The sequence below is a fragment of the Lonchura striata genome, chromosome 1 (genome assembly GCF_046129695.1).
Source record: "Lonchura striata isolate bLonStr1 chromosome 1, bLonStr1.mat, whole genome shotgun sequence".
Classification (NCBI taxonomy): Eukaryota; Metazoa; Chordata; class Aves; order Passeriformes; family Estrildidae; genus Lonchura; species Lonchura striata.
The window spans coordinates 58,058,598-58,202,776 of NC_134603.1; the positions used below are offsets into that span (position 1 = coordinate 58,058,598).

General features: G+C 39.0%; 5 protein-coding genes and 1 long non-coding RNA gene across 6 annotated transcripts in view; 2 read left to right on the top strand and 4 right to left on the bottom strand.

Annotated features, from left to right (window-relative positions):
- Positions 1 to 12,026: 12,026 nt before the first annotated feature.
- On the bottom strand, positions 12,027 to 37,114 carry FBXO15 (F-box protein 15). Its single transcript, XM_021530901.2, has 10 exons — positions 37,017 to 37,114; positions 33,520 to 33,633; positions 31,525 to 31,629; positions 27,797 to 28,039; positions 27,329 to 27,538; positions 25,386 to 25,515; positions 23,078 to 23,160; positions 21,778 to 21,923; positions 16,224 to 16,348; positions 12,027 to 13,078 (listed from the first exon to the last, which is right to left on the bottom strand). The coding sequence occupies exons 1-10, from the start codon at positions 37,034 to 37,036 to the stop codon at positions 12,809 to 12,811; spliced, it is 1,446 nt and encodes a 481-aa protein (XP_021386576.1). The 5' UTR covers positions 37,037 to 37,114; the 3' UTR covers positions 12,027 to 12,808.
- Positions 37,115 to 37,960: 846 nt separating this feature from the next.
- On the top strand, positions 37,961 to 43,545 carry TIMM21 (translocase of inner mitochondrial membrane 21). The gene is made up of 6 exons (XM_021530899.2): positions 37,961 to 38,399; positions 39,591 to 39,653; positions 39,753 to 39,850; positions 41,121 to 41,194; positions 42,972 to 43,077; positions 43,170 to 43,545. The coding sequence occupies exons 1-6, from the start codon at positions 38,123 to 38,125 to the stop codon at positions 43,260 to 43,262; spliced, it is 711 nt and encodes a 236-aa protein (XP_021386574.2). The 5' UTR covers positions 37,961 to 38,122; the 3' UTR covers positions 43,263 to 43,545.
- A 13,159-nt stretch (positions 43,546 to 56,704) lies between these two features.
- LOC144247434 (uncharacterized) lies at positions 56,705 to 75,460 on the bottom strand. Its single transcript, XR_013341149.1, has 2 exons — positions 75,249 to 75,460; positions 56,705 to 57,143 (listed from the first exon to the last, which is right to left on the bottom strand). It is a non-coding gene; the product is annotated as an uncharacterized LOC144247434 (long non-coding RNA).
- A 7,145-nt stretch (positions 75,461 to 82,605) lies between these two features.
- CYB5A (cytochrome b5 type A) lies at positions 82,606 to 96,736 on the bottom strand. The gene is made up of 5 exons (XM_021530865.2): positions 96,529 to 96,736; positions 87,267 to 87,395; positions 85,559 to 85,588; positions 84,525 to 84,559; positions 82,606 to 83,679 (listed from the first exon to the last, which is right to left on the bottom strand). The coding sequence occupies exons 1-5, from the start codon at positions 96,670 to 96,672 to the stop codon at positions 83,601 to 83,603; spliced, it is 417 nt and encodes a 138-aa protein (XP_021386540.1). The 5' UTR covers positions 96,673 to 96,736; the 3' UTR covers positions 82,606 to 83,600.
- Positions 96,737 to 100,266: 3,530 nt separating this feature from the next.
- C1H18orf63 (chromosome 1 C18orf63 homolog) lies at positions 100,267 to 114,302 on the top strand. The gene is made up of 13 exons (XM_021530897.3): positions 100,267 to 100,400; positions 101,009 to 101,087; positions 102,533 to 102,589; positions 103,895 to 104,006; positions 104,985 to 105,026; positions 105,977 to 106,053; positions 107,440 to 107,549; positions 108,199 to 108,295; positions 108,395 to 108,480; positions 109,052 to 109,235; positions 110,530 to 111,615; positions 112,609 to 112,725; positions 114,243 to 114,302. The coding sequence occupies exons 1-13, from the start codon at positions 100,267 to 100,269 to the stop codon at positions 114,300 to 114,302; spliced, it is 2,241 nt and encodes a 746-aa protein (XP_021386572.3).
- A 29,021-nt stretch (positions 114,303 to 143,323) lies between these two features.
- The window catches only part of DIPK1C (divergent protein kinase domain 1C), a 12,424-nt gene continuing 11,568 nt past the window's right edge, over positions 143,324 to 144,179 (bottom strand). Inside the window, exon 4 of the mRNA XM_021530896.2 lies at positions 143,324 to 144,179. This exon is cut by the window's right edge and continues 309 nt beyond it. The gene's annotated coding sequence lies outside the window, so the exon portion shown is untranslated.

Here is a 144,179-nt window from a genome sequence, read left to right on the forward strand (position 1 = left end):
AGTGAAGATAATTATGAGTTTGCACGAGTCTGTGTTGCCCATATCTATCCATTTATTCAAACATATACCAAAACCAGTAGGGTGCACTAACAAGATCAAACTGAGTGTGTAAGAATGTTATTATACCTCCCCTAGAATAAACATCTACTGCTGTGAACAATTCAAAGTCTTTAAATGCCATCAGCATGCAAGAAAATAGAAAATTACAAATCAGTGTATACCACAGATTTAAGTGTATTTTCCAGCTGCCAAAATAAATTACTCTCATATACACAACAGAGAACATCTGAAACAAATCAAGCCATGCAAATGCCTGATTGAGTGAAGTATACAATAAGCATTGACTCCCTAACACTAGAACACTGAATGTTCCATTTTTTGGAAGCAATGCAGCCAAACAACTATTATAATTTAATTTTACTACTAATAATAATAATATTTACGATAGTATTTATAATCTATTCTTCGGAGCATCTTCTCTAGCACCGTAATGATTTATCATGTTTTCATCTTATCAGAAATTTTCTGCTGAAGTGTAGATCTTGCTTTTTATTCCAGAAAATAATTTATTTCTTACTACCTGCTAGAATCATCTTTAAGCTATCACTGGCATTGCATACTACTTAAGGTTAATCTACTTACTGCAAGTTACATCCATTATGCCAAATTATTTGGCTTCAACGGAAACTGGACTTTTATTGTCCATCACGTATAAGAAATACTGTGTAATTCTGTCATATTACAGTTGTGCCTCATTTAACCTCATCACATACATAATAGACTGTCCCTTGGCTACCTTCAGATGCAGCACATCAATTTCAGAATCAGTGTAGCCTGTAGATTTAATTCCTTTTTTTTTTTTTTAATTCTGGAGGAGAACTTTCTAATAACTCAATGTTTACTAATTTTTCAGCCTTGGGGCTATTTTTTAATCAAATTATTTAATATTTCATTGTGTGCTGTGCAGAATAGTTAGAAGCATACCCAAGCTAACACTTTGCTTCCAGTTCCCGAATTGTATCAACACAGTCCTATACAAACACAATAGCTCTGTGTTGCCATAGCTATACTTTTCCTTGAGCCTACACACAGTTCTACACATCTACACTAAGGAACCACTTTGCCAAAGGTTGCACTGCCAAAAGCTTAATACAAATTATGAGATATTCTAAACTCTATAATAAAATTGATATTTGGGATTACTCCACCAAAACGTTGCCTTTTTGAGGTTTTTAAGTGAAGCAGAACATTTTCTGAATCTATCTAGCTTCATGTGGTACAGAAAAGGGAGCAGTTCTAAGGGAGAACTAGACAAAAGCATTGTTTTGATATCAAATATCTAAGTCACTTGCAGAGCAGGAACAATGAAGAGTTTTAAAATCTATACAAATTGTTGGTTCACTGATGATGACCTGCTGGCAAAAGAAACACTTCAAAGCAATCTCTTGCTTCAAATTAGCTGAGCAATTGTTCCAGCCATAATAAGGAAACAATAGGAAGTGAAATACAAACAACTTTCTGTGCAATCCTTAGAAGCAAAGTCCAACTCTGACCCCGCTTAAACATTTTGCAGTGGAACCACCGTGACTCTTCCACCCAAAGAAAGTTTCTTTATATAACCTAAAAAAAAATTAATGCCGCAGGATGTAGAAACACTGGGATTGACTCACGTACAAGGAGCCTGGAATAGAATTCACTAAGGAGATAGGAGCTGCTAGAGGGTAGATGGATTGCTGTTGAAAAAGCTGTTTAGAGCATGGTGCTAAATAACACCAAGATCACGGGTTCAACCCCTGTACCGGCTTACAACTTAAAAGTTGGACTTGATGATCCATGTGAGTCCCTTCTAACTCAGAATATTCCATGAAATCTGTGAAAACATTATTCAAGACAAAAAATCAGAATCCCCAGGGTCAACAATGACTGTGAAATAGAACTGCACACTTAGTAACTGGCTCTTCAATGAGTGACTCTAGGGCAGTGATAACCAAGCACATATCGCCAAATAATCCTGACCTACAAACTAAAATCTGTTCATCAGTGCAACCCTGTGAGGAAAGCAGTAATGTAACCACATGGGGAGAGCATATACCCAGAAAGGACATTTTGCCTGACTATCCCTGGCTTTACTGCTGCAGTTTCAGGATACATTGACTGGAAAAGGGAAAATGGAAAAGGACATGAACACTTTGCTTTGCTCAGCTAACCCAGCAAAATTGGAGCAGCAGTTCAGCTACTTTTAGAATTCCTCTCAGCATCCATTTCCAATCATTAAACTTCACTTCTCAAAAAAGTGGTTTTCAGAGAGACCTCACAAAATTACCCTCTCACAAGAATCTGATTGTGAACCATTAGAAGGAGATGCATTTTACCATTCATTATATTACATGACTGCAGTGCTTTCTACATAATGCTACAGAGATAAAGAAATTTTTCAATGAACACAAGGATACACTTTCTCAAAAAGTCAATGAGGGAAATGTGAACACAGAACGCAAATTATGTACTGACTGAACTTCAGACATTTCAAATGTATGCTCACATGTTTAACTATGCTTATCACTTAAGTCCTGCTGGGATCAAACCCTTTTCCACAGATATTCTTCTGTCAATATTCTCACTGAAAAGAACCCTGGGACCTGGAGAAAAGCAGATGGTGAATTTATTCACAAAAATCTAAATGAGGCATATGCATAGGTATTCAAAGATACTTTGTATAAAGCACCTTTCAAGTCGCTGGTTAAAATTCAGTCAAAGAAATTCAACACAGATTTCTTTCATTATCAGATAAGATATGCTACCTTATAAACTTCAAGGCAGCAGAAAAAGACAGGCCACATAACTGAAAAATAGGCATCACAGGCATGAACTGCTTGCATGTCAAAACCTATTTCCCCCCACAGTTACCTGAAGAAATGTGAATGAATTTTCAACTGCAGGTTTCTACTACTGGTGGAATTTGTGGATGATGATGAAGCCAACTTGCTGCATCATCCTTACTATCTCTAGAAGAAGCAAAGCTGAAAGGACATGAATGGGAAGCTATTTGCCTGTGTCTGAAAGTGACATTCCCAGGGTAAAGTTGCTGATGCACCCTGCACCATTCTTGACCCACTTAGTATCTCTGCCTAAAGGGAGTACTTTCCACAGCCTTACATTCTCTTAAAATGCAAACTAGGAAAAGCATCACCTATAACATCAACAGGAGTTTTCTAAATCTAATGCATAAAATTAACCAATTTCAGTGTCAATTACAAAATTCCTTTTAAGCTAAGTCATTAAACTAATTTACGCTCTCATTAAATTCCCCTTCATGCACACGTTCTTTAGTGATAGGAACATACACACACAGATACACTGAGGTTCAGAGAAGTTTCTTGACTGTTACCATGCATGACCACAAGCCCCAGCCTGACCAGGTTATACACACTGTCAGAAATCCTCCTACAGTGGGGTTTTCCTGGGAGTAGCAGACCTGGGAGGGGAAGCCCTTCCCTTGGCACAGGGATTTCAGGCAAGGACACTTCCTGGGACTGAGTGCCTTCAACACTTCTCTTGTAGGAGTGATTTTTCTACTGGATACCCTTTAGTGACACTTTAGGCAAGTCAACCCAGGCACCCCCAAGCGAGAGGGGCTTGGTGAAGGAGGAGAGTGTGGTTGTTTTTTGTACCTCCATGGCAATCAGTGCCACAGAAGTTAAATTTAACTTCTTCACAAAAGCACCCCATCTTTTCTCCGCTCCCTTTTTTATTACCTGTTCTTCTAGATGAGATAAATATCACATGCCTGTGTGACTTCTCTTGCTGCCTTTCAAAGTTAAGGAGTACAATGTGAAAATGAGCATTAGTGAAAGTTTCAGGGTGGAAGTTCTCATTTATGATTTATGTCCTTTAGAGAATAGATGACTAGAAAGTTCACTATGTCCCTGTTGACAGATTGCAGCTACACATTAATGCTTCAGTTCACATATTCTTTACAAATGGCTGAAATCTGTTCTATAACCTGTCCAATTCTGCCAGCAGTAAAAATATGCTACCCAAGTGACATACTCTGTATAAACTTTATTGTTTTATAAGTTTATATTACACTGAAATCTTCTATCTCTCAGTTGCTAAAATCCACTGGGCAGCTACCATTGTTTTCATCAAGGACATCAGGACTGCTTAACATAGTTCCATGCTAGTGGGAAGAGATCAAACAAGATTTATGGTAGTCACTATGTGGCACGACAATTTGCCTGACACTGATGAGGCTAAAAAAGATAAGGCAGCTCCCAGCAACAAACCTGCCAAACAATTCAGCAGATAAATGAATCTCTCTATGATCCCCTCTATGAATACCACTAGGATTATGATATGACCAAGGAAGAAATTGACATGTGGGAAGAAACAGGTAAAGAAGCAAAAGCATCAGAACAAAATAAAAGAGGTAAAGATTGAAGTACAACACTTTTTTCCACTTTCAGCTGCAGCCCTTATGCATGTTGTTACACACAGCGACCCATATCTTGCAGATTCCTGATGTAAAGAGTAACAAATGTTGACTACGTTTGTTGTACCAGTCCTACACCACATTCCCTGAGTCCTTAACAGTGGCCCACAGCAAAGGAGACAGGTTGGTAGTAACACAATTAAATCACAGAAAGGTTTGTCAAAAAACTCCAGCAAAATACTGCTCAGTAAACTGCTCATGGGCAAACTTTGCATTCTGAGAGATATGCTGGAAATAAAGAAATTCACATCTCCATAAGGATTACAACAGACCAATGGGTTCCATGGGCTATCCCAAATGACTTTCTGCTTCCACCGGAACTCCATCACTTTTCTGGGACTTGTCCCATGACAAGCTCTTTACCTTGGTCCAAGAAAGTTCATGTCTAAGACTCAAAGGCCTTAGATTTATCTCACCTTCTTTCATGAACCTTAGTGAATTCTCTGTTACTACAGTTGTTTGCTACCCTCATGGGAAAGAAAGAGGTACCTGAAGGAAGCCAAGAAGAAGGAAGCATTCATTTTTCTCCAAGAAAGCAGAACTTTGGAACCTGAGCTCTTCAGATGAAGTCTTAGCACGCCATATGGAAAACACTGGTAGCAACTATAAAAAGTTATTAGGTTTTGCCTACACTATAACCCCTTAGTAATAACAAAGGTCTTTGCTTTTTCATACCAAAATCTTTACAGGAAATAGCAGGAAATAAAATTAGAAGGCAAGCATCTGCAAGACAAAGTTATTCAATGGAAAGAGATTACAAAGATGGCCAGACCATCTTATCTTAGACCACTTATTTGGGAGTCTTACAAAGCACCCTAACAGTAGAAAAAATGAATGCATAAACTGTAGGTGACCTTGCAGAGGTGCCAGCTGCTGCCTGTGACCGAAACAGAGTGAATGTCATGGGCCATTCTCTATGAGCAAGGCTTAGTGTGCACATTAGTGTATGTTACACATCACATTGAAACAAGAAAAAGGGAAAGAAAGGATTAGACTGGTCTACATGAGACATGCTGGGAATGTCTAATGCTTGGTGCTTCCACAGGACTAGAAGAAAAAATCATTACAGGAACAAAACAATAATTATTTGCTACAATGATGTGACATAGGTCTCTAGAGGTGGAACAAAATAAAACCAAAAATACCCCTAACAAACAAACAAAAACAAAACAACAAAACATTAAAAAAAAAGAGAGAGAGAGAAAAAAAGGGGGGTGGGGAGGTAGTTAGGAGACATAGACATCTTGTAGTTTAAAATCACATTGGGGTCTTGAAAAAAGAACAACTTCCAAAAACTCAGTCATTGGAAAAAGATTTGAGTTGCACATTTAAAGGAGGCAGAAAATTATTTACAGATAGAAAATGTTATCATTACCTGTTCAACCATTTTCACAAACAGATAAACACACATGCTCTACCTAGGTAAGAATGTCTACACTATGAGAATATAAGTTTAACAAGTGCTTGATAAAAAGTATTTTATAATTATTAATTAGGGGTAAATCAACTTCTTTTATTCTTTTCTTTAAAACAGAATAAATTAAGTCTTTTGAAGAGGAAATCTCAGAGAAAGCCATAGTAGCTGCTACAACATTTGGATGGCATGCAATGCTTTCAGTAGACTAAGTCATAAATTTGAGGTAGTCTGGTAAGTTTCTATAGAGATTTTGGCCAAGAAAAGCAAGAATCAAGACTGTTTTTATGTGACTATCCAAGTATTAGTCAGAAACAAGCCATTTGCTTAAATAGAATTTTCAACAGTTAAGACAAAACTATCAACACAAATCAAAAATTTAAAGCTGCTTCTTTTTACTAAATGTAATTCTGTCCAGTTTTACTACAAGACAATTTATTTGAGCTCTCACAGAGATAGGCCATTATAAAGGACATCTACACTGGAAATCCTTACTGCTGGATTAGTAGGAATAAACATAAAGAGATCAGCTAAAGCTCCAACCAAAACTCCAGTTTTAATAAATCCTGGATTAAATGTCCCATGTAACACAAATATGGATATGCAGTCTGATTTGCAGATGGGGCTCTCTTTGGATTTCAAAATTTGCAGACATCTCCTCTTTGCACTGTAATATTACAGAACACAATTTCCACAAAATTACTGCAGGTGCAAAATGAGGGACCAAGGCATAGCAGAAGAAATACAGGAGAGTTCTGTGACAGTAAATTTAAATTCCACATATAAGCACACTGAGTAGATGAAATGGAAGGCCCCATGTACATTAGCAATTATGCTGTACTTGCAAACAGTGATTGTGGGGAGATGCCAAAAAAAGCCTCTGTCTCTCGAAAGTAATAAACTTTGTGGCAGTTTTTTTCCAGTTCTGCGTGCTGGGTAATGAGAATTAGGCAACGTGCATTACAATCAGTAATGGATACATTCGAAATTCCTGGTTTTTAGAATGAATTCACTGAAGGCTGGCTCTTAACAGAATAGAGCTCCATAAAACAATGCAAACTTTTTCATATACTGTTCAACACTCAAGAGTTTAACTACCACTTCAATCCAAAAGAATACTCTAAACCAACCCATATACAGAGGTCTCTAGCTGCATGAAACTGGAGTCCCAATCCTTATGATTGGGACTCCAGTTATGATCCTTCAGAAATACTGAAGAATATGGGCAAGAATACTTGTGCTCCACAAATTCCTACACAGTTACAAAAAACAGTGAAAATTGAAGGCCAAAGTAACAGCCTTCTGCTCATGTTTGAATATATAAGTCATAAACATGAAATGCTGAGTTTCTAAAAAAGAGCATGATATCAATTACTTCTACTACTTCCTAACAACAGTGTTATTTCCAATTCAGTCTTTAAAATGTGTCCTACAATATGTGAAAGCAGGTGCAAAACACAAAAATAAAAAATTGCTAAGTAATTCTATTACACCATTACTTGTTCGTTGCATGCTTTTTCAGGATGGATGAACACAAGTCTTAGAAAGTTCTGTCTTTTCTCACACACAAATATCCATTAATTACTCTACAGTAGAATTAAAACTGAAATTTTAAGATCCTTATATACATGTGCCATTACAACAAAATATGGTGGACATGTGGTGTAGTTATTATGATAAGGTTTTTTTCTCAAAAATATTTTTTTATTTACTATGTCATCCAAGTAGCAAATCTGGAATAAAATTTTGTTATATAGTACTTTACTTCTCTTTCAAGATTTTTGCTAAATGTTTTCACTAGGTAAACAAGAGTACTTGTCTTTGCAGATTTCTATCAGAAAAGACAGAGTTGCAAATCAAGGTGTTAAAAACAAATGAGAAAACAATTAACAAAGAACCACTAATAATCACAAGTAAGAATAACTTTATTCATTATTTCCAGATTTTTCCAAACACAAGAGAGTTTTCAGTATACTTTCTACAGTTCTAGGGTTTTGTTTGGGTTTTTTAATCTATAATCTTTATTTTCCTATTTTTCTAAACAAGGGGGTTTCTGCCCTATTTCTAAGTATATTGTTTGTTTGGTACAGAAGAGATATTGATGATTCTGAGCTCTGATATGCTAAACATTTGCATTAGCTTGAGGGGTTTGGTGGTGGTATTTTTTGTTCAGTGGTTAAATATTTTCTAACCCCTGCAGATTAAACTGCTTTATAGTATTTCAGTGAATAAACAGGGCAAACAGAGCTATTACACATTTTTCTCTACCTTGCATTTTTTGAGTAACATTTCATCAAGACAGCTGAATTTAACTTTATGATTGATTCAGGATGGAAATAATTGTTCAATATTCTAAGTTGCCTATATGCAAAACAGAAGTAATTCTACCTACCAACAGATGATCAGTGTCTGACTCAGAAGTGCATTTCCTTCAAAAGGTTCATCTCTCTTCAAAAGGAGATCAATAACTTAAACCCAGAAAGAATAACTCCCATTTTAGGTGGTTTTTTTTCAATACATTTAAAAGCCTTACAGTTTTCAACTTAATTATAAACCCTTCTACAACTGAAGCGGCATTAACACAAAGTATCATTACTGCATTTCACTAACATTTTTAGAGACACAGCATGAGAAAAAAATTTTAAGCCATTTAAGAGTCTGAGAAAGAATACAATAAGCACTGCTTTAACATTCAGAATAAATCCTCACCACACTCAACTTTCTAGTTATCCTTGTTGCCATCATTTCCCCCTCTGATTTATGATGCTTGCAAGAGACTAACTTTTCACACTGATGTCCTTCCAACTCACTATACACAGATTAAAACCCATCACTTGTTCTCATTTGAACCTCTTGAAACACATTTTTTTCTGTGCCGTTTCTAATGCAATTATGTTTGAGCTCAAGTTCAGTTACCACAACTTAGTTAGACACAGCAGATCAGCTGAGCCGTAGTAACATGCAAAAAAGGCAGAAGAGCAAATACTTTTACCTAAATCTCCTTCTAATTGTTTGAATACATCAAACAGTCTGGTAAATACAATTTAGGCTATTATATAACTGCTGCCAGGCAGTAAATCATTTAGATTTATTTAACATATAAAACTTGACCACTTGCCTAGATTCTTAATCTGAAACAGGATTTATCCATTTCATCTGACAGTATCCTATTCATATACTTCTGCTAAGCACTGAATCCCTAGTATCAGGTAGCCATGTACCTGCGGGAAAAAATAAAAAGGAAGACAGTCTTTGTCTCAAAAAGCAAGCACAAGACAATGAGAACAGTTTCAACAAAATCAAGACCATACCTAAACACCTAGTGGACGAATACAAATTAAAACATACTTGCTAAACAGGGAAAGAGGCCAAACAGAGAAGACCAAAGTCAATGAGTCATTCATATATATATGGAAAGGATACAATTGCTTTCTATATTAAATCAGAGATGCCAAAAAGCACATTGGAACTGAAATGTATTATAAAAGCAATTGCAAAAAAAAAGAGAAGAAAAACCAAAGCAACCGAGAGGCCAGACGAAAGAAAAATACTGCAATTTCTTGCCAATGCTACAAAGACTGCAGAATCTATAGCTGCTATTAGCTTCCCACTATAGTAAGTCAACTGCAGTAAAGAGCAGTGATTCCACAGTGGTACTGTTAAAATTAAAGACAATTGTTCAGACAATATAAACCAACAGTTCCAGCTTGTATCAATAGAAAATCACATTAAATGCCAAAAAATATTAATTGCTCATTGAAGGCATTTTCTCTTTAGAAATACTCCCTAAAATGATTTTTAAAAAATAAAGAACGCAGAATACAGAAACATTTAGGTACACAGCAGACATCTAGCAAAACAAGGATAAATGGCAAGATTAACATTTAGATGTAGTTCTATTAGATGACAACTCCTCTACTGTTACAATAATCTCATGAAAGGCCTTTCACTAAATCACTCTCACACCGATTCCTTTTCAATGCAATTTAAACTCATTATACTAAATGAGCACTATTATATCTGCACTAAAATAAACATAAGTACTGTTTTTATGCTTGCCTACCATGTAAATCACCATCTAAAAACATCACACTTCTGTCTGTTACAGAGTACTTAAACCTACACACTTAGAAGTTGGTAGGGGCTGCTCTATTTTTAATTGGATAAGTTGGTACCTAAAGTGCACAAATACAAGTAAACTCTTTAACTTACAAGTGTTTATACTTCCCCTCACAAAAATTGTCTTAATATTTGTATAAAGCATAAAATTACAACACACATATTGTTCTGTTTTCAGTATGTAACACAAAATTATTAAAAGCAGCTGCATGAAAAATCTTGCAGCATTAAAGGGAAAAATGTGCTGCAAGGCTTATTGTCACAACCAGTTGTGACATGACAACTGGTGCCTCCATCTTTCCTGTTTGTTCTAATAATTGTCTTTTATATAACAAGAGTCTTTTACTGTAGAGTGGTACAGCCCTACAACTCTACCACCTTTTGCACCAGGCATATAAAAGGGTACTTAGAAGACTAGAAGATGATTTTACCAAAGCACCAGTTTTTGGAACAGATGCATTCTTTCATGAAATGGGCCAGTGCAGTTTACCTAATGCAAACACTTTCCTTCTTGGAAATTCGGTCTATGTCCTTACTTATATACAGAAAAGAAGTTGCGAATTGAAGAAATGGAAGCTTGAATTAAGGCATATGTAACTTTACCAGGTTTGATCATATAGGTGGTAGCTACTGAATTTACTTTTGTTGTGCAAGTTAAAAGCACTGTCAGCTGAAATCAAGGGAGTGGCAAAAATACAAAATCAAGTTTAGGTCCATCTGAGGCCTGTCTCAGGACACATCCTTCCCATCTTCAGAAAGAACACAATTACAGCCAGTGAAGGTACAGGAGAAGAGCTCTGCAACAGTTGGGTCCATTTTTTGAGATCTTGGAAGAGTTTGCTTGGGTTTGCTGAATACACATGTTTATGCACAGCAGAAGTAAGCCAGCAATAACCTGACAAAACTGCTCTGCCTTGTGTCACCTTTTAGGTTGACAGTGCTGCTAAAGACTTACTCTCATCCGAATCAATTCAGCTACTAGATCAGCTTGTCAGAGGTAGGGACAGAATACTCTCTTGTTCTACTTCCAACAGTGATGCCAGAATTTTCTATAAAACATTCAATTGTATAAAATAATCAAATTAATCAAATAAATGTATTAAACAATCAAATTAATTAGAAATTGAAACTGCTTATTAAAGGAAGTAATTTACTTTTATTTAAAAACTCTTAACCCAGAAACACTGGAAATACAATAAAACTTCAGCTAGAATGAACAGTGACAGACCTTTTACCATTTGATGGCTGCTAGGTGGCCGTTGTCTCTGGTAGCTTCATAGCAGCAGAGAACATTCTTGCACATTTCAAAGAAATAATGTATCCAGAATAATTCTGCATTTTTGTTTACAAGCTAAGCAGTAAGGCAAATGACTAAGAAAACTTTGGGACTGAGCTATTTCCTTGCTAAAGCTGATATCTCAAAGACTAAATTTGGGCAAAAACAAAGATCTAGACTGGCCATTTGTCTGTGCAGATCACTTTTAGTGTCTGTCCTTCTGGCATTCATCACAACCAGTCCACATGTTAAAACCTTTATATCACTTCAAGGGATCCCTGTCCCTATCAGCAGCCAGCAAAAAAGACAAAATGCAGCTGATCTTGTTAGTCTGGCTAATGACCAAATGCAGACACATTTCTGCTGTGTCTTTAGGTAAGGTTAAACTGTATCAGCTTCAGCTTATGGTCTTTGAAAGTTAAATTAAGAAGCAATTCTCTGGCTCTAATATCCATCTACCTCTGTAGCACAGAAGACAAGTGCTTACTTATGAACATCGTTTGCACAAACCAATTAATGTATGTAAACAAACAAAGAGTATTTCTTTTTAAGGAAATTACTACCATAATAAAATCAGAGCAGTCAATAATACGACTGTCCTTGCTAGGTAATGACATTGAACTCACAATATCATGGAATTTTAAATTTTTCTTTTTTTTTTACAGGAAGTAGAAAATTTCATTCTAAAATTACTCCAAGGAACTGGAAAGATCAGGGCACATATATTCAATTTTTATACAGATTCATTTTATTAGATAAACAGTATCAGATATGCATTGTTTCCAAAACAACTGAATATTACATGCATTCAGTAAGAACAGACATCAGCTCAGGTTGGCTGATAATTTGGACACTTATTCATAGGCCAATATGTAAGGCAAGTATCTAATCTCAATCAGATAATGTTAGAACATGCGAAAACCGAACAAACAGGAATTTAAAGAAATGTCATAAACAGATTTTACACTACTTTCTTAACAAATGCCTTGACTGACACATTTTTCATATCAGACTTCCGAAGTTTTTTTGCAAAAAAGCATTTAACAAAATGTGTTTAACAAAACTTGCCATTTACCAATTACACTCCAACAAACCTGGAGAGAACAGCACACATGCAGTTTTATTACTAAGCATAAAAGTCAATGTTCTCAAAACCAGTGTAGCTTATGTAAGGTCTTCACAGCTTGGCTCTCAAAAGAAGCAATTCCTTAACCATAGTAACAAGCGTCTATAAAGAAAAATCCTAAAAATAATTTCAGTATAGTCAGTGAGAAACAGATTAACCATGTAATGTTCAAAAGAGAAGAAAACCTCTCACTAATATCAATATGTTTTCATTCCTCAATTGCCTATTAAAAAAATTTAGGCAATTTTATTTGTTACTGGAAAGCTCACAGGAACAGTCTTGCTTGTTGGTGTCAATCTTAAGCATCAACAGTTTATCGTGGTTTTTGTTGTAGCAGGATTGTTTGGTTCTTAAAGCAAGGAAATTAGGGACCTAATTAGGTCAGTAGTTTGTTCCATACCAGCTATTTACCTTTTTGGCGCTTACATAAAGCACCAAACTGACTATAATATATTCCTTGGTTTCTTCCAACCATACAAATTGAACATGGACTTTACCCTCTGAATCTGCATAGTCTGCAGTATACATATGACCCATGTAGTCATAAAGGCCGGATGACTTGGTAGACAATTCCATGTGGACTGGAGCACTAAAACACCAGAAGGGCTTTCCAGTTTCATCCAAGAGAGTCAGATCCATCACAAAGCAGTCCTATAAACACAAACAGAAGAGATTTCCTCATAGCACACTAAGTACATCTGTCCCTGATTTTAGAAGACTTATCAAGGGTTCAGAGTTTTGTATGAAGGCTAAAACCTCAAAATAAAATTGATAGTGCTTCCTTGACCTACTGCAACAAATACTTACTTAGAGGTTTCCTAGAGAAATCAAATTGCAACCTACACACATCAAATGCTGTGCTACAAAAGGTACCACTGCCAAACCAAATCACATTACTTCTTGAACATTTTTAACATCTGTTTTTCTCAATTATTAGTTACTTTACCATTCAAATAATTATAGTCCCTTCAATATGAGAACACAACCTAAGTTTAAAGTCGGCTAATAAACTTGTGAGAATGCAGCAATGTTTGCAGAGATACTCAGGGACCACCCAAGGCAGTGCACACACAATTACCCTTCCAAGCCAACTGTATACAGTACTTTTTAGTACTTTTTGAAAGGCTCACAGCTTCAGTTCCCAAAAATGTAATATCAATAATATTGATGTAATTACTCCTCTTACAAATTCTTGAAAATATTTCATTACAAGATTACACAACTAGATAATTTTAAAATGTTAATGCCAATTCCTTGGTCTTTGCAAACTGATGGTTTCACATATCCCTTGGAAGCATAGGAGCCATGTGTCATTGTTAGTATCAGCTGTTCCTTATTCTCATGAGTTCCAAATCACTAAATGAGTCAAATTATCTTAATTATGTTGTATCTGTGCTCCAAAAGCATAAACAAGCCACCACGACATATTCCATGCAAAAAAAATTTGATTTGGAATGCTTTATTTCTCTGTACTACATAGTTGTGCTTCTGTTGCCCTAGCATTATTTTCGCTATTACTTAACTTCAATCAAACAACAAAAGGGCAGATGGCACAAACATGAGGCAGTTTCCCTAAGCTTTTTACTGTAGACTATGCTGAAAATACAAACTCAAACCAAACCAAATGATGGTATAATAAACTTACATGAGCTACAGAATCACTGGAAACACGAAAGAATTACTATTTTCTGGTCTGACAACTTCCATATAGAAGGCCAATTATGAAAAGTAAAGTGGGGTATTGTTGGGTGGTGGGGTCTCCCCATGCATTTCTGTCCTGGTTGTGGTCAGGATCAGGTTAATTTTTACAGTAGCCGGGAGGGAGCATGGCTAAGACAGGGAGGTTGCTCTATACCACCTCATCTCATTTCCAGGGGCAAGGAAAAGGCTTTCTTCTCCTTAGGGGTATTGTGCCATGGTCAGGTTGCACTCCATGGTGAACACTTGCATGTGAATGACCCCACTCTCTTGTACATTCTTGTTATTAATATTGTTGCTACTATTCTCCATTTTCTTATCTCATTGCTGCTTCCAGTAAACTGCTCTTATCTCAACTTTGATCTTTACCTTTTGTGCCTCCAGTTCTCCTTTCCAGCCCAACACAGGGAAGAAGAAAGGGAAAACAAGCCAGTGGAGTGTGATTTGGAGTGGATACAATGAGAATACTAAACTGGAGAATACCATTCCAAAGCCATGATAATTTCCAACTATCTGTACTTCAGCAATTAATTTTATATTTAAAAAAAAACAGAAATGCCAAGAAAGTTTTTGGGTTTTTTTGGTTTTTCTTAAAGTATTAAACAAAATTCAAATAAATTGAAAGTAATGGAATGTCCTACTTCCGTGACTGATGTTATCTGGCCTTCACAAGCTTCAAGAATTTTAGAGACTTATGGTAAAAACCACACTGAATTCAACCCACAGCTATATGTTGACATGTTCCATCTGTCATCACAAAATGAGGAGCTTAAAAAAAATACTGTATTCTTTATTTTGTCCTAGAAACAAATATTCAATGTAATATATGCTGTAATCACATAAGAGAAAGACTAAAACTGAAAAATCTAAAGACTACAACTGAAAAATCTAAAGACTACAGCCATAGCTGTTTCCTCTGACAGGTAACTTCCTAAATTCTTATGTACTACTCAGAATTTTTTTCATGAAAAAAAAAAAAGATTCTGCCAAGCAGCTGTTAATCCTATAGAATCCTAGAATGATTTGGGTTAGAAGGAACTTTTATAAGTCATCTAATTCCAACTCCCCTGCCTCACCATGCTCAGTATGGAGAAAAAAAAAAAGCTAAAAATTCTTTTTTTTTTCCCAATGTCCAGTTTAAATCTACCCTCTTTCAGTTTAAAAACATTGTCCCTTGTTTTCTCACTACATGCCTTGGTAAAAAAAGTCTCATCAAACAGTATTCCATTCCACATTTATACAGAATTGGCAGAAACAACAGTTTTATTAATTTTTTTTTTCAAAAGAAGTAGCAAAATTTAAATCAAATGTTGAACTAGATGATTTTTCAGTAGTGCTTAAATTATAGTCATCAGAATTTTCACAACTTCTGAAACATTCATGCTGATAAAGTGCATTTAAAAATATGTGCCGACACCACTATTGCAAAAGCTACAGAACTACTCTGAAACTTAGTTTGAAATAATTATTTTTGGATTTTTATCCAAGAAAATTCATGAGCATTCCTCTAAAAATAAAGACTTCATATAGCTGACTGATGCACCTGACTACATCTAGGTGCTGACTGTGTGGATGTGGACTGCAGTTTCCTGCGTCCACTGGCATTTTAACATTCCCTAGCACTTCCTAACTTTCACTGCATATTCAGCACAGAATTGCAGAGTATTTCCCCAGAGGTTCAAGGCTTATTGCTCACAAAAAACCCCAACCAACCAAAAAAATCAAACCAAAAGAAACACAAAACAAAAAATAACACTCGCACATCAAAAAAAAAAAAAATCCTCAAAAAATGTACATCTGTAGTACATTTTTTTGTCCAGCATTTCCAAGCTGGCTGGTCAGTCACAGCATCTCTGCTGAGTGGAAAGCACTGGAGTAATTAAACACAGATAATGGGACTATCATGCAATCCAGACTCTATGACAGAAAGGAGAAAACTTTTCCTCAAAATTCACTTTTTTTTTTAATATTGGAATAGAGGTTTTGTCCAGTTACAGCTTCTACAAATAAAAAAACTGTTTAAAAAATAGCATATTTAGGAAGCACAAACAATTCTGTTTTGAGGTAAGCACTTCCAGAAACAAAAAATATTTCTGACCTTTACATTGCCTTTAAACACATCTGTTTCCCAGCATATGCCAAGTGTCCCAATAATAGGCAAGTGCTTCCTATTATCCTTTAAGTTTACAACTCTGAGCCTCAGGTATCCATTTTCAATGTCACCTGAAAATATAAACAATATACAACATTACAGCAGTATAAATCAAATTCAGCCCAAGTACACTGTAAATGTTCTCTTATCTTCTTTCCATGTCTTTTTCTTCCCACACACCAATAAAATACCCTTGCATACACCAACAGCAAAATATCAACCACTTTAGAGAGGAATTAAGTTGCAGTTTGGACCTTTGATTCTGTGATCCACAGTAGAAACTTCAGATAAAAAAATCTTTCAATTTTTTTAGTATAAAAACAGGAATGCCACCTAAAGAACTCACACAAGGATGCAAGGAGTAAATTTCACATTCAACATTTCAATTTTATGCTACCAGTGCCTCCATCACTTCCCATTCCCCAAAAGTCAAGCTCAACACTAATGCACAAAATAAAACTGTGAGATACCTCCCCAACCTTTTTTTTTTAAGTTTTTTAAATTTCTCAGCTCTGACTGGAAACTCAACTAACCCAATACAAAGGGTATACAGATAACTATTCCTCCTTAGAAAGGATAATGCATGATTTAAATTGACATGCAGTATGATTTGATTTAAATCAAGTTGTTAAATGATGGATTATTTTCATTTTTTAAATAGCTTTCTCCAAGGCCCCATTTTTTTTTTGGCAGAATTACTATGATTTGTGATTTTTTTATTACTACATATAACCATATTTCTTTGGAATCTCTTCCTCTCCTCTCAAAAGAGATTGACATTTTTTTTTATTTTTTCCCTTTACTATCAGAAAAGGAGAGTTAGCCAAGGAATCCAACAGTCTAATATAACTTGGGTACATCATAGTGAACATGACACCAAAGAAAAGTGAAAATAAAAAGCATCACATCATGACACAAGCAGATTTCTTGGTAGGACATCCCTTAAACAAGTTTCCTTGAACAAGAGCTACTCTCTCAAAAGAGCAAACCAAAAGCACTAGAGACCTCAGTACAAAAAAAAGAAATTATCTAACACTTGCAGATACAAAAGGAGAGAGGATTCCCAGGAACATAGTGCTTATCAAGATCCAGTAGCAGGTCCTGGATGGTAACAAGTGAAGGGACTTGCAGAGATTTAAGATACAAGGCAGAAGTGTTTTGCCTGTAATTCTCCTTCAATCAAGCCCAAATGGCAGCATGAGGTTACAGACAGAAGCAGCAGCAGAAAGGCTGGCTGTGAGTTAAATGGCTGCATCCAGCATGCAGTGGCAGCAAAACCTTTCTTGGTGGTTACTTGAAGCAGATAGTTGGAGAAAGAAAGTCCACACACAGAGGCCAAAAACTTCTCTGAATTGGTACTACAGAGCCAAGCAACTCTCAAGATACAGCTGGCCACAAATCAATGCTGGAAAGGCAGCACGTACCAGTGGGGAGTCCAAAGAATACTTATTCTGGAAAGGAAGCAGCCCAGCACATGACAGAGAACAACAGCTGCAGGTTTTTCAGTAAAGACACTGGAATAGGAGTGTGAATACAGTGAAAACAACATGAATATGCCCAGGAAATATTTTGTAGGAAATACTTTGTATGGTTGAAGGAAAATGCAATCCTCCAGACCATGATACCCACTCTCCTTGCAGTGAAATGCAAAAGATCAGTGAGGAAAATGTAAGCAGAATTCATTTCCAGGATCCAGCTCCAAGTAGAAAAAGGTCATAAACTGTCACCTGTCCAAATGGTTCAGTACCAAAACTTCAGTAAATCAAATTCAATGACAAAATTTCATTCAAGGTAAAAATATCTTATTTAAATAGTTTACTGACTAACCACTGAAAGTCTACATTTAAGTTGAGCTTTCACACAAAAGGCTTGAAAACATCAGTCAACAAGCATTTTTTCCAAAAGGACTACTTGGTTATCCACAATTCCAATCTGAATGGAAGTGGCTATTTCCCTTACTCATTCAAATCAAATTAAGTTTGAATGGAATAAAAATAGATTTAAAAAAGCATTCTGCTAATAAATTAATAAAGCCCAGGACATCACTACAATTGCATGGCATTAATACACCATTGCTAGATAGATCACCTGGCTATGATGTGTTGCAGTTACTTCTTAACTTTAGCCAGAATGGAAATAGGCAACAGATCAGGACTCTGAAGGTTAATTATTCATGGGTTGGTTAATCCAGACTTTATATATGGTTTTTTTAATATAAAAGCTCCATTGCAGTCCTCACATTCAGGAGCAAGGAAAAGCCTGCCTAGGAACAAGCAAAAAACTGAAGGGTAAGTAGTGAAATCTTCCCTTCCTCACCCCAGTCACAAGAGAAAATGAAATTAAAGGGCAGGACAAGCCATGTTAAACACATGAAGAGAAACATAGAGGAAACAAAGTGGACAGGACTTTCTTCAACCTGAGCCAGACTTTGTTTTGTTGTACCCTTTAATATCTCTAGTACTTGATTTACCCAAGGCACGCACAGCAGCAAAGCAGCAGAATAAGTTATAGTGAACAAGTATTTCCAAATAAAGGTAATACCAACAAAGAGAACATACACCATGTAGACAAACCTCAGGGGAAAGAAACAAACAGACCAATAGTTCCAAAACACTTACTTTAGGTAAAAGCCAAAAAAATAAGGAAGTTTGGAAGTTGTCATTTGATTGGTATTTTCAGAGGAAAAGCTGTGCTTAACACTAATTCTGATGCCAACAACCAGCCTTACCACACTGAAATCGTTATTTAAACTTGCAAATCAATCTTCAAGGTCAAGCAAAACCTTTCAAATGCCTGATATGAAATTTTACAAACAAATCTTGAAAGTTCTCTAAATACACAAAAATTAACCTTTACATTTTGCAAGCACAACACATTAGTTTACATCTACAAGAAATGACACTAAAAAGCTTAAACTACCATGTGGCTACAAAGCTGTGCTTAAAAAGCTGAAAACCTAGGTAAATACATTTCAAAAATATTTATTAAGAAGCTGGATTCATGGCTTCTGGGAGTCATAAGAAAAGCCTGTCATAGCTTCCTGAAAACAAGGAAAGTTTTCAAAACATTTTCAATTCAGTTACAAAATATTTAACATATTCACCCTACAATACCTGTCTATGAGACCATATTATTAATCCTGTTTACATTAAAGGCAGCATAAAATAAAATGCTAAACCCCAACCAAAACAGTGGCAAAACAGCTAGTTACTGCAATGCAAGTATAATAACAGGAAAAAAAAAAAATCTGTAGCCATATACATTTTGTCTGCCGGGTTTAAGTGTGACATGACCTTTTCTAATTTAAGAATTCTGCAAAACTAATTGAAAATGGAGTAGCAAAATGAAGCACAATATTAACAGATACTAACAAAAAGCAGACAAAAATTAATCTTGAACAAATAAACCAGTTATTCTGAAAAACACAAACAGGCATTTCTCTGGTAACCTAGGAATGCCTAAAACTTCCTAGTGAAAACGATAAGTAAAACAGTACTAGCTGACATGTGCCTCATGTATATGCCTCAAGTTGTGGAAACTGCCATGGGAATGTCACATCTATAATTTAAAATAAAACTAGACTGGGTAGAGAATTTTCAGAAATAGCAAGACTTCCCAGTATGTTGCAGGACTTCCATGCTTCAGAGTCCTCACCGAGGATAGGACAAAATGTATTATTAGAATGGACCCTAAAAAAAAAACTCTAACCATCAAACAAAACCAGTTTGGATAAACCTGGCCACATTCAGCAACACCATGCTCACCAGAATGAGAAAAATTAATAGCAAATCACAATGAAAAATGTGACAGCAGACAGTCATATGCTGCCAGTCATATGCTGCCACACTACACCATTTTTGGAGGAAGTCACGCATTTTACAAAAGGAATTATTGTGCAGGCACATGGAAGGGACTAGATGACAAATGAGCTTATTGTCTGCAGAACCACGGCTTCACCTGTCTGATGCCCTTTGAGACCAAAATCTGGTGGCTGTCACACTACTGAAGGTCACAAAACCAAAGCAATTCAAAAAACACTTGTGAACATAAAACAGACTCTGTAACATGCAAAGTGAGATGGCATCACAACTGTAGCTCATGGACATTTGCTTCAATGTGCATAAACATCAGTCTAATCTTTTGTGGAAGTAGCTTCTAAGCAGCAAGAAAGCAATACCAAGAAAGGAAGTATGCCACATAATACTTTTTCTTGTGCAACTGTAATGCTAGGACCATTTTCATTTTAGAAAACAAAACTTGCTATTCAGCTAAACAAGAAAACCCAACACAATTCTAAAAATCCAACCCTCTGGCCAATTTTTGAGAAGATTTATTTTGAGAACATAAAAAGGACTCTTGTACTATGGAACATTTCAGGTAAGATTTCTTGCTATATGCATAGACTTTCACTGAAGATTTATCCTTAGAAGTATTCCTTTAATTCAAGCTTGGTGCTTTTCTAGAATCTGAAAACACGTATATTTCAGGTTCAAGGACTACAACGTTCCACACTGCACAAGGCTGTAGTCTAAATGACAGCTCTCGGAATCACCAAATAAAAATAAGAAAAACCAAACCAAATCACGGGGAAATTCTGCAGCCCTGTAAAAGAACTCACGCCTGACAATAGCACCCTCTACTGACAGAAACACAATTCTGAAAGCCACACTGCTCAGGAACACCGGTATTAAAAAAAATACTGAGGAGCAATAATTAATTTACACTACTCAATTCTAAATTAAATTAATGACAATGTTTAATTTTAATATTTTATTATGTCTCTGCTTACAGAAAGATAGCTGTGTAGCTTAGGAAATTATGCTGAAGTTATGTCAAAAGAGAGATCACCCATGTATTTTTCAAAACTCCAGTACAATTATGAATTTGTGCTGTATGAGAACAGGGATGTTCAACCATGTCTCATGGAAAGAAGTGCTGAGAACAGAATGAAGCAGCAGTTTAAAACAATGACTGAAGTTGTTTTCTACACAATGAAAGATTTCAAAACAGGAAACCTTAAGCTCACCAAAATAAAAATTATAAATCTTAAAGTTCGCAGTAACTTCTACAAATGAATCTATATATTTAATCTGTCTGTACACCCTAAGTATAATAAAGAATTCTACAGAAACAAGATTCCAAAATGTATGAGGACAAACTGTCTCTCCTTTAAAAAATACAAGTGAAAGAAACACCAACCTGCACCAAGAACCGTGCCGGTGCATTATTTTAGTTCATGTAGCACAGAACTAAGAGAAAAGTAGCTGAAAATAACTGCAGAATTTGTGTCCCAGGCCTGACACAGTGTCAATGTGACAGCGGGAAGACTTCTTACAGAGCAGGCTTAGGATGCCACACAAAGCACCATGCAGATATAAAGAAACCGCACCACAAACAGAAAAAGTTTCACCCCTTAAAACAGAGAAAATGGATATAAGAAGGAAAGATGTAAAAGCAGAGATCATTTTTAAAACAGACATTATTGTTCCATCAACATTACGTTTTCTGCAGAAGAGACACTTGAATGATCCACACAGGTACATGCAGTTTCTGCCATGCAGATCAAGATGCAGGCTGTAGTCATGCAGTCCATATTCTGAGTCAATATCATCCAATAAAGGCTTATTAGGTGGAGGAGCATATTGACTTGAAATAAAAAAAGACAGAATTTAGCAAGGGGGGATGACTTAGTAAAGATATAACACATAGGCCTATATTGAGACTGTCATCTTAAGACAGTTTCAAAATCAAACATATCTAGTTCATCATGCTTCTTTTAAGATAATACAGTGTCTATTACTGATGATCAGCTGCTCAGCCTAGCAAAAGGCACAAAATATAGCAGTCAATTTTAAAAGGTACATCTGTTAAACTTCAAAACATGGACTTGTCTATGAAAAAGAAAAAAGCATCAGCCTAACTACAAATCTAAAAGTCTCCTAGCTCTAGAGACTTCTCTGAAATAGCAAATAATTGAAAAAATTTTGTCTGTGCCTAAGTAACTACTGTACACAAGTGACCTAAAGAGACCACACGCCAGAGGCAACTGAGCAACTTCTATATAGAATTCAATTTGGTATTAAGGGAGATGATGTTATATCTTACATTCTGTGTGAGAAGAGCCACACTAAGTTATATTGGGCATTAAAGACTACTGATGGATACAACAATACTTTAAGACTACTGGTAGATATAACAATATCTGACCAGAAAGCTGAGTGGGAAATAAATTCCCCAAATACTATTCTAAAGCTAAAAAATTTCATATTTTTAAACAGTTTACAAGGTATAAACAGGTATTATACTATATACTGCAATATACACATATACAGACACTTCACAGGAACCCAGCTACTTTCTCAATAGGACTAAAAGATTATTGCAGGCACCAGTTTACCAGTTTCCCTCCCTCTTAACACAGCCAAAGATTACTTTCCTACTTCCTGAAATATCTCTCTCTTTTCTTTCTGTTTCAGATAGAAAGAGGAAACAAGACTGCTTGTGGAAAGGGAGAAAGTGTGTGCAATGTATTTCTGATTTTCTCAATACAGCAACTACTAGTACACTTGTATAACTAAATCATCTCCTTAAGAGTATAACAATGGCAATATTTTAGTATGAAAATGCTTCTGCAGTTTTGTATTTAGTTACTGTAACTGTTGACTGTTGCTCATTTTAAACAAGAATTGTTAATTACTGCCTAAATATAAACCTCTTGCCAGCAGCCAATTTTAACTGCAAAACTCAAGGCTTTATTCAAAAGGTTATCTTTATTACCCACAAAGGAAAAACAAACTTACACTGTAGCAGAACCCAAAATGCTTCTCTCAAGAAGTTGATTATAATGAAGATTCGCCATAACAAAAGCAATTTCATTTTTCTCCTGAAAAGTTAATTAAAGTAGATGTATTTTCATCTGGAAATTCTTTTTTGCATAAGGTCTTTCTGAGCATTAAAATTCATAGATAAATGCTGCTGCTTTTTACTCTACCAATTACTGTAATAATGTTAGTAATGACTTGCTTTTAACACTTGGACTCCTAAAACCTTTACTTTCTTTTCACAAGAGTACAGAATATATATAAAAGGTTGCAGCAATTTTGTATTATGGGGAAAGAGAGGGAAGAGAGGGAATTTTTGCCAAGGCAAAAATTATGAGAGCAATCCAAGGATTGTACTTCCCTAGCTTCCACTTACTATTTTAAAAAAGAAACCTAAACAGAATCAAACAGCACTCATTCCCAACTACTGAAGAATCAAGTTGATTTTCACGTGTTGGGAACATTTCCAAAGAGGGCTAGCATCAGTGAGGAATACAGAATTATTCAATAGAAATTGTGAATTTCAAAGTAAAAATTATGTCTTCACCAGATTATTTTCTCCTGGAAAAACATTAAGAACATAACCTTCTATACTCAAAGAAAACATCAATGTGAAAACTAAACAGAGACAGAGGTACATATTTACTTCAAGAACACAGAATGCTAGGATGTCAGGGTTTTCTTCTTTAAGTGCATTTTTTAAATCGTACAAACACCTAACCCAATAGGAAAATTATTCACTGCCATAAGTCTATTACTCTCCTGAAATATGGGCAACTACTGTTTTCATTCTGGGTTACCAGAAAATGGCATTGTCTATTCAACCTTTTGGCTTTTTAACTACTCCTCTATTTTCATAGTGCAAAATTACTGCTATAAAGGATTTAACTAGGGAGATCTATCAATCACATAATTTCTCAGACTTTCTCTATCCAAATACCAGGAGGCCCACCTAACCTGCCCTTGGTTTCTGTTACACAGCTACATGCAAAAACACAAGATGTATGGCATTTACCATTATTACACCCACTAACACTTAACTACCTTGCATTACTCTGCCTACACAGAGAATAAGAATTGCTGTTCAGAAAAGCAAACAGGGAAACTATACTAGAGTGACGTACTCAATTCTTCACAACAATGTGGAACTTGGTTATGACTGAACCATTTCCAGGTGCCAAAGGAGTTGTCTTTCCAAGCATGGATGGGGCCAATATGCAAGACCACAGAGGCAACAATACAGGGACATCAGTCTACAAAACTCCTGAAGATACAAGAGAAATGGTTGTTCATTTAGCAGAGCTTTTCACAGACTGAAACAACCTGTAGCAGGTTTATGCCGGTCAGGCAGTCTTAAGTTTTCTAGGAAACTAACTTTCTTACCTTTAAGTAAGAGTGAAAGAAATAGTCCTGCAGTTTTAAACATTGCCTCTGGTGATTGTGCACATTTGAGGCAGCATGTTTGCAGCTGGAAATTAGACACAACTTCAAGCAACTGCCCACAGCCTCCTTGAGGAAAGTTCCTTGCCAGTGCCAAATAACCTAAGTCAATGTCAATAGCATGGCTGAGGGGAGGAAAAAAGTGCTGACACCTCTGAATTCAGATCAAGAGCAAAACACCTAAGATAGGCTTCCACAGCACCCAGCCCTGCATAGCTGCAGGCAGGCAGAGAGGTCCCAGTGCATTCCATACAAAGATGCAGATTCCTTTTGCGTAGAAGTCTACTTCAGATGTTCTGCACTGCCCTTACAGAGGCTAACTGCTTGACTTAGACTCAGTACCCCCAAAAGGGCATGATTTACAGCATTCCTTCTGCTGGAGTAGGATATGGCTACATGGTGATGTAGATTAAAGCCAAGTTGCTATGGAGGAACACATCACTTTGAGTGATAGGGACAGGTAACAGCATGAATCACAGGAAGAAGCACTTCTCAAACCATTCTATTGAAAATTACTCTAGGATATCAAAATTGAGCATGTGAAGACTGGAAAATAAGTAAAACTGAACACAGTATCTAACACAGAATGATACATAACTGGTCTTTTAATTAAAAGTGGATTTTTTATGTATATATACACCTGTGACTGCTCCTAAGGATACAATAAATCATCCACTTACCGTCCCTACATGTCTTTTGTGCTACTAGTTTAGACAAGATATTTCAAAATTCAAAGGGGAAAAAAAGGGAAGATTAAAAAAAAACCCTCCCCAAACCCAAACTAAAAGTCAAAAAAAATCTTTTCCTACAAATAATAATAAAATACTGAAACAAAATGTTATGTTACCTTCCAAATTCCTACTAACAGTCCTGGACTCAGACTGAACAGCTGGACAAGCTCATCAGCACCAAACACTACACTTTTTTCAGTCAGGTTAGCAAGGTGGTACTCAGCAATCAAGGAAAATCGACGAGGTCTTTGAAAAGAACATACAGAATGTAGCACAAAAGTTATGTCTCCTTATTCATGTAAAAGTTCAGCCTAATTACATTTTTAACTCTGAAGTCTAACAGCACATGATAAAAATGGTTTTGAAAGCATTTGGCATGCAGAGTCATAAACTATACCTTTGAACAACTACAGTGTACTAGCAGGATCTCAACTCCTAACAAAATAAACAAAAAACACTATGTGATCTTCTAAAACACTCTTTAAAAATTAAGAACTTGTGTGCTTGCCCAATTTTTCAAAATACAGAGTTACTTTACAATTTGTTTTTGATACTTTATTGATACTAAATGGAATCACTGAACATTTATCACTATGAAGCAAAATTCAAAGGAAAAGTCCAAATTGTACATATAATGAATTGAAACTTTGTGTTACAGGAAACTTTCCTTTTTTCAAATTTTTTTTCTGTATTTTACCCATCATTAAAGCCATTTAGGTCCAAAACACTCTTAAATATAAGTTCATGGACACTCTTATTAACTAATGACACATTAAAAAAAAGAGCAGACAGAGCTTGCATTACCTATTCAGAATGAAGAAAGAAGTCTTTCTAGAATCCTTTTCAGACTCAGGCTCTTATTATACTCAAAACAGTTCCTAGATTTCCACACGGTATCACTGTAGTATCACCTACAACTACACACTGAACACTGCCTGGGATGGGGCATCCACAACCTCCCTGGACAATCTCTTCCAGTGTCCCACCACCCTCACAATAAAAAATTTCATCCTAATCAACATCAACCCTTTCCATCTTTAAGCCAATCATGCCTGTCCCTGCACTTACAGTCTTAACAATGACATACTGAAACTGGTGAAACCGTTGACTTCATCTATATTCACAATTTGTAAAAACCTCTGTGAAATAAGTACATCAACTGTCTGCAAACTTTCTTTTTTATTTTCTACATATAAATCATCATCTTGGCAAAACAACTACATTTCTTACATAATCTGACTGCAAGACTTGTTCAGCTAACTTTATACAAAAGCTTATCTTGATTTATTTCTTTTTTAAATAAACACTTTTCTTCTGGTTGAGGAACACGGTGTTTTGTATGTGAACAATTCTCTCTTTTCAGAGCTCTATGGCTAGGGGCTTTGTTTAAGAAATGTGTAGCTGACATTGCATCTACTATACACACAGGCCCAGATGTGTGCTAAACTCCTTGACAGCCAACAAATACCTCAAATAGACACTTCTTATTTAAATATATTTTTAGAATATAATGACAAAAACCACTGTACACGTTTAAGTTAAAAAACAAGGGACATGCTATGGACTGTGTGACTCTATATGCATATACTGAAGAGTGCACACATAGTTAAACACCAAGTTCTCTAAATTCACAGACACAGCTACCAGACAGAAAATAAATTTTAACAACACAGATTACCTGATTGTAGCCACATAAATACTGATTAACTTTTCCAAGCTAAATTTCTCACAATAAATTCTCCTAGATTTACATTTTTCTTTCATGCTCATTTGTGTCTATACCTTAGATTCAGCTTTCCAAGTCAGGACCTATCAGTCTGCATATCACACACCAATAGCTACATTAACCTATGAATTAATGTCATAGCTTGCTGGATTATACTATTTCCTGCTAAAAAGCTCTTCCAAAGAAGAGAATAACATAGAAAGAAATACTGCAGGGAGGGTTTCTAATGAAGAGTTAACTTATCAAGTCAAACAAATGTCAGATAGGTTGTACAGACACATTATCAACCAGTTGCACCCAAAAAATCCTCAGAATTCTTATGTTAAAACTCACCCATTCTTGTTGGGACGTATGCTTTGGTCAGGAAGCAATGGTGTAACTCCAAACACTTTCAGGGTTGACAGGATGTCTAAGCAAGGCCAGTCTGTACCATGCCAAAGTACAGTAACAGATGTGTCCTTAAATGATAGGTTTGGCTTCTCTATTACATGTTCTTTTCCATTTTTGTCCTTTAGAACAATTATCCAACTCAACCCAGAAACTCTGTTATTTAGGAATTGAGAGGGGAGAGGGGTGTTTAAAAACAAATTCCCAAAGTGATAAAACTTAAACTATGCTTTCAACAGAATTTTTAAATTTCTACTAGCTGCTATTTATATTCCTTAGTTTCGGTAATTTATAGATTATCATTTTATCTTCCCATTATGATATAGATTTTATAGTACTAATTCTATACCCCCCAAGCCATTAATATTTTGTACATTGTTCTAAAGTAAATCTTTGTGACAAGGTATTGCTTACTTCATAGCTTCTTTGTTTTTACAAGGAAGACCTGTATAAGGATCTAGAAATTTAACAAGCCGCATTACTCTAGTTCTGAAGTCAGATGTTTGTTTGGAGATGTATTCTTTCTTCCAGTACCCAGGCTTTTTATCATTTACAGCAGCACAGCCCAAAGAAAGAGTTTCTGTTTGTTTAGACTTCATTTTCCAAATTGTCCATTTTGGGTGCAAAGAGCTGGAATAGAGTTTCAGCCAAATTCCACTGAAAATAAAAACAGAATACAGAGGAATAAATTTCAAGAATAGTCACTTCATTTTTTATATGCACATCTCAGCTACCAGTGCTAGCACAAAAACAGTCTAGTCTGTCTTCCCAAAGATATGAGAGCCAGGATGAAGCTCTGTGATATCACAGTCACCGTCAGCAAAGTGAAAACTGATAAAGGTTAAGCAGAAAATTTTGAAAATTCCACCCCAAAACAATTATGCATCCTCCTCATAGAAAATCAGCTAGCGGAAAAAGTGGTTTAATACCTCCTATTCAACAAAGATTATCTGTACACTTCAAGTTTCTCAGATCCAGCTGAAAGTGGGGTGGAGGAGGACAATTTAGAATCACCTTTGGTGCTACCAATGTCATGCCAATCCCTTCTGCACTCTCTTTGGAAAAGCCCAGAGAAGATATGACTTTCTGAAGTCAAAGAAGTATGTGACTGTAATGATGAATTCATCTCTTTCATGCCAGGAAAACTGTAAAATCAGATTTCAGCCCCTCATACCCCAGTATCTCTAGGACAGTTCACAGAATACAGAGTACAGGAACCTACAAGAATTCAAACAATAATCTGTGAACACAGGTTGTCATTAAGTTTTCTGATTCTGAAGTGCTAAACATATAGTGCACATAACTGCACTAAGGAAAATTAATAGCAAGGGCAACAATTCTTAAGAGACATTTTCTACCACTTATTAGCAAGATTACCTTTACCAATTCTCACTTATCCTCAGGCAAACTTACACTATTGAGTATTGTATGGCATCTTCCCCTCCCCTCAAAGCATTCAAGGACTAGATCCATCCCACACTGCCTCCTACCCATCCAAACCATTCTCAATTCATCAGCTGCTGAGAATAAGCCCCCACATGCTGAGAGCCAGGCTCTGGTTATTGATGCAAACCTACTCAGGAGTTTTGCAAAAACCTTCCCGCTCACTGCTCTGCAGATAGATACAGAATTCCCCACTGCCATTTTTTTGAAACAAAAGTGTCTAAAACACAGACCAATAAGCTACTGTGATTGGTAATGGTGGGTTCACAGTCAACATGAGTTTTCAACCTTCCTTTCACTAAAAGCCGGGTGTGAAAGGGTAACAGAAAGAACAATCTCATAACTGAAACAAAGATACTTCTATTTTAAGACCATAAAAGGCAGTCAAGTAACCAGATAGTATAAAGCATTTCTGATGGAGAAGGGAAATTCTTTTTTAACTCCAAAGCAGTTTAGAACTGTCCAGTGAGGAAAAAAAGGAAAGATGTCCTTAACATCACCAGGGAATTTGAACTGTGTATCATCCAATTGGTCTTCATCAGCCAAAAAAGTGCGGTAAAATAACTTCCTAAAATCTCTCCTGTTGACTAGAAACCCCTGCCCAAGAGAGACACTCTGCATCTTACTTTATGATGCTGAAAAGACATTAGTAGTAGGCATTTCCTGCATTTTGAAGTCGCAGATTAAAGCAATTTAGTTGGCTGAAGACAGACTAATGACAAATACCTACCATTCTCATCCTCACTGTCAGTAATATATTTCTTCTTCCTTTCCCAGAACAGTGTTGTGAAAGCAAAGAAATTAGTTGAAGAAACTCAAAAATACAGCTAGGGCAGAAAAGATGAAAGAGGACTTGGAATCACAAGTGTTTAGGAAGGTATCACTGCCCCTTCATCCTCAACTTCTGAAGAATTCAGGACAGATAAATCAAAAAGGTATCCAACAGAGAAGCACAAGTTTGCTGCTTTCACAACAGAATATGTGCCCTTTTGTCCTCAAATTGTTAATACTCAAGGCCTCTTACCAGACGTTACTACAACAAGCCAAACAAACCTTTTACTGCTAACTCAAGTGTCAGAATCAGGCACATCATCATCAGCCATCACTTGACCACAATGCCAAAAAGACCATGTGCTCTCAACTTCCTCTCACACAAGCATGTTCTGCTGGTGATCAGAACCCTCAAGTTTTCACAGGCAGACCATATCTGTGAACTTCCCACACTGCATGATAGGAAGGCTGGAAAACCCCATGCTGGGGCACGGAGGGTGCAGGAAGTGGGGGGGGTCATAAACATTTCCTTGTCTTTAACAGTTATATTGGAGACATCAGTGCCAAGAACTGCTCAAGTGCAGGCATTGTATGAACAGCCAGAAGACAAATCACTGCATTAGGCAGCACACACATACCACCACAATGAAAGACTGATAGTCCTGTTGCATCAAGGACAGCACCCTGCACATTATGGACTGCAGAAATACCCTAAAAAAATACTCAGTCTAAAAACCAAGGTCAGATTTGTCATAGAAATATGCAGAGACTTCAATTAAAACTTCTGTTCATATACTGCAAGACTCAGGGTCTTGAGAAGGTCCATTAAAATCCATCAGGAAGAAATTACCTGGTCCCACTGAACCAGTCAGGCTCCTAGATAAGGGAAAGTAACTCTTCCCCAAATCCCATTTGTGCACATACACTAATCTCTGTTGAGATTAGAAAATGGAAACAGATTGTTGAGATGGATACAGATGAATCATCTTCCCCTCGACAGCCACAGTGATTTTATCCTACCTTACCACCTTGAAGTGGAAAACACATGCCAAGATTGGTAATTTGTGCCAACTATGCAATTTTTATCTACCCTTACCTGCTGACAGCCTCAAAACCTAAATCTGGATTACAGATCTTCCCTTTAAATTTGTCAGTTCTAAAGATATCAATGCCAAGGTAAACCAATTAATTCACCATACAAGTTTCAGTAAATAAGGGAGAAATAGATTCATATGAGGTACAGCAACTTCCTATGGAGGAAGAGATTTTCTCATTCAAACAACAATAATGCAGTAGAATCCTAGAAAGAAAAGGATGCCCAGGTTATTGCATACCAACCTGGGTCTCTCCTCTTGGTAGGAGCAATTTATGAACTCCGTATAAGCAATCCTTATAAAAAAAAGTGTCAGTATTTATCTTTGTCCCTTTTGTTCTCATTTAGAAATCACCAAAACTTACCAAACAGAGCAACAGTTAAAAAACACTAGTGGATCATTTGATTGACTCAATCCCTCTGCAAAAATCTGATTAAATAATTAAGTAAGGAGGACTTCAAAATTGTGAAAGTTATGACAATTCCATAAGGCTACTGGAGACACACCATTAAGGATCACGTGAACTGAAAAGTTTGTGCAGGTCCGTGTGAATATAAACAAATGTTTGCAAATTTTAAAACAAAAAAAAAGGTCAAACAGCAACATTTCAAAGCACTGGATTTAGTTTTTGCCTCAGAACTCCCATTAAGCAACGCGCCCTGCACAGCTAGAATTCCATGTAATACATACTGTGGGCTATGCAGGGCAATTTCACAGAGTAACTGCCCATAGGTGCATACATCAGTGCTCTGGCATCAGAGAAACTAAACTAGAAGGACTCATAATTCAGGCAAACACAATTACAGCACAACTGAGACCTTCCCGCTTCCTTACTTGTCATTGGCCAGCTCATAGAAGCGCTTATTCACACAACCTACAGCCAACAGGGACACAGCATCCAAACAGGAAAATATCTTCAGCAGCACTTCTGGTGGCATGCTGGAAAAGAAAAATTAATACTGTTAGACTTGCCTGCAAACTCAGAAATGACAATGGCAGAGAATTTTAATTTCAAAACAAAAAAAAAAACAGAGAGGTGGAAACCAGCAAGTTGTAAACAGATGAATCAAAAATCACCTGAAGAGTTAAACTGTGGAGTTTGGGTTCTAATTTCACTCTCTGGTATGTGGTATTTGCCTAAAATAATTAATCACAACTTATTCACGTGGCACAGCACAATTACATGAAAAGTTACAGGTTTGCATTTTCATTAAACTTTGTTAACTTTAACTATGTTTGACATGAAACTACCTTGTTTTGCTTCAGTTTCTTACTGCTCGTACCATGATTTTAACCATAACCACCAGCATTTGCAAAACTGCAGATATATTCACTCTCCCTTTTGACTGCAGTGTCAGGTCTCAGGATGCACCAGGACAGAAATGTCCTAGTCTAACAGCAAGATCATGCTCTACCTCATCATAATCTTCAAACTGTACATGCTCAGAGGTCTTGTGCAGTTTTCATTTATGTCAACAGAAAGATGTGAACTTCAAAGTAAGAGTAAAGTGATATCTTGAAAATGTCAATGTCTCGTGCATCTGGAAGGCTGCCTGAAATCAGGTGCCAGTCTATGCATGGCAAGCAGAAACTGGAGATGAGCCAATGTGATTTCTGCATTAACAGTCAGGAAGCTTGTACCATTTGAGCAGTACCTCATAACTTCACAGAGTTTAAGATACATGCACTTTATACTCTAATTTTCTTGAGCATTGAGTATGGTCACAACAAAATCAATGCTGCAAATAAAAGGTGCTTTGAAAGTCAACACCCCAGCTGTGCCTCTTGTCCTTTTACTACTGGGTTATTTGTAACACTTGTTGATTTATAACACTATTTCAGAAGCAGAGAGCTTTAAAGAGTAGCATGATAATGCCAATACCTCAATGTTTGTATTAAACTCAGAATCTTAGTTGCATTGACATAGAAGCAACATGCCAAAACTGGCACTGTTACTATGTGAAGTAATTCATACACTGTAAACCCAAAGCAAAGTTAATGCACTCATTCCAGAGAAAATCTAGAAGTGATACATTATAAAGCTGGATATTAACTAAAATAATACGCTTGATCCAGAATTTTCAACTGTATTCTTTTTCCTTTGAAGAAAGCTGAGAGGATATTTTTTTCTTTCTTCTTTCACCATTACATCAGTCTGACAGCACTGAGCTACTAAACTAGTCATCCAATGCAAAACAGAGAAATCACTACACAGGAAGCTATCAAATGTATAAAACAAAGAAAACTAATTACTTCTTGAGGTAACATATTCTTATATTTTTTAATGTGAAAATGTAACTAATTTTCAAAATGAAAACAACTCACCATTATAATGAAAATGCATTTTCACTGTCAAACAGGAAGAGAAACATTTTCTTGTAGCAAATACACAGCAGCCACTTATTCCTCCCCCCCATCCCACCATTCTCAGCCTCTCTATACACTAAGATCCATTTGATGACAACCAATAACCAAGAGAAACAGAAGTTTAATTCCAAACTGGCTTTCATTGCAGGAATAAAATAACATTTTTTATTCTCAAGGAACAACATTGCCCATGACTTGCACAGGAGCTGCTGAAAGGCTTCACATGGCTCACAAAATGCACATATTCCTTGTGAACTTAGGAAAGAACACAAAGGAGAACCATGCCAAAAAACATTAGAAAGTGAACACAGGATCCTAAAGTAGGCCAGGAAAGCAAATTTTTTCAACTCAGAGTATCTGACATAGAAATTTCCCAAGATATGAATATAATTACTGCAAGCAGCCAAAATACAGCTTACAGGGGGAATTCCACTCTTACTCCTAACATAAAGACATACTCACCTCTCAATGCACACATTTGGTTTCGGTTTTATGGGAGGTGTCAAGTACAGACTTTTAATTCCAGCATTTAGAGTTTCAGAATATTTCTTAGGCCTGGCAGCAAAGGTCCTTAACCTACTTGTAAGAAGGAAAAGCTGTTAAGAATCACATATTCACAAAATGAAGAAATACACATACTGTGCACACCTAGACACAACATTTCAACCAATGCAGGATGCAGGGAATACATCACATGGCAATCATTATTACTTGAACAATTACACCTAAGTTAAAATACCTGGCATCAAGAAGATTCAGATTTAAACTCACAGCTGTCAATCCTGTGATCAATCTCTCACAGCAGGCAAAGGGAATAGTTTTCCCCCAAATCAGTTTGAATCCAGAAGAGCTCTATTACCCTTAGACAGCAGCACCACTGCTTGGCCACTACCACAAAGCTCCACTGAGGTCCCTGCAGCAAGTCAAACTAACTGATTAATCTTCTGTTTCACAACATTACTCCAGAGACATTTTTGAGCCATCCAAATCTGCTAAGCTATGAAGAGACACCAGATAGAAAGAATACCTTGAAACTTCCTCAAAAACTGTTGCTGTTCAAAAAGTATTTGTATACTTTTATACTATACTATGCTGTTTACTTGCATAAACAGCAACAAAGGAGATTTAATCCATGAAACTGAAGGCAGCTAACAAGCTCTAAGGGATGTCCAGATGTTAGTCAGGCAAATTACTTGTTGGTAGAATTACTTTGTTAAGGTTTAGGGCTTGACATGCTTCACTGATTTCAGACCTAGTGGGAGGTTAACAAAGCTTGGGAAGAAGGATGGCCACTGCTAGTGGACATAAAGAATGCAGAATTTACAGGCCACAAGGATACCTGGAACAACTCCCAAGACAAGGAAGAAACTATTAAAGCCAACTCAGCAATTGTGCTGAAATCAGCACCAGCTTCCAGAAGTATGAGATTGCAATCACTGACCCAATAAACTCACTGCCTCAAAAAAGACAAAGACTGAAAATGCAAAGTAATTAGCATGAGAATCATGATCCAACAGAAGATAGAAAAGTAATTAATAAGAGAATTGTCTTACTTGTATCCAATAAAAACTAATTCCTTCCTTAGCTAAAATGTATAAAATAGTAAAATGTTTTATTAGTTGGTGTGCTGGCTTTGTGAATTTGCCACTCAACACCCCCTTCTGTGCAGTACTGTAAAGCTATCAAATACCTTAACCCCGGTGCCTGGATTGGCCTCTTGCATACCACAGTGAAAGAACCTATTTGGCAACATTTCCACATCACAACTTAGATAGAAAGGAAAGGAATTTTGCATATTTCTAACACAAATTCTTACAATCCAACCACTCACACATTTTTCCAAGTTTTCTGATAGGAAGGACTTTGTAAGCTGCAATTGCAAACAAATACTATCATTAATCCACAGAGAAATATGGAGACAGAGTTTCAATCTTAAACCAAATCCTTACACTTCATACCCACTGATGCCACCAAGCAGGCAGAGCTCCCCATTCACTGCATTACTGACTTTAAATTGCCAGCACATTTCCAACACCTGGCCAAACCAGCTCTGGGTTTCTAGGCAACCAATCCATATCGGGGCGGGGGGGGGAAATAGCTAATTTTAAACTATATGGGTACCATATACATTTAATGCCTTCTGGTTTTGATTTCAGATTGATTTATGCTCAGAGAAAAATAAAATCAAAAGAAATTAACAACTCTGGTCTACACTGTCAATGGTGCTATGTAAAAAAAAAAAAAAAAAAAAAAAAAACCCAAACAAGACACAAGACATTTTACTGAGAATTTCTATAAACTTAACAAAAAGACAAGCAGATTTCAGCTTAGGTGTCAATCACTGATAGACCAACTAAGTTAACAACTACAAAAGAGTAGTCTTATAATAAATACAACGTGGACTTCAAACAAGGGTTTTACTCATGTATCATTACCAAGAACTCTTAGATGTTGAGGCACTAACAAACTGCCATTAAGGGGATTTAGAGACACAAGCTGTGCCCTGTATGTTCCAGGGCAGCACATCCCGGGCTATTCTCTCCTGAACAAAGCAGAGTTTGAGCATACTCTATAGGGACACAACTTCACAGACTCCTGCCACAGGACCAATTCAGATAAGAAGCTGGATTCTGGATTTTAAAACACACTACCTTGGACAAGCATAACCTGCATAGCCTGTATTCAGTCCTTCTTGCTCATTTAAATCACCCTCCCTCCTCTTCTTCACTACAGGGAGAAATATATGAGGAGAGGAACATTTTGCCCACACATGCTTTGAAAACTTTAATGTAACAGCTATTGTTTTTGTAAGCTTCAATAAAAAAAAAAAGGCAGAACTTTTGCATTTTCCGAAACAAAAATATTCTCAAGGTGTGAAGAAACAAACAGCAATCCCAATCCATAAATTACTTTTCAAGTACTGTGTGTGCTAAGATTTTAAATTAGCATTCACAGAATGCTTTTACATTGCATTGACACAGCTTGGGCAGATAAGCCTAAGATAAAAATCAATGACAGCTGTTACACCCCCTCTTTAGAGACTTCTAGAACCATTGAGATGATCTTACTTAAGAGGCACAACAAATTCAGTTGCTTTTTCATTACCTTTCAACCTGTGGGGCTGTTTTGTACCAGTATTTTCACTTTCACACCCTATAATACTTGCAGTGTGCCTTGGTTTTTTGATGGTCAGCAAACAATTGTCTTTCAAGTAAATTTCAAATAATGAACAAAAAGTTTTAAGCAATGATAAAACCTGTCTCCTCCACCTGTTAAAGCACATCTGGGGATAAACAAAAATAACGTTTTGACATGGGTTGGTTGGGTTTTGTTCTCTCAGCTAACAATTTCAGTCTTTTTAATAGGTGGGTATTACCCCAATCCATTTGCAGGTTTAAAAAAAAAGGGGGGGTAATACAGCAAGGGGAATGAAACTGTGCTGAAGAAACGGGTTAGCAGAAAAATATGCTTTCTCAACTTTGCCTCTCAGGCTGATGCTTTAAGATTCTGAAAGCTGAACACGTACTGTAAGAAATAAGACAACCACACCTTCCACAACTATTACAAAGGCCTAACCACCCTGAATACACATAAAGCAGCTATTCAACTAACTTCCTGGATATTTATTATAGCACCTCCTTCAAGCTGAAGGACATACCGAAGTTTAAGCTCCCCTTTCCAGGCAGAACAAAAAGTGCCAAACCCAGGCCTCCGTGCAGCTGGCAACACCAGCGTTTTCCCACTGCAAGGTGCCGGGGGGGAGAGGGAAGAGGGAGAGGGAAGAGAAAGAGGGAGAGGGAGAGGGAGAGGGAGAAGGAGAAGGAGAAGGAGAAGGAGAAGGAGAAGGAGAAGGAGAAGGAGAAGGAGAAGAGAAGGAGAAGGAACCAACCCTCCCCTTGGCTGAATGCCAAGCAGGCAGCCCCGGGCCGGCAGAGCCCGCTCGTCGCGCCCACCATTACCTGCCACGGCCCGTCGCCATGGGCGGGACAGCGGCGGCCTCGCACCGCCGGCGGGGAGGGGCGGGAGGAGCCGGAGCCGCCGCGTCCCGCTGTGCGCGCGGCGGCGGGGCGGCGGCAGCCCGAGGAGGCGGGGCGGGGCGCGGGGCGGGGACGGCGGGAGCGTTAACGGCGGCGCTGCCCCAGCAGCGCCTTGTCCCCTTGAGCCTCCTTTTCTCCAAGCTAAACATCCCCAGCTCCCTCAGCCGGTCCTCCTAAAACTTGTGCTCCGGACCCTTCACCAGCTCCGTTGCCTTTCTCTGCACTCGCTCCAGCAGCTCAGTATAAACGGAGGGCTTCATTACTGAACACAGTACTCAAGGCGTGGCCTCAGCAGCGCCGAGTACAGCGGGACAGTCGCCTCCCTAATCCTGCTCACAACACTGGTTTCGATAGAGGCCAGGAAGCCTTTGGCTTTGGCCGCCTGGGCACACACGGGCTCACGTTCAGCAGCTGTCACCACCCCCCCAGCTCCTTTTCCAGCACCTTTCCAGCCACTCTGTCCCCAGCGCTGCCTGCGGTTGTGAGCAGAACCCCACACTTGGCCTTGTTGAACCTCGTGCCATCGATCTCGGCCCATCGATTTAGCCTGCCCAGATCCCGCTAGCCGTCTCCATCCGTGGAAACGTCAACTGCATCGCTTTAATGTGTGCAAGACCAAGAAAAACACGTATGAGAACACAGCTTCCAAAGGGCGACCGGCAGCGCAGGCGCGGCGGCAGCGCCGCCCGCCCTGCCCTGGAACGAGCGGGGTCCCGGCCCGCGGAGGGCGGCGGCGGCGCTGGGCATTGCGGGCGCTGTAGTGACCGCGCTGGGAGCCGCTCCGGCGCCGGGCGGGAGAGGGAGCCCGCTCGAACTACCGCTCCCAGGACCCGCCGCCGCCGCTCGCTGCTCCGCCGTCCCAAACGTTTCCGCCGGGGCAGCCGTAAAGGTGCAGGTGGGCTCCTGAGCTGGAGCAGCGGCCGCTCGGCGCGGAGGCTGCCCGGGCGCGTCCCTGGTGCGGTGGCGAGAGGCACCAGCTCCGTTCGGCTCACCTGCCCCGGGCGAGCCGCTGCGGGGCCGGCGGAGCCATGCCCGGCGTGCTGCCCCGGGCGCTGCCCGCCTCCCTCGGGCGGGGCTGCCCGGGCCGCTGGCTGCTCGCCACTCGCGGGTGGGCGCTCCTGGGCGCCGCCGCCGCGCCCCGCTGCTGCCCGCGGTGGCGGCACTGGCCCCCGCTGCTGCTCAGAGCTCGGAGCTTCGGGACGCAGGCGGGAGGGCTGAAAGCTGCAAAACCTGGCCGGGAGAGCAAAGATGTGTCCGTGCAAAGGGCGCTGAACGAGGAAACGCTGGTGTCGGCGGCTCAGAAAGGTAAGGAGGAGGATGCTGTGTGCTGCTCAGAAGGGCTGGAGGCTGTTCCTTCTGCAGCTAACGTTTTGGAGTTCCAAATACCAAGTATCTAGGAAAAAAAAATATCAGCACACCAAGCGGGTTTCTTTTCACATCGTATTGTTTGGAGCAGATGTTATATTTCTGTGTATGCATTGCACAGTCAGAATTATGTGACTTCTAAACAGCCTGTTCATCTAAGAATTATCAGGCACAAGATGTAATAGCCTCTCATTTTCCCTTTCAGAAGAAATACCTATCACATGTAGCCTGTCTGTACGGCTGTTGATCAAGTTCATCTCCAACAAAATTGTCAAAGTTGTACATGTGATGGTAGTTTCTTTATGGATTGCCTTCACTTTAGTTGGTCTCACTCACTTTCAGTACTTTGAAATGACTTGTGAAAAACTTCATAACTTTGAAATTACTTATGAAAAACTTCATAACTAACTTCAACTGATTAGAAGGCTGCAGTAGAGATAGTTATTAACATTTCCTCCATAACTTGTACTCCACTGAAATGCACACTAAAAGATAGTGGTGGTCTCTTTCCAAGTATTCAAATATATTGAAACAGAGAATCTTGTATGACTTATTTTGCAGCACATACTGATACTTGTACTTTAGATCAAAATTGAAAGATAAAAACTAATCAAACAGCAGTTAATTAAGTTTTTTAAAAATTATTTTGGTCTAATTGTTTTTATTGTTGTATTGATTGCTAATTCATAAAATCAGTTATTTTCATTGTGTGTAGCTTAAAAGCTTTCACTTTTTTTTTTTTACTTCTTTTCTTCACACAAGGATTGCAGTGATTATAGGTTTAGGTAGTAGTGTGAATACTGCAGTGCTAAATACCTCATTAGTTCCTAAAAAGTCTAGCTCTCACACACCCAAAAAGCAGCAGTAATTGCTACTTTGGATCTTGAAAACATCTGGCAAACAGAAATAATAAGTCTTGACACAGAAATGCAAACATGCCCTGTAAAATATAAGAGATGTTCCATGGTATCTTTTACAGCAATGAAGCATTATGGAAACTTACTGGAACTTTTTCTTCTGCTAAAATGTTGTTTGAGCTACAGACTAACAGAATAGCATTTATGTAAGAAAGTCATAGAAGTGTTATTACCCAAGGTTGTAACTTACATGTTGTTTTCTGTTTCATTTCAGTGAAAGAAGCTGGAAGAGACTTTACCTATTTTATTGTGGTGCTTGTTGGAATTGGTGTTACAGGTTATTTTTTAAAATTACATTTTTTATCAGAAGACACTTTTCATTAATTCCATTTGGTTTGATAAGTTTTCATTCCATCTGATGTTGTTTCTGTTACAGGTGGTTTGTTCTATGTGATTTTTAAAGAGCTATTCTCTTCTTCTAGTCCAAATAAGATCTATGGAGATGCCTTGGAGAAGTGCAGATCTCATCCTGAGGTTGGTTTTTGAGCTTTAGACATAAGTTTGTGTCTCTCAGTAGTTACTGTCTCTCTTAAGTCAAAACTTTGCGTAAGGAATCTCACAAGCTATGTGAAGACCCACTTGGTGCTTTAGCAGTTCTGCCAGTGCTTTTAGTTGGCATGGGGTGTGTCAGCTCCAGAGCAGAGCCTCCATTAGTCCAAAACAGTGCAAACATTGAGATTGTGTGAACTAGCCTGCTAGAAGGCAAATGAGCATGCCACAGCACAAAAACTGATGGAAATACAGTCTGCCCTTCAGAGCATGTGCTTGTGTCACCATACAGAAAGTTTTTGGGACTTTTTTGAGTGCCTGTTAAATGTAGCACTTGAATTCTGTGGGTCAGAGAGGCAATTGGTCCCACTAAGCTCTGTTGATCTTATCTGATGCCTTTTCTCAGCACACTTACTCTATTGTGGCACTTCACTATTGTTCTGTCATTCTGTGAGGCACTGCACTGATACCCAGGAATCTAAATTCTTCATTTGGCTAACTGGAAAACAGGTGGAGAACAGTCATGGGATCACACAGTCATCATAGCTAGAAATAACCAAAAATCAATGTGAAACTAGATTTTGAAAATACTTCAGACAAAGAACCCTTCACACAAGATTGCCACAGATGTCTTTGAGGATAACCTAGAAATGAAGTTGCTCGAATAGAAATGAAACTGCTTTGGAACAAATTTGTAGAATTAAAACACCTTCCCAGTACTTGCACAGTAAAACTTAACCTCCTCTTCTAACCAAATTTAAAGTAGGTTTAAGAATAAAGTGATCTACTCTGACTTTATAGATCTGAAAAAAAAGTTACTGAATTTCTAATTCCGTAGTGTTTTTTAGATAATATGAAGGAGAATGCATTTGCATCTTAAACTTTGAAATATATTCTCTTGGAGGAGACATGAACAAATATTTTGTGGTTTTTTTTTTTTCCATTTTTTCATTTTATACAAAATGTCAGTTTACATGTCTTCATCTCAAAGAACAGTACAAATGGAAGATATCAATAGGATTTATTTTAGACATTGAATACAGGACTGAAAATAATAAAAAGGACTGGAATACAGAGGAGTTTTCCTTAAACTGTTTTTTTTTTTTTTTATAAACACTTGTATTCTTGACGCATTAAATTCTCCAGGGGCATTTTGTTAAAAGAACATGCATTCACAGGAGAGGCATGAGCTGATACTGGAATAGCTTTTTGTATGTGATCCCTTCTGACAGCTCAAACCTCTTTTCTCTTGTAGATAATTGGTGTTTTTGGTGACTCTATTAAAGGCTACGGAGAGGCAACAAGAAGAGGAAGACGACAGCATGTCAGGTACCCCTTGGTGTTTGCCCCATAAAGACATCTGTTTTTGCACAGCAAAGACATCTTTGGATCAGAAGTTAGTTCTAGAGTGATGAACTGTATGTGACAAATCCTGTCACTTTTGATTTAACATAGACATTTTTTGCAGTATACTTAGTGCCGTATACCACTGAGTACTGTGTACATACAATTTAAAATTCCAATTCTGAGTGCCTCAAAACAAGCAATGGTCATCATGGTAGACATAGCTCTCCAAAAAATCGGATGACTCTGAAAAGAGTAGTACAGAGGCGTAGGCTTGCATAGGGGGAGCAGTAATCTGACAGAAGTTTACAGTCTGAAACTATACTGAGCTGATATGCAAAATGCTTTTTGGTACTTGAGGCAATACCTCTACTGTGTATTTAACAGAACTTCTATCACCTAAACCTTTAATGAGTGTGTCTGTTACTTTCCTTTTGAAAGAACCAACAAAATTATTTCTTACAAAACATAAGTTGTCCCTGCTTAATTGGGTTATTTGGCAGAAATGTATTCGGTGAGGTAACATAGGATATGATACATAAGCCCAGACACAGGTTGAACCATGAAATTGAGATTTTTTTATATTGTCTGAGGAAAGTGACTTTTACTGCTCGAAGCTTTATCTCTTTAACAGACTCAGTGAAATAATGTTTAAAGTGAAATTTCTAAATGAAATTGACAAACATTCTGAGCACGTCTGTAAATAAGCAAATGTACTATGAATCAGCTTTCCTAGTATTTAATTTCCGTAATTTTGATGCTTTGTGTTTTAAATAATTTTTTGAGCTGAGAACTGTATAAGATTGTAGAGTTTGCATCTGCAGTATAAAAATTATCTTAAATATTTATCTCAAAAATCTACAGGGTTTTTTTGTGTATGAACACCTTGAATGTAAATTTACTGGAGTAAGGCTCTTTGTTCGTATTTGTTCTCTCTACCCCATCATGTCACTTTAAACTGTATTGGAAGTTTATTTCACAGTGTGTACCTGGGCATGACTGATGAAAATCAGAGATTGGTGTTAAACAGCAGTTAATAATTTCAGTAGGAAACATAAACTGGCACCAGAAATCTCATGGGATCTTTAGTTTCCCAAAATGGTCACTTTGAAAGTGATGTGCTATTTGTTTAATACTTGAGCATAACTCAACTCCAGTCTAAATACCAGCATTTAGGTTGGAGATCTCATATCAGTGACAAAGTTACACAGTTTCAGCAGAACAAAATTATTGCCAAAGTAAGTAAAGCACATAGTAAACTGTTTGTTTTGATGTGGTTTAACCAACCTGATAATTAATTTGAAAAAACATGCTGTGTGTGTGTTTTGGCTTGATAACTTAGTTTAAGTGCCTAAAAAAATTCCAGAAGTCTTGGTGATGTGGGGTCCCTTTCTAGATATCGGGCTCCAAATCTGGGGTTTTTTTAAGAATAAATACAAGGAATTTCCATAGTCTTCAGCAGTGGATTGCTTTTCAGTTTTGAGGGGAGGACTGGGGTGAGGACATTTAAGCATTTGATCTCTTAATCCTCAGCAGCTAATTAGCTCTTCTAACTCCACTAGTCCTTAGGCACTCACAGTAAAGCTTGAGAGGAGCAGTAGAGAAGGAAGCCAAGGTAGCATAAGGACACCACCGGAATACACTTTCTTACAAAATAAGTAAGCAACTCCTCTAAGTAAGTTTAAATTTGAAGACTTAACTAGCATATAATCTGTATTCTTGCTGGGTGGTTGGGGTTTTTTTTGTGTGTTGCTGTTTTTAGTCACATTGAATACGTAAAGGACGGACTGAAACATATGCGTTTGAAGTTCTATATTGAGGGCACTGAATCAGGGAAACAGGGAACAGTCCATGTGGAAGTCAAAGAGGTATGTACAATTGCGTGATATACCTGACAAGCTTAATCTTGAATTTAAACTACCAAAGAGAAAAAGACATTCTGAAATTTTTTTCTTTCCAGAATCTTGAAACAGGAAGATTCGAGGTCCGCTACATATTTGTGGATGTTGAGACCTATCCAAGAAGAACCATTGTCATAGAGGACAACAGATAGCCAACGATCAAAGCTGCTGCCTTATCTCACATTGGAAAATGTCGTTGTAGCCAGTCTACATCTGGATTGTGTGGTGCTGCCAATTGTGTCTCACAGCTGTGTTAAGGGAAATAGCCTCTCAGAGCCTCCACTAAAGACTTTTGATAATAACAGATATGTGATTTAAAGTGAAACAAATCAAATATAGCACAAGTATCATGGCAGATATTCTTGACATAGGAAAATAATGCCTCCTAATAAACAGTTTAATGCTGGGTAATGCTTCTGCACACCCAAAACCCGAGTTTTCCAAAGTTTCAGCTTTGGATGGGGAGTTTTTTTTTTGTCTTCCTTGGCTTGGATTTCCCACTTCGACTGCAATAAAGAGAGGGGTAGTTTAACTGTAGACAGAACTCTACTGTTTTCATTTTGGATACCTTTGTAGGTAAGAAGGTAAAATGTTAGTGATGCAAAAGAGATCTGGGCACGTAAGGGTAGGAATGGTAGAGGCATATACCTGTGACAAATGACTGAAGATAAAGACTTCAGTATTGGTATCTTCTAAATAAATTACCAGCAAGCAGAACCATCGCTTGCTGGTAATTTATTTAGATCGCTACCATCTGCTCTTTCCAGTGTTTGCCATTCTGCTCCACATGGTTGTAGCAAAGTAGGAGTTGGCCTTTTCTCCCAGGCAGCTAGTGACAGGAGAAGAGGACATGGCCACAGGCTGTATCAGGGCGGGGTTTGGATTGGACATTACCTTTAAAATATTTTGAAAACCACAATATTCCATTTAAACTTCTCTCTTTCCCACCTTGTCTGCATCTACATGTTATAAACACACACATGGTGTTTATCAGGGCATGTCTTTGGTCTGTAAAATGTTCCACATTATTTTCTTTTACTGCCTGCATCACCTTGCTAGCTAAGCAGAATTACCAGGTTACTTCTGTATATTTCATGAATGGGAGACACAGCTGCGAAGGACATCACTTCTCCTCTGTTGTGAAAAAGCTGAGAATATGGTTGATAAAATTAAGACAGAAAGTAACAGAAGAAATCCACCTTTATCTGACCTTAGATGTATTAGGGTATTTAATTTGAATAAATGACAAATACAAGGCTCAAATGCTTTCCAATCTCACTGGAGGAAAGCTTTTTGGAATTCTTTTTCTAGGAATGCCTCATCAGTGAGGAAAAAAAAAAAAAACTTCATAGCTTGAATTATCAACTTTGTACTAGCTAGATACCTATCACCAGCAAGGTTATTTAATCCCCTTGAAACTTCAGTATTAAAGCTCTGGGAACTGATAACTTCTTTTCGTATTTCTCCTGAGCCTGAAGTTCTCTTGGTCTTCGTGGACTGGGCTGGCACCCATGCTTACAAAATTTTCTTAAATTCTGTTTTATGCAAACATATATGGAGACACATTAAACAAAATTAGGTGAGGATTAGCTGAATAAGACATCTGGAATCAAGAACTTTGATCTCTTGTATAATATCACCTTTCCTGGTGGTAGTTTGCACTGGAGGGGAACAGCTGCATTCACTGAGTTTAAACATAATGTTTTAGACCACCCTTTTTGTAATTCTGAAGTGTGTTATCCTCAATTTTCCTTATGAAGTTGCCACTGTTTCACTGGATCATTGCACTACCAGTAAGTCATGCAGAGATCCGTCTCTGTGGCAGGGAGCTCAGCATTCCATCCTCTCATTGGAGGATGTTAGGCTGGAGAGACAGCAAAATAACTGAAAGGTTCACTTTCTGTTGTCAGTAAACACAAGCAGGAACCATTTCACTGTTCGTTCTAAAGCTCTTGCTTCATTTTCTCTTGGGAGAACACAAAATATACAGCATGTGCCAGTTACTTTCTCAAGTAAAAGTGTCACGTTAATAAAACATTGGGAAAAAAAACACTGCTAGCAAGTCAGAGCCAAAGGGATGACATTTTCATAGAAATCAAACACATTTTCCAGAGTTCAGTTTTGGTTGTTGCAGAATTAATAAAAATACATGTTCTCAAAACCCCTCTCTCCTTTAGGAAATGAAAATATGTCACCAGTGAAAGGTTGTTTTTCCAGGAACACTGTGTGGCAAACCATTCCAAATGTGTTTTAGATAGGTGTACAACTTGGTCTTAATTTTCCCATATCTATATTAATTGTTATGGATGCCAAAACCTGTTTATGCACCATAAGCAGCCAGTATCCGTAGAGGTGCTTTGTGGGAATAATGCTACTGTGTCACCTCTGACCTGTGTTTGATTCTAGGTCCTTTGTATACTTGCTGTACAGTGACAGAAATATCCCTCCAGGAAATTAACTCAGTGGAAACTTCAAAATGCAAAAAAGAGAAATTACTACTCTTTCAATAAGCTTCAATAAACAAGCTCTTGCAAAGAACTAGTTGTATGCAGGGAAGCGAAGGTGTTGTACATGACTGAGTTTAAAAATAACCTTGATACCTAAATATTTTCTGCATGGAATTCAAATTTCAACAACTGATTTAGGCAGTAGAGTCATGATCTTAGAAATGGTTGCAAATAAATGTCTGGTACAAGAAACTTTAACAAACTCAATTGACAAGCAAAGAAGACAGTAATGTGAGCAAGACAATTATTGTAGCACGTGCCAGCTGCAGAGATAAAAAGCCAAAGAAAATGTGCTGGGGGTTTCTGCAAGTGATTTCAATTCACTTTGCTCTCAGTCTCATTCATTATCATAATGGATGCTATTCACACTAATATTTGTGGCATTATTCCAACATGTATATAGTCAGCAAAGTGCTGTAGATATGCCCAAAAAGCACTGAGGACACATTTTGTGTCCAAGCCTGTTTTTAGGATTCACTGCAGCTTTTAAACTGACAGAAGTACATAAGGCAGGTGCAGAGACTGGGGAGAAAATCTACAGGGAAAAAAGTTTGAAGTAGCAAGCTCAAAGGCGACAGTAAGGGCTCATAACGGGTCTCTGTTGGGGTTGTGAAGTCTGCTTGAAGATCTGGAATACAGTTGGCACTGGAAAAACAAAAATTTGAAAATAAAAAGATCTTCCCTCTTTTTTTTTCAGAGGGGAAAAACTGTGTAGTCCCTAGAGAGATGTTCACTTGCTCTTAATAGGGAATAATAGAACTCTGGTAGAAATTTTCCTTAGGCATCTGGGAATGTATATCATGATACACAGTGATTCCAAACAGTGGTATAAGTAATTGAATAGCAGAAGTATTTGATATTTTTTCGTAGCAAACTCTCAGGGTTTTTTATTCTGTATATGTTATGTAAAATTATCTATAGTAATTATAGAAAAATGTGAATTAATACCATCCTGTATTTAAATTCAGTATATTTATATTTTTAATGATATATAAAAGTTTAAAATATAGCAAAAATATTTCACAATTTAAAGGAAACTGTCGTGGTTTGACACAGAAAGAATTTTTTCGGAAGGAAGAGATCAATCCAGTCAGGGGTCAGGTTTGGATACTGACACTTGGAGTGACCAATTGAGGGCGGACACGCCTCTGAGAACACAGAGGGGTTAAAGCAGAATTCCCAGACGTCACTCTCTTTGGTTCCTTTGGTTCCAGTCATCGGAGAGTGCAGACCTCCCCTGCCCAGCCATGAGCTGGGTGGGGGAGGGGAAAAGCCATATGGCCTGGGAAGGTAGGCCAGGGGGTGAAGGATTGGGAGCCGAGCTGGGCCAGTTCCTGCAGACAGAAGGGTGGAGAACATCTGGGATGTCTTTGTTCCCCCCCTGCCCCCAACCTAGAGGGAAAGAGATAGAGAGCCTGCAGACGTCTGGGAGTTTGCCGGCAGAGGAGAAGGAGGCAGGGGGAAGATGCCCAGCAGAGTCCTGGGCCAAGATTTCAGCTGTCCGGGGAGTCTGGGACTTTTAACCCTTTCCTGAAAAATGAAGGCTTTGTGAAATATTGCTCCTCCTCAATTTGAAGGAAAGAGAGACAGCCTGGGACCTCAGATGTTAGGGAAAGAAGGTTGGGGGGAGGTGATGGAGTGGCTATTGGCTGGACTCTTCTTGTCAGCCATAGACTGAACCAATCCTTCCTCCAAGAGAGACTGCATTTTAGGGGGATGCAATGGTGAGCCAAGAGACTCCTTCAGCAACTACCAGAGGAAATGAACAGAGGAAAGCTGAGGGTGTGATGATGCCCTCTGTCTTCAGAGAAGAAGAGAAGGTGATCTCTGTTCTTGGACCCTCGGCCCCAGGGGAAAATGGGGGGAATTGTAGTCCCAGAATGAGACAGTGGACTGTTGTTCCTGTTGGTCCTTGGCAAAGCATCCTTAAAGGAGCCCTATAAGCAGTCTGTCCATGCACGGTGGTGAGAGCACTGTGACATGGACAGGAGAGTGTCGCGCTGGCCGGTGTGTCTGGGCAGTGCCATGTGTGACATGGAAACACAGGAGGTGGCAGCTGTGCTTCCTGGGGGTCTGTGGTGCAAGGGAGACTCCTCTTTCCCATGATGGACTCAGTATTGATTATGTGGAGGGTGAAGACTTGATTAAGGCTCCAAATGTGTCTCGCTGTGATTTATTAGAGTTGGGTGGTGGAAGGAGGAATGTTTTGAAAGGTTTTAATTTTGAATTTTGTATGTGCGTTTTTTTTCCTTTCTTTTTTCTTTTATAGTAGCAGTAGTAGTAGTAGTGGTGTAATAAAGTTTCCCCCTTGTTATTAAGTTTGGCCTGCTTTGCTCTGTTCTCAATTGCATTTCACAGCATTAAATTGATAGGTTGCATTTTCATGGGGGCGCTGGCATTGTGCCAGTGTCAAACCATGACAGAAACAAAAAAAAAAAAGCTTTTTGGAATTCTTCTGGTTGTCCTGGGAGGAATATTTGATTCCTTTCATCTCATATAGGTTATTGTGGAACATTTGTAACTCAGCAAATAAAAATATTAAGCACAGATACCCATTTCAGTAAAACAGTTCAGTGTGGAAAGCCTCTGTTTGCCTCTCAGGGCTCAGTATCAAGCTACTGCATTTCATTTTAATATCCATGTAAGCAAATTCTATCAGTTCTGGAAAAAGCATAGTATGGGAGGGATGCCCTCACCTGCTCCAGCCCACAGCCGTCCTGCAGCAGATCAACCTTGGCCAGCACTCAGAGCTGCTCCCCCCACAGCAGGATGGGGGAGGAAATGAGCACCAGCAGAAATTAGAAATCTTGGGGGTTGCGAGCAAGCCAGGAAGATCACTTGCCAGTTAGTGTTGCAGGTGAACTAAACTTCAAAATGAGCTCAATTTACTGCCTTTTGCTGGCCAGAGCAGCAGCATGGGCAGTGTGCCACAGCGGTGAGCACCCAGCAAGGCTGGGAACAGTGGTGTCTCTAATTCCAGATCACATACAGGCATCTGCCTCCACATCTGAAAACCTCCCTGTACTGTGCTGGGAAACCTTTTCAGGATACTCATGTTTGTCCAACCTCTATTTAATTACAATTCCCCTTTATCAGAATCACAATTATCATCTCTAGCATGAGTTGCTGTCTTGTATTACTCCCCACAATTAACTCTATTAACTTTTTATCCAAGCACGTTTTTACCTTTTATGGGAACTGGGTTGTTTTTCAATTTCAATCCTAATTCTTCTTTTTTTTCCATTAAAAACCTAATCTCTGCCATAACAGCATTTTATTATAGTTATACACATGCTAAATCATGGCTATATTCCCTGAGATGTGATTTGCTTCATTAGCGCTACAACCGCTGTAAAGGAGCTGGAAGTGAATTGGTACTTTGTACACTGTCTGGAGCCATGCATTATCCCTGTTTTAATAAAATGGAGACAAATCCCACTGTTGGAGTGCAGGTTTGCAAAATGTCACCAGTTGATTTTTGGTGTGACACCTGGTGAGGTACAAATACCCTCCCCTCCTCTGTGTGGTTGCAAAGCCACCAAATTCAGGGGTCTGACACTGGTGTAGGGATAATGGTGGTGGAAACTAAGTAACTGAGACATCTCAAGATTTAAAACAGCAGCTTTCTATCAACTGCCTTGAGCATAAAAGCCTCATAAGCCACAACTGGTTTTCCCTGAAAACATCAATGAAAAATGTCCTGCTGTGCTAATTTTTTTTTTGTATTTTTCATCTTATTTTCCTTGAATTTCTCTTTTAACACCTTTTTTGTGGAGAGTCCTGCCAGCCTTCACATATATTTCTCTTTTCCTTCAAAATACTGTGCTTAACTTCTCTGTATGCATGTCTTTACCTGTGGTTAATTTAGCAGAATAAAAGATAATCTCTGTCAGCTTCTCATCATAAGACATTTTCTAGACCCTTCACCAGCTTCATTGTCCTTATACATATATAGACCTAAAAACCATTATAAATATATAATGTGTAGCATATATTTTATGGAATATATATTATGTAGACAAAATAATGCCTATCTACATATATGTATATATTCGTGTTCTTGTCTTCATCTTGAAAGCTTTTCAGGTAACATCAAAATAAACTGGCTTCTAGGGCCATTCCAAAACAGACACCTCCCATTACTGTCCAAGTCATGTTGCAGAGCTGGTCTCCAGGGATGTTCCTGAGAGCACTGTGATCCTCGTAAGCCACATGGAACAAACAAGTCTTGAATTCTGGGTGATGAGTCTGATTGACACCTTCATTTTTAACTGATACCCACCACTCCATCCAAACCTTCCATGACTGACAGGTAAGAAGCTCCAGACATCTCTCAGTGGCAGATACTTCAAGGTGAATTATGAAGAAATCAGATAAGCAAAAGGATGTGACTTGTGCCAAGATTAGAACCAGTCAATTATAATCTCGTCTGTACTGAGTGAATCACGATGGCAGCTCCTTCTTGATAAGCTATCCTGCATTATAATGGTAAAAGCCAGTAAAATAGTCCTGCTTTGCTGGTGGTTGCCAGCATTTGGGATGGAATTGGAAGTGGAAGTATGTGAACATGGCTTTTGTACTTTTGTGAAAACATGCATTTTTCATGTGGGAAGTATTAGTCCTAAAGCAACCATCAATGTCACAGTCAGCCCCATCTACCTACAGGCTATAGCTATCATGCTGTACTACTCACACAATGGATGTGACATAGGGACTTCCTTTTCATGGAGGCCAAGCTCCATAATTCCTAAACACAGTGCTCCTGCATAATGTCTCCAAAATAACTATCCACCACAACATAAATATCAATGCATACCTAAAATCAAGGGAAAACTAACACTCTAAAAAATGAAACATCAAGAAAACTATATGTATTCTGTGGACTGAAATCAATGTTTTTAGATTTAGCAGACTTCTGTGAAAATTGAAGTGGACTGAAATCAATGTTTTTAGATTTAGCAGACTTCTATGAACATTACCAGGCAAAGCTGTAACCAGTGAGCAATCTTGCTGTGTGAGAGCATTCATTTGGATGTGGTTACATTGCTACCCCTTGCCACAGAGTTCAGGAGCAGCCAGCACATACATTTCCCTGTTGAGGTCATTGTGATGACTTTTATAAAGGGTTCTGCTGCTGTGCCAGCTGGTGTCCTGCTTGTGGGAGTCTCCAGCTTTCAAATGGCAAGCATCTGATGGCTTTCTAAAAATATATTCTTCTCAGTCTTGGAGCCTCAGGGATTGTTCTTGTCTCTAACTCATCTCTTCTAAGGGAATAGGAGGCTGTTTGCTAGAGGCCAACTGCAGGCTGGTTTTTAGACCTGTTCATGCCACACATGTCCCTCAGGCCATGCTTTCTGCAGCAACTCCATGCAGATCTCAGTAGGATTTTAAAGATGAGAAATAGCATCATATTTGGAACTGCCTGTACATTACATTACCACTGCTTCATAGAGGGTTATGTGCAAGTCACACTTTCACACTGAAATAATTTTCTTAGTAGAAAGAAGAACATATTAGTAATGATATAGATTTTTTTTCATCACACAAATAGGTAATGAGTACAGAGCTGGCACTCAAAAAATACTGTTTCTATGATTGATTCTATCACCCTTCTCTCCTGTGGACCAGGGGTGAGTATTTTAGTCTTTCTCTCTGCTATAATAATCACCTGTACCAAACGTTGTGAGAATCAGGTAAGGAACTGAAGCTGCAGACAGCCTGGGCAGGTGAGCAGGAGCCCTCTGAACATAACAATGAGTTTGATGAAACCAGAAAACTATTTTCACAAATCCTTGATTTTTAGATAAATTTCAAGTCAGTACTTGAAATCATTTTTCCAGGAAGATCTCATCACTTCTGTCTATTAAGTGATGAGTAAGGAAATTGTTTGATATTATGTCACAACATTAAGGAAACAAACACTATTAACTTTTCTCTCAGGCTGCTCCTCAAAAAAGTCCATTATTGTATAGAAAGTTTCATAGGAAACTGATAATATTAGCACTGATAATGAAGGGTCAAAGTGTCCAATAGCCCAAGCCTGGTGTTTCTGGACATCCCACATGCTTGCACTGCAGTTAATCTCTGCTTTTAGTGAAAAAGTCTTCAGACTTGAAAAAGAACGTGACCAGAAGCAGAAGCTCACTTTTAAACTCAGGTTGAAAAACAGCAAACCAAAGAATTTTATGCATAGCAGAACAAAGACCATCACTTGGGGACAGTATGAAATTCTTTATGCATATGAAGAATACAATATATTTCTCTGAGCTGGATGCAGTTTTCTTATGATGTAAACAGTGTGTGCTGTGAGTGGGAGCACATGCATTGCTCTACAATATAAACAGCCTAAAAGCCACAAAGTTGAGAGCAGATCTTTATTCTCACATGACAAAAGTAATAGATGCTGCAGAAAGGATTGAGCTTTCCTAACACTGAACTGGGCAGTTCATCGGGAGATGATAAATAATAGTTTCCTAAGCCTATTCACTTTTTTTTTTTTTTTTTTTTTTTTTTTTTTTTTTTTTTTTTTTTTTTTTTTTTTTTTTTTTTTTTTTTTTTTTTTACTTCCTACAGAATTCTTTCTACAGTCTTTTGGGATTTTAAGAACCGGCAATAACCATCAGTAAACCCTTTAGCTGCAGGGCGTGCAGGTCCCGCAGCTTTTTCCATAATTTGTAGTTTAGCACCACCTTCCTAGACACCAGAGAATGGCAGCTTTGCACTGCAAGAACATTTGGCTTGAAAGCCTTGGAACTAAAAGGAAAGTGCAAAGAAAGGTGGTTATTTCCCTATCTATTTTAACTACTAGACCTTTTTTAACAAGATAACATTCTCCATCCTCAGCAATTTTTGCAGCTCATCAGTTTTCAGAAACCATCCCACAGACTAATGCTCTCTGTAGCACTTCATTTATGGCCCTATAGCTGTGGCCCTGTGCTGACACAATTTCAGGGCCTATTGCTTTTGTTTCCAAGTAATGAAAACTGAAGTTTCTAATGTTAACTGTATTTTATGCTGAATATAGTATATTTTAATGTTTAAAAATGAGTTTGTGAGTGCTTGATGTGAACATGTTACTTTCACTCCACATTAATAGGCAACAAATTTCAACCTCTTTTCTGCACTTCATGATAAACAGCTGTTAAGGAGAGAATTTTGATGTGTCATTGAAAAACAAACAGAATTGACAATGGTAGTCGGTAGCCTCATAGTCCAAAATATAAATATTTTCTTCCATAATCCAAAGAGAAATCAATTTTTTGGTAAAAAAAATGGCAAAGGTGACAGACACAATACACTGACGTGCATTGGTGTCAAAGACAAACCCATACCTCAAAGAAAATTCATGCAAAGCATGTAAATTTTTTTTTAATTAATTTTTCAATTTTCCCTTTTTGTGTGTTCTCCAGCATGCCCTCACTTGCATGGGGATATGTCCAGGGTCAGCTACCCAAGAATAATCTTAATCACAAAATTACCTTACAATCACCCCCTGCAAAACCTTCTTCTAGGCTGATCTCTTTATCTTGTGACCCAGAAGCTGCAAATCCCACCATGACATGACCTGTTTTGCAGAATTCTCACATATTGAACCCTGAAAACAATCTAGAGGTCTGTGTAGTTGGTGCTTGGCTTGGTGCTTCCCATCAGCACTGTATGAGGAAGTCCCAGGAGGTGCTCCCTAAGACGTGGTCACAAAACTCTGGGTGACACATCACCACCCTCCCCATGTTTCTCGGGACAGTCCAGTGGCTAAGCTGCTCACTGCCACGTTGGATACTGAAGCTCCATCCCCTCTTAAGCCTTTGTTTCCCTCTCTACTTTATTCACCAACTAAAAAACATTTTTATTGTTGGGGAGACCTCTTTGGCATTTTGTTCCTTCATTTCTAAGCAATAACTCTAGTGTCATTTGGCTGCAAATATAAAATAACCCCTCATTTTTGTGTCTTTGAGGAAAGAAAAAACCCATGATATTGCATATTAAGCAACATTTTCCCTTCTAAGTATCCACCCCTTTATCACACACTTACTTTCCCAAAATTGGTAGCTCAGTGGCAAATGATGGCAGTTTTAATTAAGGCAGTGACTGCAGAAATGGACACTCATTTAATATCTGCTGACTGTGGGCAACAACACAGAGACAAAAGTAAATTATAAGAAAGCAGCTGCAGGTGTCAGCCTTTAAAAATTTGCCCTGAACTCCACATGTGAATCAGATAAGGTTTCTGGAGGCTACCTCATGAAAATGCATATGAATGAGTCTTTTAAGGTGTATTAGTTTAATTTATTTACACTTTCATGTGGATATTCTCATTCAGAATTAAAATCCTAAAGTGGCCTAATAATAATTTATTTCTTTTTCAAGGAGCACTAAAGCAGATTGAATTAAGGAAACTGAAGTTCCTGCTAGGAGTGTCCATGTAATACTTTTTAGTGCAGTTTAATTCTTGACTTTTCGATTCACATCTTTAATTTCTTGGGGCTGCATTTCCAGTACAGCCCTGAAAAATCCAACCACCAAATGCATTACTTTCATGATAGTCTACAATGCTAAACAAATATATATTAATTTTTGTCCCAGTTAATGGATTCTACAAATATTTCCACAGACATTGCTGTGGCAATAGAGGCATAGAGGTAAACTGCATGAATACATGCAGATGTGTGTGTGTAGTATGCTCATATAGCCCATATTTTGATGTTTGAATTTTACTATATTTGCACCTGGAGTTTGCATAGAAAATGTGTAATATATGAGTATTCTTTCAACTGTATATGATATTTACCTTTGCAGGACCTACTCATTTCTATGCAAACTTGCCCAGTGTAAACAGATTAGCTCCTATTCAGCAGAGGAACTGTTTTTAGTTGTCTGTAATCCCCTGGCTGTCCAGACCTTCTCAGACACCAATCATTATCTCTAAAACCCCTCCTAGATCCTCCAGTATCAGATCCAGACCAGCCACAGTGTAGGACAGGTAGCTTTGTTGAAAAAGCCACGGGGAGAACTTAAGCATCATGGCATTTTCCAGTTATAATATTTATATCCCCAGTCCATGAAGTTGATTTTGGTAGACTCTGGCTTCTCTTTGCAAAACATTAGCTCTGTAAGTGAGCCAGTAGGTATCTCAGAGATGTTGACACTGGATGAAAAAGCCCTTTACAGCTATGGTCCATCAAAAGTCACTGTTCTGGCAAGCACGGCCAGCCAAGTAGGCAGCCACCCTGGTACTTTCTACCTGGGCTGGTAGAAAGTACTTCTTCCTTCCTATCTTCCTTCACACATAGCATTGCCAACAGTGCCAGAAGCAATACAACAGCAGCCCTGGGGACTGGAGTATGGTGAAAGAGGAGCCTGGAGAAGGGTCTGTGAGCTGCCTATGAGCAGGAGTCACGGAATTCAGTCACTTTGATTTAATGCTTTTCTTCAGTGTAGTCCATCTCTTCTCATGAATGACAGATGAGGACTTCCTCTATTCAAACTATTGTGAACAGTGGGATAAGTCTACCTCAAATGTACTGGCCTGCTGAAGACATTTGCTTGCCAAGCAGTTTTCCATCTTTCAGGTAAGTGAACTTCCCAATTAGCTCCTGAGCATGGTATTTACATTCAATTAATGACACTATCTCCAGCTGCTGCACTTCAAATTTGATGACATTGTGTGTTGTCAGAAATGTGAACAGAATAAAAAGCAAACAAAGAGAACAGAAGGCACACAGAATTAGCAATTACTGTTTGATGAATACAAAGTGAAAACACCAGCTATAAAGGCTGAAAAAGTTGTGCTTACAGTTTTTTAACAACTTGGAATTAAATTTTACTCAATGAGCATCTGTTATCAGTTGATTTTCCCCCACACTCCAAAAGCTTCAGTCAAGATAGTTTGCCCACTTCTGGGGCCAAGGCTGAGGAAAAAAATCTATCACTGCTTTTCTTCTGCCTGATGTAAAGTACCAAGACCTTCTACCAGCTCCAGCAGCCTCAGATTTGAAGTAGGGACTTTGATTTTCTTGCAGACAGTTTGTGCAGCAGAAATCTGCATTTTTATTCCCATGAAAATCCAGGCAAATTTTTCCAATAAATAAAAAAGTGATGATTGTACTTGTTTGCTTTGCACAGACCAAGGCCAAAGTTCCTGCCTGTGGTTATTCCCCAGCACTTGGGACAGGGAAGCCACCAAATGCCTTGGGGCACTCAAGCCCAAGCACCCCAGGGTGACCATGCTCCATGCTGCTGGTCACGTCCATGAGGATGTCCTGCTGGGCAGCAGGAGATCCCCTGGAGCTTTGTAAATAGCCTTTCTCCAGCATCTCACCCTTTCCTACAGCATTTATAGCAAGCAACAGGGAATAGCTTTTCTGTGAATTGGAAGACAATAAAACTGCTGAACAGCAATAAAACAAGTGTTAGAAAATGACATCAGAGAAGAGCCAGTTGCAGTAAGATGCTGTAGACATGCTCTTCATCTCTCCTGGTCTGCCACAACAAAATTTAAATGTGGCTTTGGGTCATTCCTTCAAGCTGTAAAAAACATTATAGTCATCTTCTAACTTATGGTGAGTGGTGGCAGAAAGAGGGGTTATACTGTGACTGGTTTGGACTACACATTAATTTCAGAGTGATTCCAGGGATAGAATTAAAATGGCATAGTATTTCTAGGATATCTGGGTAAACTTGATTCTTATCTTAGAGTCTGTTTTAGCTCCGTGGCATCCTGTGTCCACAGCTATTAGACATAACATAAAAATCCTGCAAGATACAAAATAGTCCATTCCCTGGAGTTGAGCAAAGAAGTTAAGAACTCAATGGAATACTATATCTTTTTGGGTGGAGTTATGAGAATGACTCTTTTAAGAAATTCAAGGAGCCAGATAAGTTCAGTCAGAGCTATGCACTGTTCTCTCCCCCAGTATGTGTCTACTGGTGGCAGACAGAAGAGCAACCTCCCTGCTCCTGATGATCATTCTCAGTTTTCAAAACACCCAGCCTGGGATAGCCCAGCCAGCTGCCACGGAGTGTTGGAAAGCACTGCCTAGAGTGGGCAGGTCTCCGGTGTCAAAAATCAAAAAAAAAAACCACAACCCTTGGAAAGCATCTGAATGTTTATTGAGGGCAAGAGCCAGCAAAACACCAAGCTGACCACAGTGCTCTGCCAGTGCAGCTTCCAGCTGGGCACTGGGCCTCCCCTCTGGGTCTGGTACTGTGGCAGTAGTCCCATCAGGGACCGTGTACTCTTTGTAGTGGCTGTCTGCTGGCACCGAGCACGGGAGCAGCTGGAACAGAGTAGGCACATCGTATTCTGGCTGGTCCAGTGCTGGATGCAGGCAGAACAGAGCCCATGGAAGCAGAAAGGCACACAGGCTGAGTCCTTGACATCTTCCAGGATGAGGGGGCATTGATGGGCTGCCTGTGGCAGCTGGCTCATGCTGCTTGCTGTTCCTTGCTCCTGCAGGTCTGGCTCAATGTTGCCCAATGCCAAGTCCTGCCAAGAGAGTCATGCAGAGTGCTGGAGGTTTTCTGGAGCTGTGAAAAGAGGAGCAGAGAAAAGCCCAGAAAGATGTGGGGTAAGCCCACATGGATCTCCTCAGCAGCACCCCAGTTTCCAAGCCACCCAGGGTGAGATGCCTGGGGAAAACTGTGGTAAGTTGGCAGGAGGGACCTGAGAGGAGAGATGGAGCCTCCAAGCCCCCAAAGCACCGTGCTCTTCACCAGACACCGGCTGGATTGATACAGGGCATGTGCCTTCAGGAGGTGGTCAGAAAATCTGGGCAATGTTCAGTGTTACTGAAATCCCTGGCGCTCTTCACGTTATGTCTGGTCCTGGGGCAGGCACCAAGGATTCTACACAGCCCTGCACAGCTGAGTAGAGGAGCTAGAAGTGCTGTAAGTGGGTTTGAACCTCAGGGTCAATGTGTGATATGGGGCCAGTGTACTAAAGATGGAGACCTGGAAAATAGGCAGCCCCACACTACAGTGGGGAAGCCCTGGTGAGCTCCTGAGTACCAATGGAGCAACTCAGCTCTTCCAAGGGCTTTACTGGGAATAGAAGTTCCTGACCCTTGTCACTGAAGGAAAAGGCTCTGAGATTACAGTTAAGGTTGGAAGGGACCTCTGGAGGTCACCATGTCCAAGGTCCCCACTCAAGCTAGGTCAAGATGTGCAAATACAGGTGTTAGAGAGAATTTACTTGAGAGTAAAGAAGTAGAGTTATATATGTTCTTTTTGGTCCTCATGATGCCAGTCTGCAATTAAGTGGTCAACAAAAAATACAATTAATTGTTTTACTGGAAACAGGTCCTGCCATATTCAGTATTCATCCTTCATGAGCAGCAGCAGTTGTATGCTGTATGTGTTAATGAATTCTTCATCCACCAATGCTGAAGGCTGTGAACATTCTCAGTGTAAATTTGAAATAGGTTAACACTCACCCCGAGTAACTGGTTTTCCCACTTTTCTCTGTCTTCTGCTCTGTTACTACTTGCCCTGTTACTACTTCCATACAGAACTGGTAAGAGCCAGCCTTCCTTGCCTGGGTAACCATTGGCAATACTCAGCACCTGATGTGATCACTCATATCTAAAAATATATGTTTATCAATTATTTCAGTGATAACAGCTATTTGTGTTTCTGCTACTACCTGAACTTCCATAGCCTGTGAACCTTATTTTCAGGCTTCTGTAAATAATATTCTTAGTAGCTATTAAAATTATTAATATTTACATTATTATTTTTGAAGTTATTACCTCTGATTGCCACTTCAGAACTTAGTGAAGAACTGTGAAATATACAACTTCTAAACATTTCTATTTTCTATCTACTCTAGAAGACCAGTAATTCAGTAACCTTTTTAATAAATGTAAATGGATCTCTCATTATCTGCTCTCTTGAGACTTTGAAAGTGTTAGGATTCTTAGGTCCAACCTTACCTATTCCAAAAATCCTTGTGTCCCTATATGCCTTTCTGTCTTCCTTGGGTCCCTGATGACTCTTTGAGACATGATGCATATAAGAACTCTTCTTGTCTTCATTTGTTTCAATGAAAACTCCAAAAAGGAAGATTCTTAGTGAGGAATAAATGTTACATTTCAAAGGACTTTTCTAGATTTTACAACCCCAGAAATTAAGACTTTGAAAAAACACTATACTTTTAGGAAAATGGAGCTGTATCAACCACATCTTTTGTGAAGTGGTTGTTTTGTTGTATCACAACCAAACACTGCCTATTCACTAATCATAGCTTAAGGCTCTTTAAAAACATTTTTAATCTTTTCCCTTATTGATCTGTTTAGGCTTTGAATTAATGCCAATATACTCTGATTTTCATCAGTCACAAAGCCTACAAACTCATAAACTGAGAATCTTGGATAAATCACTTGACTCTAGAAATTGAAGCTTTATGTTTAAAAAAAGTAGGCCTGCAAGTAAAGGCTTGTAAACTAAAGCAGAAGGAAAGTTTATTACTTATTTCTAATCAAATTCAAGGAGTAGACAAGAAAATTAAGTGGGAAAACTAGATTAGATACTTTAAGTCTTTCTTTTTCCTGTAAGAACTCTTGGTAGACAAGAGGAGGCTTATTTGTAACTGAAAGTATAATTTAATTGTTTAATCTTCCCTATTGTAGTTCTACTGAGAGTTTGTGCTAGCCATGGAACATGGGTGTCTTGGAGGACACGTAGGACAATGGAAATTGTATGGCAATTCCTAAAAAAAAGTAAAGCAAGGCTTCTTACTTCATGTAGAAGTACAGAAAACCTAAGCTCACTTCTCTGGAAATGGAAAAACCTCTTCCTTTTGGTTGTTTTTTTAGAATTTATAACATTCAGAAGAAGGCTTGAATTTAATGACAGCAGAAGGGATCATATCAACCCTACACAGTGCTACCTGCTGCCTCAGATCTGCTTATACTCCATTTTGAGGGGGATTGATCACCACATAAAAATCAGTCCTGTGAATTATGACTTTGCTTCAAAACTGTTTTGTGGTTATCTAATGCTTCCCACTACATTGCAGTGTTGCAATGACGGACATTTTACCCTGAACGAAAAATAATGAAAAGTAGCTGGAAATGCAGTTTCTTTTTCTTTGTTTCCAAAACAATATAAATTTATTTTCTCTATTCATAACCTAGCTTGTTCAGCTGATCTTTACAAAGAACAGATATAAGTTTTCATAGTGCTTTTGTGTACATCATGCATCACTTTTTACATAGCTACAGTGACATAATATAAAATGGGAAAACAATGCTCACAAGCTTACCAACTTTCCCCGATAACCAGCAAATTTGGCTGGACATTTAGTGATTTTCTTTCCAGTGCCATATGTCAACAAACTATGACTCATACCAAATTCACATAGCACCTAAGAGGATAAGATTAACTCTGGCTGAAGCCAAATAACTCAAAGTCTTTGTGTGTGATCAGGAAACAGATTCAACACAATTTTTTGTTAGATTAACATAGCAATGAAGGGGCTACAGCAGGCAGAGGAATGAGCTGTTGGTTGGATATGCCTTGTGGTTTCTGAGAACTGACAAAATGTCTTTCAGAGCCTATGGGTATTACCACAGAATCAGTAGTTCATGGCAAAAGTCCTACTGACTTAACTGAACTACTGCTGACTGGATGGATGTTCCCAGATATTTAACTGCTGACTTACCTGGAATTTATCCTGACAGGTCAGCCTGTAGGCACTGATCCTGAACAACACAGAAGAATTTACAATAGCTATATTGGCTATGCAGTACGTGTTGTGTACTGCAAGCATAATAATAAAATTGTGTTACATTGCACAATAACCATAAAGAACATACACATGAAACCATAGTATTACTAACTATTGAGAGTTAACAATTTTTAATTTTTCTCCATTGTTCCATTCCAGTAAAATAGGAGTAGCCTATTAGTTCAAGAAACGCACCATTTTTGTAGTGTAGCTGCAAAATATTTTAGGGTTTCATCACAAAATTAAAGAGAATGTGCATACTAGCTTAAATTATCATATACCAAATATACAAGCTATACAATACTTCTTAATGCAATTCTTAGCCAGTAAGGAGAAAATATTAAGACTATTAAAGAAAATCACAGTAGTTTTATCTAATGTACAGTCCCCTGCTAATTTCCTGAAATACAGTCATCCATCTTTTCAATTAGTAAATACTTTACTAATGCAGGAGTATTTCACCAACACAATTCTTTTTTTCACCCACAACTTTTGCTGCTATTGTTTCCACAATGAAGCCATGCAGCCAGCAGTCACTTGCCCTTATCTGTGATGCTGTGTACCTCTGTGAGGCAGAGGGAAAAGGGAGTGTGCAGGAAAGTGAAGTTTTTTGTCTCCCGCTGCTGTTCTCCTGATGGCTCCAGGATCCTTGGAGGCCACGATAAAAAGATTAAATTCCGTCTCCTCTCACCCTCTGAGTATCTAGATAGGCATTATATAAATACACAGAGATTGAAGCTTATTAGGTGACAGCATTGTAAAAAAGAATATTGTAATGGGGTTCATTACTAAGGGGGTCATTCAGATTAACTTTTTCGCCTCAACTTCTGCCTGGCAGTTACAAAAAATGAAAACTACACTACCAATTACTGAACAGGCATCTGATTAGTTTTATACCATACATTTAAATATTTTATTTGCAATTGTGGCTGATGTGTTATGTCTGTTTTCTAAAGTAGTACCTGGGAATACCCTACCTCTTTATGATTAAAGACTGCTAAGAATTGCTTAGCTTTGCTACTAGAGCACCAGGAGCAGAGTGTTTGGCAAATGTAAATTGTTGTTTCACTGAAACATATTCGTGCAGAAAGTTGCAACAAACAGGTACTGAAACTAGTCAGCCCCACTTATAGACACTCAAATGGGGTTAGAAAGAACACAAGACACATATGTGCTGAAAGCATATACCTCCAGGATTATTGTGGCAGCATGAAAAGCTAAGGCTATATCTTTACAGCATGGTACTGGGGATGCATCTGCAATAGTTGAGACATTTGAAGCAGCATGTTCTGGCTCAGAACAGATATCATGCTCCCTCAGCCCACAAACACTTCATACTGTATAGACAAAAGCTCTGTTAAAAAAAATAATTAACTTCAGTTTAAGAAGTGATCAGCATTCACAGAAACTGTGCCAAACAGCTTTGCTCCAGCTTTGCTCAAAAGCCTATGCTGACTCTGTATGGGACCTGTCACTTTTGCACAGTGCAGGGAGGACAATCTATGTTTCCTAAATTTATGGGCCAGACTACCTGAATGTCTGTGATTCAAATTGCCACTGCTACAACCTGTCATAGTTTCATTGCTGACTTTTGCTCTCTTGTTCATACTGCCTTTGACCTCAATGCCTAGACCTTCATTTGCTAAACTCATATTTATAGGTAAAGCACCAACAGGACAGCACAAGGTCAGTGCAACAAAACTGTGTCAGAGAAACATATGCAAAGCTACCCAGCACATCTTTGCACTCACCGGGATACGTAGCCCTACAACAAAATCTGGAAATGCATGGGACTTGCCCACGCACACGCCAGGTTGTCATACTCATCTCCATACCCCACTTCTCTTCTGCTTTGCAGGCACCAGCCACAGCAATTACTCAGTCTCTCCTGAGCAGCTGTTCTCAGTGTGTATTTAGCTGCACAGGTTGCCAAGAATTTTAAACCCAGAGACCTTTTGCTATGCTTGCACGACAGAAGGTTTGTTATAGAAAGCCAGTGTGTGCACACCCACCCTTTCAGCTTCCACGGTATCCTGATATTGCAAACTGCTTTTGGACCTGAGAAGTCATGGGAGAGACAAACTACTCCTATGAAAGTAATCTGAAGTTAACACATCCCACACTCACAGCCAGCACTGCCAATATCAAACAAAGGGTAAATGAAAATAAATGAAAGGGAAGTATGTTGTAAATGAAATATGTGCAGATTTTTTGTAAACAACAGTTAGGGACTTTCCAGAGATGTAAAACAGGATTACCTTTTTCCTGAAGAAACTAATAAACAAGGGCATAGAAACACTGGAGGATTCTTATGCACAAGATACCAGTAGAAAGTCACTGGAAATTATTTCATTAAATGTAAAGAAAAAATATTTTTTATCATCAGAGGGAAAGTTGTTAGATAACCTCTGAATGCAGGCAAATTATCTTTCACCCGAAATTACCCTTGCAAAATTTGTCATCACATACCATATTATTAACTGCCATGTTTAAGAGGGAAAGAACTTCTAGCTTTAAAATTCTACTAATTTAAAATTAATCAGTGATCATCAGCTGCAATAGCAAAGGCCATGGCAATGCTGTAAAATAAGTACTTTCCAAGACTGCAAGAGAGATGTCCTGCAGAAACCTGAAGGGAACTGCACAACAATGGTGCTGTTCTGTACCTTCTCTAGGGCATACACAGACATCAGAATCTGTCTTCTGCAAATTGATTTGAGTTACCAACCTCACTGCTTTCCTTGGTTTCATCTAGGATATCAACTTCTGATATGGTAAAAAATATTTACAAAAATGCTTTATGTGTATGAAAATTATTATTAAAGGCAACTCATTCTTGCTACAAAAAAACATGTATATTTATTGCTGTTACTTTAAATACTTTTCATCTTAAGGTACAGACTGTTTCCCCCTGGGTTTTAGAGGAAACACTCTCCCAAAATTGCCATTAGCTCATATTAATCAGCAGCTTATAAATGGACCATTTGTGTGACTGAACTGCTGCAGTATCTGCTGCCATACTGGAAAGAAAGTTTGATGGCATTTTTATCATCTGTGTCCCTGGGAGGTGATGGCTTGTCCTAGTTCACTCTGAGCTCCTGCCAAGGCCTGGGATGACAGCCTCAGAAGAGAATAAATCCCAAAGGAAAAAAATATTGCTGGGCTCTTTTTGTACATGATTGATTTGATAGTTTGGAGCATGGAAACATATTCCTTTGTGTATTACTAGCAGAAAATTAATAGCCCCTTTCTTTTGCCACAAGAGAGTTAGGAGCTTGCCTCATGGATTCTGCCCCCTTTCTCAGCTTAATTAGCAGTAATGAGATTAGATGAGAAGCACTTTGGATACTAAACCTTAGATGATGATTAATGCTTTTGGGAAATTTCAGCATGGTAATGTTTTAGACTCTCCTCCAAAACATCTCTCATGTGCTCGCCCGTCTCCAAAACATCTCTGATTCTGTGACATGCAGTGGCACGCTACTCATCCATTGGAGCTGCTGAATTTTGCAGTTGTGTATGCCTTGCCTTGTAGTACTCTGACACAGGTAAATAAATATCCACTGAACACACTGAACAGCTTTTTTCTTGTATTTATCTAAAGCTTTTGTGGGCTGTTCTTGTTCCCTGACACAGGAGTTAATCAATGTGCCAAGCAAAGCTGCTTTGACACTCACTGATGAAATGTAAAGCTGTAAAGTACTTAGGAGTTGATCCAACTTCCCTGGTTTAAGGAAGGCTACTGCATGCCTTAAGTCAAAATGTCTGTAGGAGAACAATTATTGCCTTTAAGGGACTGAAATCATGCAGTATTTCTTAAATGCAGTTACAGAGAGATACTGACACAAAATAGGGTACTATTCAGTAAAAAAAGTTAATTTGGCCAAAATCTATGTGATTTTTTTTTTTTTATGTTTTAAATGAGGGTTTGTATGTACTTGAAGATGTAAGTTTGAACAGATAGGTTTTAAGCAAGTGTGAGAATGAAGCTTGGTACCTACCCTGTCTCTCAGATGTGTTTTGGATCTGCTGAGTTTACATCAGGTCAAACAGTTCTTACATAGTCAACCCTGCAAAGCCTGCCAGAGAGCTGTCAAATTAGGGGGGTTTTGTTGTTTTTTTTTTTTTTTTTAAGATCTTCATTAATTAAGTTCCCACAGGAGGAATGTTTTCCATTTTTCAGCACCAGCAATTGTATCCTACTTGTTATTAAGCCATTTATACTGAAAACAGTGAAGTGGCTTGAGGGTTTCTGCCTGGCTTCCTGATTACAAATAACATTGATTCTCATCCCAAGTGCACCTGAAGTAGAAAAACAATTTGTTGTGAGCACCTTAGTTTATGGTTCTTTCCTACAGTAGGGATTTTTAAAGACAAAAATTCCCAGTCACTTCAAGTAAAACTGAGAAGATACATAGTTAATGTGCTGTTGAAAAAAAGTGAGCTGCCCTTAAGTTTTGTATTGGCAATATATCCAAAATTAACATTTAGAGATGTGATCTCATTAGAGAGAAGGTAAAAGATCTAATTATAGGTGGGCTTTTTTATATCAGTTTTGTGATGCTAACAACTCTAAAACACGGAAATAATTTATTTTAATTTCTAAAATATGCATTATTGATTTCAATTATAGCCTAGCTGCAAATTTATTGACACAGAAGAAACCATTCTTGTCATGTGCAAAAGAAGAATTGTTCTTTAATATAATTTAAATCCTCAGAGAAACTTGTTCAAATACTTAGTGATTTGCAGATGTTGCTAAAATGATGTTAATTATTTTTCAGATTCTGCAGCCTTCTAGCTTTGGGAGACATTTTTGCTGTGAGTGTTGCATGTTCATATAGATATCTCATGACCACTGAGACTGAAATTTGAAATTAACAGGATGGTGGGAGGTTTTTCCAATTGTGATGACCACAGTACACAGGATATGCAGAGTATCTGGCCACTATAATGTCCTTCGTTCCTCCACCTCTTTAAATATTTGTTAACACTGTCTTTCTGCACATGCTGAATATTCTGTGAAGAAAACAAGTAAAATGTGTGGGGAGGAAGATGGGGGCAGAGGGAGAGGCAGATGACTAAAGGAGCAAGCTGGAGGGTAGAAATGAGATGATTTCTAATGACTGCAGGTAGACCGCTGGTCCCTGGCCTGAGGCAGGACATGGAGAAATTTCTGGTGGTGACAGATGACAGTGGGAGAAACTGGGTTTCACAAAGGACTGAGGGGAAGGTGTGTGAAAAAGGGGCAGACATGAAAGCTGAAGGTTGTGGTGGGGACCTTTGAGCACATTGTAACTTGCAAGACCTGGGGATCCCCTTTGGTGATGCCCTCCAAGGCTGAGGATGTCACCAATAGCAACGTTGAGGTAGGATGCAGCAAAACTGGGAGCAGTGAGGAAAAAGGGATTTGGGAGGGGCTGTTTACCTGAGTGGAGATAGGAGGAGGTAGGGAAAGGGATCTAAGAGGGAAGTTAAAAAGGTGATTGAGAAAGCAAAAAGGAAAGGATAAGAGAGAGGAAGATAAGATATAGAAACACTGTTATCTGGAGGTAGTTGCAGAGCAGCTTGTCCACAGGCTCACAGCACCATTCAGGAGGTCTCAGCCCAACCTCCTGCTCACAGCCCTGAGGTCAGACTTAGATCCTGTTGGCTTTGTCCCGTTGAATCTTGAAAAACTCGGGATCATCAGTGCCAGGATGCCTAAACTATTATCAGTTGTCTCACACACACCAAATTTCATGCTGCACCCACAGCCTGGATGGCTGGAGGCAGTGGGGTGCTTCCCCCCTCCAAGAAGCTGGACACCTTGGGCATGAACCTCCCTTACCAAAGCTGCACATTATGGCAATACAACCCTCCAAAAATGTGTTTGGCATGTCTCCAATGACTATTTGAAAGCATCTCATCCTTTCTGCCCCTCCTTGTCCCCGTATCTTAGGTCATCTGATGGACACAGAGACAGGGCAGGGGCTGTTGGAGGTAAGTGACCATACAAATCAGGATCAATCAAAAATTTGCCACCGTTCAACTCTAGCACTTTGCATCAAGCCTTTCCTGCAAAACTATGGATAACATATAAGAAAGTGGTTTTAACCAGGATACAAGCCATTTATGCAAACCAGGCTGTCTATCCAGTATTTCCACTTTAATAAATTGTGACCAATTCTCAAGTTAACTCATTAAAAACTTTGGTACCTAATCATATAATCATTCAGTTCTCTGCATTTGTCAAATTAATCAGGACTAGAGAGGCCCTATTTCCTTATGTTTCATTTTTGATTGACTGTTTACATGAAAAACTTTGTGATCTCAATGCTATCACCTCATCCTCTGGCAGCAAACTTTGTGATTTAACCTCAGGAAATATAATTGTGTAGCCATAAGGCAATAAAAGACCTAAAGAGGTCAGGGAGTCTAGGTCCCACATCAAGACTAGGAAAAATTACATGTAAAAATAAACTTCCTAACCTGAAGACCTTTGGCTGTTGTAGCTCCACAACTACCCATGCAGGCTCTTCCACCACTTCATATCCTTGGGATGTTACTGCAGCATGGTTGGACCTGCAGTCCCCAAATGTTCTCTGATCCTGCCCTGTGCAGTGACAGTGCTCACTGACTCCTGCTCAACTGCACCACCTTTCTTTTATCACTGTGATAAAAGTCATCCCTATCTTAAATTTCTCAACATTTTTTAATTCTAACTTTGTTCCCCTCTGCTCACATCTTCTTGTGGCCAAAGAAAATACATGTAAAGGACACCTTGAGCTAGGTGTAAATTATCTGCTCTCTAATATGGTGTGAGACACCAGTGAAGGTGTGGCTGGTTCTCTCCATGTCATCCTCCCACAGGCATTCTGTGTCCACTCAGATTCTGCTAGTGCTCTGATGCCCTTCAGGGCATTCTTTAATGAATTTCCCTTTGTAGCTATCTAGTTATTTTTACAAATAGTGTCAAACTTAGTATTCCTGAAACCTTTTTCCCACTGCCAAATTCATTTAACAATAGCCAATAATTTCATAATTATTCAGGGGAAATAAAACAGACTTCTGATCCCAAAAGTAACAATTCTCTAAAAAATAATAAAAGGTTGGTTAAGGCATTTTGTGCCCATGTTAGTTAAATAATTTCTTCATTGTCTTAGAAAAATTAGACTAATGTACTCCTGTTTCTCCTCTAATTTTCAAGCCATTTCAAAGCATAAGAACTCTTAAAGTAGTGTCTTGAGCTTGGGAAAGATGAGATATTTTCTAAGTACTAAGAAAACAACTGATGGAAGAGTTACCTGTTCCATCCAAAAATATGCTATGATACTCAGTTTAAGAGGTAGCTGTTTTCTATCCAGAATATGTAGAGGTGTATTTAGTGCAAAGCTTTGTTTCTAATTTTAAAATGTTCCTTTGAAGGTAGATTTTTTGATGGTTGATGTGTGGGTTTGTTTTGTTTTGTTTTGGTGGTTTGGGGCTTTTTTTGCTTAATTGGTTGGTTTGGTTGATTGCTGGGTTTTTTTATTTTTTTCATGGTAGAGAGTGCTGTTATTTTCACTGTGACTTCCAGACTACAATAAGCTTCTGATTCTCTTTTCTTCCCCTCCCAAAGTGTCTGTTCAAAAGAAGGAAGAAACAACTACCTGTACTGTGCCAGCACTTTAGATTTGTACAATAATCTGTAGTTGACATATTTCATCACTAGAGGGAAATGATTACAGTGCTCTTCTCAGCAATGCTGGTAGGCACACTCTTCTCTAGAGTTGCAAAATGTGCAACTGGTTTCAGCTGGGATGCAAAAGTCAGCAGCTGCCCCAGGCCCTGCTCCACCCCTAACATCCCTGAGGGTGATCTACATTCTTACAAGAAAGAAAAAAAATGAAAGAGAAATGCTAACAAGGGAGCAAACCTGATTATCAGTGCTGTCTCTTTGGGATTTATAGTACATTTTACCTTTGACTTAATTTGCTATAAGTCAAAGTGAGTCAATGAGAGAATTTCTAGTGTAAATCTTTAATTTCAAGCTAAATTTTTTTTTTCTGTCTCCAGAAACACCATTTACACTGTTTTTACAGTGACCTTCTGAGGTGAAGCACTGCAAATAAGTATTCCATATGTATCTGGTATTATTTAGGTATTCAGTCAAATACTCATCTTTAATGGAAGAGTTGCCACAATTCAATTCTTACTTTTTTTTCCTTTTTAAATAGTTCTGTGTTCCTTATCCTTCAAATATTTAACCAAATTATCAAGATAATTCAAACACTGAACTTGATGCTATGAATGAAAGAAATAATAAAGAAATTTCTGAGTGATGTCTGGATAGACAAATCCTTACTTTTCCCTCCATGTTTTCAGAGATTTTGTTTTGCTTTGCTCTCCTCTCCATTGCAGTACTACACACCAGTAACTACTTTGATGCTCTGGCATCCTACTCACAGATGCTGAAAGATGGAATAAATCTTTGCATTGTCACAGGGTTACATTGACATATACTGGGATCACCCTAAGCTCTGATCAGGCTTCTATATAATTTCCCAATTATATTGTTCCTTTAACCCACTGCAAAGTAATTTTCATCTTCTTACACAACTTTCTTTGAATGTAGTTGAGGGTTAGATTACAAAATTTTCAGGCTTCACAGATGACTGCCTGAACCTAAGCCTCATTAAACCCTCAGAGATCAGACTGAAGAAACACTTGCTGTAATTCTAGTTTTGAACAGCTGTCAAAATCCATCCAACTTTCAGTTTCTTATCCTATTCCAAAAAACTGGAGTAGCTCTGTGTTTGCATGTTGAAAAACCAACACTCAGTAATACATCATGTGCCCTAGGAGGCTTTTTCTCCTAATAGTGTTTTATCTCCTAGGAACAAATACTTCAGCAGACATATTATGGCCATTTAAAAATGGCTTAGATGGGTTTTAGATTCCATTCCTAGATAACAGCCACTAGCAGAGAGAAGAACAAGATGAAGGAAAACAGGAATAGAGGGAGGAAAATAAAAATATTAGGGAGATTGCAATCAGGTTACCAGCAACAGTTGATCAAGTCACACTGGTGGAGACACCAACAACCTTCCTCCACACTGGCTTAGGCCACCACCTCTGTCTTGTTGCTGTGGGTCCCTTTTTGCTGTGCAGGCAGGCAAGACTTCTAAATTTACATGTTTTGGAGTGAGAAATAAAAAATAAATAAGAATTCAGGACTGTTTCTAAATATTTTTCCCTCCAAAAAAATAAGTATCTTGGAAAAAAGAAATTTAACTTGCAGAAATCTTAGAATAGTGGCCCTTTACTCACATGGGTTGGCTGCTCTGTATCTGATTTAATTGCTTTCAATGCTTTAGAAATGAATTCAGAATTTAAAATTTAAATGCTCTAGAATAGCAAGATAAATAATTTTCTCTAGGCACTGATTTAACCAAATGACAAAATTCATAGTGATGCTTTTGGTATGAAACTTACATCCTTAGCCTGGAGCCAAGGAGTAACCTCTTTCAGTATTGTTTGCAAACACATGTGCACATGTACACACAAACTCATAGAAAAATCTCAGCCAGAAGGATCCTCCTGATCTCATCTAGTCTGATCCCTGCTCAAAGCAGGGCCAACCTTGAAGTTAGAGTCAATGTTAAAATTGGATCGGATCACTCAGGGTCATGTCAAGTTCTGATTATCTCCAAGGATGGAGATATATGCTCTTTCCATAACAAACAAGTGGCTTAGATCTAGAGCACAGACAGCTCAAGGACTTAACCTTTTGGGATTTATCTGCAAAACAAATTAAGGACACTAGTGGAAGGGATCATGTAAAAGCATAGACACTTCATCCCATTCACTAGACCCAGACCTACATTTCAATTATAACATACTGCTCTGATGATTAATTTTGCTTTTTCAATTCCAGTGTTTTACGCTCACCCTAATATCATAAAAATCATAGGTATTTTTCCCCTTAGGCGAGAAAATTAATTACGTTGTATGCAATTTAAGGGTTAAACTTAAAATTGTATCAAGACAGTTCATTTTAGGTTCTCTCTCACCCATAGATGCTAAAATGCTTCTTTTACTGATTAATAGATTCTGGCAAACAGTGCAAAGTTTTATTGGAGGACTGAACTCTTTTGCACTTTTTCAATGATGAACCTTTTCAGAGAGCTATAAAAGAAATTAGTTAAGCTTTTCAATAAATTTCCTCGGGAAAAAAGTCATTTTCACCACCTCAGAATAATCAGTAAGCAAAATAATAAAATCAGTTGGTGAAAATATATGTTTGTTTCAATGTAAGTTTCAGAATGTGGCATTTGATCAGTTCCACATTTATTTTGGAAAGCTGTGCAAAATGGATATACTTTACATTATAAAATATCATTACTTAAAAATATAATTGTTTTGAGAAAAAAAACTAGCACAATGTTTTAAACATGCAAAATTTTGAATAGCTATATTAATTTTTTCAGATAGGTAGAGCCCAAGTGAAATATAGGATGAGACTGAAAAACAAAGGCTGCTGTAACTTATGTCAAAGTAATTTCAGATGTTCTTTATCCTGCCAAAGGTCTCTCTGTTCACCAGCAAAGACTGCTGAGCCCATGGAGACATTGTCCTGTATCCATTCTTCATCCATCACCATCATGACCACTGCAAAATTCTCACCTAGGAAGATGGGCTTGTCCTAATGTGTGCTGAGTAGTAAGCTGGGCTATATACCAACCTGGCACAAAGCTGACACCTCCAGCAGAGTGGGGCTAAATCCACCAGTCCCTGTCTTTCAGAGCTATTAGGATCAGCAGTATGCTTTAGAGCATTTTTCCCCATATGAGGAAAAAACTCCTTTTACCTCTCATCTCTCAGAAGAAAAGTTTAGCTGAGTTTATACCAAGGCCATTCCTGCCAGATCATGCCCTCAGGAACTTTACACAGAAGAACATCTATTTTATGGTTCCTATAATCAAGGTGTCAATCTGCTCAGCCTGGTTAATTCCTGGGAATTGTCTGGAAACACATATAGGTGCTACAGCAGCCATTCAGAAAACTGAAGTCAGATGGGAAAGGTTTTTTGTGGATATTAGAGGCAGCACTTAAACATGGTTTTTAGGCTCTTTAGTTTTGGACATCAGGCAATACTTTTGTCTGGCTTCTGACACCCTCAGCAACAGCCCACCAGCAGCAGGAATAAAAGAGGATCAAGGGCCAGGCCCCCACTGCACAGACCTAGTCCAGGCAGTTCTGTTCATCTCAGGGGTTGTGGGTGGCACTACACCCACAGCAGCAGCCAGACTACCTGGGCATATCCAGGGGCATCACTGCCCTCTGACAGCGCTCCATGGAGTGCTCACTACCTGCTCGCTCCATGGAGCTGTGGTCAAGTGAGGCAGCTTCATGATGAGATGGCCACAAGCCAGGGAAGTCACTTCTGTAACTCCAGCTGGCTTCTCTCTGCTAGCCTGGGCCTCTTGTGAATTGGAATTGCAATCAGCTCCTCTTGTCCTGCCTTCCAGGCAGAATATCTGTACATCAACACATCACTACACTGAGAAACCTGATCCTAAATCCATCCTTTAACAAGGCCTCATTTCTTATTTACCTGAATAAAGGCAAGCATTTAATCTGAACCTAACCCTAGCCTTAGCTCAGTCTGTGCCATACTGTCCTCAAGCTGTTTGCATTCCTTTTTCCTCTTGGGACATCAGAATTCAGCTATGACCACCAAAGCATTTGTTCTGTGCTCAGTCTCTAGCTTCCTAAAGCTAAAACCACAAATGCAGCATCAGTCATAATCTTACCAAAATATCACCCACTTAGAAATTGGGTTGATCAAGAAATGAAAGGGGATAAAGTTAAGAGTACAAGTTACTGAAACAATAGCTAAAATTGCTATGAATTTAATGATTTTTTCCCTTTTGCCCAACTGTATGAAAATTTACTGTCTGCAAAAACTTGGTCATCAAACCCAGAAAGGATCTCATGCTTTTTTACAAAGGATCTCATGCTTTTTTACATGGCAAGGGGATCCTGGCACATGACCCATGCTGAACTTGGGACAGAACACAGAGAAAAGAACATTATCTGTTAATGCCAGAGCAAAATTCATCTTGCTACCTCTGACAGAGGCCAGAATTTTTCAAAACAGTTCCAATTCTCTCTGCCTCTCTTTGAGGACACCATGATTTGATGGCTCCTGACACAGGAGAGCCAAAAGGGTTGGGGCTTTAAGTGTGGACCTGAGGCTACAGTGAAGGTCTGGCTTCAGGCAGGACCTCCACCACGGTGGGAGGCCACTGTCCCAGTGCCAAGGACAGGACAAGGAATGAGGTTACAGAGCCATAATTTGAGGGTTAACTGCTGGGCACCAGGGGCTGACCAGCAGGATAATTTTTCAGGACAGCGTGAGTACCCAGGTTTAAAAAAATGGGTTGTCCAGCACACCCTGCAGGCTGCAGCCCCTTGAAGCCAGCACAGCTCCTGCAGATGATGAGACACAAGGCTTTGTTTTGGCTCTGCAGAGCTTTGGGATGGAAGTTTTGCTTTGCCTGGATTTGCCTAGACCTGCACGAGGTTTTCCTTTTGCTTGGTTTGATTTGTTGCTCTAACAGGCATTTTTCTAATGACCAAGTAGCTACACTGAACTTGAAGTGCTAGCCTTCCAAAGGTATAACTATGGTTTTTATACAGAGAGTAGCAACATGCAGCTTTTGTGTGGAGCATGAAACTTTTACAATCTTTGCAGAATGATGCAGTGCTGGCCTGGTATGAGAGAAGAGGCTGCAAAGGTGGGCTCCTAAGAGGTGCTGTAGAGGAGTACAGGAACAGGATGCTGGAGACAGGGCATGGGCTGATGCTGAGCACTGCAGGGCTATAACCAGCACACCAGTGGTGAGCAACAGAACTGCTGACCTGGAAGCTGAACCACATCCATCTTAGGAGTAATGTACCATATATTGTAAATTCAGATGTAACATCAAAATGCAGCCCAATGAAGGAAGAAAAAAGCACAAAAGGTGTTGGGAAATATGAATATGACCTTAAGTGGGTCCTAGAGGAGGAGAAGGAGGAGGCAGAAACCACCATCACCATCACCATACTTATCCCATTGAAGGGGTCCAAATGCTGTTGCTGTGGACATGAATGCATACCCAGTCCCCCCAGGATGAAGCCATTAGCCCAGAGGAACAGTGGAAGAGAGAGTTGGACACCAGAGGAAAGGGGGAGGGCCTACGCCATGTGTGCACAATAATTTTGACTGTACTATTATTACTTGGCTGTAGTTTTTATTTACTTACTATTATTGAGGCTTTCCATAAATAATTTTGAAAAACAAACCTTCAGAATAATAACTTTTCTATTAGTCTGATAAGACTTCACTTACACTAATGCTAAATTCTTGGCTAAAGCTGGAGTCAGAGTTTGGTTTAAGGCTGGATTCATAGCTCAGGTTTGGAGGGTTTTTTTCCAGAGCCTGGGCTGCAACAGGGCTGTCATGTGTGGCTAAGATAAACCCATGTCATTCACTGTAAATCCCTCCACATCTGTAGATATGTTTGTTCATCTCCAACTCCAACAAAAGCATTGATCCCTGGTCAGTGACCCTATGCAGAGGCAAAGCTCAGTGACTCCGCAGGCATCCACTGACAACTTAACCTACCACCACTTTTTAACTTATCAGTTGCCTTGGTATATCCCAGATTCCAGCTGTGGCCAAGTTGTGGGTAAGGATGATGGCTCAGGATTGCACACAGCTGTAAGTAGCAGGAGGTTGGAGCTGAGTCTAACTGGTGCCACCAGCCCTCCCACAGCTCCCCAGCTGCTCTGCTGCTTCTGCCTAAATCTGGAGGCTTGGAGCTCAGTAAAGGCTGATGCTGGGCCAACAGGCAGGGAAATGGAGAGAAGCTTCCCATGGAGACCCCAGAACAGCTCAGTGTCCCCAAAGCAATCTCAGTTTTCCCTTGGGCTTCCTGCTTTCTGGTGTCTCTGAACTTGGATTAGGTCTGAAGGAATACACAACTCTGAACATTTTTCCTTCCAGTTTGGATACTGCAGCTTGACAATGGCTCTTAGGCAACATAAATAGTTAATAAACTGTGAACTTCTGAATGGGGTTGTCATGCAACAGGGTAAATTTAACTCTTTTGCCTTGGACTCTGTCCCGAGGCTGTTGCCTTCACATAGTCCAGAAGGACACAGAGTTCAAGTAAACAAAAGATTATTGGTCTGCTTGGGCAACTGAGAAGGACAGGAAAGATAAATTAAACTGCCTGGATAGCCATAAAAAGATTGATTGTTGCTACTAGTGCAGGGATAGAGAAAGGATAAGAGGTTTATCCAAGTTTTGTGGTGACAAAAGATAGAAAAGACAACAAGAACAAAGCCTTTTCCACTTGCATCTATATGAAAATTATTCAGCACGTAGATACTGAGTTAAAAAATTTGCTGAATACAGGAGGGAAAAGTTTCTTATAATTTCTTCTCTTTTTAAAAATAAATCAAAACCAAATGTAAAGACCCTGCTTACTCAAAAAAAGATCAATCACCTTATATTCTTTTCTGTTTATACTCTTCGGGTTTAAAAATAATTTTCTAAGATTAAAACATTTTTTGACTTATCATTACACTGAAAAAAGATAGATCTTAAAGGGGTTTTCTACTTTTTTTCCCCTTAAATATTTTAGCAAATAGTAATTTTTACAGAAGAAAAGACAACACTACTGTGATTCAAAATGTTAGTTTCATTATGTCTCTGCAGTTAAGCCCACAGCCTGACATAACTATACTCCTCATCCCCACAGAAAACCTTTCTGACTGTTAATCAACTTAACAAGACTCCTGCAAGGATCCCAGCATATGGTCCCTTAGCACTACTTCTCGATGCCCTGCTTCTAAGGTCGCTGAATTTCTCCTCATTACCATCTACTTGCCTGACACAGCTGATCCTGGCACATCTTCAAAAGAACCCCTCAAAGCCCTCAGGGAAGCGTTTGCTCTGAGAGCTTAGCAGCCTTCAGAGGTGTCTGTGGAAGGAGTCTTGCAAATAAAAGCCACACTAGCAGAAAAGGAAGAGTTATGGACACACAAAGAGCAGCCCTGAACCATCACCCTTGTGACCCAACCCACTACAGCCAGGTGTGTTTAAAAACCTCCAGCTGAGGCTTTTAAACCTTTGGCCACAGAGCAGTCAGCAAATGCCTTCAGCCAACACACCAGCGCTGGCAAGCATTGTGAAAACACACAATGCATGATATGAATCTTCTGCGGTGGGTGTGCAGCACTTTTTCCTCCTCTGAACCATGACTACACAAAAACAATAAAATCCACTAGGAATGTAAGCATCTTCCAAATACTCCCCTGGACACAGACCAAGCCCCTCCATGGCTCAGAGCCCTGTTATTTCAGCAAGGTCAGAGGGAGTTTGCCTGAACTTATGGTCAAGAAGCATTTGGACCAGCATTTGTTAATGGCAGCTTCCTTCTGCCTCTGCCTAACTTTCAATTAAAGGCACAGCAAAACTGGGGAAGTGGGACTGAGTGGGGTGTCTGTACAGATCCCCCAGCTGCCCCTGCCTGTGGCATGCTCTGCATCACCCTGTGGGGGACAGAAAAGCTTTAAAAAAAGAAAACATTGCAGCAGAACTCACAAAAGCTCTGTAATCCCATATGGTATAGATGTGAAGGAAAAAATTAATGAATCAGCTCAACCTCTTTGAAAATCTTTTGTTCCTTACTGCTCACATTGTCTGGCAACAGAACAGCTCTATGTTTGGTCCGAGTTCTTTGTCTTGGCTGTATTTTGGCACAGCTACAAAACCCAGATACTAGTTTTGCCCCACAGGAGAAGGCATTAAGGACTCAAAAGAATGTGGAAGGGAGCTAATCATTCTTAAGTAAAAGCGTGAACAGAAGTTTTCAAAAAGGAAATAATTGTTCAGTGCTTAGTACCCAGAGATGAGCAGCTAAGTCTGAGAATTTGAATTATAATGAGAGCCTTCCCTTTTTCAGTTGTTAACATAGATCTCCATATATGCAGCTAGATAAACAATTGGCCAGATTTCAGCAGCACAGAACAATAATCCAGCCAGGTTTTGGCATGAAGCAACCTTGGGACTGACCTTAGCTCAGTGAATCTGTTGACTTTGCGCAAGTGTTTCTAATAAATACTGTCTTACTTTTATGTCTGTGTCTCCAAGAAGTGCAGCTACCTTGGCACTAGGTCTCAAGAAAGCTGGAGTACAAATGGAAGAAGAGGGTGAAGGTGACCTTGTTTTACCAGCACAAGGCATCTCGTGAATGCAGCTTCAGTGGTACAAAATATCTTTAAACTGAGCCAATGGTGCCCATTTCAGAGGGACCAGCATGGTCAGTGCAACAAAGCACTGCCAAAATGCTCAGCATGAGGATGTCTGAGGAGGCTGCAGCTGCTGGAGCATGGTGGCTTAGCTCAGTACAGGAGCAACATGGGAGGGAGCAGTCAGACAGGAAATCTGTCACTACCCAAAGATAACTTCAGAGATCCTCTGCAACTGAAAATCAGCACCAGTGAGGACACTCAGAAAGCAGAATAAGAAAAGCAACTCCTATTTACTGAGAAGAGTTTCTAGGAGTTTTCAAATCCATGATCTTTGTCGTTGATGCCCATTGCCTGGAGCAAAACTTACTTTCATTTTACCAATTAAAAACTGTTAAAATAGCAGTTATCTTCCTAATTTTTTTTTCTATTGCCAGCAATTTAAAGAGCCCTGGTGAGTCCCATGCACTTTTCTATTTTGCTATCATAATTCTAATTGCTGAACTGCCTGGTGACATGCTAACTCATAAGTAAAAACTAGAGGACCTTTTGGATGCAAACCTCAGTATTTGAAGTGTTAGCAAACCTTCCTTTAGTCTTTAGAGTGGAAATCAAATCAAGTTCTCACCTTGCAAAGTCATAGGATGTATCCCATGAAAATTTTATTAGGACAGAGATATAAAATGCATGTGCTCTGACTTTGGCACATTAAATTGTAATAAGAAGGCTCACACTCTTTCATTAAATGGAGAAACTGGGAGGAAGATGATAACCAAGCTATATGGTGTACCTTCCACTAAGGTCTGAGCCACCTAAGCAAAAGCCACTAAAACTTGGTTTGGTACTATTTTCTGTTTATGCTGTTTATATTGTAGCACATTGACAAAGATAGACTAATTTTGTTTCACACATAGGAGACAAAATTTGTCATATGCTGAGCAGCCATTTGTGGCCAACACATCCTACAAGGATTTGTGGCCTACACATGACTGATTCAAGATGTTAAAAATACATATACCTAAGCAAACGTCTTTCTGGAAGAAGACTGTTCTTTTTCAGGGCATTTTGATGGCACTTTGTTGCATAAATGGGGTTGATCCCTCTAAAATGAACACTGTTGCTTGAGTTTAAAGTTTCTTTGAAGTTTTAAATTAAAAATAGAGAAAGTTTCTTTATTATATCTTTGGATATATTTTTGTGGAAATCCTGTTTCCTTCATGATATTCCTAGTCACTGATCTCCAGAGTTAACATCTGAGCCAGGATACAACCAATGAATAATAGAAATCATTATATTTGTATGACATTTTCAAAATCTGTAAGGCCTTTTTCATTATATTAATAAAACAAGTATTAAAGTAAATTTAGCCTTCTTCTAATAGCATTGTGCTAGCGGATTCAAAATGAGAGTATTAAGAGAAGTTTTCCCAGAAGACATTTCCCAGAATTACCAGAGTGTTGTGTGCCAGAAGAAATAGGATGCTGACAGAGTCCCCTGGCTTGCTTTTCAATAACACAGCACAGCACACAGCTGCAGTGCCTCACAGTGCTCACACTCCAGGGCTCAGTCCCTGCTTAGCTTCAAAACAAAGCTTGTTGTCCTAATTCATTCCATACTTCCCGTTTTTAATTGTGCTAGTAGTTTACTTAGTAAACAAAAGAAAATCTAACATATGTACAAATTTGTACTTATGAGGGAATTTACACTCATCTGTTTGCTTGCAAGCTGCATTGCTGACATCCTTTTCAACACTGTTACTGGATTTCCTGAGCATTCCAAACAAAATCAGAATCTGCCCAGGGTTTTCTTTCACACATGAGAGTGAAGTCCCTACAACAATGGATTTAAAATATGTGGATTTTTAAAGTACAAAAGGAACATAGTTTGGTAACATGTTTTTTTAACCCTATGCTGCTTTGCTATTTTTTTCTTAATTGCATAACGGCAGTTGGAAGTAGGAACGCCATCAGTTTTTAAGGGATTCTTAATGAGCTTGTGATGACTTCAAGAACAAACTGTAAGATTCCCACATGAAAGTATGTGACAAGTCTGGAGCTGCATTCTCATGCTTCATGCAAACCAGAAGTGAGGCCCAGCACAAACCAGTGAGGTTACGCCTACAGGAGTGATGCAGACATATCCAAACTCACTATAAACTAGGCCAGAGTCTGCCCAGGCTGTAAAACTTTGTCCAAGAACCAGGATAAATATGCAATCAGTCCATCCATTCCAGTAGAAACAACAATGCTGGATTCATAGCAGAGAGGAGAGAGTAAAAATCTCTGCACTTAGCAGTTTAGGGCACAGAGCTTGGAAAGAAAGTTTTGGACAACAATCCTTGTTTCACAGGCTGTTTTTCTTTTCTTCAGCCACCCTCCCTGCTCTTCCTCACCTGCTGACATTTATTTGAAGACACCAATTTACTAAATGAAAAAGCTTAATTTGTTTTGAAGAGTCTAATCCTGTAGAGGTGTGTTATATGTGATCTGAGACACAGACCCAGATCAAGACTCTCCTGGGACCTTGGGGCAGGATAATCTTGTCTGCCCAGGCTGGCACATCCAATAGATGCTGAGCTTCTCAAGCCTGTGGTTGTCTTGCCTTCAGCAAAAGTGCAATAAATTATCTTGCATGCAACCAAAAATAAGAGCAGCCCACCACCAGGAGCTGCCTGAGAGAAGCTTGTTAGCCCTAAGCCTGTACATCCCAGCTTGTACTCTAGGAACTTGTTCATCCATAGCCTCATGCCTGAATATCTCTCTATGACAATAAAATATCTAATAACCTGCATTCTCAAATGTCTTTGTGACTTCCATAGGGTCAAAAAGTAGTTCTACAGAGTTACCTAAAAATAAAACAAGTTTTTCTCATTTCAACCCCGAAAGCCATGACTGCTCAAATACAAACTTCCCTTGAGTGTTTTAAAATTGCTTGTCCTCCTCAGACTGATACAGAAATGTTATCAACTGCAACACTACTCTGAAAATGGATCCAAATAAATACAAGTTGTGAATCCACTCAGTTTAAAAATGAAAGGATATATTGTTTTGTTTCCAGGGACCAGCCCTCCACCCTGCTTCTAAGGTATCTAAAGCAGCAGGACAAACTCTTCTTTCATGTCTATCCTCAAGTACCTATGCAGAAAACACACCTTTTACGGATATCTCTGCAAGCCACATTGAGTGATACTAAAAGCATCAACTGCCTTCAGAAATCTGTGACAGGAGAATGATGTTTCCTTTTTGAAAAAAAGTCACTTAGGAAAGCACACCCCTTGCTTAGCTTACCTTTTTCTCTCTATTCATGCCTTCCTAAACTTTGAAGCAGTTTCCAGAACTGTTGACAGGTAAAACACCTATTAATTTCAAACAATGCATGGCTGGTTTTATCCAAGACCTAAATAGGTGGGACTCCAGAGACACAGTAAAGTGCTCTTGCCCTGCAACAGGATAAATTTTAATAAGAAGGCTCAAAACAGGATCAGGTTTATCCACAAACCAGGGTCTGTGGAAAAAAGTGAAAATTTCTGTGGTAGTTGTGGACTCTGAAGGTCTGCAGGAGTTCTCTGGTGCTCTGACCAGAAACACCAAAAAACCTTCTCTGAGGCTTTCCTGTGCTTAACTCTTCCAGCCTGACAGTGCTACTTGGAGTGAACAGAACTGACAGCCATGGGCAGTACTTAGGCTGTGTCCACCTAAGTGCAGCAAACTGTTTAAGTACAGGCACGGGAATTATACTACACAGAATAAAAGTAAAAATCTACTCCCTTACACATGAGACTACAGTATAATTGTGATTTTTTTTTTTTTTCTGAGCTTTGTTTTAGCAGCATCAATATGGACCATTGCATTTTCCCACTTTTAGAAAGTCACATTTTATGTCCCCACTTTTAAAAAACTTGTGAAGAAAATGTCAAGGATTGCTTTATGCACATTCCTACGTGTAAGAAGATTAAGAACAAGTCTAACTAGTTTTTAGAAAGAACAGAAAATCCAGCATTAATCATCTACCAAGATCCAATGTTCCAACATTTTCTCATTAATTCATGTGCTTGTCTGCCCACCTACTTAAAACCTAAAAGTATTTCAACATGTAACGAATAAATCACAGGAAGGAATGTAATGAAGTATGAAAGTAAAGTGGAATTCAAATATGTCATCCATCAGTTACTAGCTTCACCACAGACATGGACAGGCATTAGAGCTAACATAAAGGAGCTTAAGTTTCCTCCTGCTTCTTGTTCCTTCTATGCCAATTCTGAAATCCTTTTCTATAGTAAAGAAAAAAATGCTGTAATACTATCAATCTTCTGTATGTTTTGTGCACACTGATATAGCTCAGTCATTCCCACTGAGTTTCAGTTAAGTCATTGCCAGCCTTGCAGAAAATACAGGAACAGTTATGCTTCAAATGCTCATGAATTTATAAACACTGTTTTACCCTCAGTAGTCAAACATACAGAAAATAAAAAATAGCACCTTTGCATTTTTTTGTCTCTTAAGAAAATTTGTGATCAGCTTCCATTTACCCAGCTTGCCAGCTTCCCTCTAGCACTATGCAAAATCCTGACTGCAGCATGATGGCTAGGGAAAGGCACTGGACCAGCCTGATGGAGCAAGGAAGCCAGAGAAAAGAACAGCAAACTATTTTTTCCTTGTCATCTCAGAGGGAGCAAGTGAACAAGCTGTGCTGGCTTTACTCCACAGACACCAAGATGCAGCCAAGGCCATCTCCAATTAAGGGGGAACTCCCCATCACTGTGCATTCTTATGAACAGAGGACAGGCAAATAAAGGCCAAAAATGCAATGCCCAAATAATTTAAGGCAGTGTAAACATTACAAGGTTGTACAAGTAGACAATAAAAGATGACAACTGATTTAAAGCATCAATCACTAAAGCCAGCCACTTTACAGAAAAATTAATATTTACTATCGGACAATTAGAGCAAATACTTTCAGATTGGATCTGTGGACAAAGGATTTTGTTCTGAGAAGAAAGACTATAAATTATTTTCTTTTCTGCTGTCAGATTGTAAAAATATTTACTACCCTTAATTCACTCACTTTTACAATAGCACAGTCATTCATGCCTCACCACACCCATATTTTCTCTTCTCCTATTCATACTCAAAAGCTAAAGTCATCTATATGACACCTCTAAGGAAAGCAGCTCTAACCTTAAGATCATTAAAAAGGAAAATAAGCCCGATCATTTTTCTAGTTTAGATCTATCTCTGTTTACATTTAAAAACCCAAAAGGAATATGTATCTCTGAGGAACAACTTGTATTTACAGCAGTGGAGGGGAGTGCCCATCTACATTTGCATTTTTACTTGTATGAGTTATTGAGGCACTACCTGCCTCAATAACTCACCTGTACTCACCATGCTTCTAGCTCACATTGTGGAAATTCCCTACACATGCCAGCTTGAATACTTTGAGATGGGACTGAGCATCCATAGTTACTCCAGGGAATTGCACAAATATCCACTATACAGGACCAAAAATAGAGCAACATCATATTAAAACTCAAAAATACATAGCATGGGAAAAAAGCATTTCACAGCAAGTGTTCCACATTACAGATCCACTTTAATTGCACTGCTCTATCTGCTGATGTGGACATACTTATCTGTCTGAAATTCTTGGGAGGGGGAAAGCTATTCTTTCTAAAGTTAACCTTTTTTTTTTGCCTTGCCTAGATATATGGACTTAAGTCTTGTTTTAAAAATTAAACTTGATTTGTGATTCCAAATACTAACTCTGAGTTACATCCTTTTTAAAGGTTATCTATAAAAATACCAATAAAGCTTGAAGTTTTAAACTGTTTCACCATATTCAGAGGGATAGCCACGGACAAACATGGACAAAAGTTACTGCTTAATATGAAGTTGATAGGAGCTACTTTAAGTGCATTTCTGAGAAGTGCCCCAATAGGATATACCTTTCAACACCTTAAAATAATTTGGAAGTGAAGATGTTTGAGCCAGCAGGTGTAACCAATTAAACTTTTATTCATGATCATTTACAAATGACTAAAAATGTTCACCACAAAATGCAAACTTGTAGTTATCTTGTATTCAGCAGTGAAAACAGTCGCCTCTTCATAATGAAGCACCAAAGCACATAACAGAAGAGTCAGAAATAGATTTAATTTATCAGTTTTTCCCCTCACAATGTACTTGACAAAGTTGAAGATTTTATCAAAAGCTAAAAGTTCCAGAACAAATTCTACAGTCACCTGAGTGTTCGGCAGGAACAGTACTATTTAGTAGCAGTTACTTTTTTCTGCCTTTTTTGAACAGAAGAGTTATTTTTCACAAAAATGAGACAGACATTATTGGGCCAAACATTGAGTTTCATATTTCACCTGAATTTTTCAATGGGAGACAAACAGAACAGTTTGCTAGCATGACTACCTTTAACAACTATAAGAGCAATTGTCAAAAAATGGAAAAAAACCCCAGTTCATCATAGTGGCCCAACCCACTTCCAGGCACCTATAACTCCACTCAGTTTTATTCATTACATTTAACTTGCATTTCATTCATACTACATTTAAAAAGACAACATGATGTTTTTAAGTTAAGTTGTGTACATGTACACAGTTTTGGTAGTTTTTTAAAGCTATAAAATGTATAAGAGAGTCCTAATGACCCTACTACAGATTAAAGAAAAATAACCAGAATCAGTGTTACATACAAAATAATATTCTACCACAGAAACCAATACAGTTATCATAAGTAATTCATTAGAGAGTAAGTGTTATACAAAAAGAAAAATGGTGCCTTTTTATCACTTCACAGCAGCATATAAGAAGGCAACATTAAGAAAAGTGCACAGCAGAAAAAAGAATTGTTTCATTTTCTGAAAAACTTGTATTTTTCTTCAGACATCAGGCTTTCCTCCAGGAACATATTGGGTTAGGATTGCTTATATTTTCTTCCAGAGAATGTGTTATCTTCTTGCATTAATTCTCAGTAAGGCATTTACTCTGACATGTAGGAACGATACATCAGGGCCACGATAATCGCTGCTATTGCTGGGATCACCCAGTTGGACCATGAACTAAAGGGAAATTAAAAAAACAAAACAGTTTAGGAAGTCACAACCAGCAAGATATAAAAATTAAAAATAAAAAGTCATTGCTTAAAGAAGTCCTTTCTACCCACTCCAACACTACTTCAAAATCTAGGTAATAGAACACCTGGATTGGCCAGCAATATGGAAGAAGCTTGTATGGAAGAAGCTTGTACAGTAAAGTTTTGTACTAAAACTTCAAGAAGTTTGCTTACTAGAGAAGCACAAAACCCTAGGCATGTTTAAAGTCATTGTGTGCTGCCCAGACTGACATTCATTCAAAAGCTATTTAAATAGCAGCATCACATGACACTTCTAAGCACCCAAACTCAGAGGGTCATAGAAGAGTCCTCTGAGGCTTCAGTAGTAGGCAACTGTCAGCAGGGTAGAACTTTAAAAAGTTATTGATTCAGTGGTATTCCAGTGTTTTTAAACCCCCTCCCAATTCTGACATATCTTCCTTCTTATACACAGAATCCTCTTATTTCCCTTAGATGCAATATCAGTAGCAAATTTTAAAAGCAAGGCACCCATGTCAGTAAAATAGTTGGCAATGGCACTAAGAGTCTTCCCTTCATGTGGCAGACTCCAGAAATAAAGGCAAATCAAACCATTTGATAGATACTGACACCTGCCAATATGAGAAAAGTATCTACCTAGTAAGCTAACACACTTGTAAAGTGGTGCACAAGATGCCAATTTGGGCTTTACACAGAACAGAAATTTTCATGCACCACCCCCTGATATCTCAGCTTCCAGCAGATAAAAGCTATTCAGCTTTCTTCAGAAAAACATAAGGAACTTCAAGTTTGACATCAGATGTCATACTGTACCTGGAAGTAGACTGAACAGTGGTAATAAGAGTTTCCTGGAAAGCAAAGCATAAGAAGATATTTACTTCAGGAAGACAACCGTCTCCACCTTAACTAGCCCCACAGTTTCTCAAAACTCATCAAGTGAGACTAATTCAGAAACAATTCAGTGCATGCATTTGGGAAGCATTTTCTCCTAATTCCTACAGCAGTTCTGTTGTATTATAAGCTAGCTAGTAGCATTTTCTTTAGCTAACATGCCATCAAATTCCTAAAACATTATCAACAAGAATTTTTCTGTAATTTTTCTATGAAGCTGACTTCAACCTTGGGCTACATTTGAAAAGTTTTAGTCATCATTTTTATAAGACAAAAATCCTTTCCTTGACTAAAATCAAATTGAAAAAACTTGGAATTAGTTCACAAATAGTTTTTATATCAAAACTACATAAAGAAAGCTACTAATTTACATCTACAAAGTTTATTAAATTAAACTCAGGGGTTTTAGTGTGGTGTTTCAGATTGTGTAGGAATCAGTCAAATTGTTATAGTTGTTCCTGATACTGATTTGGACTTCTTGTTCTGCTTCCACAGAAAAAGCAGCACTACAAGGTCAAATCCCAGTTGGGTATATATGCACAATTTACATGAAGACTTGTTAGGGTAACTCTACTTGTGCATGACCCTAAAGTTTATTTTAAAAATCCAAGCATTAAAACCCTACCTAAATTTAGTGGTGCAAGATCCATTACTGCAAAATTACTTGCTCTGGTACCAGAACATTTGCAATCAATTTAAAGAATGAAGGATTTTGCTATAGCATAATGCTATCACATTTAGTAACCCACTCATATGAAGCCAAACAAAGGAAATAACTGTTAAGGGAAAAAACCATTTGAAGCAGTATCAACAGGTCTAAGAGATTTAAAACCTGAAACACTGCACTTACACTGAATTGTTTCTTTTTCTGGGGGTATACCATTCATACACAAACACTAGGACACTGTCTGTAATGCCCAAAAGAAACAATGTGGCATTTCAAGAAACACACTTACTGTTGGTTTCTGAAGCTTGGATCTATCATCCTGCAAGAGAAAACAGCCAAGCAACATTTAGACAAGATCTAAAGCATTAACAACAAAACCAAACTGATACAATTTATCACTAAATTCAGTTTGCTATTCATTCTGTTATTATGCAAGTCTTTTTCCCTAAGTAAAAACAGACTTGCAAGAGAGATGTCAGTGACTGATTTTGAGTTAACATAAACAAGATCACTTCCTTAAATAATATTCCCCAGTATGCAATGAAGAAGTGAAACCTGAGCCTCCAACAAATTTCATTATTCTTTGTGCCCGTGTTTTCACCTTTCCTTTGTCTCTGGAGAGTTCATAACCTTAGCTTATACATTGACTGCAATCATATAGATTCTGCTTACTGTACTTGTACTATGAGGTAAAGTCAGCTAACTGGTTGTGCCAATGTCCACTGGACCAAAGGTCCCAAAATCTAGGCATCTTTCATAAACTCAAAGCTCTGCTTGGCACAGCCATATTCATGTCAAAAAAAGCCCAACAATATATAATCCTGTCAGTGCTGTATTTGTACATTACACCACTAAGCTATTTGTTTCATATCAAGTCAAAACAGGCATTTGTCAAACAAGGAAGAACTAGACTGATAGCCAGGTTAAGAACAACGTTAGTGGCATCAGAAATAAACGGCAAAGCCACAAATGCACAAATGTGCATCAGAGTCAAATCACTTCTTATTAGGACAAGCTACATTAGTAATAGTTATCAAGAGATGACCTGAGATAAAAGAGACAAACAAGATCAGGAATCTTACTGTGCAATAGGCTTCTCAAAACAGTGATTTTTACCCCAAATGCAAGACAAGATCTACATGAAACAAGAGGAAAAGAGAAGAGGCAGGAGTGGGCAGTAAAGTAGAGCAGACAGACACACAAGCAGCCTAAACCTCCAAACAGTGGTTTTCAACTATTAAGATGCAGGAGAGTTTAACTATAGCCTAGCTGAAGGAAGCCAAAGCAGCAGCTCTGCAGCTAGGAAGAAATACTTCAAAACTAAAGACAGCAGAATGGTGCTCATTAAAAGTACAGGAAATGGGATGGACAGTATAAAAAAGAGGACATGACAGATGATGCAGTGGGAACTGATCATAAACAAGCCTGGAAACCACAAGTAGAGAAGCATGACACAGCTAAAAATGTCAGGACACAGAGAGGGGAAGACAGAGCAACAAACTAGAAGTACAAAGCTTATAATAACCATTTTCTAGACATACGTATGAAGAGCCAGGATTGCACCTTTCGATGCAGGTGGGAGCCTGGTAGATAGGTTTTTGCAATGGGGAAGGCATGAAAGTGGTTCAGTAGTCACTCTGCACAGTGGCATAAGAAAAGGTCTAAACAGTCTTACATACCACCTTCAGGAGTTACAGAGTTTCATTACAGAACTGACTGCATATACCAGAAATTACAGAATTCCATGTTCAGTTTATTTAAGAACTAAGCTGTAAGACAATTTAAATCACCAAAAGATGTGACTATCCTTATGCTACACTAATCAAATCCCTTCACATTAGGGAAACTATCTTAAACCTAGGTCCATCCACAAACAGCTGCAGGACTGGCATCCAACCCAACTAGCAGTTCTTGATTTTGAAGTAATTACCAGACAAATAACTGGAAGCAAAAGCAGTATAGTAAACAAAAAAGTAAGGATACACTCATATACTCACAGGATGAAGTTCCCCAACAATAAAGGATTCTGACAGTGTCCTTGCATCTGTGGAATGGCCAACATCTTCAAAGTTCTCAGTAGCATCTCCTCCAGCTTGCTCCCTAAGGACCTCTTCACCTCCTGGGTGCTGCAATTTTTAATGAGTTTGAATTTGTTACTGAAATACATTTCACATTCTAGAAATGGAAATTCTGCATTTTTACATTTCTAAAATTAAGAAATAGCAAAATCAGTGGCTAGACTTCCTAGAGTAAACATAAGCCTTTCTGAATAACTACAGAGCTTTATGTACTCTCTGCAGCCAAAACCAAGGAAGCTAAGTCTCTATTTCAGTGGCAAAGAAGCAGCAAGAGGCATTACCCCTTGCAACTAAGGCATTTACAAAGTTGTGTGGGAATCAGTCTGTATTTTAACAGCACAACAATCATCTGAAGTTACATTCTGTGTTTCCACTTCTTTAGGAAATGTGTATTTTTATCCAAGCAATGCTTTATACAGCAGAAGCATAAAAGCCAAAATAGTATTAGCTGCAGCAAGAACATTCCAGGAAGATAAAAAAATCTGTTCACAAGATGTGAATCAAGCATTGGCAAAACAAGCTGGCAAGGTCCTAAGGAATCTGACCTTCTAGTTAATCCTGGTTTGAGCAGGGAGGTGGGCCAGATGAGTTTAAGGGTCCTTTCCAAAACAAATGATGGTACAAATATCATGTAAGACTTCTCCTTTGGAAGTGATTAGGCACAACTGAAAACTCACTCAAGACCCTAGAATAGCAATTTGGTTTTCATAGACAATGGAATCCCAAAACCACATTGTTGATAAAACCCCTGAGATACAGAGAAGTCATCTCCCAGGATCTTTTAATACCTCAATCCATCACCATTCCCTTAACATAAACCCCTGTTCTCCATTAACTTTTATTCTTCCCCAGGATGCACTTTGGGAGTTTTATGAAATTTTTATGAAGTACATTTTTATCTATCAAATAACTCCACCTGAATATACTACAAGATTTATCACATCTGGTTCAGTGCATTTCCTCAGCTCCCAGTTACTTATTCATCTAACAGGTAACATGCCACAAAAATACACCACTCAACTTTCAGGCAGGAAAGTATTACATAAGCATTGGGAATGATTAGGTAAACAAGTTAAAAGCACTTACTAGTACTGCCTTGGATTAAGGCAACCATGGAATAGATATTAGCACTGTAGAGAAGATAGAAGGCTTTTGAAGCTGAATTCAGTTTTTAATGCTTCTGAGTACAAGATATAATATTATAGAACACAGGCCAAATTTCCACAATTTAGGGTCATCTTGTGGGGAGAACAGCTTACCAAAAAGCCCACAGGTTAAAGAAATGGCATTTCTACTAGTCTAGGCAATACAGGTTAGCACTTAATTCAAATCCTCCTATTAATCTCATATCAAAACTTCTCTTCTGACAAAACCAGTATTTGATCATAGAGTTGAACCAAACTACTGCTATGAATTTCCAGCAGTACCAGAACTCCATGACTTGAATCTTCACATTAAACGGAGACATTTATTTACAGATTAAGGAAGTTGAGGGGAGAAAAAATAAAAACAAAACAAAAAAAACACCAACACAACACTTTTTAAAGAGCCAAGATACCACACTTATTAGCACTTATTAGGGTAAAGGACCATGACTAAGCAAAAGCAAGATTAAGCAACTGATAGAGAGATTAGACTCAGCAGCTGAGCCAAAAACAGTCAGAAGAGTACAAGCAGAGTAAAGATTATGCAAGCAACCTGCAAATATGTCATGCTCACCAAAATCCTGTCCTTGAATCCATTCTGGTAAGTATTCAGGGAAAGGAATGGACAAAAGTTGAGAGAGCACTCAAGTTCAATGCCTTGAAATGGCACTTAAGAAGCTGAACTTGGGTCTAACCAGTACTCCAAGACATTACCTCAACTAAATCCTCACAGAATTTCTTCAGCAATGTGGGTTTAGATTTTCTAATACCATGCTAAAGAATTTTGCCCTTCCAGATAGAAAAACATATGAGACCAACTTCAGCAGAAAAGATGGCACAATTCCTTGGAAAACATGCCTGACAGACAAGGTATCAACAAGCAGCAAAAGGCCTCAAAGTTAAGCCACCTGAAAAGCAGCATGTAAACTCCTACTCATGCATTGCAATGAATCCAAACTCCACTCATACAAGCACATACAATACCAGTTACTCCAGCAAGTCATAATGACCACATGGTTTACATTACCTCACCAAAAAAAATCCACCATCCAGCCAAACAAGTGGATACCTACCAACATAACTGCATCGGCATTAAAATTACTTCATGGAGTACTTCAACAAACTACTTGCAGGTTTGCCAGTTACAGAATGATCGTGTACTAACTTGTGCTCTCAAATCCCTCCCTTGTGCCACTACAAAGCAATCACATAGCAGCATGGGCAGCACCACAGAGGCACTCCAGCTTTTCTCTGTAGAACTAGTTTTTTGTCTAATTAGCAACTGATCCCTCTGTCTACAAACCACAATATCAATATCAAGACAGTGACTGCAACCAATCCTTTCTACCAACCCTCTGACTGACTATGACAGGTCAGCTGAAAAGGACAAATTCATCCTGACCTCTGCCACTACAGCTGGAAAACTGGTAATTTTTTTATGACATGAGCAAGGCTAAGTATGGAGAATCACACACAGAATCCCAAACTTAAGCCATCTACCAGACAATGTTAATTATAACCTACTAGACATTGATGAAAGAAGTACTTTGAAGCTAAGCACTTTGCTTTTAGATGCCACCTCTGCTTAAGGGTATGAACTTACAAACCCTCTGTAAATAACTAGCACATAATACATGCAATTAATGAAAAGATTTCACCTCCCCTAATGAAAGAGAGCAACTGTAATGTCTCGCACAAAGGGCAAGAACTGACTCTTCTGTCAAAAAATGAGCATCTTTCATGGTTGGATGAGTTTCCCAAAGCTTGTTTATACAAGGCTTTTGTTCACGATTCTGCCTGGTAAACAAAGGCTGCTACCAGAACTGCTACTTTAATGACGATCCTCTGGATAGACCCTGGAACTGGAAAGCCCACAGGGCTATAGAGATAGTGACTCCTAAACCAAAATCCTGTTCATAAAAGTAATCAGAGTTCTTGCAGGTAAAACTGTAGTTCAGGGGAAATGAAAAAGCTTTTGATGATAAATTATGACAGCCTAGCTCATTCCTAGGACATACCCTTTATAATAAATAATCTAAGCTATATGCGTAACAAATATCTATACAGAACCAACACTACTACAGAGCACAGACAGATTCCCAACAGCAGCACATTAGAAAGTTTTAGATAAGGCAAATCTTTCTGCTCTCATCTGGGTCAAAAGTCCAACTCACCTCATCCTGAATACCCACTTCTCTCCCCCTTGCTATGGCCATACAGATTTCTCAGTGTCATAGTTCAAGGCTATTAAATCATAACTACCTTTGAAACTCCTGTGACCTCTCCCTTCCTACACTGAAGGAATGAAATCTAGGGTCCAATTTAACTTTCAGGAAGATCAGCAAATGTCTCCATTAGTGGCAGTCTCATAAATTCACATTTCCCTTTCTACACTACAGGAATGAAAAGCAGAAAGGGGGCAGTGACAGAGCCAGGAGTACCCAGAGAACATCAGCTCTATTATGCAGGAGAGACAGACAAATGCCTGCTTATTTCAAGGGCATTTTCATGTAGCCTGAAAAGAGTCCTCCAAATTATTTCTATCATCTATTTAAGTTTCAGGACAGAAACTGACAGCTCATGTAGAATGTCAGGAGCCTAGGAAAGAAGATCTCTCTCTGAAAGTGTATTTTTGAAAACTATCATTAGGCTTTTAGATAAAGTGCAAATGAAATACCCAGTAGCTTGGTGCCTGCCCTGATTTCAGCTGGGAAGGAGTTGCACTTTCTTCTTGGACGCTGGTCAATGCTGTGCTTTTGGATTCAGGGATATGAATGCTTATGATTCAGTGATATATAGGAATAATCGGTGATAACACACTGATGCTGCAGTTGTTGCTAAGCAGCACTTACCCTAATTCAAGGACTTCTCAATGTCCCATGCTCTGCCAGCAAGAAGGTGCACAAGAAGCCAGGAAGGAGGACAGCCAGGACAGCTGATCTGAACTGGCCAAAGTGGTATCCCATACCACAGAACATCATGCCCAGTATGCCAACTGCAAGGAGCTGGCTGAGGCCTGCAGCTTGCTGCTTGGCAATGGGGGCTGGGCATGGGTTAGCATATTTTTTGTCTTCCTTTTTGTTGCAATTATTATATTTTATTTCAGTTATTAAACTGTTCTTATCTCAACCCACACATTTTATCTTTTTTCCCTAATTCCCTTCCCCATCTCACCAAGGGGCTGTGGGGAGCACTGAACAAGGGGCTGCAGGGCACTGAGGTTAAACCACAACAGTGCCCATTTACTGACTTACAAAACAGATACAGCTTGCAGAGTTTCATATATAAGTGCCAAGAAGTGCTATTTCTTAAAACATTTTCAAATTCTCCTGCGAGCTTCATCAGAGCTTCAAGAAGTGTTAACACTGGATTTAATCCTCAGACTGCAGGAACAGTTCCCGTGGTTCACTGGCAGACTCCAAATGTGCCAATAAAGGCATCTTCCAGTGCAAGCTGATCACAACTTTAAACATGGAAGGAATTATGCTATTCCTCTACACCACCATCACACTGCATGAATCTAACTTATTGTTCTATTGTGTCATGATGAAAAATGTTCTCTCTCCTATGTAGCAATATTTGCTTTTTGCACTTTACTTGAGCAGCATTACAAAACACATTTAGTGGCAGCTGTCCATTCTAGGAGAAGTTTAGGAAAAGTGCTATGGATGCACAAGTTCATACCATATTGGAAAAAAAAATATTTACCAGTAATGTTTTTGCTGAATTCTTAGACCACTAACAATTGAATTAACCTAAATAAATCTGTATTAGATTAATATTAGATGAATGCCATAGTTGGTTTCCAGAACAAGAAACTCCTCATATATGTAACTATCTACAATACAGATATAGCCATGACATCCTTCTGTGAGGACACATGCACTTCTAGTAGCTATTTTCCTTTAAATGACATAGGACCATATCCTGGTTTTAGCCGAGATACAGTTCATTTTCTTCTTAGTAGCTGGTACACTACAGTGCTTTGGATTCAGCATGAGAATAATATTGTTGATAAACTCATACTTTGGTTGCAGCCAAGTTGTGCTCACCTAAGTCAAAGACTTGTCAGTGCCCCATGCTCTGCCAGCAAGGAAGCACAGCCAGGAATGCTGAACCAAAATGGGCAAAGAGATATTCCACAGCACAAAATGTCACACTCCACCCATAAACTGGGAGGAGTTGTCTGTGAGCCATCAATCCCTGCTCAGGAGCAGGCTGGGTATCAGTCAGTGAGCAGAGAACACATACATGCTGCACAATTTGTTTCTGTTGGGTTTTCTTCTTCTCTCTCTCTTTATCATTACCATTATTGTTACATTTACTTTATTTCATTTATTAGACTGTTCTTATATTGACCTTTTTGTGATTCTCCTCCTCATACACTGGGCAGGAGGGTGAGTGAGCCACTGCATGGTACACAAGACCTCAAGCTAAGGAAAAGGTTTCCCAAATCTTCTGCAACACAGGCCCAACAGCCTTTAATGACAAACAACATCAAAGTTTCTGGTTTCAAGAATACTCTTTCTTGCCAAGACATTTTAAATAATGCATTCCAAAAGCTGAGGTCTCTTGATTTCTTCTCCCACACTTGGAAAATAAAAGAAAATTCAAAGATGAATATTCAAGCTATGAATTTTCCCCAACATCTGCCACTTAAAAAAAAAAAAATCAAAAAACAAAACCAACAAAAAGCCAAAGAAAAAATCAAACTGACTTAAAAAAAAAGCAGTTGCTGGAATCTTCATTAACCTCATAGGTAAGATAATCAAAGCACACAATTGTTTCCTCATTCAGCAGTTTTTCTGTATTTCATATGATCTTTTTTAAGCCTTGTCCTGTAGGAAGCCAAGCTACTATGGGTCACACCATGTGATGCCTCCACTCCAACACATACATGTCTCCAACCCCAGCCCATTTCCTATCTAACTTCAATCAAGTGTTCACAGAGGCTGATTGTTCCCCAAAGCCAAACAAGTTCCACTAAACATCTACAAGCTCCATTAAGACACAACAGCTGGACAGAGGGAGTACACCCTTTAACTACTGAAATGGAGTGAAAAACAGCATCACACTTTCATATATTAAGCACAAGAGCATCTAAGGTGACTTCAAGATTGAAGCACAGTAAAGTTTTCAGCTTCATCATTAATAAGAAAATATTTCCATAGATTAATACAGTAGCTGAAAAGATAGCATATTGGTTTAAGAAACAGGACAGGTGAGCTCAGCCGCTGCTCCCAGCTCTTCACTCCCCAGTAAACTGATACGTACTGCTTGGGAAGAGCATGAGTGAGGTGACGCTTTAGCAGTCCACCCTTAATACTATTGGATTCAAATTTCAGTGGCCCACATTTAAGTCATAAAATATGTTAAGCTTTTCTACTTCTAAAAGGAACTACAAGAAATAAACCTGACTTTAACCAATAATGCTATTGAAACAGCTAACATAACCCCCACATTGATTTTTTACTGAATTCTGGAATGAACCAGCAAGTGACTAGCTTCAAAAATCACCAGCACAATGAATATTAAAATGTCAAAGAACTTTCCCTAGGAAAGTTTAAGATTCACTTAAAATATTTTGGCTAACTATTTCCAACAATCTCATTGATTATCTCAGAATGTCTTTGAAATTCCAGCTCAAAACCAGCCATGTTCTATTGAAAGCTGTTTAGTGCGAGGTTGAAGTCTGACTTATGCATACCAGAGTGTCTCAAGACATTCCCTACATTGTCGAAAACCCAATTATTTAAATACTTACAAACTGAATTATCTTGATATGCTACCAAATTATCAGTGTTGGCCTGAAGGATGAAAATAAGGTTTTCTTGGAGAAATTTACCCAAGGTGATACCTCCTAATATTTACCAATTTCACCATATGTACTGAAGGAAGAGGCTGTGCAACTACTTAAACTCAAAAACTCATTAGATACTGGATTTTTCTTTGCCAAATGTTTTTTTTTGTCTTGGATGGGGTTAGGTTTACAGTTTTTCTAAGGTGTGTCTTTTTGTTTCTGCCTTCTCAATCTGGACAATATGCACAAGCAACACAATTATGTATCAATCAAAACTGATCAAGTTCCCAAAAGCTAATTCAGTTTTTCAGACTACACAAAAAGGTGCATTCTCCTCCAGAGCTTCTATAATTAAACTGGCCCTGGCTGCATAACGATACAGCAATGTCCATAACTAATGGATGAAGATGACCAGGGGCACAGCTAGATGAGAAATAATGAAGGAAGAGTCAGTAGATCAGTTTCATAATCTGCCTTGCTGAAAAGCCAAACAATTTGCATTGACACACAGCTTAAGAATGAAATAATACCTGTGTCAACACTGCCTTTGAAAAATTGCTTGTCAACCCTCCTTTGAAAAATGCTTTGTTTCTCCTTTGAGTTGGAAGTTTACAAGCACAAAAAACAAGATGGGGCTACAGAACTACTGATGCTTAAAATCCATCATGTCTCTACCCATCTAAACTGTATTCTTTAAGAAATTAATGTGAGCCTACCATACACTTTTTAATTGGTTGCTTTTAGGAAGAATTTCTTCACAGAAAGGTGATTAGACATTGAAATGGGCTGCCAAAAGAGGTGGCAGTCACTGTCCCTGACAGTTTTAAAGACTGGATATGCCACTCACTACCATTGTCTAATTGACACAGTGATGTTTGGTGAAAGACCAGATGATATCTCAAAGGTCTTCTCCAACTAAATTGATCCTGTGATTCTACCTTTGCTAACTGGAAATACAGAGCAAGAGAGAAAACTCAAAATATCTAAATCCCAGTGCCATTCAATTACTGCAAAAAAAGTAGTAGTTTTATTTCTGCATTTCCACTGAATAATGTTTTAGTTCAGTAACTAAAATGCTTCTTTATTAACCATGACTATCAATGATTACATCAACTGCTGTCTGCCAAAGATCAAAACATCAACCACTAACTGGAAAGAAAAGAGTCCAACAAAACAGGCCGAAGGAATTGAACTTGCCTGTAGTGCACTACGCTAGAGCTGGAACTGGTGCAGCTTTGCAGCACCACACATCCCTGCACAGAGCCAATTAGGGCAGCAGTGCGAGCCACCCTAATTTTCTGAACCTGACAGCCTGTATGTAATGCTGCATCCTGCAAAAAAAAAGACCACCCAGGGCTTAAGGCTACCCAAGACGTATTTGGCAGACAGGAGCACAAGCCACTGTGACCAAGAGGCTTTAGCAAGGACTGGATATAAGGAAGAATGTTTTTATAGTGACAGGAGTGAGACATTGGCAGAGGTTGCATAGAGAAGTTCGGAATTCCACATCCCTGCACATGTTCAAGGACAAGGGTTCAAGGACAAGGGTTGGGAGTAACCTGGTCTAGTGGAAGTGTCTCTGCCCTTGGCAGGGGGCTGGAATGAGAGGAGCTCTAACGCCTCTTCCAATCCAAACAATTTTATGCTTCTGTGACTATTAGAGTAACCCCAAGATCTGCGATACTTTGTATGTTGTGGTACTTTGTGAAGTTTCTTTCCTATTCCATAATACAACACACACTACAATAGTGTGAAGAGAGGAGTTCCTGACCTTTTAGTTCACAAGATAATACGGCTCTGGGTCCCAGCTAAGTCTTCACTTTTCACTCTATTTTCAGTTGGCACACCAAAGCAAGAAGCCGATGGACTCGGCCCCACTCTTGGTACCCAAGATTCACACAGCCAGCCCGCCTATCTCAGCCCTCCACACTGACTCCAGTTTTGTCTCCTTGTCCTTATTTACTATAAATTCAAATCCGAAAGCTCCAGGCGGGCTCACAGCGGATGACACGGTGGCGCAGCCGGCGCGCACGGCACCCGCGGGATTCTCCTGCCCGAGGCGCCCGGTCCCGGGCCCGCCCCGCGGCTCTTCCTGCCGGCCGCTACCGCGGCCCCGAGCGCGGCTCCCAAGCGCCGGAGCGGAGCCCGCCGGGGGCACAGCGCGGGCGCCGAGGAGCCGCCAGCGAGCCCCGCGGGGCTCCGGCGTCCGCAGCGTCCCGGCAACGCGGGCACCCACCTCGTCCAGGAACTTGGTGACATCGTAGATGCGGTTGTGGATGATGATCCAGGTGCTCTGGCTGTTGTTGTGCTTCTGCACCTCCTCCAGCCGGTAGTAGCGGCCCCGCCACGGCTCTTTCTCGGTCTCGCTGGAGCCCGCCATCTCCCGCGCCGCCGCGCACCGCCGCAGCCGCCCCCGCGCACTCGGCAGGCCCCGCCGCAGGCCCTATCACCACCCGCCACCGCCCCGCCCCGCCCGCCCTGCCGGCTGCTCATTGGCGCACGGCAATGCCACTCAAAGCAGACGGGCAGTCTGGCGGCGGCCGGGGGCGGGGCTTGTGACGTAATGCCCCGCCCTCTCCCGCCCCACGTGACCGGCCGCTGGCGGGCGGGGCGGGGGCTCTGCCGGGGCGGTCCCCGCTGGGCTCGGCCGCGCCTCCGTCGGTGCTGGGCGCCGGAGTCGCAGCTGCTGTACCGTGCACTCCCTGGGGTGGTCGTCACCCCAGCGTTCGCCGGTGTGCGCTGCGACGAGCTAATCGCCGACTTGCAATGTAGAACCGCGCTGGAGTGGTTTGGGTTGAAAGGGACCTTTTAGGTCATCTAGTTCCAATTCCCCTGATAGGGACCAGTAGACAAGATTGTGCAAAGTCCGATCCAGCCAGACCTTGAACACTTCCAGTACAAGAAAGATAAGGAACTGCTGGAGAGTGTACAGCACAGGGCCACAGAGATGTTTAGGAGTCTACAGCACTGCTTATGGGAAGAGACTCGGGGAGCTGTCATTCCTTCCAGTGAGACAGGACGAGGAGCAATGGCCATAAACTAAAAAACAAGAAGTTTCACCTTAACATGAAGGCGTTTACATTGAGAGTGGCACAGATGGGCCGGGTGGGGCCGGCCAGGGAGGTCGTGGAGTCCTTCTCTCTGGAGACACTCAAAACCGACCCGTACGTGTTCCTGTGAAGCCTGCTCCAGGTGACCCTGCCCTGGCAGGGGCGTTGGACTAGATCATCTCCAGAAGTGCCTTCCAACCCTAACAATCTGTGATTCAGTCTCCATGGGCAGCCTGTTCCAGTGCCTCAACACCCTCGCAGTAAAGGGTTTTTTTTCCCTAGCATCTCAGCTCAGTTATCCTCATTCCGCTGCGGCAAAGCCGGCTGGCGCCCCGGCCCGGCGAAGAGCTGCCTGTGCCCGGTAAAGCGCCCGTGCCACGGGCGAGCCGAGCGCGGGCTGAGCTGCACCCGGACACAGCGCGGCTCTGCCGGGCGCTGCCCGCGCCGTGACCGCCCGAGCCCCTCCAGCCGGTGTCCCAGCAGGCAAAGGTGTCCCAGCCGGGAAGTCCCACACGCTCGCCGATCCCGCAGGCGGCAGTGCCCCGAGGCGGGAGGCGGCCGCTGCCGCTTTTCCCGCGCAGACCGTGAGGCGATCCCGGCGGGAGCGCCCGTGCCACAGGCGCTTCCTCACGGCTCCTCTAAACCTCCCGGCTGGCTGGCGAGTCCCTCGCCCGCCTCGGGAGAGCTCCCCCGCGGGGCTCGGGGCTCGGCTTCCCTGTGGCGCTGCCCTGCTTGGCTGCCGGCTGGGCTGAGGGCGCAGTGCCTTCCCCTTCTCTCGGTGAGGCCGTCTCACCAGTCCAGCATCCTGTTTCCCTGCAGTTTTGGCTGAGGTAAAATGTTTCCTTTGCTCTGATCTCAGATGCGTGCGATGGCTTTGTCTGTATTTCAGTATGGGTCCCCACATCCCACCGTCACGGCCAACACAACTTGGATGCCTCAGCAGCAATAACCCCATGGACACATTGAGGCTGCATTTGTGTTTTTTTTTTTTTTTTTTTGCAGCATAAAACTTACCCAGCGTGACGTGTCACCCTTCCTGAAAGCTGGTGCTTAACTTCTGCTCGCCGAGCCTGAGTGCAGGACAGCTGTGTGCTTCACTGAATGTCACCTCCATCTTCAGATCCCGCCTCAACCTTCTGGTCAGCCTGACAGTAAGAGTAGCTACTCTCCCTCCGATGGGTGCTGTTCCCAGCTTTGATAAGGAGGTTCTTCACTCCGACTTCCAGGCTGTTACTGAAAATTGCAAATACTGCTGCCGAGCTCTGGGCTTTAGTTGCCTGTTCAGACAGAAAAGTCAGGGATAGCCATTCCCTGACTGATGTTCTGCTCAGTTTAGCAGGAGCTCAGGTTTCGAGTTCACGTACTGTGATTATTGGCATGTAAAAGTCGGATTTCTCCCTCACACGTAAAGTCCTCCAGTTCAGAGGGCGGTTGTGTATATTTCCGAGGATTTATAACCAGTAGTTCTTTCTTAACTGGCAGTTCGTGTTAACTGCTACTTTTCTCTTTATCCTCTCCCTTGAAGGGAGAAGCCTTTTGCTTCTGCCCTGTCCCATTAGCTTTTAATATGTCTGGGAAGATTTAACTTAGGCTTAATACAGCTAGTTGTTTCCACAGGGGAGTCATCCTCAAACAGCAAGCAGGGCTCTGGGGCATTGCAGCATGTGTTTTACAACATCTCTGCCACAAAAACCCCCAATAAATATTACGAAAGCCTCAGACTCAGGCTTTCTTTTCCATGGTTGCAAAAGGATGAGATTTTTTTCTCAACTGTTTAAAACTGAGCTTTCCCTTGAGCTGTAGCTTTTGGAATTCTCTGATGAAGTGGTAGTTTTGGCTGGCATTTAAAAAAACCCCTACTTTTCAGGACTGCCGAAAAAAATTGAAATGTGTTTTCCTTTAAGGGTAAGAAAGAAGAAAGCTTTATTTTCTTTTAAATGAAAGTTATAAAACACTCATCTTGTGATTTTTCTTGGATATGATGGAGGTTAATCTGTTTAAATTGTTACACTGTAAAGTAAGCAAAGCAAAATCAGAACAGCAAAGTTATCTTTGACATTGTTCCTCAAAATATGCTTCCAGTTCATAATTGTTTTATCACAATTAACAAAATTGCTTTTCAGGTGAGTACCTGGTGAGTTCATAAAATTTGGGATCAAAATATTTATTGCTGTCCTCACTGTGCTGGTGAGATCATTTCCTAAAATTGTTTTAGGGTTTGGAAAGGGAAGAAATATTAAACCAGTTTTTTCTGGTGTGCAGTGTTTGTTCCTGGCTTTCTCGCTACCTGTCTTTCTTTGAAATACTTTGATTGAAAAAGATGCTACAGTTAAAAGGTGTATTTTTCTTCAAGTAATGAAATATTAGATTTTCTTTTTTCTGTCATGAATATTCTACCTCATTACACTGGGCCTGGCCTGTGCTGCAGGGCAAAGGAGCACACCACAGGCACTTAGCAAGATGGGTAATGTGACTTCATGTTATTCCCATTCACATGTAATTTGTTAGTACTGCATCAAAGAATCATATTCTTAGTCTGAAATTCTGGTTCTTTGGGTTCTTTTCAGTGTTTTTGTGAAGTTCCAAAAAAAACAGAATTCCATTGCATGTGCTCAGTTAATATGGCAAGGATCATACATGTACTCTGTATTCTTTTGTCCTTGTATTTACTCTGAATATTTTGGCTCTCGCAAATAATTATTTTTTCAAGTATAATGCATTATGTATACAAAAAGGATAGTCAGCACTTTTATCTGACCAAATCACGTTATATTTTCTCTATATTCTTAATCGAGGTAATTGATTATTCATTTACCTAATAACATACAAAGTTCTGTAAACAAATACCTACCTGCTTTACAAAAATTAATTTATTTTTTTATTATAATACCCAGGTGCTGCATGAGGGCAATCAACAACATACTATGAATAGCACCAGACACCAGTCTCTGTTCTTTGTCAGTCTGCCTGAGCTGCACAAACTCTGTGCTGCTACAGTAACACTGAGTTCTCAGATACCAGAAGTTGAGTCAAGGAGTACACAGATAAAGACTTGCAGGTGAAGAGTTTTGAGGACTAGTATTTCCAGAAGCTGCTAGTGGTTGTTATTCAAATATTTTATTAGTCATACTAGAATTAACTGTAATAAAATCAGCAAAGTTCTTATCGATGGCAAGAGTACAAAATAGTTTAAAATAGCTTTTTTTTTCTTGGGCAGGGGACTTGCTTGCTATTGGGGAACAAAAACAAAATATCTATTTATGTTTTAAATTTCATAGGCTAAAACGAATGAATCCGCATACTTCAAATTAGTGAATGGTTAAATTTAATCTGTGTTTATCTGCAAAGCTGGGATGCTTCATGTAGGTTGAGACTAAGTGGAAAGACTATTTGGAAAGCAGATTCTTAAGCATTCACCAAGCATTATGCTATTCCCTTTAAAAGAAAAGGGGAGAAATGAGAAAGTCTGCTGAAAGGAACACTTTTGGACAGCTCCATCTGTGTGCCAAAGGCCTGTAATCTTTGTCTTAGAGCATTGTGGGTCATCTAGAGCAAGTAACTTGGACTAATCCAATTTATTATACTGAGACAATTGAAACTGATTAAAAATGGAATGTATGCTGAGAAAATAAAACATTTTTAATTTCTTTCTCACCTTTTTCATAGGCAATTATTATTCCTGTATCAAGAGATCCTTTCTGCACCTGTTATGGGGACACTGAATCAAATTTCGGTTGTGATGGCGGTCAGTATCACTGTGTAAATAAGTATCTGTAGTTACAAATTGCTGCAGATGAGCAGAGTGCACCTCACTCAAAAGAGAGAAACAGCACTATGTTTTATTGAGGTAAAATAATAATTTGGCAGAGTTTGATGGGTCTGATGGAATTTAGCAAGGTTTTAACAGTGTTCTGTTAGGTTAGCAAGGTTTTAACGGTGTTCCTGTTCATAAAACAGCAAGTTTGATGCCAAGGTTTACCTTATAATTACACATGGAAGAGCCATGAAAAGGCAAACTGAGTTAGAATGACTCAGAGAGAGACCAGAGGTGCAAAGAGTAAAGAGATGTCAAGTTCTGTGGAGACATGAGGTTCAGAGTGGATCCCTTTCTGGAATTCTTTTTTGGAGCCTATGTGTGGCTGTATCCAATCTTTGTCTCAGACTTGGACAACAGTTCATGCCTAATGGAATTATCCCTACAATGTTTATAGTATCTGAGTAGCTGCATGGATTAGTAATTCCTCATAGCATGAATTCAGCATGCTTTCAGTCACTAACTGCAGATCACAGGTAAGGGGTCTTTTGACCTTTTTTAAGGAAGGTTCTCTTAATTTCCACTATGGAATCTTCAAACTTGAGAAGAGTCCCTGCTCAAAACAGTCACCTGCCATGCAGGCCAGCTGTTGTACAATCTGGCATTCAGGGAGTGCTCAGATTGGGCCCATCCTTATTTTAATAATTAAAGGGTGAAGTAGTTGGCTCTTTATCAATAGTATAGGCAAGACAGATGTCTTTGATTTAGTGCTGATAGCTCTTTCTGTATTTTGGTTATCTTGTACTTTTGAGTTTTGAAAACACCTTTTGAAATATTTTTCAAGACACCTTCACTCCTTTGTAGCCAGGGACTTTCCAGCTTGCAAATTCATCCCAAAGATGTGAGGCCTGTTGTTTCTTGGTCAGTCATGTATGGCTAGGGGTAAATTGTATTTGTCACACATACATGTTATGTTTCTCTAAGAAGTGTTTTGTTTGAGGAGCAAGGATAAGTAAAAATATTTCACTTAAAGCAGGCTCTTTTTTTTGTGCATTAGTGGTGTAGGACAACTTAAGTCCTTTACTTTTTTGATGAAATGGCCTTTTCAGATGGTGAACCGATCTGTGGGATGAAATGGACTCAATTGGTAAGGTACCTCCCAATTCACAAGAGGAGAAGCAGGTGCAGAGTGCTGCAGCTTTGTTTTGGGCAGTCTTTGGCTCACTTGTCTTGTTTGTGAATATATCTTTAGCTAGAAATGAGATTGCATGATGACAAATACCTGAGCTGATTTTATTTTTCTCCTTTAAAACACAGGATAAAGTGTTTGCCCAACTCTTCCCTTGCATGATTTTCAAAGGCAAAGGTACTGTCACCAGAATTTAATCTATGCTTAATGCCAAAACCTTGATTTATTTTTTTATTGTTATTTTTAGATACCATTTTACGAATCGGGAATATGTCAAGCCTATGTAGAGAGACATGGAGCTGCTGTAAGTGCTGAAATATGACAGAGTTCTTTAGGCTGTTACACTTGTCTGCAATTGCTGTTGCCAGAAGTGTTTTTCATAGGCCCTACACTTTGCACTAGAGAAGCCAAGTTTCAGGGTTAGTAATTCCGCCCCGTAGACAAAATGTGTCCTGTGAAGTGGGCATGGTAAATATACTTTGTCAGACTCAATAGTTTTAAGAAGTTTGTGATCAATGCCTCTAGATTTCTCTGCTGAAGTGGCATCCTGCTCCTGCTCAGAGGCATGGGGGACTGACCTTGAGACAACCTTTGGGCCACAGACCTGCAGCTCTCCTGCTGGTGTCATGCCCTTCATCCAGCAGGAATGTTCAGGCAGCTGAACTGAAACCCATTCACCTTTGGGTTTACCCAGCCTGTACGGGACAGTCTCAGAAAAACCAAAGGCATAGAGAAGAAATGGAACCCCTCAGCTTAACAGCTGATATAATTTTAGACCATTATGCGTATGATTTACTATCTTCTAGTATGCAACATCTATGGAGTTTATGAATGTACATGTGGATGCACTAAAATTGGTGAGTCAGAAGACTGATTGTAGCCAAAGCCATAGCTCTCTTAATGTGCACAGCCAGCTGGCTGTACCTTAATTTGTTCCAAGTAGTGCAAATGCATATGCAGATTAGTAAGACATACATTATTGAAATATGCTTACCTTACAGAACTGCTTTATGTTGATGTGTGTAGGTGATGTGTCCTTGTTAGGTTTTTCAACACCAAGCAGTTCCTTGCAGGATTCATTAGAAACATTCTTCTGGAGGTGTATTACTTAACTCTTTTTAACCTGCTGTAGTTTGTTTCTTGACTAGTGCTGATGATCAAGAGAAAGCTCTTCAGGACAGGCAGGCAAATAGAGCTGTAGAATGAGGAAAGCTGCATTTATCTACTGTGATTGCCAGAAAATGTGTCTGGTCTTGACTCTGACAGCAGAGGTAATGTCAGCTTTGCCTGGAGGGAGTTGAATATCTAATAAAGTACTCCAGAGGGTTCAATTAATCTTTTCCCAAAGTCTATTATCAGCCCTGTGAAAGCATTCTAGGAACTGTCATGCACCTCACTTTAATGGCGCATGAAATCCAAATGCCAACATCAAGTTCTGTGCTACCTTCTTCTTGAAGCGAAGTAGATGAAAGCTAAACATGTGTGGCACATATTGGAGTTTGGCTCCAAGATGAAGTAGCAGTATATTTGCTTAAATTTTGACTGAAGCCTTTAAAAAATCTGTTAAATTATTAAAAATATATGTTTCTTTTTGTCACTGTTTTATTAGCTGGAAGCACCACAAACAGTTACTCCAGCCCTTCTCCAAACCTGTCTCTCCTACACACTTACAGCCAGGCTTGCACCCAGATGGAACAAAGCTGGTCATCTCTTGGTGCAAGGTATTTGACTCAATTCGGTCAGGGATCAATCATTTAGTTTTCAGTTCTTTACTGTAGCATTTGTTTTCCATCATTTAAATTCCATAATTATTTCATTCATTAATAATAAATTGTTTCATTCCATTATCATATTACTTTTTTTCTTTATTTGAATTTTTGTCGTTTTGTTATCCAAGTTAAATTACTCAAGTTAATATTCTGAATGGACATGCCATTCACATTTTCATCTTCTTCTTTATCTTTGTAATAGATAAAATAATTATGTCAACTGAATGCAATGTACCATATGAAACCAAATATTGTTGGACAGAGTTGGTTTTTTTGACTCATGCTTTCAGCAGTGACACTTCTGCACAGGATTTGTAGGCTCTTCTAAACAGAAGTAGTTTTCTGTCAGACCCTCTTCTTCTACCAAGCTCTGTCTTTTTTGGATCATAGCTGCTTTGCCTGACATCTCTGCTAACTCCTGTGTGTGGCAGCCTAAATTTACAATACCTGTGTAGTATACATGTGAATTACCAAAGTATAAAAAACTGTAGTGTGCTCATAATAATTAGAGCAATTGTATACATAATTTCAAATATGTGCTGATAAAAGTGTGCATGTGTTGTCTTATTTACAGCCACAATAACAACAGTATCCTGTTCTCAGTATCTTCAAAATATAGGGGTATGAGATTGAAATTAGCTGATTCAGGAGTAGTGGCTGAAGTAGAGGATTAGGAGGAAAAAGTGATGTATAGATTGCTGCCTACTAATATACCTTTACATATCTCTCTTTCTTATAGATGTTAATGAATCAGTGAAAAGTTAATTGCTAGAGGGGATTTTATCTCCTAAAAAGTGATACACTTTCAGCATTTGTGATAGATGCAAACAAAACTGTGGTTTCTCCTTTTCTCTTTTTTTTTTTTTTTTTCACATCAAGACTTTAGACATATGGTTTAGAAAATAATGTCTGTCTATTCTATTTATTAAGGGAAAGACTTTTTGTCTCATTCAGGAAGGCAAAATGCTGTTGGTAAGTACAATATTCTGGTAATGGTAAAGTTGAGAGAGCAGGGTAAAGTTAAGCACTTTCCTACTGCCACAATCTTGGTATTACCAGCGCAGAGTCTTTGGTTTTCACTCTGAAATTACTTTTGTCAAAATACTCTTGGTGGCAGGTAATGTTCTGTCTGTAATAGTTGTCAGCTCAACTGAAAAATTACTCACGAAGAAGATAATTTTTATACTATTAATCTACAGCCATAGACTGACATTTGCCATTTTGAAGTTATAATTATTGCAATTAAATTCACTTGCCTTAAATTAAGAGTCTTGCAAATGATGTGAAAGTTCCATAGTAATAGATAGGAAAATGAGCTGTGGTGACTGTCCAGTATGTACTGTTTGCTGTTCACAAAAGTGAAGTCACAAAGCATGCTGGTTAGCTATTGCAAAAATTGCAAAGTAGTATTTTTATTCCAGCATAAAAGTTAAGATTACATTTGGCAATATTGGAGCCTAAATCTGTAGGAGAGATATATGTTGAAGAACCCAGAACTGAGTGAAAGTTTTGGAGGTGTGTCCATAAATGCTTGCCTTTCTCATTTAGTCTTTCCTATTGACAGCTCCTGGATGGAAAATACTGTGCTGAATGAGTCAGTGCAGCAAATGGTTGTATGAACTACATTTGCTTTGAAAATGGGTGTTTGTTTGTCAAGGATATGAGGATCAAGCACACAGTTGCACAGCCAGCTTTGAGTTTCTGAATTACTGTATGACACTATTTCATTATTATTTTTATTTTTCGCAGTTAAAATGCACCTAATTTTAATTTCTGTGCTGAGAAAGTCTAGCCTTTTGATTTTCATACACAGCATTTTGACTAACAATTACCTTAAATAAATATTTGAGTAAGCTTTCTGTCTAAGAGATGAGCTGTAATTCAAAATAGAGCATTGTGCTTTTTTTTTTTTTTTAATTTAGTTATAGACCTCAATGTGTCAGAGAAGCAGCTTTGCATTAGTGTGGAGCCTTGCTCAATTCGGCTGCCACCCCCTGAGGTATAAGCCTGTTATATTTTCTATGACTGTGTTTTATTGATCCTTATCTTCTTTTCTGTTAGGTGACTTCCAGTTATCATGATGGGCATAGAAATGCTTATTTCTGATTGCACTGAGACATTAACCATATTCCCTGACTATCTGCACAGGTTATAAAAGTATAAAATCCATATTGTATTTGTATTGATGCATTCTAGCAAGTGTAAAACTGAGATTCAAGGCTAAGAGAGCTTTCAAAAATGCTAACAGAATATAGCAGTGTGGGGTCTTTGTGACTCTAGATTTCCTTCTAGCAGTGTTTTCTAGAAAGCTTTCAGTCACACTGTAGTACACAGACAGTTTTGAGTAAAAACAGAGCAACTACAGGTGAGTTGTTGGCACCATGTTCAAGGTCCTTTTATATAGTTATTATGGAATCTGCTTAATTTCTATACAGCTTCCAAAATATTGGAGCAGCTGGGACCATGCTGCTTGTAAGTTTAATTTATACATTGTTTAAGACATCACAGTTGAGGCTGAAAACCTATTATCCTTTCTGACAGCCATGCCACCTGTGGTGAGTATATCCATACATGCAGGGCATATTTGTCAGGTTTGCTGGTTTCTTCTAAAATAAATATTTCTGATCCAAGCTCTTCTTTTGTTGAAATAGAAAAACAGGATTTCTTCTGTACCCTGCTTGGGACAGCATGAATACTAAAGCTATCTATAAGAAGCCAGTTCCCAAATTATATAGACCAATGATGGAAAAGATCATTATGTGGCTTTATTACCAGATTGATACTTTTATAAAACAGAAATGGCCAGATTTTCTTCTCAGTGAAAAAATGCAAACCCTCATAGATTATAGAAAGATAAAATGTTTCTCAAATCTCTGTCTTTGATTGTTCCCTACAGTCAAATTCAGACATTGTGAAAAAGTGTGGTGGTTTTTGACTTCTCAGAGGATGAAACTGCATGTTCCATTAATTCTGTTCTTTGGATACTTGTACATGTTTAGACAAAGTGATACACAGTTACTAGAATGTCGAGCATGGGTATCTGATTTGAACTTTTTGAAAATGCGTGTGGAAGTGAGACAGCTCTCAGTTTGAGAAATTCCTTCTATACTCTTATTAAACCATTTCACATAAAGTTTTAATCTCTCTGATTTCAATAAACTTTAAACCTTATACTTGCATGGCTTGTGAAAGTGTAAGCTCTAACGTAAGATAGTCTGCAATTTGATGATGGGAATATCCTCTGAAATAATCAGTCTCTGAACGCTGATGAAAGAATGATAATATATCAAGTTTCAGTGTATCATGATACACAATTATTTTTGAAGATTTAAAATTTGTACTGCTGTAGAATTATTTGCAAATAAACTTTCTTTTCTGTTTTAAGCTGGGAGATTTTGATATTTCAGCAAATATCGTAAAGCTGTTTGACAGCAATGAAAACACAGTTATTCAGCAACATTCCATACTAAGTAACTGGTGCTACGTTTTGCCAAGGTAGGAATCTGTTCACATTTCAGCAGAAATAAACATTTCTTGAAATGTTTGCCCTACAAATTCTGAATTTGATGCTAATGATAAGAACTCTTCTGTTTTACAATCTGTTTTAAATTCAGGCATTTTTTGTTTTTATTATCTCATTGCTAAGGAAAATAAGAAAAATTAATCAACAAATCATAAATTACGCATTTAAATACTATTTCAATTTACTAATCTTTGTGCTACTTATATGGTATGCAAGAGCATCAGTTTTTCTCAAATACAATTTTACCAGGAAGTCAATTTAAAGAAAAAGTATTTCAACCTTTGCCATGAACTACCTTCATTTTTATCTAATATTTTTCATCATGAAATATAGGAGAAGTAATAATGATATTTCCTTTTATTCTACATTCACTGCTAGTGAGTGTTGAAGAGATATGTCACTTGTAGTTGTCACTTTATTCTTTACCATACTTCAGAAAATATTGAAATTGTTATGTCATAAACTTGTGAGCTAAAGGTATTAGTCCTCAAAACATAAAAATAATCTCTAAATACTTTGAATGCAAAAAATAAGATTTTTTTTCCCCAAAAAAACCCCAGTATATTTTCAACTGGATTTTATGACACCCTTTCTAAGCAGCCCTTCTTTATCTGTTCACAGCATGAAAATGGGTCAAATCATAAACATTAGCCATATAATTCCTCCAGAATCTCCTTTCCATTCATATAAGGATTTTCAGATGCACTGGAAGAATCTGGTAAAAAACACATACACTGCATTCATTTTTTTCCCTCCCTTTTTTGTTTGCCTATTGAGTTTGTCCTTATAACACCTGTTTTTGTTTGGTTTATCTAAGTATGGATATATTCTTCCTGAGGATCTTGAAGAGACAAAAATATACTTGAGTGTTTACTTCAAACCAATAGGGGAAAGATTCTTCACGTATCCTTTCAGAACATATTTGTTGTTTCCTCTTCTACAATTCTAACAAGGGTCTGCTTTTTATTTTTGAGTCTGCCAGATTTCCTTCTTTCATAATTTCATAGTAGTCAGTAGAGATATGTTTTAATAGACAAATTGAAACAAAATGTTTAGTCAAGTCTCTGTCCCAGTATTGAACAATCAGAAGTCAAATAGAGTGATTTATTTCATGGCTTCCATAAATGTGATAATGCCACTTTAAATGTGATGCAAAAGGAAGTGCTGTAAAAGAAAGTCAAACTGTGTAAAAATGTGACCAACAAAAATTGCTTTTAAAGAGAATTTTCCTGCCAGAAAACACTAGACTAAGGGTTACTTATATTGAGTAATCTTTGCCTTTATAGCTTAGCATAGTATAATTGTGCTGAAGTCCTGTAACTTTATAAACTTCAGGCCCATAAGGAATTAAGTGCTTTTGTTTACCTTTAAAAAAAAAACATTTAGACAAACTTATGCTTTCTTCTCAACAAGGATTTTTATTAATTATAGAAATATAGGGAAAGTTGTTAGGTATCCTTGAACACTTTCTCAGGTACCCTTTAAATTGCATCCGAAGTCAGCCAGTGCAGTATTTCCCCAGAACAGATGCAGAAAGTGTAGTGAGCTCTTTTATTTCTGACATGAAGAGCAATTTTTCACAGCTGTGTGGATTTCCAGTAAAGATGACAAGTAAAGCACTTTATGCTACAAAGGAACTCTGCAAGGCTTCAGTGCATGTAAGGCTTTCTTTATAAACATATTAATGGCACATATTTTTTCATTGCATTAAGTGGTCTTTATCATATTCAGAGCACAGTAAGAGCATATAACTATGCTTTTCAAAACAAACTATCAATCCTGTAACTTTTAATTATCATGTAAGTAAAAGCTACATTATTTGCCATTGTAAAGTTGTTATTAACCTTATAAAGTTATACATACATTTAAAAATGGACTTGGTACAAATTACTTGCTATCAGTATTTGCAATTCTGTAGATTTTTTTTTTTTTTTTTTTTTTTTTTACATTTGGATATCCAGAACTTTCTCAAATCTCTTCCATAGTAATAGAAACAACAGTAAAAACAACAATAATAATGAGTAAGGCACTGGAGCAAGTTGCCTAAAGATGTAGATTCTCCATCTCTGAAATTGTTCAAGGCCAGGCTGGATGGGGCTTTGAGAAACGTGGTCTGGTCAAAGTTGGCTGGAACTAGATGATCTGTCAGGTCCCTTCCAATTCAAAACATTCATGATTCTATTATTATTACTATCAGAGTAGTAATATTACAATTTATTTAAAAATAAAAAGAGGACTGTGTGGACATAAGCATTTTAAAACACTCAAGCTGTAAGATTTACTCCAGATCTGGTGATGAAAAGGAGACAAGTAATCAAAACTCCTGTAATTGGAGGTTGTGACGAAGGCTAAGGCTCAAATTTCTTTGGTAGTAGTGTGTGAAAGAAGAAATGAAGTAATTAATTCTGAACAAATAATAGTGACAGATATTGCAGAGGTTCTAAAATACTATAATCCTCTTTCAGAAAGCAGTTTCTGTTTATGTCTCTCCAGTGATCAAAGGTAGGACCTAGAATAGGTCCTCTGTGTCATCTGCAGTTTTATAGAAATCCAGACTGTCTTTTGCTCAGAATACAGATGCTCTTAGAAGTCTTAAGAGATGAGGAGCCCTGTCAGTCAAACCCTCTGTAGAACTCCTCAAAAGGAGTAGACATTATCCAGTTGGAAAGCACTAAACCAAGATAATTAGTGTAATTTAAGTGTTTCCTTCTGAGAAATACGATATTCTAGCAGAGTGTGTAAACAAAGAACTCGGGGAGGATAAAAAAAAAAACCCTTAATTTATAGTGACAACTAAATATTGTTTTAAAATATTCTACTCCAAACCACAAATTTTTATTCTTATATGTTGTGATGTCTATTCAGTTGATACCATATAACAGTGCATTAGGTGGCACTATTAGATCGTTAAATGCAGTTTATTCAATTTAGCAGCCTCTTGACGTGTTGCAGGAAATAAAACCTAAGCGTACGAAATTGGACGGTGAGATGGTTTGTGTAGTATCTCTAACGCAGGTTCCTCCAAGAAAACCGACTTTGCCTGAAATTCCTTCACCGTGCAGTACGGAAAACAGCCACTGGATGGAGCGTTTGATCAAAGAGCCTGGAACAAACAATTTATCGAGTAGCAGTAGCAGTTTTTCGAGTACAGGAGGGGTTAGCATTGAAGCAACAGAGAAATCAATGAGCAATATGCAAATTCCAGGCGTTCTACAGTTACCAACTGCAAAATCTTTAGGAACACCCGTAAACTCAGCCTTTGAAGCCACGCTTCCAAAAGTCAGCAAAATTATACCAATTTTCAAAGGAAAGTTGATGCAAATGAATGGAAAGATCACAAATCAAACAGATAGGAAGAAAAAGGAAAATGCTGAAAGGCATTCACCAATAAAAAGTGTGGGTGTTTCGTCTTCTATGCCGACTGTGCACAAATCCAGCATAACTCAGATTTTCAAACACATTCAAAATATGCCAGTCAAAACTCCTACTGACAGCAGCGTGCTTCAGGTAAAGAACATGAAGACACACGCAAAACATGGTACACCCATATTCCAATGGAAAACCCAGTCTAGTGGACAAATGGCTAACTCTGATTTTTCTGAAAACTCAGCTTCAGGTGGGAATCCACGTGAAGTCAATCACAAAAAGGCAAAATCTCCATTCTTTCTTAAGAATTTTGGGCCAATGCTTCAGAAATCAAACACCAGTCCATGTCTGAATACACACGAATCTTTTAGTTCCAGTGCAAGAAGGGGGAAAAAGTTTACAAGTCAAAATACTGCTCAATTTCTTGAGAAACAACACCAATCAACGGAAGTGCATTTGCAGATTTGTAAATTAGACAGTGAAATGACAAATTCCAGTTTGTCACTGCAACAAACAAAGAGATCAAATAAAGGATCTGGGTTAAATATTCATGAATCTGTCTTCAAAGATACAGTGTGCATGGCCAAGGGTGAGGGAAACAAAGCAGCATGCCACTCTAAGGACTGTACTGCTGTGACAACCAGTCATCATTCCAAACCTAACTTTGAACAGGTAAAGGGCTCATTCTCATTGCTTCTCACAAATTCAACAATGTTAAGCAATAAAGAGCATGACTTTCATAATGTTCTACCATCATTCTCAATGTAGTTTTCTAAAATTCTACCATATAACTTAATGTTTTCAGCCACTGCTGCTCTTTTTTTTCTTTTTTTTTTTTTTTTTTTGAAAGGGAAGATGATTTACTGTGTTTTTTTAAATAAACACTTCTTTAATTTGAGACTTTTATGGTGGGGTACTTAATTTTCCTTTGCTTTAGACAGTTTATCCAGGTCTGTGTGAGGTTAACATGGTGACCTTTTTTTGGTGTTCTTTCTTCATATAAAACCATACTAATGGAATAATTCCTTCCTTCTGGAAGGAATCTCAAACCTCATCAATTGCGTATTGCTGACATCAGTTGTGTGTAAGGCATTGTGTTGTTAGACAAACGTGGAAGCTTTGCAAATACAAGTTTAATTATAATTTCAAAAAAAGCACAAGTTGCAACAGGAAAAAAAAATCCCTCTGGACATGAGGAAAAAATCTTCAGTGTGAGAACAGCTAGTCAGCTACTAGAGCAAGTTGCAGAGAGAGGTTTTTGGGTTTCCTAGCCTTCCATATTCTCAGAACTTGACTGAATGGGACCCAAAGCAAGGTGGTCTATCTTTGAAGTTAGCTCTATTTTGTGTAAGAGTTATGATTAGGTAACAGCTAGAGGTACTTTACCACCTAATTTTTCTGTGCCTCTCCCTGCATTTCAATTAAAAAAATAGTTCAGCTGATTTCAGTGTAATTTTTATGAGGATGATATTCCATATATTGGGTACATGGATGAAATGTCTTGGGCTGATGTTTTTCATCTATACAATGTAATTTGGTAGGTTATCTCAGCTTTGTGTAATGAGAGCACTTTTTGAAAAAGTAAGTAATTTTAAAAGTTAGAGATCTTGTTCAAAATGTTGTGGGGTGTTTTTCTAATGAAGATATAAACTTCTGTGCTTTAAGCTGATTACAGGGAACAAGTATCTGACATGTGAAACACTGACCTCAAAACTGACTTTGCCAGTCAAGGAGAGCACCATGGAAGCACCTGTAAAGAAAAGTTGTGCCAGACAAAGACAGGTAACCCCCCCACACACAAATATACTCCTTGATCCAGTCCAGAAGGACCTGAATTAAGAGACAAAAAAGATCCAAACTGCTCCAATTAAAATGGGCAGGCTACGAAATCTTACTGACCTCTCTGGATAAAATTAACCTTAACCAGGTTAAAGGTAACCACTGGGTATGATACTGTCGCTTAAAGAGTTCATTTTAAATGTGTGTCTCCAGCAAAAGCTGCTACTGAAATACTTAATGATGTTAGTGTTTCTGAAACAGATTTTCTGATTCTACAGAAAAGTTCTATCCTGCTGTATATGGCTCTGTAAGATTTTCATCTCAAGGACTTGAATTTAGCAACATTCTGTAGAAATTGTTTTTTGCTTTGTTATGCTTTTAAAGCCAAGTACAAGGCAATTCAGGATGTTTTAACTGTAATTAAAGGAACACAGTCTGTGCTCTCCGTGTGATCAGCAAAGGCCAGTGCAGCAGCCCCAGGGGCCTCCTGCAGGAACACACTCATACCCCAGAGCTCGAGCTGCAGCAGGGAAGAGAGGAGTCAGTGTGGGAAGCGCCAGCCCAGCTGCTCTGAGCCGGCCCCATCCAAGTGCAGCTGGGAAAGGCCCTTCCACAGGGCCACAACCAAGTCAGTGGTTACAGGTCCAGCACTGCAGTGCTACAGCATTAGAGTCACTCTCACAAAGAGGAAAAAAAACAGCAACTAAAAGTAGCTGTTTATAGGAATAACACCTCCAGGGGTCTGGGTATTGAGAGGAGACTTCCACCACAATGCGAACTAATGAAGTCCTTTACCTGCCTCTGGGAATGACTCAGACACACCAGGGCTTGTAAGCATGGAGAGCTTGTAGCTGCTCTGGCAGTACTGTTGGAATGGGGAAGGGGCATTGCCCTGTCCTAGTCAGGAGTCACTGGTGCTCCATGCATTCCTCACTCTCCAGGCAGGCTGTGAGTAGCACAGGTACCTGCCTGAGCCCTGCAAGCTACTTTTGGGAAGCGTCAGGACACAGCAAGTTCTCACTGTCACACTGCCACTGCAGTGCTGCCACTGCTAGACTCAAGAGAGGTGGATGCAAGGCTCTCAGGAAGTTTCGTTGGTGTGTCAGGAAAAGAGGCTTGTCTGTTAATTGGGGTCAGGATGGACTCTCTGATGCTTATTGGGCTGATTCCTCCTGTCCTCCCTATTAAAATATAATGGTGCTGACTGGGGACACTGCTAAGCACATCTCTGAAGAATAAGCCTTTGTCACTACTGATAACCAGAAATGATAGTTGGTTTTGAAAGTCATGGTTACCAACATGTAAAAGGTATTTTCAAAATAGCCACGTTCCTAATTATTCAGCCACTGTACTTATAAACATACTTCGAATTATTTATATTGGAAAACAGAATTTTTTATTAATTACTTCTTATTCAACTAAGAATTTCACTCAGAAACAATGTTTTTTAGTTGAACTTTTAGCTTAGTATTGCTGCTTTATTGGCTTTTGCCCTTTTCTGTTTGTCTTGTTTTTGTAAGCAGAAAGAAGAAGGTTATTCAAAGTTAAAGAGAGCCAAAAGAAGTAAAACTTCTACTTAAGGTGTTCTGGAGCATTGAAAGCAAACTCTGGGTATGTTTATTAGAAATTTAAAATATTTTCTTTCATTAAAATAATATTGCATATATCTGTAATAGTTCCTGCACTATTGGATCATGATGATGGTATCAGCTGGCTACAAAAGAATCACTTTATGATAGAAATGGCTTCTAGAGCAAACTGATGAGGTAACTGAGGCAACTAAATTCCAAAGGACATTAGCAAATAAAGCATTGTGCTTTTTTTGTGAAACAAGCAATCCTAAAAAAGGCATTTTGTATTTCCTAGAACTTAGAGTTTGACATAAATTTGTCAAACCATTTTTGAGTGGCTCATTTTTCTCTCAGATTAAAATAAACCTGTTTTTTGGGCTTCAAAGTTTCCCTTGAATCTGAGCTGAAGTTAAAACCAAAAACCATTAAAAAGGAGCTGTGTATATTATTTGATATCATTACAAGAAATGTTTCTAAATGCTCTTGTGTTGCTGAGATCTAATTACAGGACAAAGCTGTCTGTCATAAAAACGGAATAAATTTAGTTTTGTTACAAGATATTTCAACCCACGTTGTGGGTGGTTGTCAATAATAGTCTTGCAGGGTAAAACAAGCTTGTCCTTTGAACGTTCCTTTGAATATCAAGAATGCAACATTAGGACACATTATGAGAAGCTCACCAGGTTGAAGGACTGAGTGCCTATCACAAGTTATCAGTAGTAAAATGTGCAGGAAATGGTAACCTATGCAGTTAACTGTTTCAGAGGTAAATGGAAGTATATTTAGTCAGATTAAAATATTGATGTAAGCAAGATGGTCACAGAGAACAGCACAAAAGAATGTATCTTATATAAAGCATATAGAGAGATAGAGCAACAAAGATGCAAAATATAAACTGTACATCTTTTAACCTGGCTTTTAGCTTTGGTGGAAGTGATAACAAGTACCTAAATGTGCATTTTGTCTCAGAGATGCACTTTATGTCCTTCCTTTCCTTATTGGGATATATTTCCTCCAGTGAACAAATATATCAGTTGTCTGCTTTTCCTAAGGAAAGCCTCTGGTATGGATGGAAGCTTTCCATCTCTGGCCTTCACACTTTGGTATTCAGCATATTCCATCCCTGGGTTTAGCATTTCATCTCTCCTGCTTCAAGCCAGGCAGTTCAGACATGATCCTCCTTCAGAGGTGATCTGTTCTAGTGATCAGCACAGATATCCACAGGTCCAAAGCCTGTGACTTTCACTGAGGACTGGTGAGCAGAAGTGGTGTCTCTGTGACTGGCCAGAACTTTACTTTTTTTAACTGATTTTTTTTCTTATCGATGAGTTAAATGCCATAGCATCAAGTTGATCATGGTAGACAATGCTTAAACCCCAGAGAGAAAACAGTGTTTTCCGTATAGTATTTAAAATATGATTTCCAAGAATCCCACTGTTAAGGGTTCTTCATTGGTGTTGATGATTTAAAAAGAAAACTAGAGCTAAAACAACTTCTGCTGTTGGACTCTTGCCTACAGTTTTGGTTCTGTAAAGCTGGACTCTAAATTCCTTTATTATATAGTACTACACATGTATTCAGAGTGCATGTTTTCATTTGAACACTTGGGAATTACTTGTGAGTTTTCCAATTTGCTGTGTAACAAGATTTATGTGTCAGAAGTCCTTATACTGGAATTCAGTGATGTAGTCAGCAAAAAGGACTTTGCTCTATAATTCATGACAAAAAAAAAAAAAAGCATTTTTTACAATTATCTTGCAAAAAGGGCTAGCTTTTATGACTTATGTGCCAAGTTACACGGCCTCTTGACTTGTCCAGGAAATCACAGCATAATCCTAATTTTTTTCTTTGTTTTGTTGGAGTGTATTAATAAAGCAATGTGAGAGAAGTATTTAACATTTGAAGAAGCTGAACATCTGATTCTAACACTAACAGTCTCCACGCTTAGTTCTTTACTAATAAAAGTCACCCTATCATTTTCACAAACTACTGTGAAAGGGAAATTGTATTCTAAGACAAATCAGAAGAGCAGAGATTCCAAAGCACAGCACCTACTACTACAGAAAGATGTTTTTGAAAAAGCATTTGCAGCATTGCATTTGTTGGTGGAAGAACAGACATATTAAAAATGTCAGCTCTGAAGCTTCCAAGCTTTTTCCACTGATCTGCAAAACTCTTCCTGTTGTACTGCGCTTGTGTTGTAGTGAGATACTACTGGCCTTTGGTTTCAGTTGCCAAATTTCATTTAGCAAATGAGAAGATACAAATTCATCACAGACAATAAAAATAGATTTCACCTGAAAGTATTTGCTGCTATTACTGTAAGGATATTGTGTCAATATAATAGTAAGGCAGGAGGTCCATACAATTGGAATTATTTAAAAATTCTCAGCAGTTTAGGGCTGAGATCTATTGGACTGTTTCTTCTAAAAGATGCATCCTTCAAGCCAACATTTAAGAATTTATCTTATAATTTGAATGTTATTCTACAAAATATAAAAAAAGCTGTCTTTCAAATGCTTTCTTCATGTGAAATAGTGGGCTAAAATAATATCAGTCCTATGTAGTGAAAATATTTGTCTTCATTAAAAAAAGGATTCTGATCAAGTTTAAATGAAAAACCAATTTATTTTATGATGGGGGAAAATATCCCAATCAAATCTAGCAGCAGAAATAACCTTTAGACTGTGTACATCAGTAGGTTGCTGGTACCTCAGTACCCAAAAAAGAGTTGCTATTGTAATATTTTTTCTGTTATCCTGTCTATTTTCCATTTCTATGGGATTGATTCAGGTTAGTAATTAATTTATTGCATGGTTAACCATTTATAAATACTAAAGAATGATAACTTAATATTCCTCGTCTTACTTTCTTGTAGAGTTAAGAATGTGGTTTAGCTGCCTGACCTCAGCCAAAGATTAAGAAGGTGTGAATAGACTTCTGCAACAGAAGTTCCTTCTTCCAACACCACAACTGACTGTGATATTTTGAGGGCTTTAAATCTAAAAAGCTAAGATCTAAGAGAAAGGATAAATATCCTTTATGCATATATGTGTACATATATGTGCATAATGCTACATATTTATGATGGAGAGAACTCTCTCTTGTTCTGTATAAAAATGCAGGCATTTAATTTGAATGCCCTGAACCCAAACTTTGTAAACAGAATGCAAATACAGATGTGGGAATACAGCAATATTTTTTTCCTTCATATTAACTATAGAGTTCTTAGTTGTCATTTGTTTTCTTCTACAATGTAAACTTTTTCTGTGTTTTCCTCCATTCAGGTTCCAAAGAAGGCAGTAACATACTTGAGAATCTCTGAACTTCATGTATTTTGCGCTTTGTCATTGGTAGATGTTTCTGGGAAAAAATCAGAGGGTTAAATACAGTCAAGTGAATCTATGTATCATCAATTCTTTCAGACAGTTCACGTTAATAAGCCTCTAATGCATTTGAAAATTTAACTAAATTGTTTAGTTGTTGAATCACATTATGTATGTCCTGATGCTTGCTTACACAGTTAATAATTTTTCCAAATAATTTTGTTGTTTCTAGTCATATTTTTAAAGGTAAAATATTTAATTATTTGTTGCAGTATCTGGGCCAGTTTGATTCACTAGTAGAACATTCCCAAATAAGTTTGCCTTGTCAAGTCAAATGATCAAAAAATAAACAATTTTATTCCTATAGGAATAACTTAAAGGCTGGATTTGACTCAAGCTGCATTAATTTTTGTTGTATTTTTTGGTGGCTTTTCAGATATGAAACTGCTCTGTAAAAGATTTTTTTTAAGTTTAATTGACAACCCCATTCTTCAGGAGCTCATACAGAACCTGTAGTTGCCCTTTGAGTAATTTTATGGCTGTAAGTGTGACTTCAGGGACCTACTTCAATGTGCAGAAACAAATATATACATGTATATAAGATTGTTGCCTCATAATCACTGCTTTGAAGTGAATTCTCTTGTGTTACCTGGAAGATAAGAATCAAATGTCACACTAGCTCCTAAACTCAAACGTTACAGAACTATAGTTGAACACTTGTTTTGGACATACATTTGCAAATTTTTTTTTCTAAAAGGCTTGATACAATGGGACTTTAGGCCCTTCATGAAACTATTTTAGATCCATGTTGCAATATTCACACATGTATTTCTTTTCATTTTTCCAAGTTGGATTTTGTCCTACCACTATGGCAATTTTTGTTTTGTTTTGTTTTTTTCTTGAATGGTGATTGTCAACATAGTTCTAATCTCATGGTGCCAGTCTTTAAAATGAACTGAGCTCTTCAGCAACATGTCATTTTCTCATACATAATCGAAAAAAAACCCAAAACAAAAACAAACAAACAAACAAACAAACAAAACAAAACAAAAAAAAAACAAAAAACCCCACAAAAACAACAAAAAAAAGGGGGGAAAAAAACAACCCAAAAAACCCCAAAAAAACCCAACAAGCCAAGACAAATAATAAAAGAAGTTAGTGCAATATGCTCAGCAAGAAATCAAATTATATCTACATTTTGTCTGGAAGCTGGTATACAAGGCTACTTTTCAAATGCTCTGGTTTAGTCACCTTTCATAGGTTTAACTGTATGTAACTGATCTTTTTCCTGTCTTACATGGAAAAGCCTGTAGGTTAGTTGCATTTCTGCCATGCTATATAAATGAGTGTTTTGCCTGATCTGTTTCCTATTGTTGGTTTTAAAATGCTGTTGATTGTCAACATTTGTCTTGTATTATCACAGAAGTAATTTTGCACTATTTTTACATTTTAAAATGTTTACTACATTTTGTGTTATCTGTTATAAAACTGAAAATATAGGAAAATTTATTTATCTCAGCTCCAGTGTGTTCCATTTAAATAAACTATCGAGTTACTCCTCTGTGCTAAATTGTCAGCTACTTCCTGGCTGCAGGAGTGGGGAAATGCCACTAGTGGGAAGGAAGGATTAGTGCTGTGAGTGCCTTGGGAGGATCTGGTGATGCTGAAGGGACTTACTCCTCACTAGTGATGCTGCTGCTTTACTCTCCACTGTTTATGTGTTAAAGCCCACCTCAGTTTCTGCTTTTAATCAGTTCTCACTAACTGGGCTGAACACCCTCAATTCTGGCAGGTGCCAGAACCTGTCAAAGCGCAGGAATCTTCAACATCCAGGATCACATGGAGCTTCCACATGTGATATCTGCAGGCTAAGTTTCTCAAGATTAAAGAAACAGACTATTCCACAGGTCCCAAAATATATAAATGTACACAGGAACAAATGAAAATGTAAAAGTGTAAAACAATTGCCAGGTGTAGGAAGCTGGTAAAGAGGTCAACTGGCAAAAATTTTCACTTGCCCATTGACATCTGATGGGTTTTATAGTGTTTTATAGTTTTGCCATCAGTTCTCAAATCATCTGATACTATAGCTAAGTCAATTCAGATTTTCTTTGGCCTCTGTATTAGAAGATTCAGCAAATATTTGTTGAGTTGAAGTATTCATGATGAGTTCACAATATTTAGTAAATATGCATTTCCAGAGAGTGATCTTTCCTCACGTGTATTCCTAAACTGACACTGTTCTCTTTCTCCCTCATCGTCACAGATGTAAGCCAGAGGGAATTTTTATGTACTTTAAATTGGCGTACGCTCAAGCCTTCTGTCAAATCTCAATTTAAAAGTTTACAGATTATTTTATAGGTGCTTATAACTGCAGGGAAGCTCACTGTTTAGTTCCTTTGGTGCCAGCTTCATGTCAGCTTGTGGTTCAAACCAGATGGTTTAAAAAAATTCCACAGATTAAGATCTCTGGAAGTATTATGTCACTGTATCACAAAGTAACTTAGCAAATACAGCACTTTAACAACTTTGGGTTGCATGTTTTGTTGCACCAGCATGATCATCCTACCTTCATGGAGAACCACGTACTGAAGAATTGTGGCATATCCTGAACTAGCTCAGGAAAACATCTTATCCTAGCCCTTAAAACCATAGAGTATTCTTCTGTCTCTGCAAATCTGAGGGGTTCTGTGGACCCATGCACAGCATGAGCAGCAGCTCAACCTCTCACTTAAAAATTTGCAGCCAGGATGAGCAAGTCTGTTTTCCCTTGGATCTGTGCAGAACTCGATGCAAATGCTATACATCTTATCCCCCCAGGGCAGTGTTAGAATCTGGAACAAGGCTGTCCAACTTTGCTGGAAAATATGTGAAAACTGTTTTCAATGAGCTTACAGATCCACCAGGAACACACACAGATTCTTGCAACCATTTTTTATTGTTCAAAACAGTGACAACAAATTTCTGATTTAACCCAGTATGTAGAAGGGATTTAAGCTTGTTCCAGTGGGAGAAGTTCAAAAGTATTGAAGGTTAATATGTCTGATCTTGCAGGAAGCTCTTTGTCTGGGATTAAATAATCACTTTCAGAAAGACACTTCTGTTCCATGGTGTTAACAGCTAAATATGTGTGTATATTTATATATAAACATGCACATACATCTGTGTGTATAAGAGCATGTGTGAATATGCACATACATACATACATATGGCTGTGCTTCATTAGAGATGTTTACAAAATATACTGAGTGTGTGTCATTTGAAAAATATTATTCTAGTACAGACAGCTCAGATTGGGCAGCAGCATTGGGAAGTTGCTTGTTGCCAAGTACCAGGGGGTGGTGCAAGAGGGATAATTTTCATCTTTTCCTGATTCCCCTGTCCACAATACAAAATTCAATTTGCAATGTCAGGAGCAGCTGTCAAAGTTTAGCTGGTTTTAACTGTACTGAACTTAATTAAATACTATTAAACCATCAACTGCTATCTAAATAAATCAACAGTAGAAGTGTGCTGGTAGCTGCAGATTGCAGCATGGTTATGGGATGAAATCTTGGATGATGCCAACTCAGTAGTGAAGGTAAAACTGACTCTTCTCTTTGTGCCAGGACCTACCTGTTCCAACACTGGTCTGTGCACTGCAGGTGCCTGGAGTTGAAAGTGGTCACCTGGGTGGGTGACCCAAAGCTGAACTTCAACATAAATAAACACAGAGCATGTTGTTACTTGCTTCTCCGCTTCCACAGTCCAATAAAATGCATTTCCCTTAATTATGCATAGTATCACAGCACAGATTTTGGAAAGAAGGAACATTTGTCTTGCAAAGCAGTTGGCCACCTGTCTCAGTGCAGCCAGTGAGTACCAGGGAATGGTGACCAGCAGGTTGAGGGAGGGGATTTTCTCCCTATGCTCTCTTGAGACCCCCCTGGATTGCTGCATCCAGCTCTGGACCTACCAACACGAGAAGCAAGCGGACCTTTTGAAGCAGTTCCAGAGTAGGGCCCCGAGGATGATCAGAGCACTGGAGCAGCTCTGCTATGGGGACAGCCGAGGGAGCTGTGGATATTCAGGCTGGAGGAGAGAAGGCTCTGGGGCTCCTCACAGCAGCCTTCCAGCCGGAGGGTAGAGGAGTGTGGGAGAGGGGCTGTTTACACGGGCACGGAGGGGCAGGACACAGAGTAATGGCATTAAGCTGATGCCCAAGAGGCAGGTTTGGATCAGCTGTCAGGAGATGTCACTGTGAGCTGGGTGAGGTGCTGGAGCGGGCTGTCCAGAGAAGCTGTGGGTGCCCCGTCCCTGGAAGTGTTCAAGGCCAGGTTGGAAGGGGCCCTGAGCAACCTGGTCTAGTGGAAGGTGTCCCTGCCCATGAGAGAAGGCATTGGAATGATCATTATGGCCCCTTCCAAAATATTCCATGATTTTAACAAATCGGCTAAAACTCCTCAGTGTCAAAGTGTTTTCCAGAATAAAAATAAGAAGGGTTATTCTCTTGGGAGGTGCAAGCAAGAAACCCCTATTTCCACACATTCAAAAAAGAAAGGTACCTATTTAATTTTTTCATGTCACCTTTTTTATTACACTATGCAGCAGAAATTTTTTTTATTGCAGCTGAAACTTCACGTCTCTGGGATATTTCAAAGCACATGAAGTAAATGAAACTAAATTAAACCTCTGCTGAAGAGGGAAAAAAGGGGTGGTAAATCATAATTCAAAATCATAACATGTAGTTCTTAGTCTTCAAAATAAAAAAAAATCAGAACATTAATTTCATTTATTTTCCATTTATACAATGGAAAATAATATGTGAATAATTAAAGTGGAACCCTGTTAAAGCAGACAACATTCTGCAGCTTACTGTGCAGCTTTTAGTGTGTATGGCCAGCACTGTAAAGTACTGAAGTATCTGTAAATTCAAACATTTGTTAACCAGGAAAATTCTGTAGCTCTCCTTGTCTTGCAAGAGAGACTTAAGTAAGGTTCAGTTCCATAAGTTTGTGTTTTCTGGGAGTTTGGATGCTTTGAAGGTTGACAAAATCTTTTCATTGTATATCAGATTTTGCAGCTCCTGTAGGAATGCCCTAAGTGAAATGTCACTCAAAGCGAACACATTGTCTCAGGTTATTATTTTTCATTCTCATACTACTAGTTGAATACTCTGCCTCTGCAGGTTTTTTGTTTTTTTTTTATTTAGAAAGATTAACAATAAAATTCAAAATCTGTCCATCCAGTGAAAGTAAATGCATTCCAGTAATGGAAAACCCATAGCTCCCAATACCTGGGCACCCAGCCAGCCCAGCTTGGCATTAATCATACATATTCATTAATTCCCATTTAGAGATGAGTCAATTGATGTTAGCAGTATAAGCTACCATTCAGCTGTAGAGGGAAAAACAACACCAGTTTGGGGATTTCATTTGCACTGGGAATACTGGATAAGAACACAATCCATTGCCTGTATCTACTGAAGTCTGAGGCTACAGCTGGGTGAGGGGTGCTGAACCACACTCCCTCATACCCTGCACTCCTCTGGCACAACCAGCTCTGCTGTCCTTTGTACCAGAATGCCAATTTTACCTATTTTCCTAGGCTTTTTATGGGCTGGAGGGAGCCAGCTGGGTGGGAGTGGGCAAGAAGCTGAGTTAAATCAGAGACTCTCCTTTAGATAGCTGATTTACATGTTTGATACATGACTACAGAGATCAATTTATTTTAAATTACTTAAATTAAAAGGCTAAAAGCTACTTATCTGCTGCATTTTTAGTTAGTGATAATAAGCCTGAGGGAATTTGTTGTAACAATTATGCTGGGAGTTTCAATATTCTGAATGCCTTAACTTTTGTAGCTTTATAGAGAAAAGTTCTCATCTACTGGGATCTTTTTAAATATTAATGGAAATTTTAACATGTGCTATAGAAAAAGGTTTATTTTGAAATATTTGGGATTTTTTCCAAACTTCAGTTAAAAAAATATTTTTATGCTATTATATGTAATTTTAAACACAAGATGCAGATCTAACACAGTCATATTGACAACTGGAAAGGAGAAGAGAGATCTCACAGAAAGTCCCTGTAGATTAAATAGAAAAAGGTAAAGAGAAGGAAAGTTTTTTGGTGATCTAAGCCCATTCTCTGCTGAGGGGGAATACACCCCCCATGACTGAGAGCCTGTCTAGCTGGAATCTCATCTGAACCTACTGAGTTGTGCATCAGGAATGAGATAGCATGGAAAGTATGCATCATTAATTTTTAAGAGAGCTACTGTTCGAAGAAATGATCACACTTTGTGAAGAGTGTAATAGACCTGTCAGGGCCACGTTTTAACACCAGAACATTTTTATTTTCATGTCTCTGAGAGTCAGTATCTGTTTAAGTTACAGTAACTTTCATTTATTGTGCAGTTTCATACAGCACTCAGGGGAAATTTGATGCAAAGTTTAGCTCCTTCAGATCAACTGTACATGCCTGCTACTGCATAATCAGGGCAAGTATTTTAAATAATTCAGTATAATAACAGTAACCTTTTAACGTGTTCATTACAAAAAAAAAAAAAAAAAAAAAAAAAAAAAGTGCACCAGGGAATTTTTCTTGTATTTTTGTGAATTTTGGCTAAACCACTTATTCAGTAACTCATTATTTTATCAAGATACAATATGTTGCATTTTCATTTCCAGATATAAAGGTCACATAAGCTCAGAAAGTCTGTAAAAATGTAAGAGTCACATTGCATCAGTGGATGTGGTACTTGCAGTTCTGATGAGCTTATCCTCAAGAAGGACAGACATTTTTGGAGGCACAAACTATGGACAGAAACAGAGAGTTGGTGTGTATCAAAATTTACAACTGGTTCTATGTCACAGTTCCCATCGAGCTCTTTGCATATTTAACCAAATCTCCCTTTATGATTGTGGTGATATTTGCATTAAAGGCAATTAATCAATCATACTGAATTCTGTGTAATTTTTGTCACTTCCCTTTCCCACGAGTTTATGCTTGCTCAGTCTAAAGGTGCAGTTCTCTGCCTCCATCCAAATGAGGGTCTTCCCACCTCTGCCTCATGAGCTACAATGTGCTTAGAACTACAGTGTGAATAATGCACATTTGGGAATGCTCTCCAGAACGTAATTAATGGGACTGGCTCTCATTCCTATTGAGTCATTTTTGGGCCAGTAACAATTTTCATATGGCTTAGGTTGCTCAATCTTGTTTAATAAGACAGTTGTGATTAAATGCATTCAGAGCATTGGAGCCAGGTGTCTTTTGAAAAGGAAATCTAACAAGAATTGAAATAAGCTTTATTTTTCCATTTTGGTCTTTTGAGATTGAGGTTTTTTGTTCATCATCAAACACTTTAGATTTTTTATCTTTTCCTTCTAACATTTCTTCTTGGAGGGAAAAAGATATTTGAACTTAAAACATGTCTTTTTTGTCCTTGGTCTTTTTGCACCAACTTCTATTGCTTCTTGCTTGTGCTTACAGTGTGTTGTCTCACAAAGCTGCCAAATCCCATTTGTGATGATGTTTTGCTGCTCACTGCTTTTCCTCTGCTCTGTTCCCAAGTGGGTCACCCACAAATGCAGCTCCTTGGGGTGTCCCTGCCCAGGGTGTCCCTGTGCCTGCCCCAGGGTGTCCCTGTGCCTGCCAGCATCTCCCTGGCCAGGGGTGTCAGCCCAGCTATGCAGTACCAACACCGTCACCTCCTGTGGGTGGACATCCCTGGGATGGCAGGGCTCTCAGGCACTGTGACACAGCTGCAGCCCTGATCAGACAGCAGGACTCTGCCTTCTGTGCCTCAGATTCCCCTTGTAGGAAGTATGAGAAAAGATCTGAACACAAATGGTCTTTGTTTGAATGCAAACTCTTTCCTTTAAAGTGCTGATCCCACTTGGTACCCCGGCTCTGACCAGTTGGATGCCTCCCATAATGTTCTGATGCCCATCCCTCCATTTCCCCATCACAGGCTTGAAGTGACTATGCAGTTTGGTTGATGGTGCCACATGAGTTGTATGGAGATGATTCCCTCCCAGGCCAGGGAGGGCCCAGGACCAGCTAATTCTGTCTGTGAGAACATGCCAGAAGTCTATTTATGAGCAGTCCAGTGTATCCCAGAAAACCAGACAGTCCCACAAGGCTTGGTCTCTCCTACAGTCCTACTCCAGCCTGATGTTTTCTTAGTTTCCCAGACAGAAATCTCTGTCACTAATCAGTGTTTTCTTACCCCTGCCTTGGCTTCCACAATTGTATCTGTCCAAACAAAGATCTAGGGAAGACCAAGAAGTTTTCCAGTTTTTTACTCTTTCTGTATTTACTGCAAAGAGAACTTTGAAAGAGGTAGTTTGAGACATGTCTTTTAGAGCAGTGTTTTTTTCAGCATGCAAGATTAAGGGAATGTGCTGCTGAATTCAGACAGATGATGTTCTTCCCCTGACTGCACTTTTCTTCCAGCTCCTACAGCCTTTTATGCCCAATGATCTGTGATCACTGCCAAAATGTATGTTCCTCCAGTTGTGTATCTGGATATCTGGAAACAGATCCTCTAGCATCCCAAAATGAGGTGACATGCCAACACAACCTCTCCATCCCTGCCAGAGCCAGAGCAGACACAGAAACCATCTGACAGGAAGGTTTGTGGAGGCTGTGCTGCCTGCACAGCTTTAGGCACTACCAGACCTGCCCAGAGAGCAGGTGCACAGAGGGCATTAAAGGCTTAAAAATCCCAGAGGAGCTGGATCCATGACTGACACTCATCAGTACCCCTGCAAGCAGCTAGTTTTCCATACATAAAATTTGGACCCAAACTATTCTTAGTACTTGGGGAGTAGATTTTACTGCTTATAGTTTGTGATTAAATGGGGAAGTAAGTTCTCATGCCCCTTTGTCTCCCATTCATCAGCATGGCTGCATCAAAATGAAAATAAATGACCTTAGAAAGGAGAACTTCATGTTACAAAAATACCCTCACAGAATGTATGGAAAGCATGTGAATATTTCTGAAATATGATGGAAACAAAACCCAGATGACTGTAAGAGGTTGAAGTAACATTATCTTTTCTTTATTCACGCAACCAGAGTTTAAATCTGCTGCAGGCAGTCTTTAGAAACAGCACTTAATGCAATGCCAGAGCCTCCTGCAGAAAAGGTACAGCATATTAATGTGCATGGAGTTTTTTTATTTCCTTTAGCTCTGTGAGAAGGCTTAATTGGACAACTGCACTAATGGTAATTGTGTAATTGATTCATTCACAACAATTACTTAAGTGCAGTGTTGTTGTTCCATGGTGGAGAACAAAAACAAGAAGTTAGACCATTGAATCAGTTATTAAGAGAGATCATGGCCACTTTGATTGTAGGGGTCTTTGAAACTTGAGTTAGAAAGATTACAGTAACTTTCAAGAATAGTTCTTGGGAGGCTAAACCCTATTTGGAGGGTTTTTAAATATTTTTACTTTTTCTGCCCTTGCCCCTGAGCTTTGCCTGATTTACCATCTCTGTGGGCTCTGAGGTTGGTGGATTGTCTTAGATTGTTGGCATGTCCTTATCTTGCCATCCTTCTCAACCCAGCCTGTAAACACAGAGCCAATGTGTTTAGCAGTGTGGTGTTGACAGGGTATGACACTGACAGTTCTTGGATCTCAGGGGACTGTGAAACTGAAATATTTCAGAGTAGTAAAGCATATCTTAGCACTGAGAGCAAAACTTCCATCAGTTCCAGCTGATGCAGACACAGATTTTTAAATTCTTCTATCTACTGTATGTTTAGTATTTTTGAGCAATTCCTATTTTGTTCTGGGCATCTGAGGACTAAGTTTCTCTGTCCATCCTTGTTTCAGAGTAGATTTTGCAAAGAGGAAATAGCTTTCTAATACATATGTAGTTATTTAATGCTATGGCTGAGTCTTTAAGGGGGTTTTTGGAATTAATTTTATTAGAAATAGGTGAAGCTTTGAGCTTTATTTAATTCTCTTTAGTCAGACTGTCATCTGGAGTTTCTTTTGAGTTTTCAGTACTGTTCTGGCCTACTGCTTATGTAGAGGATTTCTCTAACTTCATAAACAGACACTTGAGGTAGAAGAGAATGCAGATGTTCATTATACAAAGCAAAAGAACAAAAACATAGGTTTTTTTTTTTTTATTATTTTGTCGGTTCTCAGTAATACCTGCCTAGAGAAAAATTAAAATAAAACCACATGTTTATAGAGCACAATGCTTTTTAAAATTCTATATAAAACACTAATCTGCTGTGGTTTGTTTTTCTGGGTTTTTAAAATTTCAATTCATTTAAATAAATATGCAAAGATTTTTTTCAATTAAAAATGCCAACAAGCATTCTTGCAGAGCATTTTGCTTGAGTGGACATAGCATGCCAGTGCCTGACCCTGCCTTATCCAAAGCTGTCTTACCTCATGAGAAAGACACTGGAAGAATAGGAGGCTGGAAGCCAGCATCAGGCAGACTTAATTGAGAAACAAGTGAGGGTGATTAGCCACTGGAACAAACTGGGAAGAGAAGCGAAGGGCTTTCCACGTCTGCATGTCTTCAAATCAACAATCAAATCTCACATGGAAGAAATGACTAATCCAACAAACAATTTTGAGGCTCAGCAAAGGGTAACTGTATGTAAACCTGTGATCTACAGAAGATTACAATATTTAACAATTCCTTCTGGATTTAAGCCTGAGTTTGGGGCAAATTAAAAGACAGATAACACGAGTGTGGCTTTCTGAGCCCTGAATTATCTTTCAAAGATATTTTTTCTTCAAGTCTGCCAAACTCCAAACATCCAGCTATTCAGTGAGTATGGAAATAATTTTCCAAAAGGCCAGTTTTGAAAAGTTGCCAAGAAAATCATGGGCCCACATGTTGCAACAGACATCTGTAGGTGAAAACTCCTCACAGCAGAAAGAAGCTGTTTTTATCCTGATCAGCCATCAAGGAGCCAACTCGACTGAGATGTTTTAATGGTGGCATCTTTGGCCTTGAAACCCTTCTGGTGACCTCAAATGTCAGACCAAGATAATTCTATTACTCAGTAAGTTGGTCTGGGTGGACATCAAATGCAAATGCTGCCAGGATTTGATTGTCTTCATGCTTGACAAGTCTAAGGACAGAAAAATGGATTGAGCAAGCTGACTGGTAAGCTGTCACCAGTTCTCCCAATCACATTTTCCATCTAAGCATTAATTCATGTGATAAAAACATTTTATCATTTGATAAAACTGAGCTGTCGGGGTTTAAAGTGCAAGAAGAGGTTGCCACATGGCAAAGAATTAATTCCACACACTTATTTCATCAGAGATTTGTGGTGGTGGAGTCTGTGCTCTGAGCCCAGTCAACAGATGCCCCTCAGGACTGCCCTGGTTGGTGCTGCAGCGAGGGTGGAGAGCACAAGAAATCCAGTCACCCATCTGTGGGAATAGCTTGGATAGTAAGAAAAATGTCAGTATTTCAAATATCTACATGAACAGTGGCACATCTTCTGCCCATACCTCACAAATTAATAGTCATTAGAAGAGGAAGAATTCAGTGGCTCTTCCCTCAGCAATAAATTATAATCTGCGAGATATTAAAAGAGTTTCATCTCTTTCAACCCATTTTTTTACCGTTTCTCTAGCAAAATAAGTAGATACATGCTTTAATTCCAGGCAAGCTAGCCAGTGGGATTTCGTTGTTTTTCAAAATTAGAAAAATTGGTTCCTTTGCTGAGTGGATTCCTGTGATCTAAAGCAGCAATGCCTGTTATCAGTATGCATCTGCTTGCTTTAAATTGCTAACTTCTGAAACATTTTCTCAAGCATTCCTGAAATAGAATATTTCATGTGGAAATAAATGAGTATGTGAAACCCTTTTAATTATTTTACTTCAGTAAAAAGATTAAGATCTAAATCTCTCTCGCTCCACATCCATGTTGTAACTTAGAGAATATAAGAGATTTATCATTTTCAAGTGCTGAATACAGAACAAAGTCTATTTTTTCCTTTCCTCCACATGATTTGAAATCCTTCAAACTCCCCCATCCATCCACTGTGCGTATGAGTTGAACATTGTCAAGTACAAATTAAGGGTCTGATCCAGCACTTGCTTCCGAGCACAGCCTTACAGGGAAACCCCAGCCTGGATTCAAAGGCTGCAGAGCACTTCCCAAAGACACAGGGATCAAGCATCTCAGAGCAATAAAAAGGCTCTGAATCTGCAATTATGGGCCATATCTAATTGTGTATCTAAATATATAAATATATATATAGTCTCAATTGTAGAAAAAAAATAGTATCATTTAGCAAGAGGATGGCCTGATGTATTTTTGGAGGGGAGGGTGAACTTATCTTGAGGGGTTGTTTAAGGCTCAGGATGGTGAGAAGGTAGACATCAAGATTTGAGTTCATATGGCCTTGCAGTGCCATTTATTCCCAGGGAACATAGTAAGCCTCCTGCCCTGCTCCCAGGGAAGCTGTTCCCTGGGAATATATTAGGGAACAAGGGCTCATATGTAGCCTAGGCTACAGCTGGTGAATGCCATGCCACTCACCGCAGAGCCGTGAAAACCTTGATTACAGTTTGGATTGCTGTAATTAGCACTTTGTATTTGCACTGTGCATTTTAAATCAGGTGCCCATTAATACATCAGTTATCAAGAATGAGCAGCACAGAGCATCAAAATTTTTAAAAATACTTATTCAAAGTTAGATGATTTTTAATGTGTGTGATTAGTTGCAACCAAAATTACAGTAATAAATAAAATTATATACAAAACAGAATAAGAGGCTCCTACATAAGAATGAGGCAAATGGTACAACAAATGCCAAATTGATTTCTAATGCTGGTTCAAATAAAATGTTTATAGGAAGTGCTTATGCTTTGATCTCCATACTGAAAAATGTGAAGATTCTGTTTATTAAAAATATTTTAAAGCTATAAAACAATGTTAATGGAGAGCATGCAAGTATTTGTAAATGCCTTAAAGAGTGACCCTAAAATTAGAAGTTTGTTTTATGCAGCATAGTGATGTCATTCACAGCAACAGAGGAATCCCAAATGTTATGGAGGGTTTATTTCAAAGTCCCCCTTTGCTCAAAATTTCCAGCTCACAAATGATGGATCTGTTCTCTGTGAATCATTATTGGAGTTGGGACTTATACAGTGCCAGTTTTGCAAAAGAGTTTTTGAAACTGTGGGGAAATTATGCTTTGAGGCAGCTCACAAATTTGGACTATTCTTATGTATCAAAATTTAGGCATTTGCAGGACTGCTCCTTTTGCTGAGAAGCCACAGATCAACAGATTCTAGACATTAAGCACAGTAGGTAACTCGGACAAAAAAATGCACTAGTTCCACACAATTTTTATATTCTTGTGTATATTTTTCAACTCAGATACCTTTTTTCCCCCAAAATATTTGCTTTTATTTATTTGTATTTCTCAGCCTTTAAAAAGGTGCTAAACCATTACCAAGCAGTTGGCTGAGGAGGCTTTACACTAGAAAAGATACTGAAGCACCCTTGAATCCAATCTTCATGATCACTGCACTTCTCTAGAGAAATTTATCCCCAAAGTTTTCTGTAGGGTTTGATCAACTGTTTTCTGTTTTCCCTGGCTCTGCTGCACACCTTGGAGTAATTTCTGTCCTCAGCTCTCTCAGTGGCTTCACCCTGAATAGATTTTCTGCTCAGTTTCAAATTTTCCCATGTCTCTCAGGCATTCTGGGGTTCCTAATGGAATTATTTTGTGCCTCTCAGCTGTGATTTAGCTGATAGAAAAAAGGCTTTATGTTCTTTGCATTTCATGTTTATTCACCTGTTTCTCAGTTTGTTGCATGTATGTTTCAACACATTTCATCACCTGCTTCCCTCTGGAACACTGTCAGGTGCCCCCTCACCTTTCCAGCCTGCAAAGGAAAGGGAATGAGCTGGCAGTGAGCCTGCTGCTGACCCCAGGGAGGCTGTCCTGGGTGCCTGAGCCACCCTATGTCACCTCCAGTCCCTGCAGCTCTAGCAGAGGCTTGCTGCAATTCCTCCTCCCCATTCCAAAAAGAGTGAAGGAGAGAGGCACAGACATCTCCACGGAGACCCTCACTACCTGATTTCTTTCCAGTGCTGCAGACCATGGACAGGGTTGGGGCTTTAGAGCTGTTAATGGCAGCACTACCTTGGGCTGTGCTTTGCTGGGCAGGCAGGATGCCAGCCCAGGGTGGCAAGGCAAGGCATGGAAATGCTGGCAGCTTCAGGGTGAAGATGCTGTCAGGGATACAGATCAGGGATACTTTTCTTCCTGTATTTTTGTAGGCAGTTTTTGTTTGGTTTTTTTTTTTTTTTAGGTCAGGCCAAACCCTTGAGGAGTTCACTCTCAGATGTCACCTGCACATTTCTCATTAATAAAAATGAATTTACTCCTCTGCCCTGAGGTAACCAGTAAAAAATATGAGGTAGTTCATAACAAATGCATGTCTCAGAGCACAACTTGGCTGTGTAATTTCCCTTGCAACACTAGACGGGATGTTAGTCTGTCACTAGAACCATGCCAGATTGCAACCAGTGAGGATCTGACTGCTAATTTTTCTCTCCCAATGGTATGTACTCTTTTGCAAAGAAGTTCTCTTTAATGAAAATTCCATTAACATTATTCTCTTTCACTCCCATTACCAAAGAAGGCTTAATTTACTTTATTAAAAAATGGCTTTTTAAATGCACTTATTCTGACACTTTCTTCTTATGGTGATGAGAAAAATCTCTGAATAATGTGAGAAAAATAAAAATGCACCACCCTTTTTTAATTCCATAAGTAACACATTGTAAAAAATATTTACCAGTTTCACCAGAACTGTTCTTGTGACAGCATTTTTGGCTTTCCTAATAGCAGGGCTGTTAGACAACTATTTTGTCTGACTCAAGAGTTGCTGACATGCCTTATTTGATAACTGATGCAACAGCACAGCCAGTTTAAAATGTTCAGCACCAGGTCCTTAGACCATGTGAAAAGCCCCAGCTCCATTAACTTCAGTGGAGATGGGTCTGTTTATATCAGCTGGCATAGTGGGAAATGCAGCTATTGTCCAAGGAGGGAAGGGGATAGGAAGTGCTGGACAGGCTGCCACTGACAAATAGATTATTTCTGACAACAGAAGAGGAGCCAGAGTGCAAGTCCCATCACTTTTTTTCAATACTGCTATTAAATGCTGATTCGCTAACTAATGCCACAAATCTTTCCTCCTACAAGCAGCAGGCTTGCATCAGAATTTGTAATGTGCTCACAATTTTTGAGAGGTCTTCCAAGGAAGATCCCAAAGTAACACTCAGATATTTGCAACAAAATAACATCAAAGATCCTCAGGTATTCATCCCAGATGTTAAAAAGCCAAAATGCTGTTGTCGATGGTCACAAAACAGCTTGTATCAGAATTCCTGTGAAGCCTGTGCACCTGCTGAAGAGAGTCTGATAGGCTTCTGTGCTGCGGCCACTTCAGGTTCTGGTTCATGACAGTAAAACCCAGGGTGCCCCAGGGATTCAGCAACTCCTGCCAGCAATTTCCAGCTGCTCACTTGATGGATGACAATATCCCTAATTCTCAGCATCAAGCCTTTACTCTCTCTCTCTGAGCCCACTGATTCAGAGGAGTCAGATTTGGTTTTGCTTTTAGCAGACACTGTTCTCTGTTTCCTCCCCCAGGTGACAAAGAACACGGTGCTGATTAGAAAACAAGGGGGTTTATTGCCCCCCTCTACAGATCTGATAAGTATATTTACAGGTATATTTAGCTTTTATCCTTTCTGTCATTCTGAGGGTTTTTTGGCAGTCCAAGCTGCCCTCTCACTACAATGGAAGGATGAGGACAAGGCTGGAGCATCTGTGCCTACAGCTGAATGCCCTTGCAGCTTCAAGCAGAGGAGGAATCCCAGGCTGCCTGAGTTTGCTGCTATTTAGAGACCCACGGGACACATTCAGTCCACTCCCTCATCTCATATGGGTCAGATTTATGAAGAAATAGTGGTTTTGCAGCCTTGCAGGTGGTCAATTTCAAGGTCTCCAGCACTGTTTTATTAATGAAAATCTAAATGGTAGAAAACTGCTAATTAGATCTTAACACCCTTCAACTTAATCTTCAGATCTGTTGTAGGTTATGGATGAGGGACTATTATGTCATGTCATTATAAATTAATGAGGAGTATGATATTAGTGACAATGAACTCTTCGTGGTTTATGGTTTACTGAAGAATTTTTTTTAAAAGAAGACTTTGTGCTCTCAGGGCAATTTGTGTTGGAACAAGATTGTGTATAAACTGCAGGTGTCTCATTAAATTCTGCTGGTGATTAGAAGAAGCAGCCATGTGCAGAGATCTTCATCAGGGTCTCCGTGATTTGTGTTGTCATGCTCAGTTTTTCCCTAATAGCTACAGATTACTTAGCATTGATGCTCAGCTGCTGTGAGCAGAGCTCTGCAAAAATAGTTGGTTTCCATTCAGAAGCAAATGGCATCAAGCCAGCTATTGATTTATAGACTGACACATTCCCCTTTAAAATCGCTGTAAGAACATCAGCAACTTACCTGTTACCTTTCTCTAGAAGTGTGTTAAAAATAATTTTTCACTTGATAAATGAAAACACAGCGTGTGATATTTATACTGGTAATTTTCATAGAGAGCTCTGAAAAAGGCTACTTTATACAATTGCACTGGAGAGAGAGAGAGAGAGAAGGTTGAGAAAGTTTGTCAGTATTCCCAGTTCTGGTTAAATGGTTTGGCCTGAAGGCAAGATGGATACATGCCCGTTTCTTCCCAGCATGGACATGTGTTTGAAAACAGAAACTTGGCATAATGTTTTTAAAAAACCAACACTAAACACAAAACAATAACCCTTTTGTATCTTCAACATATAGTGCTTCTTTGGGGGAAAAAGGCAATACTATTCAAGCTTATAACTGCAATGATACATTATTTAGAATTGTGCTATGGCTTATTCATCTGAACAACTAAAGGACACTTATTTTCATATTCTTACAGAAGTAGTTTTATAATTCTCTGCTAGTAATGTGACAGCTACTTTTTAAAATGTTTGTACCTCCAGTGCTTAGCTGGTTTGTTTTTGTTCTTAATCTTGCAATTGTGCTTGGGATAAAGGAGGAGTACTGGCTTTTTCTCAGGACTGAGTTTCTGTCTGGGAGAGAATCTAAGCCACATAAAAGAATACACCAAACTATTTGTTGTGATTCTGATTTTTCCTCATGTTCAGATGTTGCAGTGGACATTGATACCAACTTGCATCTCTGAAGGGCCAGAGAAGCCCAAATATGAGTGCAAACTCAGGCATTGTTTATTACCCTGGTCCTCTTCAACCCCTGGCACAGTCAGACCCTTACCCACTTGGCCTGGGACAGATACCAAAATATTTAAGCTATGATCATATTTTCCTAGAAGTTCAGATGGAGATTGTTTTGGGATTCAAGAATTTTGCAGAGGATTCATCCTATTAGCAATGCAACTCTGCTGTTCCTTGGCATTCACAAAGCCCTTGTTCTTCCCATTCCTCAGCTTCCTCAGCTAGCTTGAGTTGGCTTTGGCTAGGCCAGAGTGTGAAATCTGTTGAAGAAGATTGCCTGCAAACTGGATGGGCACCTGTTAGATGGAAACTAAATAGATGTTTTTGGCTTCTTCACATGAACAAGAGCCAAAGTTAAAAGAAACATTTAGGTATTTTGAGTAAGAGTAGTTTGCAAAGGCCATTATGTTTCTCTGGTTTTCAAACTGCAGTTAACATTTTTGAAAGGCTCCATGCTGGTACTGAGGCATAAAAGCCACCCAGTCCAAGCTCTTGCTCAAAGGTGGACCAGTTAGACTGGATTCCTTAGGGTTTTGTCCAGTCAAGCTTGGATATCTCCGAGGACATAGACTCTACAAACTCTTTGGAACACTGTTCCAGTTCTTGAGACTTTTTACCTTTTCTTAATGCCAAGCTGGAACTTCCTGTGCTCCTGTTTGTGCCTGTTGTCTCTTGTCCTGCCATTGTGTGCTTCCAAGGCGAGTTTGGCTCCATCTCCTGTGCATGCCTCCATTAGCTGTACACAGGAGTCACTGCTTAAGTCTAAACAAGCCCAGTCCTCTCAGCCTGTCCTCATAACAGTGTTCCATGTTTCTATGCAAGAAAGAGGATGTGAGATTTTTTGTAGGGCTTGCTTCTTCTAATGAAAAGCCACTGTTATCTTCTGCTTTTAATAGCAAGCATTTCACAGTCCCAGAAGTGTCTGCAGAGATCCATACAAGCACCCTTTAAAAGCCCATACCTATTGATTTGGCATTGCTCCAGCTGTGCTCTGCTCTTCAGCATCTTCGCAGCTTGAGAGCATGCACTAAGAGCAGCCAGTTTAAATATTTATAGCTGTGTAGTTGCATACTCCAGCTACCAGACTTTTATCCAAATGCCCAGACAGGTGTATGTGCCTGCATTTAAATCCCTGTTACTTATAGAGATGGCATCTGAGCTGGCTGGCAGCTTTGTGAACTGCTGGAATAAAAACTAGACACACCCTTGCTGTGTTGTGCTTTGTCATCTATTATATAAAATAATGGAGCACAAAAAATTCTTTATCTTCCTTTACACATACAAAAACACTGCTGTATTTTGTACTGATTATTCAGACAATCCTTCTCAGTTTCCCACATGGAAAAGCAGATAGTATTAAATACACCCCCACAATTTTTTTGCAGCAGTCTACAATATCAGAGTAGGTCTTTCTCAGCAAAGTTTGTGTAAAGGCTATGGGATGGAGTGATAGCAACAGATGAGGAACATTCATGGTGCCGCATCAGTTTTGTGTTCCTTCACTGCTGTTCTTGGCATGAATGTGGTGCTCCTGTGAAGTGGCAGTCTCATCATAGAAAAGATTGTTTCCTTCTCTTCTGCAGTCAGAAGAGCAGGATGGCAGGGGTGAACTCCCCACCATTGTACTGGGACTGGGAAAGGTCCAGCTATGAAAGAGACTTTCCTGGGTGAGACACTTCAGTACTGGGAATGATGCTAGAAATTTGCCCTCCAGCACCCTATGGAGATCCATTAGAGAAGTAGTTTTATGTCCCAATGAGCTTTCACTCAAGGACTGGGAGAGAACACTTGTAACTCATTGCCTAATGGTCAGTGCTGCCAGAGAGGGGCCAAAATTCAGCCTTCAGCCAGCAGGGCAGTCTGATCTACCTGCTCATTTTCCAGGTGCAGGAGAGAAGACCTCTCCTGAGCTGCACCCCCAAGTTCCTTGCCCTGCCCAAGCACCCAGAGAAGGTGACTGCAGTGAGAGCAAAGCCTAGTCTCAGAGCCAGGCATCATTGGTGAGCCAGTGTGGATGGAGGGCTAGCAATGAGCTGTGCCACAGTCCTTGAGGAAGATCCCTGGATTGTGTCCAAGTGGGTGCAGCCATGTGTTGGTGTTTCCACAGAGATTCTCACTATGGAAAGGAAAAAAGTCCTGGGCTGTGGTTAAAGATCTGCATTCTCACTTTTATTAAATGAATTTATTGCTCATTTTACTCCTATCTCTGCCCATTTAAAAACACAAGGAGCCCCCACTCTCCTGCTGACATGTATAAAGAGCACACACTTAAATGCCACTGAATTATGCTGGTGTAAATCCAGCCTGAGACTTCAAACACACCAGTATCACACGTGACTTCGTACTCGGGGAAAAAGGGATGCCAAATGAATGAGGTGGAAATGATGAACTGTCCCTGCATAGTCCATTTCCAGGCTTTTCAGTGGAGCTTATCACTGTCCTGTCCAGCTCTTGGCTTCATTTCTTCTCTTGTGAAAGATATCTATTGAAATGGCAATGGAAATTCAGGAGTATAGCTACACTATCTAATGTCTCTTCAATTATATTGCTTTGGCTAATATTACACTGTTTATCCAATATTTTCTAAGAGTTGGAGACTAGAATCTGATCCAAAAGATGTAGCTCTTTAATTACTTAAGAAAGCTCAATGAAATTAGTGGGTAAAAACACAGAATTGGATTAAGCATTCTGTTAATTTTTCATTATTTCTGTGCACTGTGCGATGCTCGTTCATGTTGCTAATTACTCTTTCATTTCCCCAATTTATATAGAATATAATATGAAAAAGAAAACCCCAGGCATTTGTGGTCTGCCCACTGAGCATTTGTGACACGAAGTTGCAGTTCAAGAAAGGAATGCCTGAGTATCTGTGTGCACACCACCTTTACTCCACAAAAAATAGAATACAGAAACTAAAAGAAAGATCATGGCTATAAAATTCCAAGGGATGGTTTGCTCTTCCATGCTCTGGTCGCAGTTTTGCCAAGGGTCAGATGGAGGCTGAATCCATGTGAATGTACATCTGAACATATGTTTGGCAAAGCACTCACATGAGCATATATAATCTAGATTCAGATAGATAAATATTGGTATAATTACATTAAAAGAAATTCTGAACACAGGAGTAATTACTTGGGCATTTATTTAGCTATTGTTAGACATTTTATTCCATTAAATAGTCCCTGGTTCATGTAATAAATATTTAGCCACTGATTAACTCCCTGCAAGATTATATTGGTATTTAATAACCCTTGTAAAAGAGGGGGAAAAAACCCACAAAAAAGCCCCCTACCTTTTCCCAGCTATTCCCTTTCTTGGGATAAGGGAAGAAATCAATTTCCTAAGGACAAAGATACAGCATGAAATCTCTGACATAGAAATAAGAAAGAAGTTAATTACCATACCTGTGAAATTTGGAGTAGTAAACACATTGTGCTTTTTAAATTTTCTTTTGAATTGGAAAGAAGCAGAGGGCTTTGAATTATGCAAATAGAGAGGGAATGTTAGCTCATTAATGTGCATGGGATATTGGTTGAAAGATCTATTTTTTTCAGCTACTTATATTTGACTTCCTCTTTAGAAATAAGAACTGATCTCTTTTTATTCCTTTGCATGTCGTACCTTTAAGAGAATGAACCCATCCTGAACTCAAGGCAGTTTGCTCTTTTCCTGCTATAGCATGAAAATTGGAGAGATTACAACCAATTTAAGCAGGATGGGGGATTCTGTTTCTAACTAGCTAGAAGCAAACTGCTAAGGAACCAGCAAGGGAAAATGAGAGTTATTCACAATAGTCTCCAGCTTGGATTACATGTATCTTGAAAGCACTAGCAGCAGATGCTTGTGGAAGTGATTATGCTCTGGATCATACACACATCCTTCTGGCTGCCAACACCACTTAGGCACATTTTGTAGTGTAGGAAAAATCCCCTCCAGTTTACAGGAGAAGGAGCTCAGAGTACACTGCAGAAGGCACCAAGAATTGTGGTGTTTAAAGGAACTCAGCAGTCACTCTGCTGCTCTGGAGCCCAAGCCTGCAGGATCAAAACTGTACCCACAGAATTATGGATCATAGCCTTTCAGGGATTTCAGCATTTTGCCATACTTTAATTTATAGACATAATAACAGTTTTTGTGAGAAAAGCACTCTTTCTTTTTGGCTGACATTGTTTGTTGATAATTAGAGCAGTTTTATGCATTTATGTAAATAGTAATTCTAAAAGCTTTTTTCAAGTGGTTTTATTCTGTCTAGTCTTTAGGCTGCAGATGTCATTATACAGCTCCACACTGTATTTGACAGATCCTTAGACACATACAACAAATGGCTTTGGTGATGCTGCACTATATCCCCAGTGCTACTGCACTTTTTTATTTTAAAGAACTACAATGGAAATGTTGGGACTTTTTTTTTTTTCTCAATCAATTCATTGACATTCTCTGATTTTTCAGTATGGAGTCTCTTATCTCTTTGGTTCTGAGTTCAATTGTCCTGGATTTTCATTCTTCCAAGCATCTCATTCTTTCTCTCACTATGTGTTGCTGTCTTTTTTTGCTACTGAAAGCCCAATAGCCTTTCTCCTGATTTCACTGAGGATCCAGGAAAGTGGCAGCAACTGGGGCTCCTGCAGAGTGACTCTGCTCATTGTCTGGACTCACTACAGGTGGCCCAGACAGAGTGATTTCATTTTTCATTTGTACTAGGCTTCAGAGAGCATCTGCCAAAATAGCTAATCTGGTTATTCGCATCCACTGATACAGGTTCTGGGTTTGTTTTATAGTTGGCTGTCCAGATGCACAGACTGGCATCACAACTACAAGGCTCCCATCTTACAGCCAGAAACTCATTAAGAGCTGAAACTTATCACCTTCCTGGCCATTACACATAGCAATATGATTTGCTGAAAGACAGGCAACCTGGTACATGGATTCTTTAAAATTTTTTGTTTGGTTTGGGGTTTTTTTGGTTTGTTTTGGTTTTTTGTTGTTGTTTTTGTTTTTCTTTGTTTGCTTATTTGTTTGCTTTTTATCTACACCAAAACAAATAGGCTAGCTTGGGTCTACATTTTATAACTAAATAAAAAAATTCAGTGAGGAGTCCCTAAACTCTTCGAGTATCTGATCCCATTTTTCACCTTTAGGTAATGTGTTGCTCAGTCAATGTTTCTAATTTTAAAAAAAGCAAACCCTTCCCCCTCTTGTCTCCCAGTCCCAAATATCTGTTGTTATCTCTAGTGCTGCCTCCAGCAATGCATCTGGATGCTCTCAGTGAAGGGGGATTCTGGGAAGTCCCATTAGGGAGCAGTAGTATCTGTAAGAACAACTCTGGCTACAGAACTGACCTGCTTTTCTGGGCTGGTCACCACTGAGTCAACCTAGAAACACAAGGGGGACCACACAAACCCTTTGGGGCAAGGAGTTCTGTTCTGTTTTTTATCATCCTAGTGCAGGACTATTGCTTTTGCAGAGCATAAAATGCTAGTTGGAGAAAATCAGAAGTAGTTCTTTGAAAATCTTGAGCACCGGGTTGAATTCATCTTTCCTAAAGATGAATTAGACCTCCAACTGGACTCACCTCTTGTAAAATGTGGGAACAGACAGTGTATTTGGATTATTGCAGAATTGAAGCACATGCTGCTGACTGTGATGCAAAGAATGAATAAACAATGACTTAATGCCATTCCTGTTTCACAGGGAGCCATAAATATGGGGTAGAAGTTGCTGACTAAGGCACTAATTTGGCAAGTGGTAGAAATTAATCAGGAGGTAATGCCACTTTTATAGGGCAAAAAGGATATGGGAACAGACTAACAGAGCAAAGGGATAGGGCTGAGATCAATTGGATGGGAAGAGACACCTTGGACTAAAGTGGCTGTTGCCAGTGCAACCAAATGCTATTAGTGAACCTGTGTAAGTCATCTTTTATATGGAAGGGATGAGCAATGGGAAGTCTTTGTGGAGCTATGGTGCACTAATGACCAAAGAGGGGTGGGCAGTGCTGCCAGGGCAGCATGAAAGGGCTTTGTCAGAAAGGAGCAGCAGTCCTGGGTCTTTCTTTCAAACACATATATAGATTTTTTCAATCAAAAAAATTTGATATTTTAACCAAAAATACCATTATAACAATAAAAATGTGGTCATAATCATATAATCATAGAGGCTCAAATTACAGCAGCTTGCACTTTTCTCCTTAAGGTAAACGGCAACAAAACCAGTGCCTTAACTTTCTTTTCTGTCCCAGAGACATAAAGGCACAACTACTGTTTTATTCCTGTTTTGGTCATTGCTACCTCTGCTAATTAAATTACAATATTTCATTTCCTTCACTGGTAATGCTTTCTCTCCTGTTTCCCAGGATTTAGTGACTTTACAAAGCACGTGCAGGGCTGTGAAGAATCAAGCCCTGTGTTCACAGAGCCTGTCAGATTCTCCTTGTCTCCTTGAAGGTGTGCACCAAAGTCTGCCTGGAGCTGGCTGCATCAGTGATATGTAATCTTGCAGCCCAGCCAAGGACAAATAGCCCAATTGTGTCGATCTTTCTGAGGATTACTCTCTGTATCCTGAAAAGAAGTGAAACCTAATGTCCTGGGAAAGTGTGGTGTGGGGGAAGGAGGTCCCTGCCAGGTGGAGGTGGCTGCAGCCAGACCCTGAAGGCTTTGGAGAAATCTGTCAAAGGCAGCTTCCCTTCCCATACCCTGCCAAGGAAAAAGGATCTTCTGAGCAGTCACATCACACCAACATTTGGCTGCCACCAGTTGTCATTTCACTATGTTTTTTCCATCTGTTTTAAAAGTGGAATATCTCACCCAAGAGAAATTTATCCTGTCTGAAATGCAAACCTGGAAATGGAAAGGGGATCCCTGGCATGGGAGGAGCCTGACTATTCTGCAAAGCACTGAGGGTCTTTGTGCTGCCTGCTTTTCCCTGAACATACTCTCTGAGCTTGGGAAGGAGGAAATAATGGGACCAGAGAAACAGGAGCATCTTCATGTGTGAAGATGTATAATATCTTCAGATTCCCCAGCAGCATTTGGGATTTATATTGAGTCCCTCCTGACCTAGCAAGGATCAAGGCGGGGGGATTTTTTGTGTGGGAGCACAAAAATTGATTTGTGTCATGAGAGCACAAATGCAAACTGGTGATAACATAATCACATGACTTGGAGATAAAGGTTACCTCAAGGCAGCATCACCAACTTAATTTCATGTACGTAATTCCTGACAGGCACTCACTCTTGCCTGTAGTTAAAAACCACAATTTGTGAAGGCTAAAGCTTTCCCAGATGATTTGTGTCATATATTCATGTTCCTTTCTATCAGAAAACCTGTAGCAAATGTCTTACCTGTTTTTTTCCTTGCTACAATTTAAGCCCATTGCTCATCATATCCACCAAGGAAATCCGGACAGAGCAGCTCTCTCCTATTCTTTTTATCAACCTCTTTCTGTTTTTGAAGGGAGTTATCATGTTTATCTTCAGTCTCTTCTTCCTCAGACTAAATGTCACTTTATTGAATCTTGCATCATAAATCATGTTTCTACAAAGGCTGATGTATTTTTTAATTCTTTTTTTTTTCTAGTTTTCCTTAATCTCTCTTTCCTTGTCTTCCCTCTAACTGATACTTTACCTATCCCTGTTCCTTTGCCACAATCTGATTCTGTTCTTAATTATTTTCTCCATCTATTTCATGACTTTTTAACAGGGCTAGTTCTGGAATTCGTGTTTCTTCATATTCTGCTTTGCCCTCCTGCTTTTGCAAAGAATGATCTTAAAGTACAGAAACATTCTTTGCCTGCCTGGTTAAAGGTGGACTGAGAGCGACTTTACCAGTCAGGAGCTCCTAAGCTGAAGCTCCAGCTCAGCAGCAGCTTGTCCAGCCTCAGGCAAGGCATCTGACCTTGTTCTTGCTATGAGTTTCTTGCATGATTTTTAAAAATATGACTGCTCATTGCAACAAATATATATAAAAACACACTAGCAGCAGTCTGAAAATTTGAGCTAGGTCTCAAGGGGTCAAGGTCTCCTCAGCAGCTCCCATTTTTCTGGTCATGGGCAGTCTTTAGCCTTAGTTTAAAGAACCACTCCAGAAATAGAAAGTTTATGTCTAATTAGCACTCACAGGCCTCATGGCTGTCATAAGGCTGAGGGACATAAAGATGGAGCAGATTAAGTGTTGTTACATGTCTCACATCCAAAAATCAGTGTTGTCAGTCTTAAAATTGATTTCTCCAAGCTGAGGACTGCCATAGGCTGCTGGGAGTCCTGTTTCTGGGGTTTGTAATGTCTTCATGCCAAAACCAGATCATGGGGACGTTGCCTGATGTTGGGACTTGTATGCACTTGTAGTGTCTCCTGAACCCATGTTAGTTTCTCCAGCCACAGCCCTGCACATTTTAAAGGCAAAGTTAATGTTTTTAAGTTAATCTAGAGATCTTTATTTATGCAACTGATTGCAAGATAATGAATTTGTACAAAAAAATTTCCTTTTGTTCATTTAAAAAATACCATGGAAGAAAACTCTGTATCTGGCCATTGTTCTGTGCAAAGGACAGATTGTTGACATTCCTGGGCAATTCTGCTCTCTGGCAAAGGAGTGCTTCTTATCAAGTGCTCTGATGTACAAGTGCCTGAGGGCTTGTTCACATGGGAAAATCCAGTAGCATTATTCATACCTCTTCATTGCAGAATATGAATACCCACATGGGAGCTCAGCAGGGGTATAATTATTTTGCTCTAGAAAAGTCCGAAGTACCTTTATATAATTTTTTCCCCAAAAGAGCTAGCAATGGCACAGATAATGCATACCCCAGAGAAAATGCATTTGGGGACATCAGAAAGGACTGCTTTGTACAAAAGAACTCCTTCCTTGTGTGACAGCACATTTCCCTGTTTATCTCCCTTTTTTTTTTCTCTGCACAAAATGATCTGTATCTACTGTAAAAACCCACCTCATTTGACAGAGAAACTAAAAAAACACCATGCATGTACTTATTCACGCCCACCCACCCATTCTTTTAATTATTGATCGAGTTTTGCTGCATTTACACTTTTCTTCTGTAAATGCATCCTCTGAGCACCACACTCAGACAGATGATATCTGAGCAGTGACTGCAGCTCGGAAGGATGTGCTGTGTGCTGGTGGAGAGGGGTAGTGCTTCCTCAGGAAAATAAGCAAGAACAGAATCCAAGTAATGTAAAGCAATTTAACACTTGACAGGATATTATCAGGATGTGCTGCACCTACAGCTATGAACTTGATTTGCAT

What these genes read in the sequence shown, in the direction of transcription:
- CYB5A (XM_021530865.2), bottom strand. Translation starts at nt 96,672, where the DNA reads ATGGCGGGCTCCAGCGAGACCGAGAAAGAGCCGTGGCGGGGCCGCTAC. An exon ending in TCACCAAGTTCCTGGACGAG is followed by an intron (nt 87,396 to 96,528) that starts GTGGGTGCCCGC and finishes TAAAAATTGCAG; the next exon opens with CACCCAGGAGGTGAAGAGGT. An exon ending in CCAAGCTTCAGAAACCAACA is followed by an intron (nt 84,560 to 85,558) that starts GTAAGTGTGTTT and finishes TTTGCTTTCCAG; the next exon opens with GAAACTCTTATTACCACTGT.
- TIMM21 (XM_021530899.2), top strand. Translation starts at nt 38,123, where the DNA reads ATGCCCGGCGTGCTGCCCCGGGCGCTGCCCGCCTCCCTCGGGCGGGGC. An exon ending in TGTTGGAATTGGTGTTACAG is followed by an intron (nt 39,654 to 39,752) that starts GTTATTTTTTAA and finishes TTTCTGTTACAG; the next exon opens with GTGGTTTGTTCTATGTGATT. An exon ending in TCCATGTGGAAGTCAAAGAG is followed by an intron (nt 43,078 to 43,169) that starts GTATGTACAATT and finishes TTTTCTTTCCAG; the next exon opens with AATCTTGAAACAGGAAGATT.
- FBXO15 (XM_021530901.2), bottom strand. Translation starts at nt 37,036, where the DNA reads ATGGCGACGGGCCGTGGCAG. An exon ending in TATGAGCTGGCCAATGACAA is followed by an intron (nt 28,040 to 31,524) that starts GTAAGGAAGCGG and finishes TTTTATTTTCAG; the next exon opens with TGGAATTTGGCTGAAACTCT. An exon ending in TGTTAGTAGGAATTTGGAAG is followed by an intron (nt 23,161 to 25,385) that starts GTAACATAACAT and finishes TTAACTTTTCAG; the next exon opens with GAGAAAAATGAAATTGCTTT.
- C1H18orf63 (XM_021530897.3), top strand. Translation starts at nt 100,267, where the DNA reads ATGAATAGCACCAGACACCAGTCTCTGTTCTTTGTCAGTCTGCCTGAG. An exon ending in TGGTGCTACGTTTTGCCAAG is followed by an intron (nt 107,550 to 108,198) that starts GTAGGAATCTGT and finishes ATCTGTTCACAG; the next exon opens with CATGAAAATGGGTCAAATCA. An exon ending in GTTGTGCCAGACAAAGACAG is followed by an intron (nt 112,726 to 114,242) that starts GTAACCCCCCCA and finishes TGTTTTTGTAAG; the next exon opens with CAGAAAGAAGAAGGTTATTC.